Source organism: Harpia harpyja, chromosome Z (assembly GCF_026419915.1).
Source record: "Harpia harpyja isolate bHarHar1 chromosome Z, bHarHar1 primary haplotype, whole genome shotgun sequence".
NCBI classification, from domain to species: Eukaryota; Metazoa; Chordata; class Aves; order Accipitriformes; family Accipitridae; genus Harpia; species Harpia harpyja.
Window position 1 is genome coordinate 98,480,498 of NC_068969.1, and position 144,179 is coordinate 98,624,676.

General features: G+C 39.7%; 3 protein-coding genes across 9 annotated transcripts in view; 1 reads left to right on the forward strand and 2 right to left on the reverse strand.

Annotated features, from left to right (window-relative positions):
- Positions 1-8,843: 8,843 nt before the first annotated feature.
- On the forward strand, positions 8,844-20,176 carry MOCS2 (molybdenum cofactor synthesis 2). 6 transcript variants are annotated; one of them, XM_052778994.1, is made up of 7 exons: positions 8,929-8,966; positions 9,375-9,496; positions 11,901-11,994; positions 13,125-13,251; positions 13,844-13,997; positions 15,409-15,532; positions 16,732-16,841. In XM_052778994.1, the coding sequence occupies exons 1-7, from the start codon at positions 8,955-8,957 to the stop codon at positions 16,798-16,800; spliced, it is 702 nt and encodes a 233-aa protein (XP_052634954.1). In that variant the 5' UTR covers positions 8,929-8,954; the 3' UTR covers positions 16,801-16,841. The 6 variants fall into 6 exon arrangements, 2 of the variants coding, with proteins under 2 accessions (XP_052634953.1, XP_052634954.1); XR_008233842.1 differs by lacking the exons at positions 15,409-15,532; positions 16,732-16,841 and adding an exon at positions 12,104-12,271 and having other exon boundaries at positions 8,844-8,966; positions 11,858-12,004; positions 13,116-13,251; positions 13,844-13,937; XR_008233843.1 differs by lacking the exons at positions 13,125-13,251; positions 13,844-13,997; positions 16,732-16,841 and adding an exon at positions 19,942-20,176 and having other exon boundaries at positions 8,844-8,966; positions 11,858-12,004.
- Positions 20,177-21,644: 1,468 nt separating this feature from the next.
- ITGA2 (integrin subunit alpha 2) lies at positions 21,645-91,814 on the reverse strand. Of its 2 annotated transcripts, XM_052778992.1 has the most exons (30): positions 91,677-91,814; positions 72,255-72,378; positions 64,149-64,258; positions 63,004-63,095; positions 59,042-59,156; positions 58,529-58,656; positions 57,238-57,386; positions 55,986-56,136; positions 55,395-55,560; positions 54,023-54,096; positions 52,433-52,571; positions 50,282-50,427; positions 49,411-49,554; positions 47,080-47,283; positions 46,064-46,200; positions 44,438-44,577; positions 43,302-43,453; positions 42,127-42,237; positions 41,463-41,545; positions 40,499-40,640; positions 38,782-38,874; positions 37,628-37,704; positions 37,446-37,529; positions 34,025-34,127; positions 33,086-33,196; positions 32,464-32,568; positions 32,018-32,131; positions 29,644-29,733; positions 26,014-26,130; positions 21,645-24,641 (listed from the first exon to the last, which is right to left on the reverse strand). In XM_052778992.1, the coding sequence occupies exons 1-30, from the start codon at positions 91,720-91,722 to the stop codon at positions 24,552-24,554; spliced, it is 3,537 nt and encodes a 1,178-aa protein (XP_052634952.1). In that variant the 5' UTR covers positions 91,723-91,814; the 3' UTR covers positions 21,645-24,551. The 2 variants fall into 2 exon arrangements, with proteins under 2 accessions (XP_052634952.1, XP_052634951.1); XM_052778991.1 differs by lacking the exon at positions 91,677-91,814 and having other exon boundaries at positions 72,255-72,469.
- A 9,003-nt stretch (positions 91,815-100,817) lies between these two features.
- The window catches only part of ITGA1 (integrin subunit alpha 1), a 79,663-nt gene continuing 36,301 nt past the window's right edge, over positions 100,818-144,179 (reverse strand). Inside the window, exons 7-30 of the mRNA XM_052776201.1 lie at positions 138,705-138,853; positions 136,818-136,968; positions 135,054-135,219; positions 130,962-131,035; positions 128,981-129,125; positions 127,649-127,791; positions 124,663-124,806; positions 122,590-122,844; positions 122,034-122,164; positions 120,458-120,621; positions 120,130-120,266; positions 119,049-119,159; positions 118,403-118,488; positions 118,064-118,199; positions 116,996-117,076; positions 115,092-115,168; positions 114,308-114,397; positions 113,171-113,273; positions 111,226-111,339; positions 109,468-109,572; positions 108,223-108,327; positions 107,270-107,362; positions 105,643-105,759; positions 100,818-104,877 (exon numbers count right to left, since the gene is read on the reverse strand). Coding sequence (XP_052632161.1) covers positions 104,833-104,877; positions 105,643-105,759; positions 107,270-107,362; positions 108,223-108,327; positions 109,468-109,572; positions 111,226-111,339; positions 113,171-113,273; positions 114,308-114,397; positions 115,092-115,168; positions 116,996-117,076; positions 118,064-118,199; positions 118,403-118,488; positions 119,049-119,159; positions 120,130-120,266; positions 120,458-120,621; positions 122,034-122,164; positions 122,590-122,844; positions 124,663-124,806; positions 127,649-127,791; positions 128,981-129,125; positions 130,962-131,035; positions 135,054-135,219; positions 136,818-136,968; positions 138,705-138,853 — 2,922 coding nt within the window. The 3' untranslated portion in view covers positions 100,818-104,832. The remainder of the gene's footprint in view (positions 104,878-105,642; positions 105,760-107,269; positions 107,363-108,222; positions 108,328-109,467; positions 109,573-111,225; positions 111,340-113,170; positions 113,274-114,307; positions 114,398-115,091; positions 115,169-116,995; positions 117,077-118,063; positions 118,200-118,402; positions 118,489-119,048; positions 119,160-120,129; positions 120,267-120,457; positions 120,622-122,033; positions 122,165-122,589; positions 122,845-124,662; positions 124,807-127,648; positions 127,792-128,980; positions 129,126-130,961; positions 131,036-135,053; positions 135,220-136,817; positions 136,969-138,704; positions 138,854-144,179) is intronic.

The following is a 144,179-nucleotide window of genomic DNA, read 5'->3' on the forward strand; positions in this document are numbered from 1 at the left end:
AAAACTTAGGTGTCTAATGTAGTCCCAGATGATCCTTTGACAGTCAGTGAAGCTCCACAGTTGCCTCTAGACAGCAGCTATCTTACCCAGGATAAGTATCAAAGTTACGCTGTTGTAAAAGACCTGAACGACTTTCTGAAGATGTTTCTACCTCTTCATTAACTAAAGGAGAAGGCTAGGCAACAAATTAAGGCTCATTAAATAACCCTTGGACAGCTAAAATTAGGTCAAATGACTCCCATCTTTTCTGACAGACCTTAGCTCAGAAGCTCCCCACAGAAATTGCTGCTACTCTAGCCAGTGTTGCCACCACTCTGCACTACAGCTTCAGTTTATAGTCTTTTTTCATCCTTATCTTCGTTCTTGTAGTTCCTGTGATGCCTTCAAAATCTCCTCTGAGTTGTCAGAACCACTTAGACTCAAGAGGCTGTGACTCACACGCACCAAATGGATCCTGGCATGCAGAGTGTTATCAGCTTCACAATTCCCCTCAGGTATGAATGCTCCTATAGTGCTTAGGGCACCAACCCTTTCAGGGTTTTACTCAGCAACAAAGCTAGATTTTCTGCATTATTTCTGTTGTCTCATTGTACATGCTGAAGTCTCAGTTTCCCTGTTATGCATTATTAGCTTTGTCATCTTCTCTCAGGACATGGAAATTTTCTTTTCTCCTACATTATCAGCTACATTGAGCTAAATTGAGGTCTGACCTATGTTAAAATCAGCTACCCAGAATCTTTAGAAGTCTTCTGGTGTCTCCAAGGCATCAGGCTTTTCAGTTGATGAATATATACTCACCTAATTCAGCCTTCTACATAGCTGAACAAGTACTTTATCGATCAACCAGAACCTCTTTTATTGTAACACTTGTAACACTTACTGGCTCTTCTGCTGATTACTTTCCCTTAAAAGTGCTTTGGAAAAAAAGCAATGCAAGAAGACAACCAAACAACTTCCATCCCCTCCTCCCATCCCCTGACATACAGCCCTCATTGAGATACCAGAGATACTTGCTGGGGCCTAAAACAAGCAAGCATCCATTAATCAACTCTTACATTTCTCGTGGTAATACCCGAAGAAAGGAAATAATCACTTAACGTAGCTCTGATGCCAAAACAATACCCCCAAATACAGGTCCATATACATAAATACCTTAACATTTTCTGGCATGCATCTGATTTATATTTAGTGGACATGAAACACTTGCATGGAGAACTTTTCTTTTTCAGTGCCTAGGTGATGCAGGGAGGGATCTGACAGATACCAACTTCTTCCTCTTTCCCAAAAACAGTCACTTGAGGATTTTGGACCGAGAGTACTTTTGTAAATTTTGCAAGAGTAAATTACTGTGCTAAAGGGAGGATATTGTCCTTCCAAATTACCACTTTTTCTTCGAAAAAAATAACCTAAAGTTTCTTTAAAGTCACTATTTTCCATCAGGATTTCCAGTAGATTCACATCTTCACAATTTTTTAATGTCTGCTCCAATGCTCAAGTTTGTTCTCATGCTATGAAACATGCTTCTATGTATCTGTGCTGCCATTAGGACTGAGGATAGTCCTCAGCTCAACACCTTTTCAGACTTTTCCAACTCTGTGGCTTTCTACTGAGAAAACCTTTTCCTAGGCTTTCCCCACTCCACAGGACTATATCATACCATGATATCTCTAATCTTTAAATAATGGTATTTTGTGTCTCTGTCACCAGGAGAGAGTATTCACTAAGACCAAGATTAGCCCTGAGTGGCCAATTTCTCCAGACCACCCCAACAGTCAATGGAGAAACAGGCTTCGGCCAGGGACAAGCAAGAGAAGTTAATTTGGTTCTTCTGAATCACTCTTTGGAAAAGCCTATGGGTTTCCACTGCTTAAAGTCTAGGGAGATTAGCCTCACTAGGCTAAAACAGCTTTCTGGAATACCATCCGAAGCATTTTGGAAGTTCCTGACAAGTTTATCTTTCCTTCAAAATGCTGTCCAGTTGATTTCAAAGAAAAACACCCTTTACATCGCTTCATGATGTGTGCAGTCACCTCTGTCAAATAACTCTGCAGTCTGCTTGGGTAACCTTCCCTATTTAGCTAAAATATTGTTACATTCTCCTTATAGCATGCAGTTCACTGGCCCCTGAAGAAAGCCTCAAGCCTTTGCAGTTTTGATTGCCTGATGCTTTGGGAGCTGGGAGAGGAAATGCAGTCATTCCTGTACTATATTTACGCTGGTCAAAGTTCTTGGAGTTCAGTGGCGAAAGGAAGCGGACAATCTTGGTCCTGAATCTTCAGCCTAACCCAGAGTAGAACACTAATTACTCTTTGCTTTTTTTAAAAGATTGTGTAACTTCTACAAATGGAATGGGTGTTGACTGCATATTTTTATGGATTTAATAAAAATGAGGCTAAAACCTTGGGATTTTTGTTCTTCTTTCAAAGCTAAGAAATAATAAGCTTTACCAATTTTAATGTGAACTCACTTACATTCCATTATGCAGCCAGGTTAAAAAAGAATTTTAATTTTATTTCTTTTAAAAACTTAACATCCCCACATCTCTGTGTGATTAAAGTTTATTTCAAGATTTCTGTTGAATGTAGAGTTTAGGGAAACTAAAAATATTGCTGCCCTAAGAATCAAACCAGAATAAAACAAAACTTGAGAACTGTTAACATTTAACAGTTCAATCTTTACTTTAGCTCTGTAAGTATAAGGATGGAGTGACCATTGATTGACACGTTCATTTCAGAAACAGATTACACATTGGTCTGCGAATAAGATGTCAGTTGGTGCCCTCATGTGGATATGTGTGCTGTTATATATAATAGAAAATTAAACTTCTAGCCCAAACAAAGCCATAGAAACTTTAGCATCTCAGTTATGTACACAGAATTTGGACAGTTTGTTTAAGACAGGCTTTCATTATTTGCTTCCAGTGCGGGCAATCCCATATTACTTAGTTGTAAGCAGAATTTCCTAGCTAGATGCCAGGATATAGCATGGCTCTTAATGTAAATTTGAAGTACAAAACTGAAGTCATTCTGAACAGCCACAATCTATCTCCCTCACAAAAACTATTGATAATGTTTACTTTTTAATAGGAACCAAGTGACTGGCTTTCAGAACTAATCACACAACTTTTTTCCAGGGTTTGGAAAAATTTCAACAGAATATAATCTTTCTTGGAAAAAATGCCTTTCTTATTTACAAAGAAAGCATTCCAGTTGTCAGCCAACACAGAGAAGAGTTGAATATGCACAGGGCATCTAGGCTAGCAGAAATAACTCCAGTTTGATCAACCTCAGTGGAAGAAATTATCACTCAAGATCTAGCTATTTTTTTCTCAAAACGTGCAAACAGGTGAGTGAAAAGCATACAACACTTCAATAAGAATACTGAATCAGTTTTATATATTGACTGTATGACGATGAACATCTGCAGACTGTCACCAAAGGTCCTACGTAGATGGCAAGGAGGTAGGTATGGGAACACAGCATGATGCAAGCTGCAGCCAATCCCCCGGCTAGGGTCAGTGCAGATCTTGTGTCTCTTGTGCCACTGTCTCTTTGGAGTGCTTATGAAAGTGTACGCATTTTTGACTCTGTTACTCAAAAATGCTAAACTTTAACGCAGAATTGATCAGGATTATTAAATACAAGCTCAGCATTCTACAGAATCAGCTATGTAATCTTTACATCTTAAGTGTAAGGAAAAGATTGAAGGCAAACCAACTAGAATACTTTAACAGATATCGAAAGAATTAACCACGTGACACAACCAGAATCTAAACCTACGCCAGACTGCCATTTGCAGCATATCCTATCATAATTGTGCTGTGTGTGCTCCCAGAGGTAAAGATACTGATCTGAAATACTGTAAAAACTTCAGCAAAACTTCCATTTTCAAGCTGAAAAGCAGCTACAATGATTATAAAGAATTGATAGGTAGGGTACCTGCAATCTGTAATCTGATATGACAAGTGTCTACCTCAAAATCCAAATTCTGAACTGGTGGGTAAAGAGGTTGGTTTTATTTTCATCAGCCACCCACAGATCAGAGTAACTCCTGTGGAATTCCACTGGCTTCAGCAAATCCATATTGTGAAATGTTTCTTACCTTGTGCAATGTTTCAAACTCTTACACATTATGATAATTAGGGGGCCAACAATTTAATTTTGTATAAATTAATTATTTAATAATTAATATAAACTAACACGCTATTATTTATCTGCAGGCATTTCATGTCTCCCTGTGCTAGGTGCTTTACAAAAGGACAGAAAAGCATACGAGCCAAGCAAAATACTACAGATGAGAGAAATTTTATCTTTTTTAGCATAATATCAGAGACATGACTTATAGGTTTGGCAGCATTCAAAATTCTTTGCCCTTACAACTACTTAGTTACACAAATTTGGGGCCTTTGCAGGAAGTAATGCATGTTTGACATTACAATTTTTTTTTCCATAATGACAGGTAACACATTTGATATTTTAAACATTTAGATTATCCAGATCAAATATTAGCCAGGTAGTTCAGCACCAGGCACTTTAAAATATGAGGTTCTATGGGTTAAAACTTGTACTTTCCCTTGGCATCAAAGATTGCAGAAAGTTTTTAGCTTAGCATCATCACTGAATGTCCTAATGTACTTTGCCATCATTCTTCAGAGCATGTGTTATACGGCTTATTGATCATCCAAAACTCCATAGCTAGTTTTAGTTGAAAGATGCTGGCGTGCATGCTGGCTTACCACAACCTTTAGCTATCCTTTGGGGGAAAGGACAGTATGAAAATGAAAGAAGTCATCTCTTTAGGAATACTGTAGCTGTCAACAGAAAAGGAACATACTTTATACAAAACCTGAAAATTTATGGTTTTTTTTAAACTCTCATTTAAGAAGTTACATATTTCACTTACTGCTGTTGCTCAATAAAAATAAAAAGAAATTCTTTTAGAAAAGACTTGCCCATAAATGAAGACAGTTGAACAGAAAGAGTTGTGTGCCTATGAATTATAGTTCCAGACTGCTTATACTCTGCCTTAAAGCTGTGTATTCTTTCTCTGTACTTGTGCAATGCATTAATATTGGAAGGCCCTCTTAAAACTGGGTGATCTATTGGTTTAGGGAGCTAAAGATTAATTCCAGATGTGGTCATGCTCTTCTGGCTCTTCAAAAAGTAACTACTGCACCATCTGTTTTGTAATAGACAATTTCAAAGAGTGCCAAGGGGAATGTTAAAGACTTTGGTCAAATGGCCACATATACCTTACACACAGGAATCCTAGAGGTCATAGTGCCTCAGACAGATTCATATTTTCACTTTTTTCTCTCCATTGTTCCACCACGGAAGCTCAAGGAACAGTTCTCCTTCCTCCCAAAATAGGAAGGAGACGTTTTCCAGATTATTACCAGCATTGACATGTATGAGGCCAAATTCAGACCTGAATTTAGTGGAATGACTGGAATTCATGGTGACATATCTCTTATACCTGCTCCACTTTTGAACCCCTGTAGATTATTCCAAACAGCTTTGTTGTTTTTTGGGGTTTTTTTTTTGTTTTTTTTTTGTTTGGTTTTTTTTTTTAAATTAACTCAGTAGCAGGAGATCAATGCTAAACTGACTTCAGATCTGGCTGGTTGCCCAAGACAAATGAAGGGTGCAACAGGTAATGAAGGGTTATTCCAGCTCATGATAATTTTTATTTTTCCTGGTTATCTCAGGCAGCTCAAAGTAAAGGAAGTGTGTCTGTTCTTCTAAATACAGTGCTTGGCATCAATATCTACATCTCGGCTGTATAACAAAGATGCATTCAGGTCTAGCACCAACATAACTTAAACACTTCACAACAGTAAAACCAGAGTAGAAGAAGTTCTCTGAAGACTTCCTAAGTATAAATCTGAACTTTAGAGCAGTAACTCATGATTTATGCCAAATAGTCCTGAGAAAAGGTCTAAAATGAAAACCAAATGAAACAGAAAACCTACTAGAGGTTAGACAATCACAATCTTGTACAATCCCAAAGAGTAATTTTTGCTGCAGTGACATTAAGTAAACCATGGGTAAAAAGAAATAAAGATTAACAATATGTCTCCAGTTCATTCCTCTTTGGTTTTTCCAGTGCATCCAGTCATGTTTTATACCAATTCTTGTAAGAAGTTATTACAAAAATAGCTGAAGACTAGCAGACTAGTGTACCTACTTAAGTTTCATTGACTTTGCTGTGGTTCTTTCCATTTAACAGCACACTGAGGAATCAGTGCCTTAGTCCGTAAGCTTACTGTCTGGGTATACACCAGCTAGATCTTCAAGTTCAAAGTTTGCTGCTGGTAAGTAAGAAATAAATTAATAGGAATAAGAGCTCCTCACCTCTTTGCCTCTCCTTAGTATTATTAGAATTGAATATCTCTTAAGCCATGCTCTATTTGGGTGGTGTAAGTGAATTCCATACAGTAAGATTTGCACTTTTTCAGTATTAAACATTACTAAAACAAAGAAAGGTTGGAAAGCAGAATAGGAAATGTCTGCTTTGGAGATCTTCATCACAGCTTTTAGAATTAAAGATGTCCAAAAGAAATACATTCTGAGAGGCTAATATACATATTGGTGTGGGAAGATGCATGCATACCTGTTAGCTAAAGCAAAGGCCCCATTGGCTTAGGACAAGATTTAATTCAAAATACTAGACTCAATAAATAACACTTTGAACTAGACGTTATACATTGCAGCTACTCACAATTACACTCCAAACCAAAAGCTGCAAGAAGAAAATGGTGCCTGAAGGAAGGATCCAAAACAGAAAATATTTTAAGGGAAATCATGTGGAGCTAACCTATAGAAATCATAGAGAAGAGATGGGTTTGAAATGCCAGCCTCTACAGAGCTAACATATCTCCTCCAGAGCTATAGAAACATCTCTCACTTCATATTATGTAGGTATCTGTACTCCCCCAAAACCCCACAAAACAAGCCAAATAAGCAACAACAACAAAAAAAGCAACCTGAATAAAACTCACCCATGCAAACCAAGCTGTGTAGTAGTCACGCCTCTTGCTGAGGCTGGTGTTCCTGGAAGAAAGGACCTCCAGAATGAAGAGGTATTAGAGAGGAGAGTTTCGTTTTAGACATTCATATTACACCTCAGCTTAATTTCTGGTTTTGTTTAAAAAATTTTAACCTCTTTTTATCTGTTCCAGAACATAGTTAATAGATGATCAGAGCCACAAATCTTACTCTATTCCTGTGCTTTCTAAGCACAAATTCAGCCTTTAACTAAGTCACGCAACACAGGGATGAAGACTGAGCCATCCTTTGAAAAATACTCAAGAATTGGCTTAGGTGAGTCATTAGCTGGAGCTTAAATAAAGAAAGTCCAGAAATTCACTGCCAATAACTCCTCTCTTCTTATTCCATAGTGGACCTAACTCTAAATTCAATCCTAAATGCATGGATAAATCTTTCAAAGCTCACTGTTCTCTGGTCTGAGAGGCTAATTTGCTCCAGCTGAGCCCAGCACTCACCCACTTCATTCTTAAGACAGACACCTGTGGCACATCTTTTGCATGGGAAAAACATACCAGCCACTTGCTAGCTACTGGCTGGGTCATACACACCTTGTCAAAGTGATCTATTTAATTTAAGATTTATAGATCCAAAATTACACAGCCCAAAGAAAAAAGAGAGCAGTCATTTTATTCACTTGACACATGCTGTCTTGAGGAGAGTTCCATTTGTAACAGTAGTTAATCATTCACAAACAAAAGAATACGGTTTTAAAAAATAACTTACTTGTTCCTCGCAGCAGATGATTAAGACATGGTGTACTGGCTAACTGGTACAAAATACATACTCCATGGAAATAATTGTATTTCTATTGCACATTTTTTGGAAAACTTTATCACTTTAACTTTCACTTTGTCATTTAACTTATCACTTTTAACTTTCTTACCTCAGAGGTAAAAATTATTACACAGAAAGGTCTGTTTTCTTTCTCAGACATCTTTTGAAATGACTGGATAGTAGTTCCTTATTTGAGGACCTGTTTTTTTTTTTGCTGACACTGTTGCATTGAGCTAGGACGGATGTTTTCCACCTGACCACCTGCCTGAATCACAGTTACTGACCACAAACTCCATGTTGCTGATAACAACTGCAGAGTTCCCCTTGGTTTGGCTGACAGTATGAGCTCCACCTTTACTGTTGTGAGGTTACAAGTGTTACCAGGCAAACAGCACTGAAATAACCCTGGCAACCCACGAGGACACGGGTTTGGGGCACAGTTGTGCCCTGCGGAACAATTGCCATGGGTCTCTCCGCAGCACCTGCCACGTACCCCATGCTGCTTTCCCCAAGTCCCCAGCACCAGGCTGCAGGAGGTTAGACAGCGTTCTTCCACCACGCCGTCTTTCCAGGAGGGCAATTGCTGAAAGCGTAGAGTTGTCCGCGGGGAGACAACTGCCACGGCAATCTCCGCACTGAAATAGAACCCACCCCAGAAACACTGTTATCAGCATTTTGATGGATCTTTGGCTTTTAAACGTTAGGTGTACCTATGATGTGTACACACAGTGGACATATAATGTGTGCAAGGCAGCGGGGGTGTTAAGTTTGCCATCATTTGCAATCGCCATGCACTCCGGGGTCTGAGTCCGTGAGAAAATCCGGCTTTTAAGGTGCCGTCCCCAAAATTACAGGCCGGGCCTGGGGGGGGGGGGGCAAAGCCACGGCCTCTCACCCCCCACTCCCCCGGCATCCTCCGAAGGCCGTCTCCCACCTCCCTTAGCCACCCGTGCGGCGACAGGGCCGCGGAGCGGGGCTAGGCCTAGCCAGGCCTAGCAGCGTCGGAGCGCTACCGCGCCGCGCTGCCGGCCCAGGCCGCAGGGGGCGGTCCGGGCCCGGCGCCTCCCGTCCGGGCGCAGGCGCCACCGTGGGTCCGCGGCGGAGCGCTGCCCGCCCGGGGACGGCGGCTCCATGCGCTGCCAGGTAGGTGCAGCCTGCCGGCGCCCCTGGGGAGCGGGCCCCGGCTGGAGGCGAGGCGGGCGCCGGGGAGGGCGGCGGGGCTCCCTCAGCCCCTCTCCTCGGCGGCCAGAGGCGCAGCGTGGGCGAGGCCTGGACGGCGGGAGCGGCACACGGATCCGCGCTGACCTACCCCCCCCCCCCCCCGCCCAGCACCCCCCTTCCGCGCTCTCCTTCTGACAGCCGGGTCCGGAGGCACGCGACAGGAGCTTGCGGGCGTTAAAAAAAGCCAGGGAATGCGTTTCCTCAGGCAGGTTTGGTTTCGGTTGTTTGTTTTGGTCTTTTCGGGGAAGTTAACGTGCGGTAGCGGGGTTTTTTCCCTTTGTTTTTCGCAGTAGGCCCCGCTCCCCTGACGGGCGTTTGTTCCCCGAGCAGGTCTCGGTGCTGTATTTCGCCAGGAGCGCAGAGCTGGCGGGGCTGCGCTGCGAGACCCTCTCGGTGCCGCGGCAGATCACCTCTCTGCAGCTCTGGGAGGAGATCGTCAGGCTTCACCCCAGGTAATCGGGAAAGCGCCTGCTGAGGCACGCAAAGCTTGATGTTCTTGGGGGTTTTTTGGTGAATGCAGATCGGGTGTTCAGAGCTGAGCTGGAACGAGTATCAGTACTTTGCTACCATGAAAACTGTGACGTTTCTCCTGTTCTTGTAACCTGCAGCAAACGTTTTGTGTTTTGGCCAGTTGGAAGTGCTGTAGCTGTACACCTGGAAAGACTAGGTCCCATAAACGTACCCAAAAGTTCAGCATGAGGCGTGCCTTAAGACACGTAGCCCATTGTCCAGGATGGCCATGCTATGGTAACGCCGCTGCACATCAAAACTGAGCTGGGTTATTAACCTGTCAAGAAGGTGAGATGTCTCGAGGAGGGATTGAGCACAGGCAGGGCAATAAATAAGCAATTCATGATAACATGCAGGTGTTTTAGATCACTTTTCTTTAACTGTGCTGTTAGCTATTGGTTGGAGCTTATGGCACACTCTGGAAGGCAGGTCAGGAAGGGAGCAGAAGCCCTGCCACGGGCCTCCAGCCAGTCAACCCTTACATAGGAAATATGCTCAGCCACTTTTAACCTCCTCTGCTTTGAAAAAAACCGCCAGCGCTGGTGGTTCCATTTCACAGGGAGGCAGGTCCTGAGAGAGCGCTAGGTGTGTGCTGTAAGGACCCCTGTGGCACTGGTGCTCTTGGGGGTGTCAGCAGAAATTCCCCCTCAGGTTAAGGCTGAGGGAAGGTGGTCAGTCCTGTCAAGAATGAGTCTGATTGATAGAGAAAGGTGCAACACCATTTTGGAGGGGGGCGTGAAAAAAAAAAAGTAAGGTATAACAGAGGTTGAAGTCCTCAGGATTTAGTGTGGAATGCACTGGAATTTCCCTAACTTTGGACTTAGGTGCCAAAGTCTTCCTTTAGGCACCACCCTTCTTTATTAGACCAGGGGCCTTTACCTCACAGAAAATTGAGACTAAGTGTGTTTTGGGGGAGGAGGCAGTAGGGAATGAGTGTATTTTACTTTGCAGCCTATTACTCAGTGCCAGAAGCAGCAGCAGCACCTTTGATCGGTTTGCCATAGTTTGTCAGCTTTGTCCTTTTATGAATGGTGACTTGGGGCAGTACGTTTTGCATGTGCAGTTACTTCACATCGGCCTTCTTGGAAAATGCTTCTGCTCCTAGCTTTTCTGGAAAAACTCAGCATAATTGTAGGGCATTGACCACAGACTTCTATTCACATTGCTAATGGATACTCAGACTGCAGCTTGAGCATACTTGACAATGCTCTTCTGTTCCACCCATTTTCCCCAATGAATTAACTTGCAAGTGACATTAATTAGAGCCCATCCTAATGGGCACTTCAGGTCTATGGTTGCGCTCTGTTCCTCAGTGGCTTGCTGTGCTTTCATACAGTTCCTCCCTTCAGTCTGCCCTCTGAGTCAGTGCTACTGTGTTTTGCTCAGCCTGTGCCTTGCCTACTTCTGTCTGTCTGGCTGTTAGGAAATAAGGTGGTTTTTACTTGTACCCTTTTGGCGTGCTTGCTTGTTTCTAGGCAATACAGCTCTCCACTGTCTGTGCCAGATTTTTTAGTCTCAAACAGTAACAGTTATCATGCTTGCACCTTCTAAAGTAAAATGTTGGTGTTCTTTTTCTGGTGTCTTACTGGTGTTGCCCTCACTCACTGTGTGATTGCACTTAGTCATGAAAGCGACTCCCTGCCTGCCTCATGGTATCCAGAGCTGTAGACTCTCACAGCAACATCTCACAGATGTGGAATCAAAAAATATATAGAAGATCTGCCAGAAAATGCACCATATCTGCCGTCTTAGTTCTGTTGCCACTCCTTATCGATAGCAAATTTCAGACCCGTATATACGAAAGACCCAAAGCCTCATAAACTGTGAGGTTACACAGCAAGAGCAACTCATTGACCACTGAATCTTCATAAGATGTCATGAACAGCATCCCGCAGTGCTTCTTGTGTGTAAGAAAATTGCTCCAGCCCAGCCAGACTGCATCAGGGGAATGTTTCCTTCTAATCCCAAGTTGGATGGTTGCTACATCTTGAGTTGCCTCCTTCTTTGTTAGAAGCTGCTGAAGTGGGTCTGGTATACATTGGTTCGTTCTCATGTAGGCCTATGACAAATATAGTTCCTGACTTCTGAAAATTATACTGAGTTGGTTTCTCCTTAGCCACCACAAGAAAATCCAATAGTAGGAGGTGGGTGTTTGTTGTATTTTTGAAAGTGTATTGGAAGCAGAGTTGTATAAGTCTCAGCTGCCCTAGACTGCACACCAGTTTGTTGTTTAATGAAATCTCATGGTTAAATGCAAACAGTCTGTTTAGAAACCTATTTGTGCTCCTGCCAATCCCCCTCAGGCTTGCTGTCATCCGGGATCAAGTGGTTTTTGCTGTTCGGCAGGAGTACGTGCTTCTTGGAGATCAGCTCCTGGTCCTGCAGCCTGGAGACGAGGTTGCCATTATCCCACCAATTAGTGGAGGCTGAATCTGCTCAGGTTCTGTTGGGTAGGTATCACTTCCTGCTTAGCTTCATATGGAGTGTCATCCTGTGCTAAAATATCTCATGAATTCTGTATAATGTTCCAATAATCTTTTTTTGTTTAGGTCCAGAGATGTGATTGCAGTTCTCTCCCTCCACCCCGGTACTCTTTTGAGAGAGCATAACTTGCGTTTCCTGCTGGAGAGGGCCATTGTGCTCACCAGAAATTATAAGCTGGTGCACCAATAAATGATTAACACATATGCAGTAAATGGAAGAAAATTGCCAAAGGGGTCAGCCATTGTTTTGAATTTGGGTTTTAGGTCTTGCTATTCTTTCATAGTTGTTTCTGACTGCCAGTAGATACCCAGCTTGCCTAAATAAGATAATAATGAAAAACCTCCTGCCACTTTTTAACAGAAAAGATTGTACAGAAAAAGAATTGACTGCTGCTTACAAAAAACTCTTGTTGTTGTTGTTGTTGCTGTCAAAGGAACAGGTGTTCCTAGAATAGCTTCATTTCTTTGCATGGTTTCAAGTGCCAGTCCATGTATTTACTGCAGCTTGTTCCATTGCTGCTGCTCAAAATACTACTTTTCCTCCTCACTCTTAGATGAACTGATGACTGGTTTCTATTCAGGAAATTAGAAGTGTCTCCTGTGTCACTGAAACAGACCAATAGTATGAGGTCCTGGAGAGCATATTAAACTTTAGGGTTAGAACCCCAATCCATGTTTATCAGAAATCTCTGTTTTAAACTGTGTTTGATTTCACAATAAGATAGGGAGGAGCGGCTGACAATCTTGCCACAGATTTACTAGCACAGTGGTCCATGGTGGTTGATTGTACTGTTAAACTGGGGCCTCAGACTAGTTCTGGTTTCGTCCTACTGGACCAGACTTTCCTACCAGGAAGGAACCTGTATGCGTTAAAAAACAGGTCATTGCTTGATATTTGCAGTTAATATTCTCTCAGCAAGTCTGCTGAGAAGTGAACATGCCATGGAGACTGGTCTCTTGGGTTGAGGAAGTAGATGGTGCATGTTTTCTGCATAAAGTGGGGCATCAGCACTGGATAAAAAGCAGTTGGCCAATGCTAGTATCACCAAAAACAACAACAGAGTCTGTTTGGTTTCAGCTTTTCTAGCGAGCTATGGATGAAAGCGAAGATGTGCCAAAAGATTTTATCAAGCTCAAATCTGAAAAGCTCTCTGTAGATGAAGTGTCAGAGCTGGTTATTTCACCGTACTGTGGGGCAGTGTCTCTGTTCATTGGTGAGTTTAATATTTCTGAGCTGGATCTCTGGTGTGTTAACAGTCTAATAAATGGAACCTGGATTATCCACACCTGTATGAAAGCTCCTGCAACTCAGATCTTTGTTGAAAGTAAAGTACTTTTTTACCCATGGGCTGGTGAAAGTCAAGGCTGATAGCTCTGTCCTGTTGCTTAATGTGCATGGTACAGATCTTGAAACTGCTTTGTGCTTAAACCATAGTGCTACTGGGCTCCTAAATACTGAACACTTCACCGTTGCATGGGCAAATGCAGTAATAGCACCTTAGCAGTTACACAGATGTCCCAGCCTTTGGCATTACAGACTGCAGACTTGTATAATGTGTAAACTAAATTCTTCCTTGTATATTAAAGATTTCTCTTATTCAGAGAATCTCTTTACAGAGTCATGACTAGGAGAGGTTGGTTGTATTTGCACAGTGCTGACCTTGACCATAGCAGGAGATCCTGGGTTTTACTCACTATTTATATATAATATATTATTATATGATAAATGTATAATATATATAATAAATATATAACATATATATTTATTTCCTCAGTGCTTTTGGTTGATAAATCATTTGTGTTTAGGTACTACAAGAAATAATTTTGAAGGAAAAAAAGTGATTCACTTAGAATATGAAGCATATACTTCAATGGCAGAGACTGAAATAAAGAAAATCTGCAGAGATGTTAGACAGAAATGGCCATCAGTCAAACATATTGCAGTGCACCATAGACTTGGGTATGTATGGCCAGGCCCCATCCTTCTGCAAGTAGAATATTAATCCTTGTCTGGTGCTTGACTATGCTTACATGGTTGCAGGACATGCAGGAGTCTTTACAAACTGTAATGTAGCAAAGCTGGCTGCAGGATCAAGCTCTAGCTATGGAGCTAAGGTCTTTTAAAAAATGTGTGTATTGATATTGTTTGCTGGAGTTCACATTTAGCCTGGAGGATCCTTGATGCTGGTTTAATGGTTTGAAAGTGGGGAGAAGGGATTGAGATTTCATTCCAGGAAAGGGGAGGCTGTTGGTTTGTTTTGTCTTTTTTTAAACATGTGAAGTTGGCAGCACTTTCTTTTTCCTTCTCTCTCCCATTGAGGTGCCGCAGAATGTTCTTACTGTCAGATTTAAGTCAAATTATGCCATAGGGAACCTGTAAGCTTAGACTATGGGGAGGGGAGAGGCATGGTAATTGACAGCCATGCTTGTCAGAGAACCTACTGTTGTTCCTTGAGTCTTGGATAAGCATTTTCTGTTGGGTTCAAAACATGGAATGCTAGTGCCTGACATACTCTTGAGCCTTCACTCTTCACCAGATTTCTTACTGAAACTAGCAGCATTTGCAGTCTGTTGCAAGTGCTTGTTTCTTTTTCTCTCAGCAGAAGGAACTTAGGAGGTGATCTCAAAGGGTAGTATTAGCTCTAAGGGGTAGTTTCCTTAGATTTCCTCCATAGTCAACAGAGAGTGTGATTCTCTTGAGGGCAGCTCAAAGCATTTAAGCTTAGATATTTCCTATGAACTGTTTGCCAGAGGAGTCTTACTGTGGAGGGAGGGTTGGAAGGCAGCTTTTGGGAATACTGCCCTTGTGAGGAGCAAAACACTTGTGCTACTTCTGTTAAGTTTGGAAAACCAAACAGGAAAAACTTCATAATTTGAATTTGTCAAAAATTAAGTTTCATTGCAAAATCTGGCTAGTTTGAGGCGCTTAATTTCTTCTTTCACAAATTCTTGTGCAAACTGAGATGATTTCTTAGGTTTTCAGATAAGGACTGGGTGTTCTAGCTTGTTGCTGTTCATTATTAAGCCAGCTTCCAGTGAGTTTCCTATGCACTGCTGCAAGTTAGCAATTTTCCCCTCTTAATTCCATAGACTTTATTTTAAAAAAAAAGTAAGAATGGAAGAAAAAAGCCTATGTCTGGTGGGTTTATTTATTCTAAAGCATGGAATTCTCACATCTGGTACTGATTTTGGTTGTGGTTTTCTTTCTTTTTAAAAGTGTATAATCTTTTGGACATGGCTTGACACTTGCTCAGTATGAATGAGTTAGGAGAGCATGTGGCCAGAATACTGACGTGACATGGCCACAACTTTTGGGTGCTCTTAATGTTAAGCATTAGCTAAAGCTGCTGTTGTTCCTCTTCTCTCCCTAGTGTGGTTCCAATAACTGAAGCAAGTGTAATTATTGCAGTCTCCTCTCCACACAGAACACAATCCCTTGAAGCTGTAATGTACTGCATCAATACCTTAAAATCATCCGTCCCAATATGGAAAAAGGTATGTTTGGGAACAAATTTGATTTTAGGCCCATGCCAGAGTCTTAGACAGCTGGGATAAAGCCGCTGCTCTTAAGTGAGGCAGCTGAAGCATTATGGGCAGCAGTTGCTCCTGATGGGATGCCAATGTCTAGCACCAGTGGGTTTCCTCTAATGCAGCTAGACCCATCTGTGGCAGGTAGGGCACCTGGAAGGCCCTCCCTTGCCTGTACCATCCAGCTCCCCTTCCTTTTAACGCCATACTGGGGTCAAAGTGAAGGAGCCCTGAGCTCTCCTTTTTTGAGTGGCAAAACTCAGTTCTGCACAGGCTTGTGGAAGAACTTTAGAGTCAGCTTTGCTTTGGACAGCATTGCAGTGTGCAAGTAAGAATGGTATTTCTTGTCTTTCTGTTTTCCCCTCATCCCTGTGGCCTTGAGAAGGCACAAAGCATTAAGCAACAGCACACAATGAAGGGATGAGCAGAGGTCCCAAAGCTAGTATGGGCACACAACAATGTGTGGAAAGACCAGCCCGGGTCTAGAAAGAGCCTCATTGCATAACCGCAGTGTTGCATGCGAGCAATGAGCACTACCTCTGCCTTCTCTCCCAGGGAGAACTTGGCATGTGGTAATAGTGATGTTCTCCGCATTACTCCACTTTTCTGACACCTCTTTCAGGAGACTGGAGTTCTGTGGTGTCAGAAAGAATAGTAAGGGGCTTGGAGCCCTACTGCATTTGCTACTTAGGTGTGGACTGCTGCTGGGTAGTCCAGTCTGTCCTGAAGATCTAATACTCACTGTATTTTGTATATTGTAATTTTAATTTTTTAATACTGACATTTTGTATACACTTAACCACTCTCCTAAAAATTATGGTACAGAAGGTTAACATGGCAACACTTTAAAAGGGCAGTTTCAGACATGAGTGCTGTGTACTCTACAGCTTTTACATCATTTCTTCTAGATGTCTTTCTTGAATTGACTGCAGTATGGATGGGCCCTTCTAAATTTAATGGGGCTCAGCCCAAGGTTCAGCATCTGCCCACGTGTAAGTCAGTATGTTCTAACGGTGCCACCCTCTTTTCTGTTTGCCAGCCAAGTGCTGTGTAGTCCTGTTGTGATGAGTAAATAATAGCAGGATGGCTGTTGAGTTGTTTGGCCTGCTTGTGGCTGTATGTAGCAGAATCCCACAATATTTCCCATTCTTTGTTTATATTTGCAGGAGATTTATGAGGACGAATATTCTTGGAAAGAAAACAAGGAATGCTTTTGGGCAAATTCAGAAAAATAACTGTACTCTCTTAAAAATAAAATGTTACTGTTCCTAATGAGCTTACGTGTTTAGCTTTGAGTTGCTTTTACAGAGGATCTATATGTTTTTAAGTAGCTGTAATAGACATTTCAATCTGAATAATTTAGTTAGGACTGAATGAAATAAATGAGTAAGAATTAGGGTTTTTAAGTGTTCTTGACTCTCCTTTGAAGTCATCTCTTTGTGCATTTTAACACGGAGTCAGTTTTTAAAACAATCTTCCCTAAAATTTTTGGTTGCAAGGTGTTTAGTCCACTGTGATATATACTATTTTAATGCCTTTACATTGGTAGTCTGTGTTCACTGTCTGCATGGGAGGTCACAACAGGCGAATTGGATTTTTCTTAATCTTAAAGAAAGTCCTGAGTAGTTTAATTTAATATGACTGTAGAATCAATTCACAAGCTTTATGCTATTCTGACATTCTTGTAACATGAAAGCTACTTTAAGTAGATTAAACATTTTGGTACAGACAGAGAAGAAAATACAAACTGTACCCCAGAGTTATTAACTTTTTAGTAGTGGTTATGTTCCAGTAGCTCTTGTCTCACAGAGACATTGTTACTGTGCAGCTGATATTACAAGTCCATTGCATTAAAAAAAAAATGGACAGACCTTGATTCAAAATTAGATCTAATACTCCACCAGCAACAAACTTGCATTAGCAATAACACACAAACCTGTAACTACTTAATGATGTCTAGACATGATTAATTTTGAAGAAGCTTTTTTGGCTGTGTACTTGTATGGTGCTGCAGAAAAAAAAAAGCTAGCTATTATTACAAATAGACAACTATAAGTTTAATTAGTTTTAGTAGTTTGACTTTAGAGATGTTAGGATTCGAAGTCCTAGAAAGGGATTAATTTTTCAAAGGAAAGTGAGTCTGTTGAACTTTTTGCAGTTTATATATGCATTTAAATTCACATTTATGTTTTTAATACAGTTTTTGTCTTGTTACTGTTTTGAAACCTAGTTAAAAGAGAGAAAGACTGACATAGTATGCCTATGCTCCCACTGGAAACAATGGGCTGCTCATCTGAGTAAGGTCATTTTATTTATATTACTGTACTGTGCCATGATAGTGTTTAGATGCTAAGAGTTCAAAGTCCCATTGTGTATGGCATTTTTACTAATGCTGAGAGGCAGTTTTATCTAGTCATCATTATCAATGTAGGCAAGATAGATATAAAGCAAGGAAAATGAGGTCAAGAAAAGTAAAATTATTTGCTCAAGTTTGTATATCATCACATCACAGAACGCTAAAGCCTCAGCTGTATAATCCATTTCATTGTGTCTGCAGTAAAAATTACAAACAGCTGCTAGCTGCACAAAATAAAATGAGAAAAATAGGGGATGATCTTTTTTCCCCCAGTGATCTCAATCAGTTTTAATATTTAGTGATGGTTACTGTATCTGGATTAAGTAAATCCCAATGAAACATACAACTTCAGCCAGAAGCATGGTTAAACTGTGCGTGTTAACTTACTGATGCACTTCCCTCAATGGAAGTGAGCGAGTCCTTCCTCTGCAAGACAGCAGCTGCTCCTTGTGTGCTTACACATACGCAGCCTCCAAACCATGTGGGCCCTATTACCTAGGCAGGGCTGAGCAAGTTCAAGGTTGAATTTTCCTTTGCTTTGGAGGTTGGAGAGGAGCCCTCTGCCATTTGAATGTCATTTTTACCAGGAGTTGTACAGAATCCTGAGTACAGATCACTTCCTCTGTCAAATAATTCTTTTTGTTTTTAGAGAAGAAAGCAATACATAAACTTTCCCATTTTTGGTGTTCATTTTTCCATGTTCATGTTTGCTGTTACCATGCAACTAATTAGTGTATTAATTTCACAAAGATAAATGGCTAGCTTGCCTTGTAGTGGGTGGTTTATGAATGAACTAAAACCTATGCAGTGCTTGCATACTGGTGCTGTGCTCTCATACAGAAAAATAGTGGTATTTAGAACACTTAAATTGTACTTGGGGCCCTATGATCAGGAGCAATTCCTGTGTTGCACTAGTGTCTCTCTAGTGCTGCAGTCTCCTGGAAGATTTCTCCAGGGTGACCTTAAGTGCACCTTCCCCATCAGCAATGCAGCTGGGAAGGAGAGTGCAGAAAAGAGAAAGAGTAATTGTGTACTTCCCCACAGTGACCAGGAACAATGAATGGAAGAGATGTTGTACTGAGTCACAGCTGAGTGTTACAATGTGTGTACGCTGCCATGGTCAAAACAATGAAAAGTCATTTTGTGTCCCTAGCTGTGCATGAGGCAAGTACTGCTTTGTTCTGGAACAATGATGTATTGGTCTTGTGTAACTTTGGGTTCTTCAGCTGGCATCTAAAAGCGAAATGGAAATGCCCCTAGGAGGGATGATGTGCATAATTAGAGGTAAAATGTATCTCACTGAAATTTTAAGTCCATACTCCGAGCTCGGTGTTCCAGCTCCCTCTGTAGGGCTACCCTCTCTGCTAGGGCAATATTATCGTAAAAGAGGGCAGATTACTCTGTTCTAAGATAGCTGCCTAAGGCTATGTCTGGAGCGACCCAGAAATGCTTCCAAATTTCAAGGCCAGGGGATGAATCCCAGCTGTGCCTGACTGCATGTCAGGGAAAGATGTGGCTGCTCATGTCCTGGTTTCTACACATGCAGGACTAGGCTGCTGGATGAGGGCTGCCTTGTGTTCTGGTGAGGTCCGTGAGTAGGATAGCAGCTACAGATCAATATACAATGCAGTCCTAGCTTTCTGGGATGAGTCCAGCTGTTTCCTTGCCTTGGCTATAGGGGAGGCTAATCCCACCCCTCTGTGGCTCTTCAGCTGTGTCACAGCATCCTGCAGAGGTGGTGGCTCCAGGTGCAGACAGATGTTCCCAGGAACAGATGCTGCAGACTGGAGAGTCATCAGGCGATTCCTGCAGAGATCTGCCAGATGCAGGGTATTTGTGGAAACGAAGCACATGTCTTCAGAGCGAAAATTTGTCCTTCTGAAAAGATGTCTTGGTCTTGGTTGGTAACATTTGAATACACTGATCTATCCCTTTGTCTGGCAGAACGTCCATATACCAGCATTGCTTAATTTTAAGAGTTTCCTTTCCTGATTTTGATCTTTCATTCTCTGTTCTCAAGAGAAGCTCAGCCTGATGTGTACTATGAAAACAGCAACTGATGGACTGTCATGAAATAAATGGGGGGGAGACGACGAGGGGGGACAGACTGTGTTATAAGGAGCCTACCCAGGAGATGGCAGCCGAGAGACGACTGCGCTGGAAGAGCAGCTCCCAGCCTGCCCAGGTGCAAGCTGTGCTGGGAAATACTGGCGCTCACTTCGGCTGTCACTCATGAAAGTGACACAGTCACACTCAGGAATATTGCTCAACTTTAAGCTAGATTTTGGCTTTTCTCTCAGCTTACTTTTCCCATAGCTGTTCAAGGAATTTGTAGTTTTATAGACTAACGCATTCATTTGCTCCATCAAAAACATTAAAAGGAAAAAACTGCTAAAACTAATCATTAACAAAGTGAAATTGCCTGTGAAAGCCAACAGTGCTACCCCTTGTCCCCCAAAAAGCTTTGAAAACTCAATCTTGAGCTCTTCCATTAAGTGTCCTGTGGAGGTACTTGAAGAGAGAGAGTTAAGAATAGGCTAATGACTATAAATCAGCAGTTTCTTTGAGTACCTTAGGCCTGTTTTTTAAAAGCAAACCAACCATAAAATTTTATCTTGTCAAGTGTTACAAAAATTAGCATCCTGATGTATCTTTATAGCAGTTCTGTTTTAAAAGTTCCATTTCGACTATTTTAAGAGAAAGAGGCAAATACATTTTAAAAACTGCTAGCACACCAAAGCCTGTGACTGCATATGGGTAATTGATCATATATGAGGGCAGAAAGGTTGTCTTATTAAAAGATAAGACTCAACTTTTCTGAGGCTGTGAAAATTATGTATACTTTATTACCTTTAAAGGCAATAAAAAGTTGAGGCAATTAGCTATAGATTTTGAGATGTATTTTCATACCTTCATTTTCTTTAGTCTTTAATTTGCAAGCTTTGTTGTACCTCAGTTTTGGATATAAAGGGTAATACAAGTCAGTATATAAGGAATCTGGCTTTCAATTCTGCAGAACACTGAGACTTGGTGAAAGATGGGGTTTTGTGCCTTAAGATTAGGATCATGTGGTTCTGTATTATGGAAGTGTTAAAGTTGGTAGCTTGAATATTTATGTGGAAAAAGAAAAAAAAGGAAGCTCTGTGAAAGTAGCTACTTTTCAGGTGGTAGTTACTGCAATGACTGTCTTCCTACTGTCTTCCTATTCACAGCCAAGTTTCTCCTCTTCTTCCTTTCCCACTGTGCTCCTGCTGAAATGTTGCATTTGGCTTTTCCAGTGTATGGTGCGGAGCAGCTAGAGCTGGTGTCAGGACATGCTACAGCTGACCAATTCTGTACATAATATAAAGTGCAGGGCATGAGACTGGCGGAATATGGTGTAATTTTAGATGCCAGTGATAACCCCATGCTTATGGGGGTAAGGCCTGACCATGATAAGGTTTTAACACCAACTATTCAACCAGAGCTATTCAAATACACAGATATTTTGCACTAATGCAAACTGACTTACACTACAATATAGCTTACCAGTAGTATTATACTCATGACTATAACCTACAAGACTTCCAAATGCAGCTTCTTCGTATACCTAGCAGAGTCATCCCCTTAGGGTTTTCACTGTGTGCTACTGGAACAAAGACATATTTGGCCCCATTTTATGTAGTGCTTTTTCAGTAGCATTTCTTTGGTTTAGGGTGCTCTTTAAAAATAAATGAGTCTGTGTTCAGCAGTATTCTTGTTTTTATTGTAGTAACGCTGTTAGGCCCTCAGGTAGGCACCACAGTGATACAGTCCCTGCTCCCGTAGAGCTTACATGCTAGCTTTCAGAAGTCAGTTTGATTATAAACTCTCTTGTACATCCCAAATCTATACATAGGCTCATATGAAACTAACTTTGATTTTGGACTTGATTCTGGTACTTCAGGAAGTCAGCTAGATTTCAAGACCAGAATCAGATACAAGTTGAGTTTGCTGAAGGTATTCCTGACTTTTCTTGCTGCAAGCACAAACAGAAGCACATGCTGAAGCTCAACATTTCAGAATAATATTTAACCTGTAATGTGCTGTTTTAAAAAAGTAAAACTAAAAAAAACCAAACCAACCCCTTGCGCATAACACAAAATATACATAATATTTCCAGCATTATTTGCGGCTGTGCCAACTTAAAAGTGCAATAGACTCACCCATTACAAAAACTGAATTAGCCATTTAAGTATTAATTGTAAAAGAAAAATAAACTAGTAACTTGAAGTGGTTAGGATACAAAAACCTTACCTATTGCTATGCCTTCCCTTTATTTTGGGAGAAAGTATTATGTCCAGGCTGGGGGGAAATTCCTGTTGTCTGGGACAAAAAACCCCAGTGAAGAGTAGTGAATTGAGTCATTGCTACCTGATTGATAAACTGTTAAATCCCCAAAGAAGCTGTATGTCAGATACTGACCTATACCTCCCACCAAAGGTGGAAGAAGGAAATCTGGCTGAATGCCTAAATTTCCCTTGCAAGCAGCACCCAGAAATGAAAGATGCTGCCATCTGCTGCGTTGTGAAATTCCCCCTCTGGCCTGGACTGCATGACCCTGGTTATGTAGGAGCTTCTCACACATACAGGTGTAGGGTTTTGTTTTCTTCTCACAAGTTTATATAAGAATTGAGGCAGACAATTTTTTATCTTTACTTTCAGAGCATTTGCCCTTAGGATTTACAATTACAAGTCAGGAGCTTATTCTTTAGCTTTATGCAATTGCTACTTTTTTTTTTTTTTACTTCTTACATAATTTTTTTGGTCACAGACTCAGCTGATGGCAACAGTCTTGTTTGACAATTGAGATCAGAATCTGGATTGTTTTTCAGAATGTTTAAAAAACCCCACCCCAAAACATAACATTTCATAGATACAAAATAAATCCAAAACACATATAAAACTACACTGAGCACAATCCAGCTGTCACTGCAAATGAAGCTGTTATTTGCCAATGAGATGGTTGGCTCCTGACTGATTGCTGATTAAAAAAGACTGAGTAAAACTTTCAAACATGCTCAAGCCTAGTTTTTGAAAAGTCCCTCAGAAAATAATCTGAAAGGTGCCTAAGCATAATTACAATCTAGCCTTGGGTGAAAGAAAACATGACTTCGGGTCTGAATCAGGTACATTTAAGTGTTTTACTCTTCAAGTAAATCACCTTGAGTTGGAAACAATCTCACTTGCATGGCAGTGTACATAAGGACAACACACACATCTTCTCTCACAATTGATCATAACTGCCAGGCATGAGAGAGAAAGGCAGCCAAAAGGCCAATTCCCCTGACTGTTAGCAGTCTTACAGCATGTGCCTTTTTAAGACTGAGCTTTCATTAAAACCAGGCAGCATAATGGCATGTGATAAACTTGAGGTGTGTAACCAACTTGAAGTCAACCCAAGTGTTGTGCTCAGAGCTCCTTCCAGAGCACTACAGTACTTTACTGTATAAAACATAAGTTATCTTCATCAAGACAGGAACATGTGGGACCAGATAAAATGTGACAGCTAAGCAGGTCGTACTGAACTTTGGTCTCCTGGAGGGCACTGAGATGCTAAAGAAACAAGTGCAGTAAACAGTTTACAGAGCTTAGATCTTCACTATCCTCTGTCCCAATGTGCATACTTCCTTAGTAATCATCCCCTTTAGTTCACTTCACGCTCTTAGTCTTGCAAAATCTTTCAGTACAGAATTAAAGGCAAGATCTTGACTGTCTTCCCTATTTACGTCAAAAGCCAAACTAGTGTCAGAGCGACTGCAAGCGTAAAGCCCAGTGTAACAGTAGTGGTAGTGCTTCTCAAGATGAACTCTGAAAACTAATCATAACATTGCAGAGAAAATGCTGTAAATTATTATGAAATTCTTATTTTCTTCTCAGAGAGAAAGTATGCAGAAGGCAGTTACACATACCATTTGGCAATATTTCCCCAAGGCAATGTACTTCAGTAATTTAGTTGTGACCTTAGTGCAAGGAATATGGTGAACTTTTGGAACAGTTTGCCCACCCAGTTGTCCTGTAGCACCGAGACAGACATCTTCATACGCAGTTCCCACTTTATAGATTAGTTAAGACAAAGGTTTGCTGGTGCAAATTATTTCTCTAAAACAATAAGGATGGAGTTAGTCAATGAAAAATGGGTTTTCTTCTCCCAGTCTGGAAGCAGTATTCACCACACATTCATCATCAACTTAATAGAAAATGTCCTTTACACATATGGTACTTGTCAACTGAATTACAAACTGATGCTGTTCCACAGTAATCTGAAATAAATTGCTCTGTTTCACTCTGCAGTGGAGCAGGAGAAAGGTTGCTGGCACAATATGTTACTGTAAACCCCGGACCTGCCAGTTCTAAGGGCTAAGCTTGTTTGAAAGGCAAAAATTTACAAGAAAAGGCACTATAAATCATTTTTGAAAAAAATGAACTGTCCTGCAGTTACTCTTATAATAGAGTAGAATCTGTAAAATATTTTCATCTATAACAAGACACTTCCATTAAAAATGTTTAAACGTTACTAAGCTTTAAGGCACTCCAGCTGAAGAATCGACTGGATCACAACTACTGTTGGTGGCTCAGATTTCCTCTCTTTATCCACGTAACTCATCATCTTCAGTCTTTGTCCTTTGTGAGTTCTGTAATTTCATCGACATCTTCTATATCTTGTGTCATTTTCTCATACTGTCTCTTGAAGAAGCCAAGCTGTGGTAAACATTTAAATAACACCATATCACAGTAAGTCATTGATAGTTACATTTCTGAGCCAAGCTAAATAGTGTGATGGTAGAAATACACGTGTGGATGCACACACATACAGTGTTTGATTTGTAGACAATTCCTGACTCTAAATTGAAAGGAGCTAGGCTTTAAACTCCTGCCTGGTGTAACTAAATGCGAGAACAGCAGTGCTGAGTAGCCAGTTGTCTCCCTGCCAAGATACAGGCATCTCCATGTTGCCTTAGTGTGCCAAGGAGCCCTGGCACACAGGAAAACTTTTCTCTCCCCTTAATCTAGGTATCCTTTGTAAATGACTTTTTTCCCTCACCCTTCTCTTTTCTCTTTTTGTCTGTTCAGTGTATATCCTCTCCCTCTTTGCTTCTCATCCCCAGCCTTGCCCACTGGGAATATCGTGGGAGTTCAGAGCCCAGCTGGGGAGTTATGGAAGGAGGCAGGCAGTGTCAAAAGGAAAAAAGTAAATGCCACAGCCCCTGTTTTGAACCGCTGGAAATTCATTTATCACCTTCATGTTGCCATTTCTATGGGGACCTATTTCAGAATTTTGATTTTTAGAGCCCTTCTAAAAGCTCCCATCAAGGGCGCAATGCCAGTGCAGTATTATTCATACCACCTGTCCTGGTTTTGGCTGGGACAGAGTTAATTTTCTTTCTAGTAGCTGGTACAGTGCTGTATTTTGGATTTAGTATGAGAATAATGTTGATAACGCACTGATGTTTTAGTTGTTGCTAAGTAGTGCTTTTGCTAATTAATGCTTATTCTAAGTCAAGGATTTTTCAGTTTTCCGTGCTCTGACAGCGAGGAGGTGCACAAGAAGCTGGGAGGAAGCATGGCCAGGATGGCTGACCTGGACTAGCCAAAGGGATATTCCATACCATAGGACGTCATGCTTATATAAACTGGGGGGAGTTGGCCGGGAGCTGCTCATCGCTGCTTAGGGCCTGGTTGGGTCATTGGTCAGTGGGTGGTGAGCAGTTGCATTGTGCATCACTTGTCTTTCTTGGGTTTTATTTCTCTGATTTTTGGTTATCTTCCTTTCCATTACTATTATTATTACTATCATTATTATTTCATTTCAATTATTAAACTGTTCTTATCTCAACCCACAAGTTTTACTTTTTTTCTATTCTCCTCCCCATCCTGCTGGGGTGTGAGGGCTTGGGATGGAGTGAGTGAGCAGCTGTGTGGTGCTTAGTTGCCAGCTGGGGTTAAACCACAACACCACCAAACTGCATGTGTGGTTTTGTTCAGCACCAGAGAAGAGAGATTCCAAAGAAAATAGCCTGAATGTATTTATCCCTTTCTGCTTTTCTTTTTAAGAATATAAACACCTACTTACTTTCCACAAAACGGCAACCAATACTAACAGCAAGAGGAGTCCAGCCAATATACTGCCAATCACAACACCAACTGGTATCTCAGCTTTCTCATCCGGCTTCGTTATTGTAACTGGGATCTGAAAGCAGAGAGATTGTGCATTAGGGGTTAATGTTAACTGTATATAAAGTGGGATTTGTAAACAAAGTACTTCACTGCTCAAGAATAGTTGGACTGCACACATTCCAGCATCAATGACTGGAACACACCAGGCAATTATAGCCTTTTCACTGGTGTCCAGAAGTACCTGGCTGCACCACTGTGGCACGTGGCAGTGCCAGTTAAGGATTAGGGGCCCTCATCACTCTTGGCCATACCCAACAGGCAGAGGAGCAATCTCTTCCTGCCAGCTTTCTGCCTTTCCAGTAACAGGAGGTCTTTCAGAGTTCTTCCCATCATAGACACACCATCACTACGTACAACAGATGTGCTTTCATGCAGGTGGGGAATAGCCTGGTGTAGAGCCCCATCTGCTCAAAACAGACTTCCACTGCATCAGCTGGAGAAGAACTACTTCCAACCAAGCGCTGTCAGAGCCTGTTATCTGTGGTGGGCAGCTGTAGGAGGCAATACTAATCATGGAGGCCAGACACCACCATGCACTGTGTTTGCTGAAATTTCTCCCCTGCTGCTGGGCAGGTACCTCTGTCTCATTCGCCTGCTGTTCCTACCTTGTGGGAAACCACTAACAACTTGTTAGATCTTCTCATGTTAATCTGTGTTCTCCTGAGTCAACTGCATGAATATGCTGTAAGATGGATGGGTCAAACAGGGGTGTTTCTAGCACACCTATGCTTCCTGAACTACAAGCAATACCAGAGAGCTCCCACAACAGCATACAGTGTCTGGAAGTTAGTTTTCAGGCGATACCCTGTCTATTTGGGTGGGTATGACCAACTATATAGTTAAATATAACATAGTTGCTCGGGGAGACATTGCTGTAATATTTATGAACTGTCAAATCTTTGGATTTAATCTTGCAATGACATGTATTTAGCATGATGGTTTTTTCCTTCCTGAAACATGATGAAAGAAGTCACATCGGTTTAATTTCTCAGGATTGCTTGCTCAATGCATTTGTCTGGTATAATTTAATCTTAAGCTTTCTGGGAAGCTTGCAGTGGACTGACATCCGGTGATTTAAGTCATTTCTCCTGGAAGGCTCCAATGTTGTGCTAGATGTGGCTATGTGTATTCATTTCAGTGGGGCAGGATGGCTTTGTGTATTTTTTAACAGAATGGCCATAATGATGATTATAGCAGGTTAACATTCTCTCCTCCAGCTGGCAGTCCTTTCCAACTTGGAAAAAATCTGAAAGCTTTTACGCAAAGATACCTAAGCAGCTTCTCCACATAGCATCAGAAGGCAATATTAATTCATTTGGCTACACAGCAACCCAGCTCATCCAAACTAAACAGCCGATCTCGTATGTATGTGCAGTTTGCCTAGTAATACTTTCTCCATTAGATTAACAGTGAAGTGGCACTGTTGGAGAGGTAAATCAATGGCTAAGAACACATCTTCCCTGAAGTCAAGCTGTGGTCAGTAAGACACCACAGCTGGGATTCATCTCATCTAGTGTTACATCTACTATATAGTTCCTTGGCTTCAAATGGAGGAGAGTCAACTCTTTTAGGGCCTAATTCACCCTACTTATTTTCAGGATCATCTTTAAGATGAGATGAATTGTATCTCAGAAGTACCTATTCTTTCTATGGACTATGGTTTATAGAAGGGCTAACTCTGATGTGGATGACTAATGTAGATATTAAGTTGGATGAATCCTACCACTCCCATCTAAAATAACAGGGCAAGTAGGGAAATAAACTCAATATTGTTTCTGCACTGTCCTATTCCCAAGGAAGTGTGAAGGGCAAAGACTGGTTATCGCTGCTGGTCTGTCAAGAAGTATATGAAGTGCTGGCTTCTGACTCCATCACTGAAGTGTCAAAGCAAACTGTCTGGCTTCTGACTCCATCACTGAAGTGTCAAAGCAAACTGTCTGCCTTAGGGAGAGTGTACCTCCACGAGCTGGCACATTTTCCAAGAATTCTCACAGGGCAAGAGGCTATTGAGTAAGGATCAGGCTGTAAACCTCACCAAAAGCCACCGTGTTTCTTAGGAGCCCTGTGGATAACTTCCAGGGTCTGTTCACCCACTGCCTCAGAGCTGTAAAAGGCCCAACTGCAGATGTTTCAATGGCTGGCTCAGGAATTACCTTTTATTTGTCAACTGACTTAACAGTCATTTCAATAATTAAGTTCTGGTTCTCCTGAAATCAACAGAACTGCTGATAATGTAAATTTAGCAATATCATGCTTCAACTGTGGAAAAATACCTAGTAATACATGGTTTATGAGCTACCTAAAAAGCCTGTGCAATTAACTGGAATATTTGCATTGTGTATTAACGAGTTTCCTCTCCTAACAGAAATAATACTATGCTGCAAAGCTGAGGCACTCAGCACACTTCAAATACAGGCATGTAATTTTTCTGCAAAAACATGGCATTATTTCCAGAACTACTCATATATTCCCTTTGCTTCTTCAGGCACTGGAGGTTTCCCTGAATACAAATGGATCTATTTAGAGGTGCTTCACAAGAAATGGAGTGATCCATGAGAAAACAATAACAAAAAATAGTACTGAATTATGGTCTTATTTCCACATTGAGATAGATCAATCAATAACCGCTTTTGTACATATTTAACTGAATTTTCTATTGCCTGTAAATGGGCTATGCCACAATATTGTCACAGATATTTGACTCCCTTACTAACTTGCATTTTGGTCTTCAGTGGCCTTGGTTATTTTTATGGGTAAAACAGGCTGGTAAGTCCTGTAAAAATAAATCTAAACTTAGTATTGCAAATGGAAGAGTGCTCCTCCCTAGATAGGCCAAGAGAACAAGGTATCTTTTCATTACAACAGCACCACAGTGCTAATGTATTCTTCAAGTGTTGTTTATGTTTGTATATAGCAGATGGAAACCTTAGGAGAAGAATTCTACACTAATAAGGTGGTGGTTTGGAGACTTTTCTTGAGATTACCTGTGTCCATATTGTCCATTGGACAGCCATTCCAAATGCAAAAAATACTCCACATTCATTTACAAATGAGATTAAGTATATTTGCTCGATACCTGTGCCAAACATCTGTCTACAAACATCAAACCAAATAGACTCACTGAAGTAAGACTATAACTCAGATTTGCAAAAATGTCTCCCAGAGCTCATTTATCTACAACAATTAATTCCATTGCAGAAGGAAGTCCAAATTTTGATCTTTTCATGAACGGGAAGCTAAATGAATTTCAGAAGTTTCTACCTGAATTTTGCTGATAGTTCTACAATCTATTTGAGATCTACAGATTTTAACTAGTCTGTTTTATATAGTAGTTGGCTGAAATGAAAACATTTTGGGACCTTAAGGGAGGTTGTATATAGCCAAAAGGATACATTAGTTCAATGGAATCAAATGTCATCAGAGTTTGAAATTTGCTCTGTACTCCTAAAGGACACTGAAAATTAAATATTACCACTTCAGTACAGTGAAAGAGAATTTGAAAAAAATGTACTTATCTATCACTTACAGTTAGGGTATTCTCTCCAATTATAAATAACTCAGGGTTATGCGTATCAATTTTTGCCTCTGCAGAGAGTTGTAATGTCTGGAAAGTTAACTGAAAGAGAAGAGTAAAATAACTGTAAAGCTCTATTACAGGGCAAATAACTTAGAATATAGACATCCTAAAATAATTCTTTTGTTTTGAAATGAAGATTTCAGAACCAGAAAAAAACCACAGTATTAAGAAAAATAAAATGATCTTATTTGTCCCAAGCTAATGTGTCTATGAAAGTAATAATGTATCAGTAATCCAGACTTAATTTTGCTGTTCTTACTTATTAGCCATGAAGCTGGGGAACTGGCTTCTTTAACATATAGTTCAAGCAAAACAGGAGGAGTTGATTATATATCCATTTTTATAGTTATTTCAAAGCTGTCACTGCTGCTAGCAGGGAAGAGAAGGGGGGAGAAATAGCTCAGCAACAAAAGTCAGATGGGGATGTATCTCTGGCCTTTGAAAGAAATGGAAACTGGATGTTCTTCCCCGCCTGCCCCCCCAACTCTATCCAATGCTTCTGTTTTTCCCCATTTATTTTCTCCTATCACTATCTGTTCCTCTCCTCTGCTCAAATTCTGACATGTCTCCCTCAGCTTAAACAAAGAAGATGACAAAAATCTTAGGCCAGTTCCCATTTGAAAAGGGACCTTGTGCCAGATCCCACTTCCCTCTGTGCATGTGTTGAGAGGAGAGGAGCATGGCTGTGCAGACACACTGCCAGCTCACTGCTGCTCTTCTCCCCGTGCGGCAGACATGGAGAGCCCTGTGTCCTACAGCACCACCGGGAACGGCCTCAGGTTCGTGGGAGCACAGGAGCACTTGCCAGCTGTACCAAATGCAATGCCTGCTCTGTCACTTTGCTCTGTCATTTTGCCTCCTCAGCCTTTTCTCTGGGGCAGGGCCAGGTATGGTGGCCTTGACACAAGGAACGTGAGCAACTGTAGGTCCGCAGCAGCCGACGCACACCGAATTGACCATCCCTGCAGCATATAGTTATTGCACACCTGCACTGTGGCCATCTGCCCAAGTGGCCTGTCCTGCGCTCCTAAATGTTTAGAAACTCACCTCAGCACTATTCAAAGCACCTCATTATTCCTAAATACATCTTTCTTTGCTTTGCTTAGCAGATACCAGCAAGCCTGCTATCCCCGTCTTGAACAGTGACTGATTGCCACTAAATAAAAAGGCTGATTTATGTGCATTATTGAGTACTTGCAAGATTATTTGCACTGACCATTGACAATCAATCAAATGGAAAATAACAAAATGGGAGATGAGAGGAAAACTGTGACATGCGATCTTTCCTTCCCGTCGCCCAGTGGTAAACAAATTATTTCCACTTACTTTCGTGCGAGGGTAGCCACCTTTTGTTCAGGTCTCCACCTTCTGTGTACCTGATGCACTAACAAGTGGTCTTAACCCAGATGATTTGAGAAATTCAGACTTTAAAGACAGACAGATGCTTTCCTTCACACACTTGCTGAGTATATTACATTATCAACCTGACCTTTTCCTTTTAAGAGCTGAATGCTAAAGCTGACAACAGCCCTGCTGTTAAATGTCAGTACCTGCCATTAGACTTGCCAGACAAACTAAGGAGACTGCGTCATGTTCCTGACACTCTAGGCAAACCTAGGACTCCAAGACAGTTTGGTTGGTTGCCTAGCTAAGAAGCAAACATGTTCTCCTTTCAAAAGTCTGGTAATTCATGATGAGTTATATCCTGGAGGACACATGGTGATTTAAAGTGGGAAAGTCAAGATATTATTGTGGATATTTTTAAACACCCTGTAGGTCTTTAAGCAAGGACTGTTTCCTTGACACCAACTCTAAAAAAAAAAAAAGAAAAATCAATTAAAAAAAAAATTTCCATACCTTCTCTAGCAAATATAACTGGCAGCACTTACAGGCTCTTGATATTTTGATGTGACTTAAAATGATCACTATGTAGGCTGTGATCTTCGAAAAGCTAAAAGCAACACTATTTTCCAGGCTATGACGATACTGTACTCTGCTGTCCTATGTTGAGTTTTGTGGAAACTGTAGTTTCCCCTGAATGAATTTAACAGATGCAGAAAATGTTTTTTTCAGCTGTGAAGATTGCATTATCACAGCATTTTCTTAGGTTTTGTGCTGGACTGAAGGTTATCAGCTCCATTATGCAGCCTCACTACTAACTTTACTTTTAGATTCAAGTTTTCAATCTGGAAAACACAACAATGTAAAGTAATGGAAGGTCTTTTTAGATTGGAAGGCCTCTTTTTACTGATCTTTGAAAAATATCAGGAGTTAGGAAATACTTGAGTATTGGATCCTTCATGAAGATGCAGCTGATACTCACAGCAGCAAAGGTTCCATTCCAGATTCGGGTGGACACATTCATAAAGTACTCCCCCTTCAGGATAATGTCTTCCAGTTTGCATGTGATGGTGCTGCACTTCACATTCTTACAGTTCTTCCAGGGGAAAGAGCATGGAGAGGCAACAGCATGCATTAAAAATACACTTTAACAAATGTTCTTTTAATATCCAGATTTTTTTGCCCTTGCCTTTGCCATTCTGTGCATACAAATTAAGTGCTTGCAGGCTGTGAAGAACATGCACTTTTTCTTCTAAGGCAGATACAGTATTTGTGAGAACATCCATAGGCTGCACTCCTGCACTGTGAATGAGGAATGCCACCCCCACCACAGATGTTCCCACAGGTACAGCAGTGGGCTCATAAGGATCAGCTCTGCACCCCTGTCCTGCAGTACTAAAGCCCTGAGAAGCCCTGAGTCTTACTCACCAGTTCTTTGGAAGCTCTGAAGTTCTCTCTTGTGAAAGATGCCAAATAAGGTCTTTTTCCTATTTGCAGTGGATTTATCTGAGCTTGACAAGTAACACCTCTGGCCTAGGAAAGACAGCAGGAATGAAGTTGGATGACATCATACTCAGGAGTTTATAGTCATCATAATATATATTTCTGGGATGAGATGGTGGCTGTGAAAGGGTAGATTGTGAATTATGTAACACTGGATACTTAGGAAACTGAGACTGTGGTTTTGGTCAGAATTAAGCAGCTGTTAAGAGTAATTTTTTTCCCCACAGATTGACCTGAAGGGTTTACCCCAATCTAAAAATCCTATTTTTACTATAGCCTTCTCAGGAACTTGGAGAAGGACCTAGCTGAAGAGTTCCAGAGTCATATGAAAAGTCAGCCATGGACCGTAAAGATAATCCGCATCTGCCAAGTAACAAGACTAGTGTGCTGCTGACATCATGGTCCTCCCCCTTCCCTTTATGAGGAAGGGACAAGGAGAAAGGGCATAGATTCTCTGAATCTCAGCCACACTATGAGGGAAATAATTGATGTTTATGGTCCTGATTAAACCCCCAAACACAGCAGTTTATGTAATTCAGTTCTTCACCTGATCTGTGGTGACTGCAGTTATGTACATCAGTGGGTTGTCTTTGCTGGTTGATGCTGGAAGATAGATTTCTACAGATGCCATCTTCACTGGAATACTTCCTGTTGTTACCTGCAAAGCAAATAACTCACAGTTCATTCAGGTAGCTATACTTACATATGCATAAATTATTTGGTAAAGCAAGAAAATCAGAGATCATGGATGAGTATCGAAGAACTGGACTCCTTTTGCATCAGTGTTTTTTGTACCAAGACACTAGGGTAGTAATTACATTATGCCAATAGTAAAGCAGAAAGTGTACTGTATAGCTTCAGGTCCCTGCCTGTTTCCTTAGCAAAGCTCGTATTAACTGCATGAATATGTTTTGAAAAGCAAATACTCTGCCACAGCCAATAAGCCTGTTATTAGTCCTTTAGAGTAGCAGTTACAGGAACGTAAATGGAACATAATTTACGTTTCTTCCACGTTGCATATTTGGATCTAAGTTTTTCTGAGTTATGTAATAAATTGTGTGATCTGGCTAGTTCTTGCATCTGGTTTGAGCGCTTAACCCTTGCCAAACTTCAAGTTTCAAAGTCCAAGCCTGCAAAGACTTGTTTTCCTTTATCAAGTCAGCAGAGGACAAATATGGTCTGGGAAAAAAGTCTAAGTTGACCTGAAGTTAAGCATTAACCATCTTCTAAATATGTAAACAGTGCAGGACCAATCCCTCCCCCATTCTACTTGTGCAGTAAGTGCAAATTTCATCCTTAACCTCATAAAGACTGTAAGCATTTATCCCCCAGCTATTTGCAATATTTTTTTTTTTCCTTACTTGACTGATTCAAAAGCATCAAAATCAGACACTGAAATCAGAAATGTTTTTTCAACTGTTTTGGGACCAGGCTAGAGGAGGAGGTAAGGCAGCTTCTCGAAGCAGAACCAGAAACATTTACTAACCTTAACTGAGAAGTTGAACGTGGGGCCAATATCTTCAAAATTATTCACAGTGGAAGGAATGTTCTGACCAGAGTATACTTCATAAAAGTTGATGTTGGCAAGCCTAGTTAACAACCATAAAACAATACCTTTCAGTTTGGCAGCTGCTTTGAAAACATACGTTACTGGATGTGCGTTCATGTAACAGGTCAGAAGTACAGTCAAAGGAAAAATCAGTCACTTGTACTGTTGTTTGAATTTTACAAAGCTGGTTAAGAAAATACATGGTGTACTGAAGCCTGGAGCTGGAGCGAGCACGTGAAGGTAAGACAGGAGGGATGCATGAGATACAGGCTTTGCTCAGCCTCCTGCACCCCGTGGTGTTTCAGCGCCATACTGCAAGCTCCTCTCCTGGGCACAAAAGGTGACTTTCAGCCTTGCACTGGCCTCCCTCCTCAGATAGGGCCCCTCTGTGGTCCCCCTTAGTACATCTGTAACAGCAAATACCAGCAGACTCTGAGGGAGATCCTGGGCCCTAATGCCATAGACCACAGGCAGGCTTGTTTCCACACTGCCCGAGTGTGGAAAGACACAGCAGCCTGCTTGCGTGCATGGTACATGTCATGTAGCTCTCGGTCTCCTCTGGGCCGCTTTCTTTAGTATTTATGGGCTTAAAAATGTAAAATTTCCGAAGTAACATGAGGGTGGTTGCAGCCCACCACAGCATGAAATTACAGGTGTGTGATGGAAGGATGGGGTGCAAGGGCCCCTGGATGCTCGAGGGGCTCAGCCAGCTGGGACCATGCTCAAAGACAATGAAAGCATCCCTGTGTAGTGCATCGCATCCATGTGCTGCTACCTGTGAGCAGCTCCTCCACTGAACCATCCCAGACCTGTGTCCGCTCTTCATCATTAGCTTTCATTAGGAGGCTAATTTGAGCAGTCAAAAAGAAAGCCAGGGAGTGACTTAACAAGGAACAGTGGTTATCATGTTTCCTATATCAGTTCTTCCTGTAGTACAAGGTGCAAATCCATCCTCTTTACCAGTGCTGCGCTCCCCATTTAACCTGGTTAACATTGGTGCGTACAGTCCCAAATTAACATGTGTGCAGTCTCACAGTGGTGCTTCCTGATCAGTTGTGCTCCTCCATACTGCATCATGGATCCTTTTTGATCCTCCATACTTCCTCCCATGGGCCCTCTCCTTGAAAGGCCTCCTCACAGGGACTCCTAGGAAACCTAGGAACCCATGTGATGCATTTTCTGCTTCCTTATTGCTCAAATCTCCAGTCCTTCCAGGATGCACAGCATCAGCTTCCTTGTCCTTGCAGGAGTCACTGGTAAGACTCATTCCCACCTCTTCTGGAAACTCAGATTAGGAGATTCTCCCTAGAAAGGCTTCACTTCAGCAAGACACACTTTTTTCTCAACCCTTGTATTTTAAGAGGTTGCTCCTCAGCTGTATTACCTGCCTCAAGAAGGAACTATCTCCAGATAGGTATTTCCTAAGTGGAAGAGTGTAAAAATGAGCTAACTCCAAGGGAAGCATTTAAAATTGTACCTTGGCTTAATGTGTATTTCCTTTAGTTCTTTTAAATTGATTCGTCTCCAAGAATAACTAATCCTTGTCTGGCAGTAGGTATTCCTTCATGCCTTGACTTGTGTATGAAATTGCATTTTCTCATACTCAGGAGATGCGCCTGAATTCAAACCCATTTTTCCTTGAGTGTTCCTTGAGTAGCTCCATAGACTCCACGCCTGCCTTTTCTGAAGCATTGAGTTTCTGTTCATATTTCTCAGCTAATTAAATCTGCTGATTGAAGTTTGCACCATCACAATTTCCTAGGAGGCTGCTTAAGCTGCTGCGCTAGCCTCCCAGTCAGATGCTCCTGTAGTCTCTGTGCCACTGCCAACTTGAGTAACAAACACTCTGCTTCTGCTGAAGTCTCATGCAACATTCTCAGGGAGCTGAAAGAACTTGCATTGCTGACTCAAATGCTTCTCTGCAATTAAAATAATCTGAAAAATTCTGCATGACTCCAGAATTGGTGCACCTAGCTGTGGTGAATGCAGGGCCTCCAAATATTGTGAAACTGTTGCTGCAAAGCAGGTTATTAAGCTAATCTGTACTGTGGTCCCTATTGCAGCTCAGGTCATCCTACACAGCCAGCAGTTCTTATAGGTATGGTGATCTTTGAATATTTATTTCCTGAATTCATTGTTGCTGTGCATTTTTAAGCAGCTTCCTCTTTTTCAAATTTCTGTCATTCTTTGAATAATTACTATTTATTTTCTATCAGTTTTATGTTTACGAATTTTGGAGTGCTTCAGAATGCAAAAGCATTTTTTTCACAAAGAATTGGTGACCAAGTGCATCAAATGTAACTACATGTAGTTTATCCTATAAATTCAGTAATTGGGAAGAATAAACAAATCTTTTCTTTGATGGAAAGTAAAATATCCTATCTTGATCTGAGAGTCAAACCAGCGTATTTTTGTTTCAGTTCTAATTTAAGTTAAACTGTAACTGACATCATTCTTGTTTGGAACAGTGACAGACTAATTACTCTTTCAGTGCATCCCAAACCACGAGGGGGTTCCAGGGCTGAAGATAAGAGGTTTCGAGCGCATGATATGAAGATCAGTCTTTTTTGTCTGTCTCTCTCCCCCTGCCCGTCCAGCTGTCTCTCCTTACAAACTGCCCTTCCCAGGGTAAAGGATCCCTCTTGCAACAGCCCCAACTTGCCTTCCACAGCGAGGGGAAAGGGCTGACGCCAGGAGGGAAGGGGTAGGTGTGAGCCAGAATCTCTGGGCGGGAGCATGGGAAAGCAGGGTGTGCTGCTCCCAGTGCCAACACAGCTGCAACAAGGGGGAATCTGCCATGTGCCACCTCAGGTTTTAGTTCAAATCATTATCTCAAACTGCTAATAAGAGTTTATATTTTTGGTCCAGGTTCAGCAGATATGTCCACAATTTTTTTTTTTCTTTTTTTTCCACCTTTGCTGAGAGTTTGAGCTGGGGCATTTTTTTCTTTTTGTTTTTGTTCTTTTGTTTAGTTTTGGTCACTTTAACCCCAGATTTGATCCAATGTCACTACATTTGAGCCCAGAGGCCCAACCTTATTATATAGTATATGCTAATTATATTTTCAAAATCATAAATGCTGTTTGTTTTTTATACCACTTTCATTCATGTAAGCATCTGTAACAATTGTGCACAGGTAAACATGGATTCATGATTTCTTACTACATATGCCATAATTTTTCACATGTAAGCCTACTGGAAGAACATAAAATTCTGCTACTGTTGATGAAACAGGAATTTCTTATGACTTCCAAAATGAAAACAAAGTTTCACTGTCTTTTCAGTGGCCTTTCAAGACTGTTAGTATATTCAAATGCCTTGGCAAAACGACAGTGACTCTTTACATTATTCAGCATACCTTGTGAAGTGAATTTCTGCATCATATCGCAAAGGAATTGGTAAGATGACCTGGTTGTCCAATTCTTGCTCTTCCTTACTTTCACTGTTCAGCAGAACACATTTAAGTCAGGTGTTACAATATTATTTTATACAAATGAGGTATTAATACCTAACTTGCTTTCATAAGATTATATACTTTACCTCAACGCACGAAAATTTAGAACTGCCACATTCTGAAGATTTTTCAGGTTAAAATCAAAACTAATATCAAAGGATACCTATGGAAGAGACAAGGAACACAAAGTAAATGAGCTGACGTTACAACATTCAAAGGACTTCCCAGTAGCAACATAATTATTCACATGTGCAACAACCTAGAATTGCCCTCTGTATCTGAATTCTCCACTGATTTCTGTGCAATATTTCAGTAATTTCTAATACTCCAGAATTGCTTTGGTCTCACTTTCCCCTACAAATTGGCACTGTTACATAAACATGAGGTATTTGCTTTTTAAACTTGTGTATAACTAGCTACAAGCTGCAACAAAAGGTGTTCAGGATTGCTTCAACTACAGGCTTTTGAACACTAGCACTAAAACAAGCTTTGTATTCACTCTTGTCTTTCATTTGTTCTAACAGGTCCACTTTGACCAATGCCATTAGAAGTTCAGAATAAATTAAATTTTTATATGTAATTAGTGTTTTTTTATTTTGCTCCCCTTCCCCGCCCTGAACGTCATGTTTCTATTATTTCTAGCAAGTTTCTTATTGCTCCAGTTTGTATTAGGGGCTGGAAGCCTCTTTCTGTTCTGCCCTTGAGGAATAAGAGATTAAGTTCCATAAAACCATGGATATCCCAAGATTTGTGGTGTATATGAGAAAAAAAGATACACAATCTATCCTAGGGCTGTGTGGGCCACCCATCTCCTCTCAAAGCAATACCGTTTTCTTGGAGAAATGAGATTCACAGAGCAGGCAAGGGAGCAACCCCAGGTTCATGCAGCAGGAGGGGTTTGACAGGAACCATGCTCAGTTCCCAGGATGCTACACATGATGATGCTTTCTGCTTCTGCCCCCAGCCCTCATCCTCCAAGAGTTACAAAGCTACAGTAGCATTTGAAAGCTGTGGATAGGGACAAATGTGCTTCAAGAGCCTTTTTTCCTTTAATCTGGCAGGGAGTCACAAAAGTTTAGCCCTTAGTTTGCTTCTTTTAATGCCTCTGAGATCCAAAGGGAAGTTAACTGTTGCCAAATCAAAGAAATCCTCACCAGCAGTAAATGCAGATTTATGGGAAAGAAAACAACAAAAAAGCTTTCGGGTATCATTCAAGGTTATTTAAACATGCTAGCTGTACCTGTTGTCCTGTTCTGAAAACAGGATAGCTTATTTGGCAAATGACTGTGCTTTGTGCTGTTCCTGTCTGACACGAGACTTCAGTCCCATCACTCTGCAGAGGAAACAGACAGAAAAGTCATCTTAATATCAGGTTTTGATAAAGCAGAGAGAAGTTCCCAGTCTGTATCTTCAACAGGACATGTATTACTCTAAGGACCAGCACAAATAGGTGTCATGGCAGTAATTCCTAGAGATGCAGCATAGGACATAGCCAGGGCTAGGAGAGAGGCAAGAGAAAGGTGGGACAAGGACCAGTCCCATGCGATTTCTTGTGAGCTGTAATGATCTTGTTAGAATTTTGTGCTGGGCTTGGAAGAAGGAATACAGGCTAGAGAGTACAGGTCACCTCCAGCATGAACTCCTACAGTGCTTTTTTACAGCATTTTTACGGAACTTTTTCAGACATATTTACGTGACCTGACAGGTAGTTAAGTACTCCCACTGCAGAAGTTAGTGTGCAGAGGGGAACTCTATCGTACTTTTTGTAGGGAAATCTAAAATAGACAAGAGTTTATTTACTACTTTGCAGAGCATCTTGTATGTCATCATCCTACATCAAAGACAAACTCATAGACCATAGGCAGTTATCATCACTTTGAAAAGAATTCATTATAATGTACTGTCTTTTGTTACAAGCACCCCTAGCAGACATTTACCATTCATGAATTATTCTACCCAAAAAACAGCACCCATACACTCTCAGCTTATGCTTTTCTTCCTGCTTTGAAGCAGGCACATTTCTGGTCAAAAGCTTCACTTGCAGGCTGAAATACTTCTAAGCAAATGGGCTTTTAAAGCAAAAGAAAAATCTAGCTCCAGTGTGGTCTTTTGGCATGAGTGGAATGAGCAATTTTGCTGCACAACAGGATGGGGAGGTAAAGGGGCGCCCTCAGCACTGTGTGGAGTACTTCTGCCAGTTCATTGTTCAGGAAAATGCTTGGGGGAGTGATGAATGCTCCTACCCCTCCTCTGCTTTCAGTATAGGGATTGCTCTGGATTTCACCCCTAGGATTATCATGCACCTCTCCAGTAGCAGCCAGACCACATAAGCCAAGCACTGAAGTCTGGATTTCATCCTTCATGAATTGTTTGGGAGCAACAGCTGATATTATAGATTTACTGCATTCCCCAAAATAGTATGTATAATTCCTTTCTTTTCCCTTTTCTAAGACAAAATTCATTAGAAGAAGAGCTTCTGGTATAGCAATCATTTCAATCTGATTAACTGCCTAGCTGGAACACATGGCCTTGGCAGTAACAATATTTCTAGATCCAAAGTCTGTGCTTTGAGGCCGCATCATTGATGCTGCATGCTTGATTTATCAAATACAAATTCCCTGTGGCACAGCAACTGCATTCAGGCCTGTTGTTGGGAGTCATGCACAAGATATGAGTGCCAAGGCCTAAAGTGAGGAAAAGATCACTGAAATACTGAGGTGAGGTCAAACTCAACAGGTTGCCAACTTTTATGCTGAGTTGGCAGTGACTCTCCTTGACCTAAATAAAGTGATATGCCTAAGGGAATAATTCAGGTATCCAAGAAAATAAATTGGGAGAGAGGTTTGCACACACATTCTTTCCTGGGATAAGCACTACTAGAAAGAAAAAAAAAAATTCTCTGAGAACCTCAAAAATCAGTAGCAGTAACAGAAACAGTGAGGTTGGGTATCTCATACCGGTAAAGACGATGAAGCAAAAAACAAGTTGTCTGAAAATGTAGCCTGGATTCTGGTGTTATATGCATTTTCCTTTTTATTTCTCAATTTCACGTTGAATGTTAGTCTTCTGGTTTTGCTGCTGACAACAAACTGCTGTTTGCTGTTGGAAAATAAAGTCCATTGTTGTAAACAGAGGTACTAGAACAGCTGTGGATCATGAAATATGTTGCCTGTAGCCAACAACAAATAACAAGCACAGCAAGACATTTCCTACATTCTACGCACTTAAAGGCTCTGCTTTCTAAACCCTTTGCCATAAGAAACTCTGTGATGGTGTTTCTTAAAACCAAATAGAATTAGTGTCTTCTCAAAGTGCAGGACCTTGATTATGTATGGTCAAAGTCACCTAGCTGAATTTTCAAGGGCTATACCCTGGTGGGAAGGTGGGCAGAGAGTAGGTGACAGACCTGAATGGCAGCTCCAGGAAGCAGCAGCCCCGTCTCTCTGTGTACTGTGCAGGTATGCGTATATCTGCATATGGGCTTGGAATATATACTGCCCGAATGGCTGACGTCAGCTCCCCAGTGGCACAGCCTGCTGCAGGATCCTCACTGCTCCCCGTAGGAGGGACCAAGACAGCTGCTGCTGCTGCTGCCCTGCCAGTATGCTCCCTTTCCTGACAGCAGCCAACCAGACACGACTCTTCTGAATGCTCACTGTGTCCTCGTCTGTAAGGCACCAAAATCGGGGTTTGTCTAAGCTGACAAGAGTCCTACTTCTGTATCTGTGTTCCTATCATACCTCTTTTTCCTTGATTAGTTATTTAGACAGAAATGCTATTGCTTTTTTATCCCTGCTATTTTTAAGCAGATGTTGAACTAGAAAGACATTCTCATCTAGAAATTCATCCAAAGCCTACATACAAACCAGCTGGTGAAAACTTAACACTCAACCCCAACAATTCCACTGATTCAGCTCTTACCCATCATCTGCCTTCCGCTGAACATTCAGAACAAGATCACAGATACAAAGTTCATCTTCACCACAGTCTTTAATAAAAGGAATCTACGAAAACCAAAAACATTTCCTGAATGACAGGGCTTAACTTTAAAATTATCTGCAGACAGTAGAGCACAAACACCTTTGAGGTGAAGCACATTCTTGGTTTGCAGATAAGAAAATCCCCCTGAATGGCATTAAAAACTCTTGACACATGAACAAGTTAACACTGAGTAACATGTCAACTGATCTGTAAGACTGGTGCAGGCAGGTTATTGTTAACCCACAACAAATGTGATGTAATCAAAGGGGTTCCATCTCTCTTTTACGTACTCTTTTATTGTAGGATAAACTAACCTAAAAGAGTTCACCTTTGCCATCAACTAGAAGTTCACATCAACATGGCTCAACCAACATGCTTGTTATGCCGTGGTGGCTGATCTGTGTGTGTGTGTGAGCAAGCCCATGCTATACAGACAAACGTATAAAAGGAACCAGGGGACACACCCCCAGGTGCCTGTTTTCAGCCCAGTGACTTAACTAGAACGCCAATTTTCACTTGCATGTACCTCTGGTGTTTGTGGGGGCCACACATTATGGATGTGTGTATAGACATGCATTTTTTGATAGTAAGTCTGCATACTTACACTATAGGCCACAGATGCAGGAGAATATATATCAAGGACAGGGCTGGAGGCAGGATTTGCAAGGCCAATGTCGATGCGCAGACTAAGTGAATTCACTGCATCAGAAGGTTCCTGTAAAAGACATGGTTCACATGATAGCTGTCAGCACAGCAAACAGGGTAAAACTGGTAATTCTCTTGTAAATTGAGAATGCATAGTAAAATCATATTTGTTCTAAACAAGAAGAAGTAACAGTACAAAGCTTCATTTCTTGACTGAAATTAATTTTGTGAGATATTGCTTCATGTGGGCTCCTCTTGCTAAACAGCTTTTAGTGCCATTTCCATGATAAAACTAATTTTCTTAGGATTCCTGGAGACTCTATTCATCACAGTCACTTGTAGGGCTAAGGAACACGTGGATGCTCTGCAGCTGCAGAAGCTGGTCCTCAAAAGCCACCACCAGGTGACTTTCATTCTCACCTGGCTGCAGAAGTCAAATTCCTATTCCATTCTGACTTACCATCACAGAGAGCAGCTGGGCCTGAGCAACATTAAAACACAATATCCCTCATGTCTCCTCTGTTTCTTTGTACTGGATGAATACTCTTCTAGCCCTATGGCTCATGGGTCCACAATGGCACTAAATGTGATGAACAAGTCAAAGACATTTGCATTGCATTGCAAAGCAGGAATTGAAGTCCTCCACCTGACCTAGCATCATGCAGGCTGCTTAAGGCAACTCTCAGGGCTGTGTTTGGTCTTTGGTTCTAGACAAAGATGGAGACTTGATTATTTTTATTTTTTTCCTAGGTGTATACCTAGGCCTAGCATGCACCTGAAGTCTGCCTGAAATGTTAGTTTGAGAAAAAACATTTGCATACATGTCTTAGTTCTTACAGAAGAATCTACTCAGAGGGAAATTAAAATCTATTGGAACTATGAACTATGGGCTCTGTGTTATGTCAGAGCTGAATTACATGATTAAGAACTACCTCTTCTATCCTAAAAACCTGTGCAGAATTTGACAGTTTCTTTGAAATCAGAACCTTACTAAGTGTTTTTCAGTTGTGGGGGATTTGAGAAGCGTGAATCATTGAGTACACCATGCATGAAATTCATCTTACAGACATAAAATCCATCAACATCGTTGTCTGATCATTTTTGTCACACAAGATTGCTTGCAATTGCACTTACCTGTACACCGAAGACGTCATGAACACAATTCTCCTCATGACGTACCACAAGATCCCTCTGCATGTACCTTTCATTATTTTCTTTGAACAATCCTCTAGAAGTCACTCTAGAGGACTGGAGATCTGCATCCAATGTTGCATTGTATTTTATAGCTACAAGAAGAATAACAGTACATTTTTTGCTGAGTATGACTGCCCATGATCTCATTACTACACTCAACATTACAGAGTGACCAGGCTTTCCAAACCACACTAAATATTTTACTTTGTAGCTTGCTAAACACAGAGCAGTCTCAAAATAAAAAAAGATTCTCTTCTGTTTTTCAAAGCAGTCAAACAGGCTTAAATCCTGATGTAAATTCTCATCCGCAGAGAGCACATTAAATGGCCATCAATCCAGTCTCCACTGCAGATGTCTGAGCCTGCAGCTCAGGCAAGAAGCCAGTCAGCAGGGCCAGGATTATGCTAGATAAAGGGGCCTTGCAACAATATCCCTGAACTCTGAGGATACTATAAAGAATCTGCATCTTCTCTTCAATCACATAATAATTTCTGTCCTCTTCATATTATGACTAATACACTGTGGAAGTTCACTGTTATTTTATAGCTCACAATCATGAGTTCCTAAAGGCACTATACATAGCACTGAAGAAATCCAACTGGTGTTATCCATGACATTTAACTAAATAGCTTCATGAGAGGCCAGTACTGGTCTCAGAAATATTTGGTGCTCTCCTGTCCTCTGGAAAGAAGAACTTCTCCCACTGACATCTGCACTGAGCCTATGGAAATTCTATTTTATTTTACTTTTTTTTCTGAAGAGAGAACAAAAGTCTGCAGTCTGCTGTTGAAACCAGCAGATTGAAAAGAATCAGCTTCTCAGTAATGACATTTTATGGGATTTGTTGAACAGCAAGGATACAGCTCTCCTTTATACTGTTAATTCCTCACTTTTCAAAGATTATGGAGCCAGTGATGAAAGTAAGTCTTAAAAACACTTTCTCAAGCACTTAAGTTTTATACTGATTTTGCCTTTCTTGACATTCAATCTAATATATCTTTAGAATTTCCACTACCCATTTTAATAATGGACTTTTGAAGAAATTAATATAAGACAAGTCATTGAAATACTCTTACCCACTTGATTATTTCTCTTAGCAGGTCTAAATGTAGCCTGAAAACATATTTTGACAGTTATTTCTGTGTTCTTGTTTAGCAGACTTATTTTCTCAGGTTTAAATGAGGCAATTATGGACACATTTGCAATGCTTCGTGACCTGAAAAATATTTTTAAAAGGTTACATGTGATTTTCAAGAGCACTGGGTAATGTAGAAGCTGTTGTCTATTACTATCTGTAAATGTAACATTGATTTTTTGGTTCCCAATGTAAACATTTTTTAATGGCACTGGTAAAATTATTTTTCTTTGCATATAAGTGAACTTGTTGATACAGTAGCTTTCAATAATGACAATAAATTATTTATCATGTCAAATTAAGGGGTAATCAATGACTTTATACTAATGCTCTAATCCTTCCCTTAAGATAACAGAAAATGAAGCCCTTGTCCTGTTTTCCCAATAAGTAACCTTCTTCTGCTCATTTAGCCAAGTTACTGAGCTCCTCTGGGAAGGCCAAGAAGGGTAATTCTTCATTTTAATTAACAATCTTATTTTTCAGAAAAACAACTTTCATGTAATTAATCAAGAGTTTGAAGAAGTTTCAAAGGAACCCTGCATGTAAAAACAAACACTTTAATCAAAAGTGAAACTCATTAATCAGACCAAATGCCAGAGTGAAAGAAGAATGAGCATCTTCATTAATCAAATCTAAATAAATTCTGGTACTCCAAGGAGCATAATTTTCTTTAATGAAATTCCTGCCAGCACCAGCAGCAGTTCTATTGTGGGTCAAAGGTCCGAAGTGACCATTCATTTTTAATAATCTTGTTTCATTATGAAATAAGTAGCAATTCAGCGATGTTGTTCTTCATACAATGGGGAGCCTCAGGCGAGAAGACAGGCGACAGATAGGAAAGCAAGCTGCATTTTAATTTAGCTCCTCAAGCAAGTAGTGGAAAGTAAACAGTACTTTGGGAGGCAGAAGATTTGGGTTCTGTGAAGCTTTTCTTCTTTATTTTGTGAAAGTACTCAGATTGCTCTGGCAAAGGCCATATGACAGAAAAGATGGGTTTCTTGCCAGAAATAAGTGCCAACTCTCTGCTGCTCTCTGTCCTTACCCTGCAGGACAACTCTCTCTCCCATATCAGCCTACCAGTCAGTAAAGGTCACGCAGGTTGTGTGGGAAGTGGTTTCATCTGTCTCAAGCTCAGCTACCAAAATTATACTGTGGCTACTGAAGTACAACCTGCTGTTACAAATACTCTCAAGTAGGGCCCATTCCCTGCTGCTGCCCATTCCTTCTGGACCACAGCAGCAGCAGGCAGGGGTGTCTCCTGGCCCTCCCCATCCCTGCCCAGGTCTCTCCTGGCAGCCCCCACCATCTGGCTTCCCCCTGCGTGCCCTGACTCTGCCCCCCATGCTGCCTTGGCTTTTGATGGTTTGATGATACATGCTTAAAAGAGGTTTAGTCTAATGCTGTTTTTCAGCTAGCTACGATAGCAGCAATGAGGTAATAAGTGTGTTAGCTCTGAACACATGGAATGAAAGAGCTTTTTGGTTTGTTTGTTTTGATGTTTAATTAACTAAATGCTCAAGTTGCATCTGAATCATTAAGCGCTTCCTTTCTGAAAGAGTTTACCAACCATAGCAGAACCACATTTCCATCAGCACCAACTGATACATCAGTAATGTCATCGTCATCTAAGTCTCTGTGGCCATCTACTGATCTTCCAAAGAACTGGAACCGTTGTCCAAAAGCAGAATCTGATCCAAAGATTTTCTGGGAAAGAGAGTTTGGTTATTGAGTTTGCCACAAGCGTGCTTAAGTCTGTATATAGCAGCCTAAGCAATAGATTTTCACTGATGCTCCCTGTATACCCAAGGTACTGTTTAAACAAAATGCTTTTGTGGATGTTATCTCAGATGGTTTTAAGCACTTTGTTCCCTGTTGGGGCAGACAATGGACTAGATTTTTCTGTCTTGGGAGTAGATCCACCAACTGAATGCTGTATGGCAGCTAGTACTTACCGGAAACTTTTTCCTAGATTTTTCTGTCTTGGGAGTAGATCCACCAACTGAATGCTGTATGGCAGCTAGTACTTACCGGAAACTTTTTCCATCTCACACTGACCAACTCAAAGAATAGGAAATTTAACAGGACTTCTAACAAATACTTTCTACAAACAGAAAGTCTGCATGGAAAGTGACGTTAAAATTGCCATTATATTAGCATATAGGATATGCAAAGACCTTTCCTTTGAAAGTCTTTTCCTTTAATACTACATATTTATAATTTACAGAGCTGGGATTTATCTAATCTTCATTGCTGTACATCAGTGCTAAAAACCTGAATAATGCGTGTCAAAAAATGTATAGGAAATGACTTCATATACAGGCACCAAAAATTCTGAGAGGCTCAGACAGAGCATCTTGTAAGTCCTTTTCATCTATATGCTTCAGTTATAAGCACTACAACATCAGCCAGGGTATGGTGACAGTTGAAATAAGGAGAGGCACAAAACTTGAAATAAGCCATGAGAATAACAGTACTCCTTTAAGAGGATGAAACAGTAGCCAATTAAAAGATAGAAAATCTTTCTGTTTTCCTCTAGCTGATCTAAAGGCACTGAGTACAGCATTATGCAACAAAATTATTTACCTGAGAATATTTGGTACGTATAGTCTTTTGAAATCCATTGTAAATGTAAATTGCTCCAGAGTTTTGGTTTTCTAGTGGTGCACCTATTACAACATCATTAAAGCCATCCAAATCAATGTCTGCAAGTGTGGCGATCGCTGATCCAAAGCGAGCATTTTCTGACCCCTGTGGACCTTCCAAGAGTTCTTGTTGATCCAAAATTCCCTTTTAAAAAGCAAAAAGAAGAAAAAGCAAACCCATGGTTATCATTGCACCAGACTACACTTAGGAGCAGTATCTATGCGCATTGTTTTTTGTTTCTGTTTTCCAGTACATTCCCCTTGGACTGCTCAACCCTGAATTCCTTCCCTATTGTATTGCCCATTCAGTTTGCATTATGTCTTAGAGTCTTGGCAAGCAAAATCAAAGCCTGCTATGCAAAGCACTAACAGCAAATATAACATATGTATGAAGCTTAAATGCTCTCACTGTCCTCATCTGACTGTTCCCAAAGTTTCACAATACATTGAAAAATACAGTTTCCAGTTTTGTATTACCAGTTTTTATGCAGAGGGAATGGAAATTATGTAACTGGACATAATTCTTTGAAACAGAAATGGAATTTCCTAACTAAACTAATGCAAAAAACATGTGTCCAAATGCTAAACTCCTGACCTCTCCAGTGCCAATGAAGAAAGAAAGATTGGAGATCTTTATAGTTAAATGATCACATTTACACTAGCTTAAATTCAACTCTCTGGCAAGTATCGCTCTCATCTTTAACCTCAGTTATCACACTGTGCTTAAAATTTTAGAAATACCAGCCAAGTTATTTATTAAAAATGACCAGAAAAGTATTATTTGTGCAACATGGACAAGTTGCACAAATTCAGGTTCTTAAAAAAAAATTAAATCATTCTTTCATTATTCTTAACTTTTTAATAATTTTAAACCTAACATTTGACAAAGACTAAAGGTTGTAAGGATGGTCTTCCAATTTATTCAGTTTTCAAAACATGAAAAAAAAAATCCTTTCATTTTTCTTTTCTTCCATATTTTGTGTCTAATTCCACAGTCACAAAGGCCAATGTCAGCTGCCAGCAGTACCACTTCCAGCACCTCCATCTACCTTGAAATTGCCTTAGGGTACAGTTTCCTGTTGCTCCAGGATGATGACTGTGAGCAGCCGCTGAAGAGGATGGATGTTCCTTCTCTATTTATTTGATTGCAATTTACCTAGTGAAAAGGCCATGTTCTGTTTTCTCTGATGGACGGTAGGTATTAATTTACTTTGCATATCCAGACACCCACTGATTGATTGAGAGACTGTTCAAAAGTGCCAGAGGCTTCAGAACTGTTAATACAGATATTCTGAAATCACCGACTACAGGTCTGAATGAAAAACACAGTCAAGAATTGGACAAATAACATAGCTTCACTGAACAAAGGAGACAACATGAGTAATAGCAACCATCCAGTGTGAAAGTCTACAAAACAATGCAAAAAACTGGCAGAAGAGCATTTATTAGAACTGGTTTGGGAATACTGTTAGGTGTTGAACAGATTTGCCAAAATCAAATCAGAAACAATAAATTAGCAAAAGCTTTGAGCTAAGTTTTTCAGTGAAATGGTCAACCTTGTGTTATATTTGTGTACAGTGCCTAGCGCAGTGCCTAGAACCAGGACCAGGGAGCCACCTAAAGCAGCAGGCCGCTGGTCACCAACAGTGCTTAGCGACTAACTTGCTTATTGACTCCATATTGGTCTGTTCCAGCTGGCTTTATTCCCAGATTACATTCACAAGCAGTTCTGGGGAAAGTTTGTGGCTGCTCCTGAAAAGCAGAATGGGCAAGATCGCACTGGGAAGGGCTCCATCCGCAGTCCTCTAACCAGGCAGATTTGGCACTATTTACCCCTGCCCTTATGCCACACCCCGGGAAAAGGACATGCTCTGTTTCTCATTACAAAAACACCACTCGCAATATTTCTAACACTTTGAAAAAGATAAACTAAATAGTGTCTTAGAGGCCCTGAAGAGATCCAGGGCCAAAGGCTTTTTAGCATGCATGTGGCCAGTGTGCTTTGAAAGAAGCTTGCCCAAAGCAATGCCAGCTTGTGCGAGTCTGCTGCACCAGCTGGCTGTGGGGCCAGGCACCCGCTTTTCTGATCACTCCCTGATTTAACAGAACAGACACTGCCACTAAGTACTGTTGCAGTTTGGACTGCTTTTTCCTTGGTAAAACAGTAGTGCAGGGAACAACAGTAAATCCCTCCAGCTGCAAGTGAAAATATCAGCACTTATCATGGAGAGACAGGAAGCTGATTCCAGCTTTGCTACGGCGCCATTCCTACCTTTGTGATGGAAAACATGTATACTCTTCCTTCCTCTTTCTTCAGGTCATTCATAAACATTGGTGCACCCACAAGCAACACATCTGTCACAGAATCCCTGTTAACGTCCACTGAACACACCACACTGCCAAAGTAGGAGCCAATCTGAAACCAGTAGTAAGAGAGTCATGTTTGTAAATGGATTTTGCAAAGCGTAATGTTTTAGCACCTGACTCAGAAAAATTACACCCAGAAATAGTCCAATACTAATGAATGAAACTGCCTGTTGGAATGAAATTACTATATAACATACTCCAGTGTTTGACGAATCATATCCTTACCATGTGTCCACTGTTTCTGCCCAGTAGGTGCTATGGCTTTATCACTCACCAATAAGAATGCAAACAGAGAATAAACTATGGGAGGTATATTTTTTTATATTAAACTGTGCACATGAAACTACCCAATCTCTGATTTACTCTCAGATCTGTCTTACAAACAGACAAAACCAAACCCATCTAAACTCATTGTTCTTTTCCAAATGGAGAAAAAGAGAATGAGCTTCCAAATCTCTCTTTTGATGTCATCTACTTCACAACTTCTCAGGAAGAGTGGAGCTCACTGAGTCTCTCCCAACTAGAGGTGTTGACAGAATAATACATTAAGTAGTTTTGTATATTATCTTTTACCACTAATTGGATGACTTCCTAAAATACTGTTTAAGAATTCAGTTAACCTCACTGAAATAGTCTAGTGGCAGAGAAAAGTTCAAGTGGATTCTAAATGCATTGCAAGAAAGAGGAATTTTCAAAACAAATGCATTGCAATTTACTGCTGTGTCAATAAAAACAGATGCCTGCAACATCTGCATTCATGACCAAAATATACTTGCCTGCTCGCCTCTCTGGGACTGCACAATTGCGATATTACCATTGCTGTCAACATCATAAACCACTACTCTGCCAGTGTAGTTGGATCTTGGTGCACCAGCAACAAAATAGACAGAGTTCCGAGTTGAGAGAACGGCAACAGAATAACCTGGGGAGAGAAGCCAACATTTAACATGTGTGAGAAGCCATTAACTACAAGTTGTCAGTTGGTTATCCATAAAGCACAGAGGATGAGTCAATGTGGTATGTTAGTCACAGAGAATGATGCTTCCAGACAGGAAGTTAAGCTGTCACATATGTGTAAAATCTGCAATAGTCTTGTGGAGAGAACAATGACACACAGATCAAGTTGAAGCAAGTTTGCAGGATAGCATGGACAATAGTTTAGCCTGTTCGGTAAAACAGACCACAAAAATGTCATGCTTGTGAAGGAGATAGGAAAAAGAGCGCAAAGAATATATTTGGAATGAAGAAATAAAGAGAAACATGAGGTGAACATTTGGGCCAGCCTTCAAATTAGGGAGGAACACCTAGCTTCTGCAAAGCTTGCAGTGCATTTTCCCACAGCTCACCAAACCACAGCCCAGTGCTTTGGCTGAATAGAACAGGCTGTATTAATAGCTTGTCAGCTGAAGGGCTTAGGTTGATTGAACTTCTTTGAACATTTTAATCCTCATTCCCATTATTCTAACATTATTTGCTTTCAGGAAACATCTTTTAATACCTGCAAATATTTTAAACATGTATTAGCACTATAAATCTAGCATTAGTACATATTTTACATTTCTGTGGTTTAATTACAGCAAACTTATTTTAACAGAAGAAAACAAAATCATCCTTTATAAAGACTATAGTTAAACTGAACAACAAAATCCAGTGATTGGGCAGAATATGCAGCTTTAGCAAGCTACAGGACAATGTGAGGAGCACAGCCTAAATGGATTACACCTTGGTCATTACATATACCAGTCTAATTCAGATTTGCATTCAGACACTGTTTTTCTAGGGAGAGAACATCATTGGAGACTAGAAGTTCAACAAGCAACAACAAAACAAAATTTTATTCTGCAAGTTAAGGCCACACATTCCTAATTAATACAGCATACAACCATTTGAAGTGAGAGGGTGCAGTGCAGAATGGGGGCCAATCTAGCGAGCTGTGATGTACTAGTAGCCCTTAGCTGGTGAGAGCGAGCTGGTACAGAGAGGTCTTAGTGTGGGACAGAAGGAAGTAGAAGGGAAATGAAGGGACAGAAAAGGCAACAACATTGTTGGCTCCAAAAAGATTAAGGCCAATACTCTAAAAGTGCCTTGTGGAGAAGAGCTGAAAGGAAATGACCTGACCTTTTAAGAATTATTCTAGAAAAGGGAGGAATATAAAGTCTGAAGAGCTCACACATGCAAAAGAGCTACTGCTCATTAGGTTAGGTTTAGTTTATTCATTGTGTTGGATGCAAGTAATGCTAAGCCGTAGGGAAAAGAGCATGTGAGTTGCAAAACTAGCATTGCATTAAATAACTTCAAGGATAAGAAAGTCATAGGTGCTTAATGTAGGAGCATTATTCAGGGATGAATCGCCAGAGCAGGCATGTTGTAGCTTCGCAGAAAACATTTAAATGAACTGAGAATACAAACTGACTGGGTCTATTTGGTCATAAAAACATGCGCCAGAAAACATATGTGGGTTATAAATAAGACCTCTGTTAAACTGCAGCAATATTTCTAAAACTATAAACTGAACTGGGAAAGGCCAAGGAAAGAGCAAGCACAGATGGAACGATAGCAAGTCAATCAGCTTCTCATCCACATGTAATTGGGGAAGTATGTGCAAATATTAAAAGAGAAGGTACCCATAATGATCAGTATGATACATTAAGCAGCCTTTTCAAACCTCATGATTTCTTTTGTCTCTGTGACATAGCCTGATTTTTTTTCAGCTTACCACATTGATATGAGTAGAATTTTAAAACCACAATAAGGATTTCATTCCATTCCAACTGTTGACCAGTAAATAAAATCTTTTTGGATGCAAAATTCTTTTCATATTCTCAAATCCGTTCTTAACAGGAGTCTGGCTAGAGCAGAATTTTCCAAGTTCTTTAATATCTTAATAAAGGTTTGATACATTTCCAGATTTGTATTTCAGCCCTTACCTAGATAAGAGCTATGGTTTCTGTCCTGTAAAATCTTCTCAAATACATGACTTGGAAAGGTGGTGACTCTGTCTGAAGACTCCTGAACTACTGTTCCACTCCAGTCATAGGCCCCAACAGCACCCAGCAGCAGAATATCCTTTAAAAAATAAAAATCAGTATTTTAGAGCTACCTATTTTAGAAAAAGTGTGAGGGAAGCTGAAGTTAGCATACATATTTCCTACATCACTGTGTTTAAGGCACTGATGCACAGTCTAATGACTGCAAGCAGTTGACTGGAGCTGCTTATAGTTACCACTTACATGCAGGACTTTACTGCCCTATTAAGAGGGATTGTCACCCTCTACTGCAAGATGATAAATGACTGCTTTAGCTCCCATGGCACTGCAACTCAAGATAAAATGGCTTTATTTAAACACTGTGATAATTTCCTAAGCCTGTCCACCCTGGGGTTGGGCTTGCCAAGTCTATGCTTTTATGCACTCATGATCCTCTGAAGACTGAAGATCACACAAACAAAACTGTTAAGAAAAAGCTAAAGCCCCCTTTTTGACAACAGAAGTGCCATGATAGCACACAGAAGCTGATGGAAAAAGATTCAAAATTTCATTCTTTAACTAGGGAGATGCCCTTAAGAGAACAGTTAAATCTAAAATCCAAATTAATATGGCTTATTATACAGAATATTTAATACAGAAATACTTCTTCATCTTAGAATTGTACACAGAAAACAAACATAGTTTAGATTATTCACATTAAAATTCTCCACTGAACTGAGATACCATTACAGAAAACTGCAATAAAAATAGGATTTGTAATTTTCCTGAAGAAACCCCCAAATCTTTCTTAATTTTTGCCATTTCCTATCACCAAGTGCTTGGTAAATTAAAACTTCAATTTGTGCAAATACAGAGGACTTTTAAAAAATTATTTCATTCACCTTTAAGGGTTATGAGAAAGAAAAAACCTCCCTGTATTTTCAGTTGAAAGCTGCTTGAACCACACTTGAATTTTACAAAGAGGATGTATTTGGTCAAGATAATCTTAAAATTCATTAGCATGAAAAATGTATCTGATTTATTATTATTTCTGATTTCTAGAGTGAAATATGCCTTAAATAAATATTATTAACTTTATAAATGTTAGATAAATTCTTTTCAGACTTGATTTATTTATATCTTGGTGACTGCCTAGAAATATACCAGCTTTACAGTATGGTTTCAATTCTGCCGAGTTATTCAACTGCAAAATATTAACTTGGAGCAATTGAATTTTTCATGCTATGTGAATTCAGAAACCACTGAAATCATTGGATTAACACATCTCAAAATCATTACATGAAAGAAACTTACGTAACTTCACATATTACTGTATATTTTTTCATTTTAGAGATATACACCATCTATTAGAAGTGATTTTTGTGGTATTCAAGTTAAAAAAAAAAAAAAGATAATTTGACATACTCCTGCTTGTAAAAAAATCTTAAAATTGGTCATTGTATTTTATTAGTCTTATTTTGTTGCACTTCTAAACATTCATATCTATGTAATTACATCTATTTGTATCATTAAATAATTAAATTCACATACCTTTTTTTGTGAGTAATACGCACTGAAGCCCACCTGTGACATTTCCATTTGGAATGTATCACCTTGATCTGTACCTGGTAAAACAAATATTCACATATGGTCGACCCTATAGAACCACACAAGAGATCCCATCTTGCTGCCTCTGAGTGTAGCTATATAGGGATTTTATGTTACTTTTTCCAAATCCACCAATTCTGTTAGAGCATTTCCAACATTTACAAACAACGAAAATCTAAGATCTCATAAACTGTAAATTATTTGGAGGATTTAATGGCAAGTTGATAAGATGAAGCCATGATGCTATGAGTCTTTTCCAAAAAAAAAGGCAGAAGATGATGATAAAGAGGGCTTGAATCAGTCTGCACAGTCTTGTCACTGCGGCTAAACTCTTTTTATGTTTCCTAGGAAGCACTAATAATACACTGAAATTAGCAGCTTTCATAACTGTATATTCACAACTTTCAAATAGAATATGAATGTTTATTGTCATATAGGACTCATAAAAAACCTGTTGTAATTGTCTTGAAAAATACTGTGATGTCCAGGAGTATTTCCTAAGCTAGACGGGTGGGACTCGATTAATGAGAATTCAATGGGAATACTCAGCAAAACCCAAGACGGGGAGCTCAACCGATCCCCTTGACTTGATTAGCAGCATGGGCCTGGTAAAGAACAGATGGAGGTCAAAGAGAAGGGAAGATTTCATCCTGAGCACAGGAAGGCTGCTGCCATGAAAAGCTCTTTAGGGAGGGCCAAGGGCAGGTCATAAGCCTCCCAGGCAAGGTCTAAACTTGACTTTAAAAAGCTGGCTTCTGGGGGAGAAGAGTCTCTGTATCACCTCTGCAGCACCTTCCTCCAAACAGTAGACAGTACTGTGGGTGATGGTAGGGATGGAACCTGGTAGATGCCCACCACGCAGATTGCATTACTGTAGCATTTCAGTTCTGTAATCAGTAACCTAGTCTTCTGATTTGCTTTATAAATTTACACTTGTTTAGCATTCACACAGGTGAATCTGACAAGCATAAAGATACCTTTACTCCTCCAGTGGTAATAGCTCTGAATACATTTGGATGCATATGGACAAGCCCCCAGTGGATATCTGAAGCCCATAATTTGACTGAAAACTTCAGAAACTAGGGAATATTTCCCACAAACTGCAGAAACTAACTTGAAGCTCAGGCTCATTAGAGGTGGGATAGCTGGGGGAACACCTGTGCAAACCAGAGCCCTCCTGGGGAGCAGGGAACAGCTCACAGCTCCAGCTGCCCCTCGTTTTCACAGTACTACACTAAGGTGAAAGTAAATAGAATCCTTAGCTTATCAGCCGGAAGAATCTGATCTAATTTTTCAGACACAATGAGTATTTTACCTTCTATACTAAAAATGCGCTCTCCAAGTGTTCCTGCTTCTTCCAGTAGTGCAGCTTCAGAGGACACATTAAAGAAATACTTGTCTGTTGGATGACTAGCAATTCCTTTGATTTCTTTAATTAAGTTTTTAGTATCAAGTTCATGCCTGATTAAGTATCCCAAAACCTTGGGTAAAAAAGAACACAATAAGAAGAGTGAAGGAAATCATAGTGTTACTCCATTTCATTCTGTACTATTTGAGTAAATATTCTACATATTAAAAAAAAATTACCTTCATTCATATTACTGAATTGCTTATCAGACTGTATTCCTATTCAAGACACCATTCAGACAGGAAAAATACATAAACCAAAGCAAAGGAGAAACCCACGGAAGTTGCTCAGGTAATACTGTTTTTGCTTTTTCAGCCAGTTAAAGACGACCAATATTTCACTAACTCATAAAGATTAATTTCACCTAGTTTCAGTCTCACCAGTGTAACAATGCATGCATTATATACAGCTTAAGTATAGAACATGCACTTTCAGACATACACACCAAAATGATCTTTCAAAAATTGCAACAATATATATAATTATAGTATTACTTACAGCAATGCCAAATCTGGTTATATTGTCTTCATTGCATTTACCTATCACTGTTTTCAAGTTGGAGCCATCATGTGATTCACCATCTGTCACAACAACCATTACTTTTGTGGCTGTTGGACGTCCTCCCGATTCAGGTGAGAAGGCATACTGTCTGTTATAAAATATTGGATTTATCACATGTCAGTTTATAATGGATGGAATTTGGTATGTATAGTGTAATGAATGTCTATCACTGACTTAGAACAAGGTGCATCTGCAGTGCTTTTTTATTTGTAAAGTAATGATCTTCAATAAGAATTTTCAGTTATGCTCCTGATAGCTTCTTCTCAAAGCACTGCTCAAAGAGCCATCAGAAATGTAATCAAGGAAGTATAAAAATACCCAAGTAGGACTGGATGGTATTTCTGATAGAAATGTACATTCCACGGAAAGCAATATTTTTCTGTACAAATATTTCTAAATAAAAAGGTTTTTTTTGTCAGAACTATTAAGTTTTGTAACACCAGAGTAGCCAGGAATTGGCTCCACCAAGTTCAAACAAAACGGGAAGAGTATTATTAATATGTTCCTCAGTACTACTGCAAATATTGACTCCATTGAAGGCCGAGTCTGTTCCTAAACAAAATTTTTCAAGGCCATTTGATTCAGCATGTATTTTGGCCTAGAGTCCTGTTCTTTATTCAACTGCAAAACAGAATCTTTCTATTGAGAAACAGACCTGGTTTGTATAAGTATTCAGAGTCATAGCACATTGTTTTAAGTTTTTCCTATTTTTCATGCTGCTGGTGCTGCAGTGACAAACTGACAAGAGATAAGAGATTTTATTTTCCCTGCAATCAACCAAAGTCTGACCTGCAAACAAGAATGTTACTGGTCCCACTGAATCCCTGGATAAACTTTACTTCTTTCGATGGTTTTGTATCTTTCCTAAAAGCTTGTCCATGGTATTCGATGCACTGTCATATTTAAACATCTCTGACAGCCTAAACAATTCTGTTGGGTACCAGAACTACTTTAGGGTAGAGTTTAACCCAATGGTTAAAGACTGCTTTTCAGCAAGTCTAGTTTACGTATCCCTGTACTGTTCTGCATGGGGCACTGTAAATGTACCTGAAGGATTCTGCCTGGCACTGGAAACCTCCTCAGAGGCTCCAAGTGCGTGCACTCTCAGTGGGAATGAAATTCAGGATGTGCTCGTTGCCTTGTAAGGTAAGTTAACAATAGCTGCACAGTAATCATCAATGTATTTTACCTTGCATTGTCAATGGCCTTGAAAGTATTAGTGAGATCTCCTCCCTTCTGATATGTTCCCTCCATTGCTTTAACAACCTCATCCTTTGTTTGATATGTATTCAAGTTGAACACTACACGGGGATCATTAGCATACTGAATTAAACCCACCTATACAATAAAGGAATTATGTTAGATTACCATGCATTACAATCAGTTACATAGAATGATGATGCTTACTTATTATCAGGTTGGAGTAAAAGATCTGCAGATGCACATGGGATTATAACTGTCTTTCAACACATATGAAAACAATTAATATTAACACGTTTGGAAAACAAAGCTGAAATGCTTTTGCACCTTATATAATCTATTATGGACTACAATATGTTAATGCAAACAATCTGAAATAGTCATTAAATGTTTTCTTGGTTACTTCTGGAAGAGCTGATGGATAGCAATAATACAGAGCGCTCTGGGAAAAATGAGAAAATAGCAAAAATTCTACAAGCTGACAGCACCTCAGTCTGATCTACTCTAAGGAAATCCTAAAGGTTAGTTACTTGACAGCACTGCAAACCCTATTTATTTTTAATACAGGTGAAGCTAAAGACATACACTAAGATGTACATTTAGTATGAAAGAAAAAAAGAAGATGATAAAGGTGAGGTTCAGAAAGGACCGAGCAGGAAGCCTAGCTTTTAAGCACCTCACTTCCAAAGTAGCCCAAGGAAGAAGGCAGGCTTTGGGAGAGAGATTTCCAGTGCTCCAGTCTTTGTTCCCAGAACTATTTATGGAAAATTGACAACGGTAAAGACAGAAAATGTTTAAAAAAAAGGCAATAAAATTTTCCTTACCATCATCAAATTAAAAGGAAAAAAGAACTCAAAGATCAGATAGTAACCAAGCAGGAAAAACTCATATTTTAAAGGTGTAGCAGTTGGAAAGTAAGAGCCATAAGAAAAGCCTACAAAAAATCTGTTCTACTTTTACCACATCCCCACAGACTATATTTTAATTACTTTTACACCTAATGCACGAAAGAGATCTGACTCCCCTAGATATAACCTAGACTTCTGTTTCAGTTGATTTATGTTTTGAATCAAATTACTAATTCATTTTGAAATAGGTTAGCTGTGAGATACAAAACCCAATACTGAAAGACACAGGACAACTGCATAATCTGTGGCTTTGGGAGAGGTACTGTAGTTATGCTAAAGCACTTTTGGTTTCCTTTAAAATTGCTAATAAAACCCATTGTCTTTTGAGGGTTTTTTTTTTTTTGGTCTTTCTCAAGGATGTCTTTGACTTACCTGGGTTTTGTTAAGGCCTATGTCTAAGCCTTGTACAAATTTTTTCAAAAATGCCCGTACTGCATCCCAGGGATAAATGCTGTTTGACTCATCACAGACAACCACAACGTCTATGACAGAGGAACACTCTAAAACAAAAATAAAAAGTGGACACTAAAAGCACTTTCAGTCTCAACATACTTATAACTCTTTGGCTAAATCTAGAGCTGCATATTTAGTTCTTACACAGGCAACATTTCAGATCAGGAATGTTTTGCCAGAATGAAGACTCAATAGAAGCATACGCAGATTTTGAGCCTGCGCTGGTGCAATCTTCTGAATTCAGAGGAGTGAGTCCATACTCATATCAGCATTGGATCACGATTTGTCAGTCCTTATGTGTGAATCACAGGACTTTGTTTTTTGCATATACTTCTTTTAAAAAATCCCAAATTAAGAGACCCCAACACAACATATCTTGATTTCGTTTGATATGGTTTTTTAATTGAATCTGTTTTGCACATGTTGCCTTACTTTGAACAGCAGGAGAAAAGCTTCTTAGGATCTGGAAACTTGGACTGATTTCAGAACAGACTCCTGTTGCGTAGTATTGGCTTCCACACTGCTGTGCCCACAAGGGACCACAAGTCTTAAAAATAGCAACAAAAAGAAACTATAAAAACAACAAATATTTGTCTCACCCTAACCATGTATAAAAGCACAATAAGCAGGACTACAGGCATATAGGAGCAGAGGAGCCCTCTTGGGTTATCAGACCAAATCCCTTGCAATCACAGTGACAGTGTAACCCCTTTCATAGACTTTCTCATTGAAAGTACTTTCTGTTCATGATCATCCTAGTGCCTCCTTCTGCAAGCTGGCCTCTCCAGAATATGCACAGCTATAACATCTAAGGAGGGTGACTTGGTCTTCTAGGAATCTGTGCTGCTTTAGGCCACCTGCTCTACAAATTATCGTTTTAAAACTAGGGTTGGTATTTGCACATCGCTTATAAGTGTGCGGAGAAGTACTTCCACTAACCAGCAGGTGGCATCAGAACCACGAGCATGCAGATCGCTGCAAAAACGCAGAGAGGACCTTTTCTTGCGGTACATCCGATTACCACCAACAGTGTGACCAGACTGAAGAGTTTTGTAATCAGTGCGCGTGCACACACACACACACACTAATTAGTTTGAGAAGCCTTGTTCCTAAGGGAAATTCACTTTGCCAAAACATTTACAAGTTAAACTTAATAATCCCCAGTGAGAGTGCAGCCTCACAGTACGCACTGTCCTATTTAGCTGCAGCTAAAAGGGGAAGTTTGGCCCTGGCCTCACATACGCTATGGCTACGTGTTTCATTGCCTTCTGGGGAAAATAATCTTGCTTCTTTGCTGAAAATGGCCTCTGTAAAAAGAAACATTTTCAGCTGGATCAACCAGCTGGTTGCATGACAGCCACACTTCTGATATTAGAAAGATAGATACAAAAGTACCTACATGAAAAAGACAGAATTTTGTCATGAGGATATTTGGGAGGGAAGGATTTTCTTTTTAAAAGAAAATCATGTTAGGAACTCAAGGAAAAAGCATAACCTCTGTTCAACTGTTCTGAAAGAAATGATAGCTTTATCACGTATACTTTCTGATTGCCCTATCCAGTCAGGAAAGCTTGGAAAACAGAAAATGCAGCATCTCTATTTAGGAAGAGAAGACAAAGTGAACAGCACTATTACTCTTTTCTCAAGAATATTGAAAAAAAGGTAATTAAAGGCAGAATTAAATGGAAATTGAGCTAAATCACACACTGGTTTACCAGTGGTAGACCACATCAAACTATTCTAACATAGTTGACAAGATGGCAGATTTTCTAGACAAGAGAAAGGAAGTATATCTACGTTATCTGATCTTGAGATAAGCACTCTTTTTAGCTGCTACATACGGCATGATTAGTTTTACTGGAAAAGATGGATATTTACAGATGTGGAAGGTACAGAACAAATCACCTATATTGGTAACTATGAAGCTGAAGGAGAGTTACTAGTCTTTAAAGTTATTTTTAATTTAAAGTCCTTTTTAGATCAATTTCATTTGCCCATTTTCTAGTTTTGTTCTGCATTAGTGGTTACTCAAAATTGTGATGTTAATCTTAGAGCAAAAAATAGAAATGTTTTAATAAATTTGCTGATCTTCACTTTAAAACAAAAAAGGGGAAAAGCTCTAATGTTCTAGCATTGTTAGAGTCAGAAATTTAAGATGCATCATTAATGCAGGGGAGAACAGGGAGATCACATATCAAGAACTGATGAACTTGAAAAACTCAACATTATAAGGGGGCATAGACTGCCCTTAAGGACTAATGTTAGGAAATGCAGGCATAAACTGGGAGCCCACTGGGTAGGAGAGAGAGGAGCAGAAGGACTGGGCACTGGCTGATTGCAGCGTGACCATAAGCATACAGCCAGCATCCAAAGGAAATACATGACAAGAAGCACTTGCAGTTGAGACACGGAAATACCAAATACACTATACAGCGCCCTGAAAAGACTTAGGTGGAATACAGCATAGATCTGGTCATTCATGTTCCAGAGAAGTGTATTTTAAAAAGTTGCATTTCAGCCAAAAAACTCTGTTTGTTTAGCAAAGCAAAGGACAAAGGAGAAGGATTGTGGGGTGTTAAATATAGAAGGGAGATTTTACATGTAGGGAGATGGGAGCTGTTCCTTTCAACTAAAGGCACAGCGCTGCCCCAGGAACAAACAGATAGTAACTTACATCTGAAATCTGGAAAAAAGTTGTTAACCATCAGCGGAATTCTTAAGCACCTTTCCAACAGGACTAAGCATGCCTCAGAAAAATGTAATGAGCATGTGGAAATGACTGCCCTGTACTCAAGGTGCCTGTAGGAAGCCATCACATGGCATCAAACAGCTGAACCAGCAGGACTCACAAGATACAGTACAGACATGCCAGGCTGGGTCATGCTCCAGCCAAGCAGCCCATGGATGCAGCACAGGCGGGTCCTAGTGGATGGAGGCTGAGAGAGAAGCAGCCACAAAAGGAGCACAGTGAGCTGGGAGGAGGAAGCCCTGAGCATAACCCAAAGAGCCCATCACAGAGGCCAGCTGCCAGAGACAGTGTCTGGGAACAGTGTCCTGGCTGGCAGCAGCTTGCAATTACGAGCAGACAGTCTCTGCTTGTTGTCCAACTCTTGCCACAGCTAAGTCATGGGGCTTTTGGTATTTGTTGAGGCCAAGTCACAGCTAAGCACCTGTCTCCAATACCCCATTCTCCTTATGTCAGAAAGAACTCTTATTGCCAAAGACGTAGCTAACTGTTCATGTCTTAGCTTGCAAGGGTTTTTTTGTTACTTTATGGAATTTAAGGAGAGTCGGTCAATAACATACGCATCATGAAATTCTTTTTAACAGAGAGAATTTCAAGTATTATTAGAAAATACAAATTTTTCTGCATGAGGTGTTTTAAATCACTGCAATTACTGATATTGATTGAAAGTGGGTATGCATAACATAGTATTAACAGTAATCAAAGATATTAACCAAGAGACAGAATAAGATTTTTTTATCAATATCTTCTCAAGCCAACAATCAAGAAAAGCACTGTTGCTGTATTTGAAGTTATGATTAACTTTACTAAACTCGAAGAGAGCTGCTGGAAAGGCTGGAATTAGACCTACTTTTAAGTATTTCACTGAACTGGGCTATGTGGTAATGAAGATAATAAACGTTTGAATACTTTTGCAATTACTAGGAAGACAGAACAGAAAAATACAAAGCTTAAAATGAGCCTCAAAGCTCTTTTGTCTGTAGTTTCTTGTTTCACTTAATTACTGCACATGCCTACAATGTATGCATCAAACTGGAATACACCTACACTGCCAACAGTTTTCATGCTTATGGTTAAGACTGTAAAAAAAAGCATATTAAACAGGAGTTAACTTCTTTTCAATTATGCAATCTGTTTTACAAGCTCCAAGGAGAGTGGTTTGCAGAATATACACATAGAAAATGCATCCTCCTGCACCTCACTAACCAAAGAAAACATACCGCAGATCCATGGGCCTAGAAATCCTAACATCTCAGGAGAGCAGTGACTGTCCCAGTGCACATGTTGGAGGAGAGATCCCATACTGTCTTTTGAAAGCATAATCAGAACTATACAAGACTGCCTTAAAGATGTCCATTGTGGAAATATTCTTGCCTATGTTGTCTGACTTAAATTACAGAATCTTTAATTATGTGCCCTTCCATAGGATATTTAGATAAATGACAAAGGACAGAATTCGTAATTTTCCTGATTTTGAACCCTAGGTAATGACAGTGGGATGGAATATTTTAAAATATGCAAAATATGTATTAATCTATGGCAGAATAAAATACATTCAGCTTGGACTTATCAAAAAATGCGGAGAATTCTAGTTTCTTCATTCTCCTCAGGAAGTTCTGTGTGTACTGAATATGTCCTTGATACGTACCAGAAATCCCCCTGTTTTTGAGTTCTGTATCAGAGTCAAGCCAAGGTTCATGTCTTCCTTTATCTCAGTCACATTTGGAATATTTATTAAAGCTGAAATAAAAGGAGATTAAGTCACGAAAGAAGAGTAAATAAGATGTAGAAGCAATTTAGTAAGTTAGAATTCCTTTTCAAAAGCTTGATTTCTCAGAAGCTAAGATGCCTTTTCCAAATGACTGCGTACAGTTCTGAGACTAAAGAAAGGAAAGCTAATCTTTGCCAAAAATTTGCTAACCATTAACTATAGACATGAATTAAGTATGGCCATTTAGAATACCTGCCCAGAATAGAGCTGAAAGCAAAAGAGAGGAAGAAATGGTCTACCTATTGAGTATTCTTGGCTGGCTGAGTAGCTGCAGCCATGTAGCTACTGTTACATTCCTCAGGACACCAGACTTCTCCGATCCAGCATCAGGCTTTAAAGAAAAACCGGAAGGAGCAGTGGAAGACAGAAATGCTCCGCACCACAAATAAACATAAAGTAGGCATCTCAGCACACTCTGCTCCCCCATATTTTCACTGTATCCAAAAGTGAATCCCATTTTATGCTTAGTTTGCAAACACACAGAGGCAGAAAAGGCTTCATTTCCACTCACACACTTGTCTCTCATGCACTCCACATTTGCAAGTCCCCCTGCGCATACCAGCACAGACCCGCCACCCGCCTGTTACCTGGACCTGAGGCCCCCCTAAGATCCAGCTGGAAGTTTGCTAGTGAACAGACACACACCCCTGGTTCGGGGAAGATACGGACACTCACCCCCCCAGCAGGCCGCACCAAGCCCCCTGGGCTGCGACTTGCGGTCCCGCTCCAGCCGCCGCTGCGGAGCCCCTCACTGACACAGAGCCCAGGTTCCATCCCCCCCAGCAGCTGGTTTTGGGACACACACCGTTCCTGCCCCCATGGCTGGAGGCTAAATACCCCAATTGCTCCAGCAGCTGACACTGAGACCCCCGTGGCTCCGACAGCTGGCACCACAGGCCGGGGTGCCCACACACCCAGCCCGACTCCAGCGGCAGGCACCAATTTTCACAAATAGATTGGCCTGGTGCAAAAACAGGAAAAAACTGAACAATTGTAGCAAGACATTATTCCTTATAACTTACCTTGTAAATTCAGTTTTTTACATGTGGTTTTGGACGTACCAACAGGACATGCGTAGATATCTCCAGTTCTGTTAGAGGGATAGCCACTCCAGGGTGAACCAACCAACAACCTGAAGTAAAAGGAACTTCATTAGGTCTTTAATGACCCTGGAAAAGTCCAGCAGCACTGTGGCATAGCATATCGCAGGTAACAGGTAAAGAGGCTTTTACCAGATAGAGCACCTAAGGCACTCAGGAGTCTTCTCCAGAGCTGTTCAGAAGCTTTACTTGCATGTTAGTACACTCGATTCACCAGGGGCGACTTTGGTGGAGAAGCCTCTGGGGATTAGGTTGCCTCAAATACATGTACTGCTGTTTCTGTGACATTATGTCATAATGTCAGAAGAAATACAGCAAAGATATTAATATATACAGATGCATACAATTTAGAAATATATACGTTGGGGATTGAGAGACAAAAAATTTATTGTCCTGTCAGTTAACGGTTAACTGATTCCTTTTAAGTTATTCTTTTAACTGATAAGAAGCATTTCCTACAGGATCTGCTCAGCAACAGTCAAATGCTTATGTCTGAGCTTGAACACTACCCCACCTTGGCAACACTGAGTCAGAAAGAAAATACTCCAGGTGACAACAGTCTGCTGCATGAAGTATTTAATCCCCAACAAGAAAGTTAAGACTTAAAATAATCTGTGCCTTCAGTATAAAGTGATTCACTGACTCATTCCTTCATCTGCTGTAAGGTTTCCCCTCCGATATTTGCTCCTCAAGACCCCTTTAATTTTTATCTGAAAGCCTTCACAAAACCAGTTAATTCAACCCCTGGGAATACTGCTTAAGAACACCTATTTTTCAGCGCAGCTGTCTGAGAGAGTGAAACCACCAGACAGTATAGGGCCATGTAGGGCTGGAAGAGCAGGACAATTCTTTATACAGTTTAACATGCAGTGAAAAAATGGTAAGGCAAAACATGACCATAGGAAGATGATCTCAAGGGATATGCAAAAATGAAACAGATTATTAGAAAGCAGGGACTGCAGATATTTGCTCCAGCAGCAATATGACTTTCCTTTCATACAGAACAGTCTATGGTAGTAATTAATGCATTTATGGGACAGTAAAGGACAAGCAATGGGACCCCAGTACAGGATAAGGAGTTTCATAAGAAACCGTCTTTTTTAGTTGGTCAATAGGTTGCTAAAAGCAAAATTGTCATCCTCTGAAATTTTATGGGTAGCTAATGGAAACACCTTGCACTATAAAAAGAACACATTTTATGAAATTATTATGTTTCAAAGCAATTGCTATATATCATATTAACTTTCCAGGGATCATCTGATTTTACTACTGCAATTTTATAACTAGTTTGAATAAAATGGCTTTGATAAAAATACATAGTTTTAGATGCACAAGGAAGAGCTTGAGTCCTTTTTAGCTTTCGCAAAGAAAATACTGCTAACTGCATTTTTTTAGTTTATTTCATCTCAATTAAACACAAACTTAAGAGCACAAATAATGTTACTCTGTTTTACCAGTTCGGTTTGGGGTAACTTCAGATGCTATTTTCTATGTGTAGGAATATTTTAAAAATACCTACCTCCTTCTCAATTACCCTGTTGAAAAACAGTGATTACGCAGGCAGCAGGAACAGGGTTTTGTGTACTTTTAGCATCTCTAAACCTGCAATTCAGGTTCATATAAATACCTCTCTATATAAAAACACTGTATGTTACACTGGCTGTGAGGGAGGCCTCTGATCCTCTTGTTATTTTCTGAGGAATATAGCCTTTTCTGTACAGTCAAAACGAGAACCACCATAGCTCAGGACCAAATAACCAGACATCAGGAGAAACTACTCCATCGGTCATGTGCCGAATGATGATAAAACCTGCAAACTCTTGTAGTGACACAGAGGGCTGGAGCCAGTCAATAGTGATCGACAGGAGGAAGACATGGTGTTACAGTCTCCCCCCTTGTTAGATACTACAGAGTTATTTACAGTTATAAAATGCTAACTGGGAGAGAGAAAGGGCTAACAGTTTTCATGGAAACAGAAAACAGTTTTAAAAAGGATGGCAGCACTGCATGTGCAATATCTGAAACTGGAACAGCTTTTCAGCATTAACTGTCAAGCTAAATATTGCACTGTGTACATTTATAAATATTTGTATGTTTTTTCTAAGTTTCCCAGAAGGCAAATGTATTTCAGAGTCCTTGCAGGAGGACAGCTACTGTTCAAAGAATGACCTTAATGGATCTTGGAAATACCCCTGCACCACTCTGTCTGGTCATGAAACTTGCTGTAAATCTCTCCACCGCACTGGCATCGCTCTGCAGCCATGGGTTATCCTGAAGCCCAAAGCAAATAGTTTCACTCATGAACAGAGTGAGAGCAAGAGGAGGAGGAGGAGAAGCATGCTTGAACACTAGCTGTCCCCAAATCGAAGCCTAACTCCAAGCCTATCTCCAACCCTCACGCTTGCTATTGGCATAAACTAAAGACAAACACCATCCACAGAGTTTAGAAAATGCAATTCTCTCCCTAGAGGCACCCTATAGGCACATGCCTATTTGTGCTCACTCCATGGGCTTTATGCTGCTCAGCAGTCACATGGGCTCTGAAACTCCTGTTTTCCCCAACCTCAACATTAATTCTAACCCAAACATCTATTTATACCGAGGAATCATCACTCTTTATACCCAATTCACTTCTAGAACTTAAGATTCACAACTGTATTTTACTTTTGCTAGCCCTAAAACTAACCTTGTAGCTGTTGCATGGTACAAACAGAAAAACGTAAGCCAAAGAAGACAAACTCTTCTAATTTTAAACACAGATCTAAATCTATGCCAACTGTGCCCAAAGCAAACTTAATTTTGTCCTTCATTTAGCTTGCACTCCTCATACTTTACTGGAAGTTATTATAGTACCTTCCCCCCTGCTGAATTAGCTTTCCTTGTAGATTTGCAGGGTCCACAAATCTCAATGACGTAACTATGCTGTAGGCCAAAAAATGCCACTCCATACACAGAATTTAACACTTAGAACTGACTATTACCAACACGGTGATTTTCAGAAATGAACAGAGCTATTAAACCCCTTCACTTATTTGACTTAACTAGTCTAACCTCCTACCAATACACTCCTGAAAAAAAGTTATTGACCAATTTCTGCCAAGCCTAGCCCTCTACGTTTAATTGCCAACCTTAAAGGTCCTAGGAAATAACTTATTCTTTCTCTTGTACCCTGAGCCTTACTTAAGCTTAATACTAGCCTTAATCTATATTAGAAATCAGTAGGTCCTACTTGCCTTTGAAAATTAACATAAACCATCACAGCAGAGAGTTACACAATACTACTCTGTGAAAATGCATGTGTATCTTTCTGAAGCATCAGAAGTGAAGAAACCAAGAGAGTATCTAGATAGCATCCTGCTAACCACAAAATTATTTTCTACTGTGATTAAACAGGATGCACATGAACCAGAGTGAAACAGAAGGTATCAGGAAAAAAATGCAAGAAATTAGTACTATCATATATAGTGTATTAATTAAGGGTCTTTTTCAGCCATGAGTTAAATATTTATTTTTACAAAACTTCCTTATGTGTCATTGTAGACTGTCTTTACACAACACTATAGCGATTAGCATGTAATATTGCCACTGATTTTATTATTCAGCTCCTTAATCAGTCTCCAACACTGTATACAAAGCAATAGAACTACATGAAGTCAAACAAAGTTCAGTGGCAATGCCATACCACACAGGCTGCAGGAGTGGCAGATCAAAGTGCAACAGGAATTATTTCTGGGAAATTACACCATGACAAAGCTAGTAACTGGCAAAGTGTGATGTAGCAGAAAACAAAATCAGAATTCATGGCAGAGGGCTGAATTCCCAGCTGTTGCCAGAGCACATTTTATATTTTCTGGTTTCTTTTTTTTTTTCTTCTTTTCATGCATTTGCTCTTTAGTGTGTTTTTTTTTAAACACAAAGATGGCTAATAGGAAATAGGAAAATAAAAGTAGAAAGGACCTCTTAAATCATGTGGCCCTTTTCCCTAAAATTACAGGAAGTGATGAATAGATATGAAGACCAGAAAACACTTCACTCCCATAGATGCTTCTCTGCACACCCTAAAACACTTATCACTACCTAAAACTTTCAATCCTTTGAACAAAAGACTCAAAACTCCAAAAACCACAGTGAGCAATGGCAAGAGAGTTTGACTGACAAACTTAAAAGGTCTAGAAGACAGAAGCCAGAGCTGCTTCTCCAAGCAGGAAAAAGGCAAACTGTAGGGCATGCAGTCGGGGGAAGCAAAAGCTGGGCAAAGAAATCAACGTTAGCAGTGGTGCTGGCACCGAAAAGAAGGAACTGTAACAATGGCAGCATTTTGTTTAAAAAAAAAAAAAAAAAAAAGTTGGCAGAAATTACCCTCCTCATTAAAATCAGAAGGCTTTGAAAATGTATTGATTTCAACAAAAGTTGCTACAGAAATGTGTCTTTTCCGCAAAATATCTTATTGGTCTGAAGAGGCAACACACCACCTCAGGAGAAAGGCTGCTGGGCTTTGATGACTAGTGAGCAGTATGCAATGATTTTTAGATGCATTTGCTTACTTAGTAGTGCAATGATTATATGATGCATCAGTAAGGGCAGTGCATATTAAAGTGTCATTATTGACATGATACGGAATGAAACAAAGTATTTTAAAGAAGAAAAATCCTGTAATATAAATTCCAAAACAAAATTCAAAAATTCCAAATCCTAAGCACACAGACACAACTGAGGAGGGTGGCTACAATGGGATATCAAACAGTACTTCATAAGCAGAGTGTATCCACAGGCTGAAGACACATATGAGTAGGCAAAAGCATTTTAACAGCTATACACAGCTATTCAATCTTCCTCACCTGAGACAGACATAAACCCAAATCTCATCATGGAGTAAGTACTATTATCTTTGCAGAATGTACTATCAGCTGCTGTTCAGGGCATGCACATTCAAGACAAACTTGATGCAGTACAATCCGTCTTTTTAAAGATTATATTTATAAAATAACAGAGAATTTGGTCTCACTTTAAGGTTCAAACACAGACGATCTCACGACAGGGAGAACCAGAGCATAAACTGAACGATGTTTCTGTTGTGGCTAATTACTTGTGTGGTGGACTGCCTGAACTTTCCTAATTGATGAGTTTCTTTCGTGTTCACAATTTCCCTTGAGTTCATTAAAGAGCTCCTGTTTTGAAATTCCCACCAGACACCATGAAAAGCTTGAGCTGTGCTTGACTTGCAAGTTTGTCCTTATTTACGAGCATCACATGCCATCAATGCCCAGCAAACTAGTGTCCAATTATCCTGGATCATCTGACTCTCCACAAAAAGGGCTCCCTTGCTGGTTTGTGTCACAGCTTCCCAACACGTACCAGCCCCCTCTATAGCCCTGCGCTCCTGGTTGGACTGCCTTCCCTCTTCTCTCTGAACTCATCTCCAGGCAAAAGTGATAACATACTGCTGCATGCAGTCCCAATTCTGAAAAAAATCTCTTTTTATCATTTTCTGTAGCCCTTATTACCTCAGGAGATGTATCTCACAGAAATACAGCTGAATAATATAACTAGCATCTGCTGTTTTTTCTGTATCTCTCCTTTCTGCTCTTTGAGAGCGTACAGGAGGATTTTTAAAGCTGTATTTAATATAGCACCATGTGATTTCATTAACAGAAGCAAAGTCTAGGAAGTGATGAAATTTCAGGTTGATCTCAGATTCTGGATAACCTCTCCCTTGGAGAGATGTGCCACCCCAGCAGCATTTGATGTGGTGAGCAGCCCCACTGTGCCTGAACAGAGTTTTCAAGTGCATCACATTCTTGCTGCAAAACGATGGTCTCTTCATAAAAGCATACGGTGATAAATGCTCGCCTCTGACAGAAAGCAGCATCCTGATCTTACGCAAAGCTTGGACTGTTCATCTCACTCCTAGTTCAGCCATAGCGACAAGCGCTTTGAACATGGACTGCAGCCTGTGCGTTGCTTATAGGAGAAACCAACTCTACTGAACAGCTTGAGTATTGGGGTTTTTTTTAAATATTGCACACAAGAAAAAGATCTATTGTCCCAAGAAAGACAAAATAGCCTAGAAATGAAGAGAATAAGAGAGTAAACCATGGCTTTTTTTTTTAATCCTGTCTAATGATTTCTTGAGGGAGACTGAAAAGAGCTTTTCTTCACTGAAGAGTCTCTAACAGGTCATGGTTACTAGAACAACAGCTGATAAAATTCCCCTGACTTTTGGAGCTATGGTCAGACACTCTGTGAATGAACAAATGATGATGTGCTACATCTACATAAAAGTTTCCCAGATTCATATTATTCATATAGTTGGGAGAAGATAGGAAATGTTAGTCCAAAGTTACTTTCTCTCCCAAACTCCACCACACATTATCCAAGAAAGTGGTAGTGGGGGAGTTTTTATATCAGAATTAAAAATAAAACAGGGAAATATAAAACATAAATAGCTTGGGTGAGTCTGGAACCTAGCATTCCTGTTGCAAGCTTGTAGAAAAACTTACAAGAAGGAAAAAACACAGGACATAATTTCTCCATGTATGAGCCAAAGCATTCAATTCACTTCAGGCAGACATTCTTGTTATCCTTCAATGACTTCACACAGAAGTTTTAAAAAAAGAGAGCTCTGATCTATGGGTGACTAAACACATAATTAAAGCAGGCAGAAACGCAGTGAGAAGACACCACAACATCAGGCGAGGAGTGGGTGTAAGTTGGGAGCCTACCCAACAGAGGGAGAGGAAATGCGGAGCTCTTAGTTCAGAGGATACAGCTCTGCTCTCCGCTTGCTGTGCCTCCTGGTCACTGGTGGTAAACACAGTAACATTGGAGATGCAGTGAGGTCTAGGTAGTCTTACATCTTTGCACATGCAACCAATTGCAGCTGCACTGTATCTCTGTGCAGGGCTATGCATAAATGCTTCAGCTACCTCAATATTTTTGTATGGGCTTTTCCAAACTTTAACTGTAAAATACATTTTCATATGCATTTCTATGGCTTTCAGATTTTGACATCTTACCTTCTTTTTACTGAAGAAAGTTCAGTTACTTAGTATCTGTCCACCATCACTTAAACATGCCAGTTTGTGGCTATTTTAGTTCTGACACTGTTTCAATCTATGGAGAATGACACATCTAAAATGTCTCGGCTTATGATAATACATACAACCTGTGTGACTTTCTGCTATAGACTTAAAGCCATATATACATAAATAATCACTTAAAGTAGTTGAGTGCCACCAAATTATTTATAGACATATAGTCCTTGCCATGAAAGACACCTTAAGCTTTGTGGTTGCTGAGGCTGCAGAAGAGGAAACAATGTGTTTTCCACTAACAGGGCTTACTCTGGTTCTTTATGAAAACAACATTACTAGAAAAAATATTTTACTAATTACTCATCAAGCCCAATGTTGTGGCAACAGTGGATTTCACATCAAATTTTATGGCTGAAGAGATGCAGCAGACACAAGGCCTTTGCTAGGATTGTGTTACTAGATACATCCAAATACGCTGTCCCTTGAGAAGTGAACACTTAACACTGTATCAGACACAAAATTATATAAATTTAAGTTCACTTCATTTTAATATTAATAATTAGAACTTCCCAGCCCTAATAATTTGTTTTAACCTCAACAATGTTAAAATGGAAAAATATCCCACATATATGTAATGTGTAACAAAGATGCTATTGGTACAGGAAGGAATCAAATGAGAGTTAAAATTCTACAGAAATTGTGAGTCTGAGGAAACTGGTGTATTGGAGATGAAAGTAAAAGATTAAGAGAAAGACCTCAGATTGCATTGTGTAAAGGAAAAAAGCCTGAAGCTTCACACGCATACATCTTTAGAGTATTTCAACCTTTGTTTTAATAATGCAAGTATTTATTCATAAAAAGATAACTCTAATATAAAAAGGAATTAACTGGAATGCATTTAAATAAAATGTGGAATTATAAAAGAAAACTGAGTTGCAACATTTTTTCCTTAAGCTTTTAACTAGACATATAACAAGCTGTTCAAACTGCTTACCATTTGCCTTGTTCATTTATAAACTGTTGAACTGCATATCCAAACTGCTCTCTTGATGGACCAGAAAATATTTTTGCTTCTAGGAGCCCAACATTGTAGGCTTCACAGCAGTTATGAAGAATGCCTGTTAACAGAAAGATTATGATTATCACAGAAGCAATTAAAGAAGAATTTTGATCCCAGTGAAAAAGGCTCTTCATCTGTGCCAGCTCCCACAACGGAAGAAAATAAAATGTACCCTTTGACATGTGCAAGAAAAAAACAGCCTTTTCCCTACAGTACCCATCTGGCCATGCGTAATGCCTGTCTAGCACTCTTTACACGTTACAATATTGTGAGCAGGGATCAATGACTCATTCACAGTTTGCCTTAACAGAAGTTGCAGCATTACTAATGGGAATGTTTTAGCTGAAAGGAGGCAAGAAGTATGATTCAGAGGTCTGTTATCCTCCTTTACCTTAAGGGCAAACACATCAACGGCCTGCTGAGGTACATTAGACTCATAGGATCATAGAATCATTTAGGTTGGAAAAGACCTTTAGGATCACCAAGTCCAGCCATTAACCTAGCACTGCCAAGCCCACCACTAAACCACATCCCTAAGTGCCACCTCTACAGGTCTTTTAAATACCTCCAGGGATGGTGACTCCACCACTTCCCTGGGCAGCCCGTTCCAATGCTTGACAACTCTTTCGGTGAAGACATTTTCCCAATATCCAATCTAAGCCTCCCCTGGCGCAACTTGAGGCCATTTTCTCTCATCCTATCACTTGTTACTTGGGGGAAGAGATGGACACCCACCTCGCTACAACCTCCTTTCTCAGGTAGTTGGAAAGAACGATAAGGTCTCCCCTCAGCCTCCTTTTCTCCAGACTAAACAACCCCAGTTCCCTCAGCCGCTCCTCATAAGACTTGTGCTCTAGACCCTTCACCAGCTTCGTTGCCCTTCTCTGAACACGCTCCAGCAGCTCAATGTCTTTCCTGTAGTGAGGGGCCCAAAACTGAACACAGTACTCGAGGTGCGGCCTCACCAGTGCTGAGTACAGGGGAACAACCACCTCCCTGCTCCTGCTGGCCACACTATTTCTGATGCAGGCCAGGATGCTGTTGGCCTTCTTGGCCACCTGGGCACACTGCTGGCTCATATTCAGCCGGCTGTCAACCAGCACCCCCAGGTCTTTCTCTGCCGGGCAGCTTTCCAGCCACTCTTCCCCAAGCCGGTAGCACTCCATGGGGTTGTTGTGACTCACGGGCAGGACCCGGCACTTGGCTTTGTTGAACCTCATACAATTGGCCTTGGCCCATCAATCCAGCCTGTCCAGATCCCTCTGTAGAGCCTTCCTACCCTCGAGCAGATCAACACTCCCACCCAAGTTGGTGTCATCTGTAAACTTACTGAGCGAGCACTTGATCCCCTCATCCAGATCATTGATAAAGATATTAAACAGAACTGGCCCCAATACTGAGCTCTGGGGAACACCACTTGTGACCAGCCACCAACTGGATTTAATTCCATTCACCACAACCCTTTGGACCCAGCCATCCAGCCAGTTTTCATTAACATGCAGATGTGCTGACTGTAACTGCTAATGCTGTTTGTATTCTAGTGCCTATCTCCAACCTAATGTTTCAAGCACTGGAACAAAAATCAGATTATCTACTGCATCAGAAAACCTACATTTTTGAGTCATTTAATTATCATGCCAAAAGCCTTTGTTTTCAGTCCAAACAGTCTGAACAGTTGTCCAAACAGGAAAACTTAGAAATACAAACATGCAAGATAGAACTGCATTAATAAATCAAGACACTTAACACTGAAACTCCACTTTGCTGTGGTTATGGTATTAATTGCTTTTCCTTGGGCATTTGCATGCCTAGGAATAAGGGTATGCCACTCCATGCCATTTTGGGTGGAACTGGTAGTGTGGGCCAGGGACAAGGTCCTAAGTGTCACAAGTTTGCAGGGCATGGGGGCCCACTCCTCATTCATAAGGGACCTGATTTTTTCTGATCAAGAGCTGTAGGTGGACATCTACAAGAATGTCCACTACAGAAGCTGCAGAAAAAGGGCCAGAGTCCCCTAACAGCCAGGAGTAGATAACTCTACCCCCAGCTTGGAGGTGGAAGGACTGAGACAACGGTGGGATGCCAGGAACAAGTTACAGCACAGCTGAGGAACACCTTAGGGCTCCTGACAACCCTCCAAAAATGGCAGCGATGGAAGAAATCATGACCTGTGGTTGCACTGTGCAGTTACTGCCCAAGGTTCCCAGGTGAGGCAGGTTCACGGAGTTGCTCATGGGTTAAACATCACCTCTTACATTTCCCCGCCCTTCCTGTGTGCCCAGACAAAATGAGTTTTATCTGCTTTACACACAAAATATGCCTCACCATAGTTTTTTAGTATGAGTCATTGTGTAGTAAAGTGGCAGCCTTTATGATAATCCCTTATAACAGGGACCCTTTAAGGAGAGATGTGCCGATCTTTGGCATCTTAAAAATATAAGCTTAAATTCTAAGCGTTTCTCTAGTTTTGATGGGCACAAAGCTCATTGTCAATATCACTCTCTTCCAGGTCCCAAAACCAGCTTTGGAAGAGAGGTTAACAGGGATTTTATCAGCATAAAACAGCCCATCACAGTAGCATAGCTATAACAGTAATAACAATAATAACATCATAGTGAGAACATTAAACCACAGCTTTGCAGGCAAAGTTCACAACATGTAAAAAGTTTCAGTGAATTTTATACCTTCGCCCACAGAATAGAAAACACAAACATTTCTAGCAGAGACTAAATAGAACTCACACAACTTACTACTTTTTTACCACGAATTCAAAACAGGAAATCATGTATTAGTTATTTCAAACAACCACTATCTACAGTTGGCCTCTGGAAAGCAAGAAATCACCCTTTGCTAAAAGTATAGTTCCTTGAGAAACATCCTTAGAGATAAATATATTTCCTGAGTCATGTTATTTAAGACTGGAGAAGAGAATGTGTACAGACATATCACTGTGTTTTGCAATATTTTTGACACTAAACACAACCACATATGTTCATAGTTCATGTCTGGGTTTTGGGGAAAGGGAAAAAGAGGAGCCGAGATAGATATCAACTATTGCCAGTAATTCTTTTCTGATGTAATAAACTTGCATTTTATCGAAGTATTTTGCTCATGTCACATCCTAGGTTTATTTTTGGGTCTGTTGTTCTCAAATTATATTACACTTGGTCAGAAATCAAGCACAATTTAGCAGTGTCCCATTTTCAGAGGCCACAGAAGACTATACTGCAATGCCATCTTGCATGTAAATACAGAACAAGAATAACTCTCCAAGTTATATGGTGCACATTGAAATAAACCCTGGCTTTTGAATGAAGAGCCAAAAGTATTCTAGAATGATAAACATTTCCAGTCTGACTCCAAATCCAATGAAATCTAGAGAAAAACTCTTTGCTAAATGCCTTCTGTCTAAATGCACTGGTCAACTTCGGTGCAAATGCATGAAAGATCTTCTGAATTGTGTCCAAGGTGAGAGTTTTATTAAATGCTACAGCCAAGGCAAAAATTTCCAGAACTGGATAAAACTAGACAGACCACATGTCACAGCCAACAGCCTGAAGGGAAGTGCCTGTGCTGGTTTGAATTCCCCTAGGGTGCTGTGACAAGTCAGATGGGGGTCAACACAACACACACTGGGTTACACGTTGCCTGTCCACCCCCTCCCCACCCTCCCACTGCTGCTGCAGCATCCCTCCCTGGACTTCCCAGGGCTGCTGTTGTGGTCCTGCCTTCTCCAAGATGGTGGCTGATTCCAAGAAGCAAAGACACCGCCTGGCCCAGCTTGGGGATGCTTCAGCTCCTTGTGGTTCCTCTGGGCCTCATCATGGTTTATGGGAGCAATGCTCTTTTTTTCTCCTCAGCCTCCCATCCCATCTCCTCACTGAACCATTTTATCCATCCTTCCCATTTACCACTGGGGCTTGATTGTACTCTTTTTAATCATTTGCACTACTGGAGCATCAGAGCACTGCTCTTTGAGAGCAAGAATTTCTACGTGGAATAATAGGAAAAGTGTCTGCCAGAGGACAGGTCTCTTCTCAAAACTGCCTCTATCATCCTCACTTTCTGGCCAGGCAGCCAGCCAAGGATGGTGAAAAGAAAAGAGCAAAAAAGAAAACCCTGCCTCTGAAGATATGCTGTCATCTACAATATTCTTATGGATCATCTTTGCCTCTCACTCATGAGTGCTTTGCAAAATCAAAGTAGAAAAGCTGGCAAATACACTCTCACTCACCATGAACATTATCAAGTGAACCACAGTTTCAGCATTATTTCAGTCACAGACATTTTAAATTCCACATTTTTATAATCATTAGCAGGCTTCTGATTTTTAGATCTACTCCACACAAATCTTACTTGATTTGGGCGTAGCAAGTATATACTTGCAATAATATATTAGGCATTTTCCTCCATCTTATATAGTACTTACACTAGAAGGACATCTTTTATCCATTTTGTACATCTATCTACATACAGTATTCAGAACAAGAAATTCAAGCATTTGTAGCCAAAAAAAGACAAAATGCTAAGTTTGCTTCAAACCTATTTTAAGCCTGTGCCAGAATAAGAGGGTCTCTTTATGCATTAAAAGGGTGCCAATCATTGGAGCATCTAGGTTCAAAGTACTGTATATTCCAGGCTGGAAAGACTCAGTATCTGTTGCTGCCTTCAGGCAATGAACTTTGATAATTTAAGAATCTTGAAATAAAGAAAACTAGTTCACTATCTGGATTTTAATAGCTTTTGGTGACAGACTTCTACTTTGTGACCTAACAATCATGATGAGAGATTAGTCGGGCAAGTAAAAATCCAATTCCTAACTTCTGTCTGTAAATGGCACTTTATTTACAGTCAAATAAACAGACTGCATGGAACAAATGAAGCCAGATACAAGCCTAAAACTTCTGAAGGCCCCTCTGAAGACTTCAAAAGCAGCAGTTCCTCTTGACTGACTGGGTAGGGGGGCTTGGGCACTTTGGTTGAAAGAGGACAACTTCACTAAGCAGAGTAGCTCCCAACATAAAGCTTCAGACAAGAACAGTTAGAAAAAAATCCTTAATGGGATAAAAGGAACTGTAAGCTTTCCAATAAACTCAAGTATTTCTTTGCATGGTATTTTTTTTCTGCGAATTCCCGTATTTCAGCAACTGCATTATTGCAGTGTATACCACAGGAGCTCCAGTGTAGGAGTACAGCTACTTTTATACTTCTGCACCACCATTTTCTTGCTCCTAGTAGGTCGAAATATAATACATGTTCTGACTGGCACCTCTAAGCCTGAACGTGTGAGAATTCTTCCATAACTATAAATGACATGTCTAATGATGGCTATAATGCTTTCTATTTGCTGCCGTTGAAGTACAAGCTGAAGCAAGTTTATTGAAGTAATACCTCATATTAGGTACACCCAGTTAATAATTGTTTTGATTTTGTAAGCAAAGCTCACAGCTTAAAGTGAGCAAGCAGAAAAAGTCTGTTGGGTAATCAATCATTCAATGTCATGATTATAATAGTTCTCCAATTGTAACCCCTTATTCAGATTAATCAGTATAACAAAAAAATTGTTTAATTGGATAAGAAAAAATTAAATCAGATTTTGTGTATTTGATTACTTGGTTTGTGAAATAAGTTTATAAAAGTTTAATAAATATACTAAAAATATTATTAGTCTGCATTTTGTGTTATGTGTCATAATAATGTGTCATTTTGTTTTCAGTCTAAATAGTAAAACTGAATTTTCAATCACTTTATACTACATTGCCAAGGTGATGCTCCAATTTAAGACAGCAGCATGACAGAATCCCGTAATCATACAGACTCAGTTATGCCAAGTCTCAGCTCTCATTAAAACATCCAGTCAAACTGAGGCATTCACTGCTGCTGTTATTTATATACAGCTTGCGTCAAACAGGTCTAGCAATCACAGTATAAAGAAAAAAGACAACATGATGGAATTCGACCACTGAGTCTATAAGGATTCACCTCATGCTAAGCATTAGTTTTAAATTTATCTGGTATTAACCTTGCCAGTAGGAAACTTTACAATGAAGGAAACTTCATCACCTTTTTTTCCTTAACAGTACAGTGTTCCCTTCTTGAAACAACTATCAGCTATAAAACAGAAAAAGTTCATTATATAATTCAACTAAGTGACCATTTGTCTTCGTGAGTGAGCATTCACGCCAGTAACAATGCCAGGAGAGGGAACAGAAAGAGCCCCTATTGGCAGCTCCCCTCTGCTTGGTAGCACAGCCACAGCTACAACTGCTGCCCCTTCTGCCACCTCCAACAGGGCAGCAGACCCTGACAAACCCAAACCCAAAGTCATCAGCATGCTGGGGGATTTGGGGATGGAAAGGGTAAGCATATAGTCGCTAAAGAGCAAGGCCATGACCTGGCATTATGGTAAAACCAAGATAGTATTACATGCATTCTTGCATGGGTTTTTTTAGTCCATTAACTGTTTTGGAAAAAAAAATCAAAAAAGTCCCACTGGATTATTGTCTGCTTCCTGAAGCAGTTTCATAGATTGGCAGCCAGTAAGATGTGTACAGCCTACGTTGCCTTAATTGCTCAGTCTACCATTTTTTACAGTATCTATTCTTTCCAGAAGAGGGCTTTACTTTGCCCTTTATGTTAATCTGCTCCAAGAGAGGCACTACAAATTCCACAATGAAAATTTTCACTTGGTCTCAAAGATTTCTTCCTCCACAGAACACACATTGGCAGGGCCCTGAAGCCTGTCAGACCCTGCTGGGGGCAAAGAAAAGAAAGGGGTGGAAGGGATGAGAGAACTCATAACTCTTGCTTTCCACTGGCTTTGTCTCACAGCAGATTGCATACTCTGGTTCAAGCATTCTCCATGACTGAAGTATTTCTAAGAGCACTCTTTGGTGTGGATTTTCTGGTGTTTCGTATTGTGCAAGGTCACAGTGGATGTCCTTAGTTGTCAGGGAACTTCTAAAAACACTTTTGTCTCACTCCAATACCCAAATGGTTATTTTTTTCATACGTCTGCAAAAATTTGTTGAAACGGGCTCACAGGTTCCAAAGTTAGTAAGGGGGTACAGGCACCTACAGATACCGTTCACAATATAATCACCTACTGTCCTTGAAATATTAGGCAGCAGGTGGAATGAAGGCAGGAAGGGAAAGTAATAAAGTTATGAAAGAGGGCAGTCAAGTAGTATTTGCTTCATATTAAATACATTTAGTGTTACTTTACTGCTTTTTATTAGAAGGCAACAACATTTTGGTTTAAGAGTAAAGTTACTCCCTTATTATTCAGAACATATGTTATCAGAGCAATAATCCAAATGGAATTAGTCAACTATTCTTACAGAACAAACAATCCATAATTTGAACAGCTTTCATAATACATTGTGCTTTGAATGTTTTCTTGACAACACTGTGAATACATGAAGAACAAAACAGGCAGCATGCAGTTACTTTATTCTATTGAATTACAGTGCAGATGCTCTTCTTTGTGGCTTTCAGAAGCCACAGAGCAATTCTCGCTGCAATGAGCTTGTTCAAGGAGCAAATCTGCCACCAAAAAAGGAAATACTTTTTTTTTTTCTTTTGCTAATGTATTAGTCTTCAGCCTAATCCACTTTACTGTATTGGTACATGCATTGTATGCATGCACAGGTAATGACATCAAATCAAGATCCTTTCATGTAAAACAAGTAATTCTATATTGGTTGCACTGTTTGGAGCTTTTCTGTAAATGAACATCAATATAAAATACCTTTTTGATATATCTTTAGTATACTCAGTCAGGGCTAGGTGGAATCCAACCCACTTAATGCAGGGAAAATAGAGGACTACTTATAATTCAATCTGGAAAAGTATATTAACCTTTACCCAATATAGTCAATGTAAGTCACAAATATTTTCTCATTAGTCTTCTTCTGTATATTTACTTCTCTATTTTTTCTAATTTTTTTCTTCAATATGCACAACCTCATCCGTATATACTCATAATGTCAAGTAGGTATCTTCAGTTCATGCACTGAAACAGCAGTTTTCTAATCACAGTTAATCTGTTTTTATTTTAAATGGAACAGATTTCTTATTGAGAACAACATTCTAAATCAAGACAACATGAATCTCTGACAGGAATCAAAAGGGGCAAAGAATGCAATTGGCAAGACACTGGAGTTTTTGTACTAAAAGTCAGAATATTTTATAATCCTCACTTCAATTACTTTATTGATACTTCATTATGTTTACAGAAGCTTTAAAAGGCAAGTCTTCATTCTACTGCTTCATCTGGTTTACTTTCTTTTATCTTGAGGCCGACGTTTTCTTCACATCAGCTACAATATCTCAAACTGTTTAATAATTAACAGAGATTATAAAGTTTAGTGCAGAAATAAATTATAGGCCACAAAACCCCACCCCAAATCAAAACACCCAGAAGAAAAGAAAAACAAACCCTCATTGAGTAACAAATCCTCCCTCCCACCCCTTTTCCTCCCCTCTCCCCTCCCTCCCTCCAACAAGTTTTCTTAGCTTACTTGGCTAACTGCTTCTTCCTGGAAGTAGGTCAGCTTCCAGCCTCAAAGCCTCTGAGTGTGTGAAAAACTGAGTCACTGCCTTTCAGTTACAACTGTTTATGATCCAAGAAGCTGCACTGAAGAGTTACCAATAACCTGCTACAAAAGCAACCCAAACATGGTACGACACACAAATTGTGAATGAGAAGTTGGAGAGATTGGGATAACGTGGCTAGGTGCTGCCTAGTTTACTGTTCTGGCACTGCTGCAGAGTAAGAGATCTAATTAAATTTACCCATGACTGCATTACTTACTCTGAAAGACTTGTCTTTCTCTTGGTAAATCCTTATTTGTGGCCCACACATTGCCCTCCTTGGCTCCCAGAGCAGACAAATAAGCTCCTCTTCATCTGGAGTTAAGAAATCTCAACAACGTACTGTACACACAAGGACTGATTCCAAAGTAATGCTTAAGAGCAGTTCCTGCAAGACTGACAACTTCCTACGTGTTTTTAATAAAGACAGCAACTATTCAAGCCTACTCAAATTTATTATCCTGGCATGTTCCCATCATTAAGTTCAGTGGGAAAAACTTTTTTACAGAAAATTCACATAAATTGCATCTTTTTAATATGACCTACAGTTTTTCTTTTATCTTGGCACAACAAACAGGATTGTTTTAACTTTGCCCTTAGAGTACCACAATTTGTTCTCAACAATACCACAAAGAGATTAAAAGTACATGAGGCTAACAAACTGTACACACATATATGTTATATATGCAGTTAAGTCACTGGCTTCACAAGTAATGATGATAAAAAAAAACTTCACATGCTTCCCTGTGATAAAACCTGACTTTTCAAGAGGCATTTCACTCCAGCAAATTCTCTTCCCTTGTGTACACATTATCAGTTGTTTGCCTGTTTTTAAAACCAGCAGTATTTCCAAATATAGTCAGAGAAGCATGAGCCACATTACGACTGTAAGAGAGGAAATGCATGTCATCACACAGAAATCGATGTGACCGCTATGTCTATACCCTATTTGCCACATTTGCTCATCTCAGCTGCTATGAAAACATGTTTGTACAGACGAAAATGCATGTTTGCACGCAGGTATCAAGAAGATGGGAAAGCAACCAAAGGCATCTGTATTTCCCTATCCATATCACACTCTAGGCTATATGAAAATTCCAGTGTATTATAACATATTAGTGTATTGTATCATATTATATCACTGTTAAATGTGACCTGAAAAAGCTAAATTAGAAAAAGGCGAGAGACTTGCCATCACCATTGATCCTTCTCCTGCTCCAGTTCTGCAGCCTGCAGCATAAGGACTGCAGTAGCTTGAGAATAACCTTGCCACCATGCCACTTAGGACACTGTGTTTAGGACCCTGTTCCTCCCTCTCAGTTTCTCAAGAGCTAGCCACTAGCTCAGCTTTCTGCACTGTACACAGACAACCCCAGAAACAAGAACAGCCCTCAGCTGTAAAAAGTTTGCTACATCAGCTTCCTGAAGAAAACCTCCAAAGCACCACAGGATATATAATACAATAGTTGGAAGAGCTATAATTATCAGAACTTTTGTTTTCCTATGGCAAGCTTAACAACTATTTCTCTCCCCTGATTGTAATGGGAGCTCATGGCCTGGCAGCCTGAATGGTAGGTAGGTGGCCCCACTCACTCATCTGAAATTCCTCCTTAATGCACACTGAAATGATCAATTCTGGCACCAGATAGGACCTAGGCAGAATTTGGGCTCATTAAAATCAGGAAAACAATCCAGGAAGCCCGGACTTCAGTAGCTGCCTAACCCAGAATGAACTTAAAATTATGTATCACTTAGGTATCATAGCACAAAGTTGCATAAAAAGTTATAACATGATTGAGGTGTAGAAGCACATCTAAGAGCAAGGTAACCTACCCCACTGTAGACCCACTCTGATATCATGGCCAGAGGTGATGAATGCTTCGTGATTAAATAACTTCTGCTCTAAATAATTAAATGATTTAACTAAATAGCGAAATAATTTCTTTTTATGCACTGCCTATTTACCAAATGTGAATTGCATGAGCACTCCAAAAGGGCCAACTCAGGACTCTTCTCTCAGCGAAGTGCCCCAAATGTTAGGCCACAGGCAAGATGTGTCTTTGCTTGTCTGCCTGGAAACACGAATATGCATCCTGGGATGAGCTAAGACCTGGCTTCAACAGCAGAGGTAGAGAGTGCTTCTCCAACTACTTTATTGCCTGGTAGCAAAGATGCTTCTGGAAAATTTTTAGAGGCAAGTCTACATCACCGTGAGACTCAAGGGAGAATTAAGCCCATGTTTTCCAGGTGACTATTACCATCACTTCTCAGGCAGCTAGTTCTTGAAAAAAAGCTGAACTACACACCTACCTCCCAAAATTCTTCCCCACCCTTGACCTCAGGGGAAGGAGGCACCTCATGCAGGTGCCTGAGAAGGATGGAGTTCAAACACTCCCATCAACCCACAGCTTAACTGCAGGAGCCTTCCTGCTTTGCAAGCAAATATTTTTTGTGCACTTTAAAAGCGGCTAAATGTCTCTGTTGAGTCCAAGGCACTGAACTCTGCACTGTGGGGCACAGGGACCAGGTTTCAGGTGAAGTGGGGCTGCAGCATGCACTCTCCCAGCCCTCAGCCTGCAGACTAGACTCTGGTATATCCAGATGCCTGTGGTCAGGTGGGTGACGGGCTGTATCTCCAGTCAGAGTTTGGAAAGAAGTTATCTTTGTTGTAAAATGCAGCCATTGTACATTTTGGGGTCAGTGAGAAGGGGCCATGTACATTTAAGAAGAGTTTTCTGGAGATAATACTTGCTTCCACAAAAGCAGAACAGTTGCTTTTTGTCTTCAGAGAAGCAAAGTCTATTGTAGCTATCAACTTCTCAGAAAGACAACTCCAGAGACTCTTACAGTATTTTTTTACTGTTCAATATGATGAACTGGCTTTGGGCAGTTTGGAGAAGAAACAAAAACAAAAAAAGAGACAGTGAAATGAAAGGATATTTAGCTAGAGTTCAATGGATAACTATTATTAGCACAGCTACTAAAGGACTACTATCCAAGCAGTGCTGCTGGATTTTTTCCTCTGTTTATTGTTTCGCCCATCTTAATAAGAGAGTTACTTCATTTTCAGTCATTTCTGCTATTCTAAATTTGACCTATATGTATTTCAGGCATATTTAAATAGGAACTCTATTTGGTAAGCATGGTTAGATGAAGTGTCAGGCCACTTAACTTTTTTCCACTTAGGAAAAGTTAGCTAAATTCTCATTTAAGAAATTTCAGCTAAATCTGAATTTAATATCTATTAATCCAATCAGTTCTATGTGCGTTTGAAGTACTGCATATAAAGATAACTGAATTTTACACTACACAGTAGGAATACTGGATTAAACTGCTCTCATGTTCATTATTAGAGCACTCACTGTCTTATTAGACTTTACAGTTAAGAAAGTAGAATTAGTGAAAAACTATTTAATAAAATGTTCTGCCTGTCTTCAGCTAGCAATTACCTTTCACCTCAAATAGAAAATGCAAATAAGGATACAGGCATAGAAACATTTGAGTCACACACCCTCCATTGCAATATTTGGTAACCACCTAGGACACACTAGTTGCCTGGGGACAAGATACCTCACTTGCTTCTGCTTCAGCCAGGTGTTTATCAAGAGGATTCTTCTGTTTTACTTTCCTTATTGTTACTATTAAGAAACCAGGCCACTAACGCTTGACACAGGTTGCCCTGATTTGGACACCTACGTAGACTTTTACCCAAGAGAATGGGATGAGCCAAGAGTAAATTTAGGCTTAAAGTCTGGTAAATTACTGATTTGTTGTTTTAGCAGATTATCTAATGAAGTAGAATTTCTTACCCGGTGTGCTTTTGCAGTTGAAGGGAGACATGAACACAACAGTGACAAGAACTGAGAAGTGACTGCTGAGTACGTGGAAAAGGCAGACAACCTGCTAGCTAACCCAGCCAGTTTACCTGCGGGCAGCTGCCTTACTCCAGGCAGCATAGAGCATGACACAAACACATCCCTCAAAAAGTGCTGGGTTCACAGCTTCTCATAATGGCATCCATTGCTGCACTAAGCTCACGTGAGCCAAGCGTGGGCCAACTAGTCCTCATTCAGATAAGAAGTCTGATCTTGCAGTTGGTTGAGGTAGTTATTTACTGGGTAATCCAGTGGGTCAGGCAGCCTGGGCATCTGCAGTCTTACCGTTACATACAGCTTTGTGTTGCAGCCTTAACACAGCATCAACTGCTGCCAGCTTTCTTGCTTAAGGGTCACTTATATTTGAGATATAGCTAGACAGGCAGATAGATAGATAGATTGGTAGATAGATGAAAGGTAAAAACCTAATTCAATCTTTTCCCACCACTACTCCCATCCTCAAACTCTATTATTTCCTTAGGTATTTCTACTGTGTGATACGCTCCCTTCCAGAATTGTGTTGTTAACAGTAATTTTCCTCAAGATTTCTTCATTGTCTGTTCTTTAGAAATAACCAACCATATCAGCCAAGGAGATTTGTGTGATTAAAAAGACACCCTGTATGAAATAAAGGAAGAATTATGAACTTGGAAGCAGGATTCAAAGGGCAAAATAAATCAGGAATAAGGCAAGAGAGTTCCACCAGGGCTGTGCGTAACTCCCAAGCCCTTCACCCTGCCTACCAGTAATTTAAAGGGGACAAAAGAATCCGTGACATTCATCATGTGTGACATTCAACCATGCAGATGCCATTCTGTTATGAACAAAATGTCTTTGCTCATCCTGCATTCAAAGAGCCTGTGTTGATCTTACTTCTTTGCCTGTATAATTCCTCTTTTAAGTCCTGAATAATATGCAAGTCTTACTAGATTTTTTTAAAGAATATGTATCTCCAAGAGAAAATAAAACTACTTAGTCCTTTGAAGATCCTGAAATGCTCTTCAGGGACTAATTCAAAGTAACAATTACTAGCACTCAGTATATTAAGTTTATTTGGTAATTCAGAACTCCCAGCCTGATTTGGAAGCGATGGAAATGCTCACACAGCTTATGTGTGAGCTAGCTCCCTAGGCTCCACTACACAACTTTAGTATTCTGCACCTCCAGAAAACGAGTGCAGCATGAGCAGGAAGAACATTATTGCATATTGCTTTACAGGGATGCACTCACACTCAGCTAACATATTCATTTATTTTTATTACCCTTTTATCGGTGCCTTGAGAAGGGGGTATGTTCATACAACTATTTAGCACAGATACGTGCTAAAGGTTTACAAATAAAAATCCTTCTCCATTATCTTTTTTAACTGAAATGAAAACCAAGGCTGACACGGTTCTCTGATGTCCTTGACTAATCTGAATGGGAACAGCACAGCCAATTTTTTTACACAAAAACCAAGCTTATCAACTTGCTTTCTCTCGCCATCCAGGGTCTGAAATTGTAACGCAGTGCAGTATCACAGGGCCAGAGATCACTATATGAAAAAGAAGTCCTGTATTTTAAAACTGCTAATGGAAATGTCCTAAGCCAAGCAGATAACGTGTTGGTATGCAAGTACATGGCTTCGCCGATGAGAATCCAGTCTGTGTCCTGTCTGCATGTCGGCATGGTCACCATGGAAATGGGAACCAGCCTGCACAGAGCCTAACAAAGGGAACTTTTAAATGAAAATAACAACACTGGATAGAGACTGCCCAAGATTTCTGCTGGGGAAGATGACTTGCTTTACTTGTCTGAAGATGTGGAAATTCCCTTTTACCTGCATTAACCCTAAAGGAAAGTATTTTATTCACTTTTAGCTGTTTTGACATTAAGTCATTACTTTGGCAGTTCCAGTTATTAGCCCTCATGAAAATACATTACATGAAGAACATGTAAACCCACTTTCATTCATTCAAAATTAACAATAGTGAAGAAAGACCACAATGAATAACATTTATATAGTGGCTAAGAAACACAATAAAACCAAGGAGCATCAGTCCTTTTACTTCTTAAATGAAAATTCTGTGTCACAGAATCAAAAAAGCAAAGAGCAATTTGAAAATTGTTCCAGAGCCAGACAGCACACAGTTAAAACTCGTTGGTAAGGTCTTATGTTGACTTTGCCCAAATTATACACAAATAAGTATTAACTGTTAATGAGTTTAGGAGTGTGATGGTAATACCCTGTGTGCTTTCTAAAATAAACATCACTTGTACAAAATACAAGTCCTGTAATACAGTATGAATGAAGCCTTACTTCAATGCACAATGCTGTGAAAGGCAAAACTCAAAAAATAATATATAATAATGCTCCTACTATCTGACAAACTCTCTTAAAGTAGGAAAAACTAGAGACAGTTTTAGTTTAAGAAGAGTTCACGTTTGGGTCCTGCTTTCAAACAATCTCCAGATTTCAGAATGGTTGGGTCCTGCTTTCAAACAATCTCCAGATTTTAGAATGGTTTTTAACATCAACATTACTCACAAATACAATAATAAAACAGCAAAGTAACAAAAGATGATCACAAAGAGGGAGAAGGGCAGAAATTAAGATGAGTTGTACAGCCCTTTAAGTTGGTATGTGTGCATGTGTGTTATGATCATATGCTGCATTTTGACCTGGACTTCTGGCTTCATTTATTGCACCAAATGTGCAATTTTCACTTGCTATTATTAGTTTAGTCCTTGCTGCTCAGTACATGGCCTTGTACTTTTTATGTATACTATTTTAACCTACTGAATTAACAGCTTTCTTGTGGATTCATCTCTACGTATCTTGACCACAAGCATACAAGTATTTGCAAGCGACAGAGAATTTATTTTTCAACACTCAAATAAAATGAAAGATCATCCTTAGGCCCAATTTAAAAAAAAAAAAAAAAAAAAAAAGATTAAGGTCAAAAGTACCTACCACTTTTGAATATCTACTGATACAGCCAAAACTTTATTTCTTCACAATACTTAGCACATTTGAAATACAATTTCCATTGACTTCATTCACAGCTGTGAATACACAGCAGCTTTGCATGTCAAGATGCACTTCCATGACCAGCTCAAGCCAGTGGAAGTGCTGGCTACCAGCAAGAGGGAACTTTTCCAGCTTCCTTCCGTCCTCTGGCCATGAGTTCTGACTGTCCCCTATGGAAGCGCTAACACTTACATAAATTGCTCAAGTGAACAGGATCAGTTTAGCTCATCTCCAAAACTGACCTGGCCCAAAAAAGGGAAAAAATTACTCAGGCAAATGGGTCCCTGACCTGTTCCCCAGACCGAGCCCCAGAAAGTGGTGAGAACATGCAATCAGGAGCGGACAAAATGTCCTTGCAGCGTCAGCCCCACATTCAGGTCAGCTTAACCAGATCGTGAAAACGCAGCTTCAGTTTTGAGAACCCCTGGCTGAGCAAAGAGAAAGAGAGGAACACAAAAGCTCCAACCACATGTCAAAGATTTGATTTAAATGACTCGCCTGAAACTGCACTCAGCTTTTGTGACAAAAGGGAGAGAAAGAATCCAATTTTGCAAGGGAAAAAAAAAAAAAATTCCTTTCTCTTCATCCTACCTTTCTTCCTCATTCATAGAGCACCTTCTAATTTCAAAACTAAGCAAGGCAGGAGTCCCAGCCTCTTCTCCCATCACAGTACCTTCCCCTGTCCACAGGCAGCGACAGCATGATGCATTGATGCACAGAAGGGTCAAATCCAGGTTGCTAACTTATTTCAGGCACTTCCTAACTTTTGCATGTTAAACTCTGTTCTTTTATTACAACTTTCATCCCAGTTTAAAGAAAAGTGATCTGAAGGAAAAGATTATGTTAGTGGGGTCCTCTCCTATCCCGTTATACAGCTCTACAGCCCATTGCCAACAAGGTCCCCAGAACAACAGGATGTTTTTAATCAGCAAGGGTCAGATATGTACCAAACAGAAAAGGGGTTACACTTGGAAATTCTGGATTCCACCCAAAGTTCCAGAGAAACCCCACCCTCCCAATTTCAGATAGGGCTGCTTTCTCCTCCAGGCTGCCTGGGTCCCACAAGGAAGCTTGAGAACTCGTGGTCCTCAGGTGGTACACCTGTGGCCCAAAAGGCATAACCCTTATTTAGCTGTGATTTTTCACTTCAGAGTTATACCGTGAGGGATGTGTGCTTCACGGCGTGGGGATTTTAAGAACATCTCAGCATTATATCATTCATGTCCTGGGTTGCTGGAGGAAGGTGTGTGGTGGGCTTGAATGTGAAGGCCTGCTGCGATAGTATAGGTGAGGTCACACTAAACTTTACTTTCTCCACTAGGCATGGTCCTCCAACACTATCACTTGAGAATTGACTCCAAGGTTAATTATTGTCATAAAAGGGAGAACAAGCTGATTCACCCAGACCCCAGGAACCAGCTAACAGCATCCAGTATGGACAATCAGCAGACCAGGATCCAGAAGCAAACTGGAAAGCAAACTGCCTCAAACAACAATGGAGATTGCTGTAAAAATACCAAATAACATGAGAACACAAGAGAAAGAGTTTGTACGTTTGCAGGGTAGACTAGACCTCCCAAAGAAACAGCTAAACCCCACCGCAACTCCAACAGCAGAGGAAGTCTGACCGAGCTCCACACCAACGATGGACAGAATTTATGTTAGAATCAAGCTGATAAAAATAGATTTCTTTCCAGTGGAATGCAATTTTCCAAAGATTTGTTACTTGGCGAAATTTAGGTAGATTTTCAAGACAATGCAAATAGCACCTTCCTGCCAAATTTCAAATCTCTCCTCTGAAGCACAAGGGCACTAGAGCTTTCCAAAGAAAATGTTACCAGAATTGAGCCCAGGAAAGCTACTGTATTTTCCACTGGCCTCACTCTCAGAAAGAGCTGGGCTATTTTGGCTCTGATTTTTAAGTACAGGCTAAGGAAAAAACTGGATGCTTAAAATGTAAATTTAAAGAACTAGATGTGGCAAATTTATAAGCAGCTAAGAGCTGTGTGTTACAATGGAAAGCATCAGGCTTTGTTGTATAGGTTGCCCTGTAAGTCCTTCACTTATTCCTCTTAACATAATCTACTTCTGTATGCTATATACTTTTTGGTCAATGAGTAACAAGGTTGGTAGCTAAGTCATATTATCAAGATGGTAGTTCTATTGCATTTCTATTCCCTTCTTCTTGTAGCATCTACAAAGTCTTAGTGACTTTCCAAACACAAAAGTACACACCAACAATGAATAACCCACACCTTTACTAACCATTGCATTACCTTTAGCTGAGTTTGGAGACACAACAAAGCAATACCCCTACGTGGTCCATTTAATATAGCTGATAATTCAGAAGTTAATATACTGACATAAAATCAAGTTTATTTTAAACTTGGAATATTTTCTTGAAGTACTGACTAATTCAGCTAGGCTAGCCCAACTAAATTCAAGAATATTGCCTTTGAAAGTAAAACAGTTCATTACAATTCAATCAACTTGGAAATGATTATGGGAGAGCTACAAAACTACCACCACAGCAGGACTCCAAATCGCTCAGGGAAAGTGCTCGTGTGCTGAAACTTTCTTTTCCCTGCTACTTCCACAAGACCAGAAAGGCCTAAGTGAGCGAGTATTAACTCAGCAATTACATCCGCTAACATCAAATGTCACGACACATCTGAAGTCAAAATAATGACAGCTTTGAACTGTATAAATGAAGACAAATCATGGACAGTGCCTGAACAAGGCAGACCTATCCCACTTGTCAGTCTCATTGCCAGGGGAACCCTCCTCTTGCAATCAGTCCTTATCTTCTGCTTTCAGCACCGCTCTACAAACCTTTGCAAGTCTTAAGACCCCATGAATTACGGGGCATGTTAATGGTCCTGGTGTGCAGCAACTGTAACCACGAGAATAAAAGCTGGATTAAGAAAAAGTTCAGAGTGAACGTTTTGCCCACTGATACCTTCAAGAATTTTTTATTTTTAAGAAAATTACCAGGTTGTTTGTATACTGTGTATCTCATCAAAGGTTAGTATTTCAGCATTTGACTTCATACCCTGCAGCCGCACATTCCACTGCGGCGCTCGCTATAGTTACTGAAAGAACAAGTTGGAACAGCTCATCAGTGAAAACTCATTTTTATGCTGCTTCTTCAGCGACTTGCTAATTAAGCGTTTGCAAGAGTATACAGTAATATTAAAACTCTGAAAGTGCTTGGGAATTTGCTCATGGCAAGTGAATACGATGGCTTATTATTCCCAGGAAAAGATATGTAATGGCAATTTAGTCAGCCAAGAGAAGGAGGAGATGGTTCAAGTTTCCCTGTCCTTTTCCAAGGAGCGACATCTGCCCAACAGGGTGGGAACAGACCTACAGGACTCCTGCAAATTAGGAACAGCATTCACAACGTGCATACCATCCCCTTTAAAAAGGCATAACCACCATATCACTGTAAATTCACGCATCAAACTGCACCCATTCCCCCCAACTCCAGCGCACGCATGCTCCATTTTACGGAAAGGCGAACTCCATGCCAATCCAGGAGCTTAGGGGTTTAACCTGCTTTAAAAAAGCCGCCGATGCATCGCGCTCCAACGCGCGGCCACAGCCACACCCGCTGCAAGGCCCAGAAACCACCCAGGCGCTCGCAGCGCAGCGCTCACCGCCCGGCTCTGCCCCGTCCCCGGCGCAGCGGTGAGGGGCGGCAGCGGCGGCCGCAGCCGCAGGCGACCCCCCCGCGCCCGCGGGGAGACCTTCCGCGAGCTGGGGGCGGGGGGGGGGGGGGGGGGGAGACCTTCCCAGAGAGACCTTCCCAGAGCTGGGGAGGGGGGAGAGAGACCTTCCCAGAGCGGGGAGGGAGAGAGAGAGAGAGAGACCTACCCAGAGCGAGGAGCAGCGGCGGCAGCGCCGCGGCCGCGGAGCCCATGGCGCGGTGCGGAGGCCGGGCCGGCGCCGCTCCCGAGCTGGCCGCTTCCCAGGGCGGCACTGAGCTCCACCTGCTCCTCGCCGCCCCGAAATACCCCTCCTCCTCCTCCTCCTCCTCCTCCTCCTCCTCCTCCTCCACGCCCCCGGCGCTTTGCGGGTGAGGAGCGGCCGGAGGCAGCTCCCCCCCCCCCCCGCCCCGCACCCGCCGTGTTCGCCGGCGGGGTCCCGGCGGTCCCCTGCAGCCTCTGCAGCCGGGTTGTCCCCCTCGGTTCTCCCCGTTTCAGTCCCTAGAGGAGACACCCGCGCTGCCCCGGCGGGCGCTGCCCAAGGCTGCGGGTTCGCTCCTCGGCGCTGCGCTGGAAGGGAAGGGCTGAGGAGCAAGGACCTGCCGCCGGCACGGCAGGACCCGCCGCCTCAGCCCTGGGTACCCTGAGACAACGCTTGGGGCGGGGGGCGGACGGGGGTGTGGGGTGTGCCTGGGATGCGTTTTTCCGAGTTCTGGAGTCAGAAAAGTGTAGAGCCGTGGTAAAACGTGGATTTGTGTTACAGCGGAGAGTGGCTGTCTTCCTCGAGTATTAAATTGCACGTTTAATGACATTGAGGCTGTATCTTCTCCTTTAAATGAAATTCCTGCAGAATATGTCCTCAGCTATGCAAGAGCGTAACAGGATCCAGAAGCCTTGCCACACAACCGACCCGAAGTTGGCAACGATGGTGAGGATGTATTGCCTGTGCAAAATACTGTCTACGTTGGCGGTGGTGCCAGGCCAGTAGCCAAGGGAGACAGTGTGAATCAAAGCCAGTAAAAAAAGGGAGGTGAGGATTTCAACTTGCTAAGAAATCAGGAAGAAGTGCAAAGTGCAGGGTACCTTTGTGCTGTGCAGCCTTCAGCCTATCTAGCCTTGTCAGCACTATTTGAATACTGTATATTCAGAGTATTTGAGAAACATTCACTTTCTCCATCCCACAGTTCTGGTAAATATCAAAATCTGTGGCGCTAGCTTTTCATATGGGATGTATTCTTTTGTGTAACAATGATTTCTGCTGAATAATTCTGAACTTCTTGGCATTAACATTGTGTAATGAAAAAGACAGTTTGCCTGGAAAATTGAAAGAGAAATGCTTCCTTCCTTCCCCTTTCTCAACATCTAGGTCATCATCATTTAAGTGTGACCGCACCTTTTATCTCAGGAGTGCTATAAAAGTACACGTCTTCTCTCAGTTTCTTATTTCTTTTTAACATTCTGAATCTGAACTGGAAGTTAAAGTGAAGAAGCCTGTGAACAGGTGGTGTAGTTGGACAGGTATTTATTTGGACATTGGTTCTTTATGGACATCACGTAGTTCAAGAAAACTCTGCCAGACATTAAAGTCATTGGTGGAAGTAGAGCGGGGACCTGTCCCTGCATAACTCACATTGATTTCTTACATGTATTTATTCTTTTAGGACACACAGGCATGTTACTCATCCTAACATGTGAACGTGCACATGGACTCGCTGTGAGCACTTCCCAAGACGCTGTCACTTCCAAACTCTGAATACCTCGGTCAGACGTTACCAGAAATGACTCACATGTCTCTCAGAGCAGTCCCTGGGTTTCCTCTTCACGGTGCCACAGCAGCCCTGCAAACTTCAAGGTGCAGCAGCTACCTCAGGCAGAAATGTCAGCTTCAGTACCGAGTGTGATCCAGTGACCAGCAGGCAAATTGTCACCTGGAGAGCAGCTCCAGCCCCTTCTCTTCCCGTCTGCACTGAGTGTATAAATATGTGTGCAGCTCTGGGACAAGGAGGAAAATCCGTACTTCCACAAGGAAGAAGAACACTACTTAAGGGATACTAATTACAGGACAATAACAAAAAAAAAAATCCAAAACATAGAGAAAAATGTTTTCTGAATAGATGAAATAAACCTAGAATACCCCTCTCTTCCACCCTAAAATAACCTCTGCAGACTAAGATGTCTCAGTTTCCTAAGAACCAATGTCTTTGATTCAGTTACATCATTCTAATTCTAAATATACCCTAAGGATACGAAACTTTCTTCTTCATCCAGACACAATGTTGAAAAATAGTTTCTCACACACAAAGGCCGTCTCCCAGGGTGTTGCTTCTCAGACCAACTTTGTCAGTATCTACAAAGAATAGGTCATAGGAGAATAAATACTGTGAGAATTATTGTATGCGTTAACAATATTCCCTTAGATGAATACTTCTGTTTTAAATATATTATAAGGAATTTGATAACAACCCTCATAAATCCTGAACTGTATATTGCATATTATAGAAAACAAGGTTTTCTATATTGTGCAGTATTTCACCTTTTTGATGCTTTTCAGTTGTTTTATACATATTACACTTATTCAGAAAAAGTTTTCTGTATTATAGTTCACCTACGCTGACACAAAAAATCATTCAGAGAACAGTTTGGTTAGTGCTCTTTACCTCTGCAATTTAAAAGGGGGCCCGATAGACACCATTTGCTCTACATGTCCTTGTTGTTTAACGATGTGTTTTATAACAGCCTGTTGTGTCTGCTTGTCAGTGATCACAGGGATACTTGCCAAAAACTCCGTATCTGCCTGAGCTAGTTTGCAAAGTTTCAGGCTTGGTTCTATGCAAGTACAGCTTAGTTGCACATTAGAAAAAACTATTTTGTTGGCAATGGCCAAACAAACTTCCTTCTTCACAGAAGACTGTGGGAAGCAAGTCGCTTGATCAGTTCCAATACAAAAAGATCACTATAATTTTTGCATTTTCAAGAAAAATTAGAAGTTGCAGAGGGAAGATACTGAGCAAATACTTGATTTTTAAAAGATACTCTGGTGAACATACACTTAATAATCAGTTTTACTGTGGAATTTTACAACTAGTAGGTGTTATCCTAGCTTTTTAATGTGATGACAAAATGTGCAGTTAATGCCAACCTTCTCAGAAAAACATTCAGGTATTTCCATTTTTGTCATCTGTGAGGGGTGGCCACAGAGTCAGAGTGTCTGTGGTATGCAAAACTGAGGAATTTTTTGTTAATGTATTTCTGGGAGGGGCTCTTGAGAAGGTGCTGTAATTTACAGACAGGAGGCCAAGGTGTATGGCTCCACGTCACTCCTTTGTCTGAAGATGTTAGAGGGAAGGGCTACCAAGTATCAGTTATTATTTTTGGCAGACACATGATGTCTGTAATAAAAATGTTACATTAAGGGCTGTGCTGAAGGAAAAAAGAATAAGCTACTAAAAAAAGTCAAATCTAAAAAGGAAATGTTAAAATTAGCCATGAGGATGTAGTTTAGACATTAGTAATAATTCAGGTTTGGAATTAAATGGGAAAAGGTCAAAAATACACAAATGAGATTTTAGGAATCATTTAGGCAATGAATAGAAAATAAAACAGCACTTTGCTATGGTGCTGTCTAAACCACACATTTTTAACACTTCATGCAATTTTGGTTAAATCATCTCAAAATGCCACAGTAGAACTAGAAGAAGTTGAGACAGAGTAAGGAAGGTAGGGAATAACCTTAACACCAGGGCTAATTAAGTAAATAAGGACTCTCTGCTCTGAAAAAGAGATGCCTTTAAAAGGACATAGTAAATATATACTAGAAGAGGCATGGATCAGGCTGGTGGGGTCATTTGTACTCTTATTGTCTTTTACAATATGTGAGGGAGCGATGTCTGATGAAGCTACCGCATAGCAAGAATAGCACAAACAGAAGACGATTCTTCTCCTGGGGAGCATGCGGTGCAGATTGCAGTGCTGTAGGGTGGCAGATATTTAAAGATAACCTGGGTTCCCACTCAAGGTTGGGCAAGAGAAATCCGCCAAGGATTGCTAAACACATTGAAACCTTCCCTGCCTATGAAGACCTTGAGCTCCAAAAAGACTGGAGGCTGGAAGAGTGCTTGTGGGAAGCTGGTTGCCTGCATGCCTTGGTCTTACGCTTTTCCCATGGTGTCTGCTTTGACTGACATGAGACAGGACTTGCTACTGCATAGACCTGTGGTCTGACCCAATATTGGTTCTTTTATGTGTTTCTGCTGTTGGGCCAATTTATAGTTTTCTATTCAATTGATTTAATTATAATAAATAATCAGGAAGACAGACTTCTTAGTACATATAAGGATTGGTTATTTTTAGTATTTAGCTCATTCTATGATTTAATTCCAAGCCATTATTGAGAATATCATGGCTGATTTGACTTTAATAGATATATTTCTGTATTCTTCATATTGTATTATTAAGAAGATAATTGCTTTCCCCTATTGGGAATCTGCAGAGAGGGCAGAAGATTAGTGACAGTTGAAAATATCCTGTAGTCTTGCTTACCTTTGAAAGCCTCTGCATGCACAGTCTGGACAGCTAATTCAGGCAGCAAGACTACCCTCTATGTAGCTTTCAGAAATACCTATGCTGCTGACTTGAAGGGAAGGGCAGTCATATAGTTCAGGAGGACTGGTGTGTCAGACACCTGAAGTAGTATGTAGCATTGTAGAGTAATGTGTAAAGTGGTGTGTTGAGCCCCCCTCCCCAGGCACACACACTTGCACATTCTATGTGAAGCAAACTAAGCCCTATGTTTAGTGCCTGTTCCGGACCTTAGTGTTCACAGTTGAAAAGTTGCAGGGTACAGCAGTTAACAGATCATGCCTGCCATAGGGGTTCTGTTCTTTCTGTCTCACTCTTTGGCTGTGCTGTTAAACCAAGGTAAGCCTGGATTCAGTCACCTCTTTTCCCAGCTGTGCATTCCGAACTCCACCGCTTGTGGCGGCACTAGCACTTGTACAAGGGTGTAACGAAGCAGTCAGGGGGTTGCTGTGGCTGAAAACTAACATACACACACAGAGACAGACACAAAGGAAGTTGCAGAAGTTACAAAAGCAGACAAAAGGCAGATCAGTTTAAAATCCATGGAGTTGCCTCCTTTACCTCCCCATGCATCTCAAACCCTCTGAGATATTCTCTGAGAATCATCCAAATCCACTTTGGGAAGTTGTTTTTTTTCTTACATGGTTATCCAGAGTAACCTACCTTACACATGCCAACCCAGAGTAAAAATTTTAAATCAAGTAACCTGTTTTCCACAAAAGCTGTTAAAAATGAACAGAAAAGGGCTAATAGAGATGACAAAGACTCAATGTAGACCATGGCAAAATGTTTAAAAGTCTGGCCGGGTCAGCATGCACTTAGTTTCTTAACTGGGTAATATGAACCTTGGAGGGACTAAATGGGATTGAATATTGAAGAAATCAGGATTTTAGGGAGAAAACACAGCAGCCGCGGGTAGTTCAGTGCTCCTTTTCACTACAGGCAGACAAGTATGCCAGTGTTCTGATCTGAAGAGCAGTCCTGCAGGAATAATATTCATGTCCTTTAAAGTGAGGTTGTCCTCTGAAAAATAAATATTAAATCGATATTCAAGACAGGGTTCAAAGTAAAACCTTCAAAAGGCATGTAGTGCAGGTGTCATACCTTAGCAATAGCTGTATCATGCTCCAGTCTTGCTTCTGATGTGCAGCACTGCTTCCTACGCTAGACGTACCAGCACACATTTACCTATTTCATGCTGTTTTGACTGAACTATGTCCTACCTAGCACAGAGAATATACATACTTTTACAGATTATTTTTCCAGGTGAGCAAAGCTTGTGCCTGTCATGGGGAAATTATATTAACGGGAAATAAGGTATCCAGTAAAGAAATGTTCCCATTCACCTGTGATCCCCAAAAGTGAGGGCCTGTATGGGAGCCTGCTAATGCAGCCTACGTAATTTCATGCTCTTTACAGCAGCCAGTGTGCTACCCCAGCAACTTCAGCCCATTTACCAAAGCATTAACTTTGATAAAGGTCCAACAACCACTTGAACTCATAAAAATAGTGGGTATCTTGAAAATATTTCTTAGATAGGAGTTATAAGCACATGATGAGAAGATGAGAACCTCTGTCTCCTCGGAATATACCTTTATTTATGTTTTTGACAATTTCTATTTTGAAAACATGGTAGTTGTTTTCTGGTTTGTGGAATTAAGACCTATCCATTCCTCCTTTTTATTTCCCGGTCACAAAAAGTTGCTCAGTCATTTGGTAAGCATTTTTTAGCAAACCTGACTCCCTTAACAATTCCTACTGAATCACACTGAATTTTAAATTAATTAAGTGAGATTAATTTGTCTTGATGCATTGCTTGTTGCTTTTTTTTTCTTTTTTTTCTTTCTTACGTTTGCAGCTTAAATGTGTTAAGCTAGTAAAAAATAATCCTGAATATATAAAAAAATACCATTTGGTATATACATAACTGTACATACAGTTATGGACCTATTCTCAACTGATCATTTGCTACATTATCTACCATTAGCTACTAAGCCTTGAGTTAAACATCATCGGACAGGTGGGTAGGGGATAAAATGTGGTAACGGGATCAACTGTCCTCTAGTTGACCAGGTGTACAAAAGTGTTCCTTATCAGATTGCAGAAATCTTACTCATCCTATAAGAAAAATTCTCTTGCAGGGGCAAACAGGCCAGCCCTCAATAACTGGAATGAAACCTGAAGGTGCTTTATACGAAGGGACGAACTATGTTGCAGCAGTATCCTGTAAGACATATGTTGCTCTCTAAATATACTTGCTAATGGCTGTTTGCTGAGACCTATAGGCATCTTTCTAAATACTGGAAATTCATGACATAAAGGAGGCCAGAGACTGTGAATTAATTTTGGCAGATCCCTCAAATAAATGGCAAAAAGCAACTCAGTTGCTCAGCACTCCTGAGAGTCTCAAAACATACACCACCAATACCACCAGAACTCTTTTTTTCTGGCTAACAGGGTCATGGGAATTTTCAGCTGAACCCTAGAAGTTTTGAGATGCAATAGCATCTGTTGCGGCATAGTGTAAAATGACTGAGGCCAGAGTAATAAGCTCTTGTCAGTGAGACTTTATGACCTGGCAAACAAGAAATTGAGCTATTAATGGCTATTAATTTGGGCCGTTAGATGAGAATACTCAGAAGGTTTGTGTATACAATTTCCCAAAAGGAAAGCAAATGAATTAGTTTTCTCAGACTATGTCTACTGTCACAAAATTGCAAAAGTTCAAATGCTTTTTAGGGAAAACTGTGGAGATCTGTTTCTCATCTTATCCTCTCTGATAAGATGAAAAGGCTCTGTAATGGAAGACAGTATGAAGAAACTTTCACTAGAGAGAGAGAGAGAGAGATCCTATTCCTTTAACCCAGGAGGAAGAACAATGGCACCCTTAACATGCATGAACCTTAAGGACCATATGTAATGCTGAACCAGATACGTGAAGCTTTGCAATAAATATGAACTTCTAGTACCAAATCAAACTGAACCATAACTGAGAAGCCGGATTTCACCATGGCCACTGCTGAAAGTGAACAGAGTGTGCGAAAGGGATGGACAAAGTATGCCAAGACAGCTGGCCTGCCAGATCTAAATGTGCAATCCACTTTGAATATTTCTGCTCTCTCTCCTATTTCTTTGAAAATCCCTGGGAGGTGCAACATTCAGTGAGCCCTTGAGGAATGTCTGTCCTTTCTGAGAAGACTTACAACACTGAGAAAAGGAGAAGGGCAGAAGGGTAAGTGCATGAGAGGGGAAAAGCAGTAAAGGAGCACTATGCCCCAGGAGTCAGAAGAAAAATCTGCCTGAGGGTTTTTTATTCACCCTTTTTTTTGACTGAATGAGCAAAGGCCGGTATCTCTGGGGTGTCAGTCTTTGTAATTAAAACATTATTGCATTGAGGATAGCTCGCTTTATCATCCGCTTCTTTAAACAGAATCCAGTTGTGCTGTCTAAACTGTGGTATCAGCCAGCTGTTACAAACTTCATCAGTGCTTTAATCCTTATGACTCTTCATTCTTAAAGGGCTCAAATCACAGCCACTGCATGAACTGCTATTGCCTCTGAACTGTGAGGTGTTAGGGTTGCTTCTGCTAATTACAATGAATTCTAATCCAGTTTTGTGCAAATGATACAAAATATTACACTTCTTGCAGTAAGAAAGTGATTCCAGTTCTTTTTTAATTCCATTGAAAAACAATTTAAAACAAACAAAAATAGAAGTGGCTTTTTTTCTGACTTTTGTTTAAATACTCCCATGGAAAACGTCCAACAAAATCTAATGATCAGATATGTACAGAGTAGGACATTCGGTAAACACTCCCCTGTGACTACACAGGATGTTGCTATTAGAGAATTGTGATTCACCATCAAAGTAGTCTCCGATGAGATAACAGTTAAGTAATTACATGGTTTGTAATATTTTCTAAAAGTTAATTGTGATATAAAAGGTGTAATCTTTGTCTTCTAGGAAGTTTTGATGCAAATGTTTAGTAGGCTTTAAGGAAGATGACGTGAATCATTTAGAACTCTGCAAGACAATGGACTATTTGGATCACAGGAGTAAGTTGTACAGAAAAATCACTGGATAGGAAGAATGGTTGGATGAATGAATGTGTCTTCAACTTTTATGTATATAATGTCATGAAAACAAATCTATGTCAGGAAGTCACATGTCTTCTGAAAACTTTCAAATGTGGCTGTAAGTACATGTCCTGGTTTCAGCTGGGATAGAGTTAATTTTCTTCCTAGTAGCTGGTACAGTGCTGTGTTTTGGATTTAGTGTGAAAATAATGTTGCTAACACACTGATGTTTCAGTTGTTGCTACGCAGCGCTTATCCCAAGTCAAGGACTTTTCAGTTTCCCATGCTCTGCCAGCATGCAGGTACACCTGAAGCTGGAAGGGAGCATGACCAGAACAGCTGACCCAAACTAGCCAAAGGGATACCCCATACTATAGAATCTCATGCTCGGTATATAAACTGGGGGGAGTGAGAGAGTGGCTGCGTGGTGCCTAATTACCAGCTGGTCTTAAACCACAACAGTACAGAATCCATACAATTAATGGCAAGGTATTTCTGACAGCTTGACCACATTCAAGCTTTCCTTGATGTTATGCTGTGCAAGAATGCTTATTTCTACAATAGCTTTCTATTGACCAGTAGATGGATTTGGTTTTAGGTACTAAGATGCCTTTATATTATTCTTATATCAGTGAAAAGCAAACAAACTACAAAGGAGGCTTGCTAGACTCTTTATTTTTTTTTTTAATCAATAAAACACATGGAATAATTTTACAGGAAAAAGAAAATGCTGTGCAGAATGTTGTGATTTTTCTTAAAAAGGATGCAAATTCCCTCTTATTCCTGTTAAGTGGTATAATTAACAACAGTATATTCTGATTCTTTTGCTCTGCTTTTGTTTTTGAATGGGATCATCATCTATACAATAGTTAATTCAAGAAATTAAAACAATTAGACTGTGTGAAATCTATTAGATGAGTATGACCCTAACTCCAGCCTCTCAGTGCCAAGTGAGATGAAACCTCTTGGCTCCAGTTGAAGGTGAATTCCCCTGACTCAAGCTCTGCAGAAGAGCAACATCATGCTCAGAATGACTCAGCACAGGATATGTACTAAAAGGTTCAGGTAAGGGGTCAGGATATGTGGGTTGTGTCTGTAGCAAGGGCTCATAATACAGACCTAGACAAGCGCAGGAACATAAGCAGCAGCCCAGGGAGATCACTCTAATGTAGATGCTGTTTTCTAAGTTTTCTAAAATTACATACAGGATCAACAACCTCTAAAACAGCCTCAAATCGAAGCAGGAGTGATGGTTTAAAGCTTTTGTTTCTTTCCAGAGAAGTTCTATGCTATAGAAATGTAGCTTGTCCATTCCCTCTAAGATTAGCTACTTCAGTGCTGAAGTTAGGAACTGAGTTGGGTCAGACTCCCTCTGTTGCTTAAGCTCTGGTTATAGACCCAATTTATTATTATTATTATTATTATTATTATTTTTTACAGGCTTTTATTTGAATGAAAAAATGCTTAGCTTGCTAGTTATTAGAATCATATTACAACCCTAATGTGTCTTTTTATAGGAACAAAACAGATTACATGGTGTTCCAATATTTTTTGTGCCTGCCAAATTTCAGTGAGATGTTCCTGATGTTTGCAATATTGCTTTCAGTAGGCTTTTCTGTTGTACATAGTGAAAAGATGTAAAATACTGCTCTTGCAGTACTGTGTGGAAAGGCTCTTATGGATAAAAACAGTGATTTTACTAATTTAGCCTGTGTAAGAATAATGTGCTATAGCAGTATCCCCATTACATACTCATATTTTAAATATATATATAATAACTGAAAATCTGATAATAGGACAAATGTGAAAAGGGAGAAAGCATCATGACAAAGAGGAAAGCAGTGTGGGTATATGAAGCTTATTACTGTTTTTACAGTGCAAAGCAAGACTAAAAAGAATGGAACACTGATCTCAAACATATTTTGCATTGATAAAATACTTATGTATTTTTGCATAGTCTTTAAGTAGGGAAGTAGGCTGTTCTATTGACTTATATTTTTTCAGTTAGGCTCATGCTTTAAAATGAGACATGAAATGTCATCAGAAAAGTAAAAAGCTCTGGTTAACAGCTTATCATAACTAAAAAGTGAAACACTTAAACAAAATAAAAGTATTCTGCATAAAAATTATGTGTGGCTTGCACAACCTCTGAGTAATTTTATGAAGCCAGGAAAAATGACCTCATGGTTAACAAACTGGCTGAATAATAATAAATAATAGTATTTCCTCTGCTACCACAGACTTTCTATGTGCATAGGTGAGTCACAATTCCTTTGTATTCTGTTCCTTTACAAAACCGTAATAGGATAACAGCACTGCTATGCCTTTACAGAGATACTATAACGAAAAAACTTTTACAATTCTGAGGCATTCAGATGCTACGGTGACAAGTGCTATTTAAACCTTTCAAACAAATTGGCACAATCATATGTTTTCTTAAAATAAAACCTGCATCTCACATGGGACTGAAAACACCTCTGCGAATATTAATTTCTCTTCACTGTTCAACAAATAGATTTTTGCCTTCCTTCAAGGACTATTTGACTTGCATGATGAATGAAGCAGGGATTCTATCCACAACCCCTCTATGTAATTTTTTTTCTTCCATTCAAGTCTTCCTTCTGTGCTCAGAACCAGGGCAACTCACCTTGTGCCCCTTCAGACAGGGTGCACTTTCAGGCGTGCAGATGAGCACAGCAAGCAAGTCTGCGGAATCAGTGGCTCTCCCAGGCTCTACAAAGCACAGCCACCCACAGTGCTCCCAGAGAGGGCTTTGCCCTTTCCTCTGAGTCATGCTGCTACCTTCAGCAGACTGTTGTTATGAAATAACCACCTTTCCCACTGACACAAGAAGAAATTGCAAACACTTTCAAACTTAATCCTACTTGCTGCATTCACATACCTCTCAGCCCTTCTCAATAACTACTCTCTCTAATATAGGAACTAAATGGAAGGGACTGCAGAGTGACAGCATCTTTCAAACAGTGAAGCACCTTCTGGCACACTTCCAGAGTTGCTCTTGCCACTATGCTCAACCCAATCTATGGTCTCTTAAAGAAAAAAAAAAGTATTTATAAAATATATTATTGCTTTTTAAGCTATTACTATAAAGTCAGTGCTAAGTTAAAACCTTTTGGAAAACTGCAATGATTTTTTTTTTCATTTCAGTGACATTTGTACCAAGAGGAGGAGCAAATTTTCCTGGCTTCCTTGGCAAGGCAAAGTGTTTCTGCAAACAAGTAGGTCTTACAGAACTTAGTACGTCTCCTCAACATTTTCTGATCTATTGGCAATCAATACCAAGTTGTCTCATGCTGAGGCGACATTGCACTTTGCCAGCAAAACTCTCCTTTCTTCTGTTCATTTTATGTGGCTGCAAGTAATATAGGAAGCTCTCAAGGATAAGGCACAGCCCAAGAGTCCTGGGGAGAGATCCTCGTGGAAGGAAGACAAGTATGTGAAAGAAGGGAGGAAACTAAATAGTCTAAATACAAAGAAAAAAATTTCTTAAAGAAATCTTTTGCTATCTACATTTCAGTGTATTCTCATATAAAATTTTAATCTTTGACACAAAATAAACATCGTTAGTTAAGTGCGTATTTAGTATGCAAATTCTTCATCACTTCTTAAACTCATAAGTAACAAAGATGAGGTGTGACTTATAATACTAGAAGAACCTTGCCAGTGCTGAATTTCCTATCTGTGCTCTTTTGTTAATTATCATTTTGTACACTTTAAACTCATTGGATTAAATAGCTACACAATAAATTTACAGTGACAGTTTATGAAGCACCCTCCTGGCTACTCCAAGATATACAGCAAGAGTCAAACTTTCAGGGCACCTCTAAACATTTTCTGCATAAATATGGACATTTCAACTTGCAGATACAATTGTCCCCCTGCTTATTTGAGTACAGTGTGCAATCAAATGGGCTTGAATGTTTTGTGCATAAATTTTTAGGCCTGCCAAAAATCTGTTTCAAGTTCAAACAGTTGTGTAATTTAATGGATCAATCCTTCATGGTCCACTTGACCATAAAAATCCTAGGTTCAGCTGGACACACTAAAATGAGCAGAAAGTGAAGTCCAAGGTATTTCAGTAATTTTCACCCAAAATTCTGCAGGTGCTTCTATCTTCTGAATTGTCATTACATCAGTTACCATATTTGCATGTATTTAGTGCATTCTCAAAGTTTGCATGTTCTGCTTTGTGAACTGACAGTTTTCTTTCACAGAGCTGACATAAAGAGGAAATTTTGAAAATTATGCTTTTTCCTTTTGAAAATTGTAAGGTGATAAAAAAGACTGGGATTGCTACATACAAGCTGACTTGTTGCATAATTTGGAATGAAAAACGGTTCCACTTACATAGGTATATAAAAATATGATTACGCATTTTCCATATTAAAAAACATTAGATTCTTTGAACTCAGTTACTCCAAAAGTAACACTTGAAAGTATGTCCTTGAGTATCACAAAATGCCGTAAGACTTTTTATTCTTCCTTTGCATGTGTGCTTGATTTGCTTGTTGTCGTTCTGCTGCTTGTTTTTTTAATGCACCAGAGTTTAGAAAACATTGTGACCGCTGCATCTAAGTTTATAATTTTACAGTAACATTTTTGAGGCAGACCTGAGCAAAAATTTCTGCTTCCCCCCCCCCCCCCCCCCTTCATTTCTCCATTTTCTTCTTTAGTGGTCTCTTGAAAAATCCAGCCTGCAGAAAAGAAAAAAAGTGACTAAGAACTTCTCAAAGCATACAACCCATATTGGTAGCATTCATGTGCTGGTTCTTACTACTATTTTAATACTTTCAGTACAGTAAAACATCATTTAATATTTTATCACTGAAGTACAACATTGTTTTTCCTGGAATGGAAAAACTAAAGAGACATGTCATGAAAGCAGACAACAGCAGTACAGATAATACATAGTGAGTGATTGCTGAATCATTGTTATGCTCACATAATGTCAAAGGCTAAAACACTTAATAATATTTGGTACTCAATTGAATAAATAATACTTTATTTTATACTTGTCAAATTTTTCAAGAGATTCTGCATGTTGAAATTTTTAAACTGTAACCTACTAAAGCAAGTATGAACTAAATATTTAGCGTGGAGAAGAGTGCCCACTTGTGGCAATACTTACTCCACAGGCCTAGCACCTAGCACAAAGAGAAAACCTGATTATCAAAGGCCACAGCCAAAGCTAATAAAAAAAAAACCTTAATAAACCCTTAATCATACTAAAATATCTTTTTTTTTTCATAACATACTGGAAATACAGGTTTCAATTGGTTAGCATTACATATTACACAGCAGAAAAATGTAGTGTTATTAGTTATTTTGTCATTTCTACAAGATTTCACTCTACTTATTAGATAATATTAGTGTCTGTGAGGTTCTAGTTATGAGAAGGACAAGGCACAGAATTTAAGCTTATTTGTTTATTTTCATGCAGACAAGAATGTGCATCTTACCTTCCACAAAGCAAATATAAGCAGTGCAAGAATCAATAGTCCAGCGAAGATACTCAGCAGGATAACCCATAAGGGGACTGTACCTGGTGGGAGTTCTTTGGAAATCTTAATCATGGTCTGCAGAGTGTTCAAAATGTAAGCAATAAATAACTTGTCCTTCTAAAATATCAATAGAGCAGCATGACTTTTATCAGTCTGCAGTGATTTTCCAGGGTACCACTTCATTCTAAGTACAGGAATTTGTAGGAGCACATTGAGAAAATAATCTCCAACATGAAACCCTGTATTTACGTAACATCTTGTACTTGTAAGTGCATTCATTTCATGAGGGTCGGCCTTGCTATAAGTTAGTAGTCATTGTTGTAATGGATGCAGGGCCAAAACCATGAGTAGTTGAAGTATGTGTTGGGGAGTTTCTTTAGTATATTCTTCATCACTCAGTGCCTGCCTCCCTGAAAGATGGCAGTGATTAACAAGCTTCTAAACCAATTAAATGAAATAAGTGTAAAAGGCTGTGTAGATACTGATTTGATTTTAAATGAAGCATATTGTGTAAAATAAATCAAAATAAGGAATATTCACATTTAAATAAATGGGACCATATAGGAGTTTGAATTATTTTAACTTAAGAATTTATTAGAGACACAACTTTATTGTTCAAAAAAGCATTGAAGAGCTGAACACTAAAAATTAAACTTGAAATTATGTCTTAAAAAAAGTTAATTCTGAAATTCCTTGGTTTGTAAAGGCAGCTCTCATTATCTGCAAGCCTCTCAGCTGTGTTTTCACTCATGGATTGGATTTTAATCTATCACTTAAAGAAATGTCTGGATACAATACTAGCTAATAGTTGACCTGTGATGTTTGTATTTCCAAAAACATTCTGCACAAGATATAATTCACACTGAATATTACTTTGTTCTAAATTTTGGGGGTATTAACAATAATAACACATAATAAGACTTTTGCTTAAAAATGTACATTGTAGTAAATAAGTCCCTGCATGTACAAGTTATCAGAGAAAAGCAATGCATTAGCCACCATAAATGTCTTGGAATAAAGAGTATTAAAGGATAAATAACAACTCTAACAAAATTAAAGACATTTCTTGTTATAACTGACACCACGACTATAATGTTACATACTTTCTTATCTAAGAAAATGACAGGAAACTTCTGAAAAATAAAAGAACCTGTTTCAAATATATATAATGGGTAATGAAGTGGAAAGAAATAACAAATACCCCCCCCCCCCCCCCAAATACAACAAACAAAGTAAGATCACTTCTAAATACCCAGGACAATTTTTAAAATACTATTGATTCCTTAAAAGAATTTTAATTATGCTTCTAATTTACATAGATGCAGGAAGCATTTATATTGCTGCAGGCAGAAATACGTCAGACAGTACTTCTTCTCACCCAGGTACATTGGTGGGTAATGGGATTTTGGTATCATTATCTGACTAGTTCTGACATTTCTACTGTAATATGAAATCACTTACTTTTATTTAGAGTAGGATAATACATTACAACAGGTAACAGTTCATTAGTAATGAATGAAAATAAATGATTCAGTAGCATAATAAATCCTATGAAGAGTAAATCCATGAATTATCATGTCCTTACCTCCAGTTTTTGATGGTCATTTCTCAAAATCAGTGACGAGTTCTCACTCCTAAGTAATGCTTTCACAACAAGGGTTAAGCTGTGAATACTTGCCTGGAAGAAGAGAGGAATGGCTATGGCTTATAATCAGGTATTTTGAAGTAGAAAGCTTTGTAGAAATGAGAAGGGTGAAAGCAAAACTTAATGCTAAAGTTTTGGGAGATGCTGAAAAATGTGAAAGTCAGTGAAGCTGCTCATGTGTGTCATCTTCAGCACACGCATCACTCTTTACAAGAGAGCAATACAGCTTGAAAGAGTAGAGAGCAGAGATTTCAAAGAAATACTAATTAATCCTGGCATACTACTTTGGCCACAGGGACAGATTCGGGCTTTCTAAAGTTCTGCTGTATCTCCCCTCCTGTCCTGTTATTTTCCAGAGAAAAATAAAGACACAGAACAGGAACTCAGTATCAGAAATTCATCAACTGAGCAAAATGGACCACAGCCTGGTCATTGTTATAACCATCAGACAGTACTGAGGTGTGCTCTGAGGTGGACTTGCTCCTCTGCTCTTTTTGATCAAAAAATCCTTTCTGGACATAAAAAATTTTTCCAGATTAAAACTTATTTAAAAATTATATGATTCTATGTACCCCTCCTTACATCTGCTGAATTAGAATTTGTGGATGCATAAGTAGCTATTAAAAAAAAGACCATCAATACAGAATAACTAAGAGTTGTCTTCTTACCATGTTTTGAAATTCCTGCTAAGTTCTAAGTACTTAATTTAAGGATAATAAAATGCATGTCACTTAGTTTTGAGGAAATTTTAAAATAGAAGACAAACAATTTCAAATACTAGGGGACTATGGAGACTTAGGAAAATGAAAGGTATAATTTTAATAGACATTAGAAACATTGGCTTAAGTTTCTCAAACCCAAGAGTATTCTGAATACAAATGGGATTTACTTACCTTTATGATGGTAGGTTTCCATACTCTTAATGAAACATTTACTTGATATATGTCCGATGGGACCAGGGCACAATTAATAGATGCACAGCTGTATGTATCACAGTCCTGTTTAAAAAGCACCAGCATGAATTAATAGGAAGAGACTTTTCACGTTACTAAAATAAAAAAAGGTAAACTACTATATATATAGATCATAGACTTGCTATGACACCAGTACTAAACTGATACTAATTACTGAGCCTTTTTATGTAAAAATGACACTGCAGTATATAAAATGAGTTGAGATACTCATACTGTGGTGGAACAGGCTCGGTTTTTGCAGGCTCACTTAGCCTTGAGGAAGCTGTGTTACTGTAGGTATGCAGCAAAAGCCATCAGCAGAGCTCCTAAAGGAGGCACAGCCTTTAACAGCAAGTGTTTTTCTGCCAACACAGCTATGGCTTCTCTGCAGTGTTTCTTGATCCTTTCAAATTGTGGGACACCTGAATCTTTCAAGCAGGGCAGGATGTGTGTGTGAAAACTTAAGTACCTTTACTTCCCAGTATCACTTGCTAGCTGGGAGGGCAGCAGAATTATGTTCAACACTTTGGAAACATTTGCTTAGCCTAGACCTTTATCCCCTCTCTGAAGGACTATGATAAGCATGGCAAAATACTCTTCTCATGGCATGGTTTCACTTGCACGAGAAACTCAACTTGTACCTCTACGCTGAGGAGGTAGTATGACGGTTTTCCCCCTGACGTGTCAACATAACTAAGTCAGCAAAGTTATTTCGCACCTCATCTGTGTAAATGTGAGAGGCTAATCCTTTCCAAATGGGATCATCAATCACATTTCTACTAGTTGCATGGAAAATCTGTTAGATCAGAGTGCTAGCATTTGAAAGTATTTTCAACTGGATGTCTAAAAAAGTTGCAAGGGAGAGGAGAAGCTTTTAAAATATTACTATTTATTAATTACAATGGGAATATGGAAGATGAAGATTTACTCAGCTGTCAAATGTGCTACTGTTATTTACACACTGGCTAAATTAAAAAAAAACCAACCCACCCCAAATTCAGTTCCACATACAGTTTTGTAGCCAAATAAAAACTATAGCTAGTCTGCATAAAGATGGCTTTTCAGGCTATTAAGACAAAGTGAGTTTCCATAGGATACAGTTTGAGAGAAGATTTTATGTATTTATTGCAGAAGTACTCAGCTCCAGGATCTGGGTTAATATCTGGGATATATATGTAGGCTTACCATAATTGTATCCTTTGTAGGTTCTTTTATTTTTGGCAACACAAATGGTTTCCCAGTGCTGATCTTTAAGGGATCTACAGGGTAACTAGTTTGGCAGATGGCATTCTGTTAGCAGAAATACAAATACTATTCTTATTGTCTGAATATGCAATCTATTACCAAAAAAAATGCTCTGTAAACAAGCCAACATTAATATTTAATAGCATTAATAATATTTACTAACCGCTAAATGCAATAAAACTGCATATTGCGAGAGTGCAGGATAGGAAATTCAGATGATGCAGGTGCAGAAGTATCATTATTCAAACAACAAATGAGCTTTTTATAAGATAATTTAACCTAAACTCTATCCAGCTACTTAAACATCTGTAGAAGCAAACAAGACCTTCCTGCAAGATGACCACTACATGAACCAGCAAGAGTTGGCTATTAAAAGAGATAAATAGCTTTTGCATGGGAATCCACAGAGGTTCTGCCTTAGCAAGCAGACAGGCAGGTTAAGTGCAGGATTCAGGAGCCTCCATTGCAGTGCCCAGGGAGGGGGAGTGGGTGCTGGAGCACTGCTAGACCTCCATGGCTCCTTCAAAGGCAGCTGGGAAATCCTTTGGTGTCTTTGGTGCAGGGGAATTTGTTTTTTCAGTCAGGTCATTCACTTTCAGATTGCTAGCACGAAGAAGATTGCAAATCCGCTGGAGTACACTTTGGCACACTACTATCACTAGGGTGTAGCTGGTGGTAGGTGAATTATACCCACAGAAAAAGCACGGATTTGTTGAGTTTATGTGCAAACTTGGGTCAAATGTGGTGATTGCCTAGGAATGAAAATAATAGGGGAAGGAATTTAAGAAGAGACACAACTTCTGTGTATTCTAAACATGAAATATTTGGGGTTTTCTAGATTCTTTTGTTTTAAAGTGAACTTTGAACTTTCATTTAGACCATCTGGTTTATTTTTCAGCGGTGTTACACCTCAAAACTAAGTGAAATATTTGAGCGAGGTGCACCTGGGTCTGTGTCTCTGAAGAGAAGATTAAAAAAAAAAAGAGGTTTAGGTCACCACTTAGTGATATTTGGGTTCTTCAGCCATCCAGTTGTTGATATAGCTCTAGTTTTAATATCTACAGATCTGAAATCATGGGATTTGCTAGAATTGTGATCTCCTCCAGCTGCTCTGGAGGAGTGAAGTGGAGAAACTCAAATGAGGGCTGCAGTGAAGAGCATTTGAAAGACATGACCTACCATCCCCTTCAAGATGTCTCAGTGCCCCAGAGAAGGAAGAAGCCAGAGGACTGCTAGTGCTAGAGAGCAGGAAGGCTAATTTCAGTACCAGAAAGAAGAGGACTGAACAGGAGATTGAGCCCTAGGTGTACACAGCAGGAATAGAGCATTTGCAATAAACACTGCTGGCAATGGAGATAATCTGAGGCTCAGTAGGCAAAACTAAGAAAGACAATCCTGTCACTCATACCTCAGTCTGGACCTCTCATCACTTGGCAATATATCAAATTAACCTTGTAATAGTCCAGTTATTGTTCAACACCATTTTAGATTTGCTTGTTTCCTTTTCAGAAAATTTATCTCTCTGTCTTCTTATGCACATCTGTACATACTCTTAAAACACTAGCATCTTGTCTTTTAGACGAAAAAGTAATATATACCTTGAAGCTAGGCATAATCCCAAATGTTTGCATTTTTAAATTCCTTACAACAAAAATTTCAAATTTACATTAATCATAAAAATACAAATTCCTAGCTTACTTGGGAATGTGACAATGCAGTAAGGTAGAGAAGAGTGTTCTTGGCTGCTGTTACATTGGGATATAAGATCTGCAGTGTAAGGTTTGGCATTGGAAATTGTTCACCTTTTTCAATCTATAAAAAAAAAAGAAAAATGTTTTGATTAGTACTTTCCTTATTTTGTGGGTATTTGATTGTGAGTTTTTTCCTTTCCTGTGCTTTTCTTTTCTTCTGTGTTTTCTTAGATTTCCACAGTCAGTTATGCAAAAAGTGGTGTGATGAACTCTTACTTTTGCCAAGAGAACAGCCTGTTGTGAATTATCAGACACATTCTTCTGTGGTCTTTGGTAATACAATGCTCTATTGAAGGAAATCAAATGAAGGGGATGAAAGCGGCCATTTTGACATAAATTCCTTCTTGTTATCTTGTTTACTGCATCCTCTTATCATCTGGGACTTCTATCTAAGGTCGTTTCATTTCAATTTTTAATAAAGCCCCCAAAATACTTCAACATGGGAGAGGAGCCACTGTACCATCAGTGGCTCCTGCTGGTTCCTTCTCAGGTGTGCTTTGGCAACAGCCCTCCTGCTCAGCTGCTCCTCTCCCCTGTTTTCCCTGAGAAGATCACAGGACATATCTGTAAGCTCATATTTGTAAGCTGCTGTTCCTTCTGAACAGGCCTGCTGTGGCCAAGGATGGAGAAAATGCCTAGGTGAAATTGCTGGCAGGGGAACTGGTGATCCTGTCTCTGAAGTGGATGAGTGTAATAAATACTCAAGAACCTGTTTAACTTTTTTCTTCTGACTGCTCTTTTGTGATAAGCTGCTTGCAGAGACAAGTTTTGCTTACAAGATCATAAATGGTATGCTCTGCAGTTCACCAGCTTTTACATCCAGAAAGCAAAGGTTTTGAAGTGAGATGAATAATGTCTTAAACATCCACAAAAGCTTCGAGATTACTGGATTTGAACTTTTAGACTAAAAATAGTAGCTGAGTAAAGCACCATTGGTGGGCTAAAAAATAGAAAAAAACCCCTTCTTGGAGCATGGCATTTGCCTTTTTCAAAGCTGATGGGATTTTGGAAATATCTGTTCCACACTTCAATGAACGTAGGTCAAATTCTCATTCACCGGGGCACGCTCTCTCTTTCCCCTGCTGAGGGCAGCAGATCTAAACACCACCAGAACTACTCCGCAGGGATGGACCACTCTGAGAACCTCTGACTCACCTTATTCCAAAGCAAGCAAGAAAAAAAAAGGTGTTAAACACAAACCACAAAATACCCATGTAGAAGGTTTAGCATAGCTGTTATTTAAGTAATAGACTATCACATTAAGTGATTCAAACCAAATGAAAAAAAAAAAAAAAAGGATGAAGCCACTGTGGGATACTTGGAAAGTAATGGGCACACAGTGAACAATCCAGACTCGATAGAATTGATCAATTTGTGAGCCAAGGATGTTTTGTAGGCAGCAGACTTCAAGGATGCTTTGCTTGTGGACACATTTAGCTAACGGTAGTAAGAGCATTCCAGACGCCTTTAGAAGGCCTTGAACAGAATAAACAAGAAGACAAAAAAAGAAAGATACCAATTAGAAGAACACAGGTGCGCATTCCACGATAAAGGGAACTTGGCACAAAGAACCTCAATTCGGCAGCTTATCTTGACCAATTAGACTGAGACAAGTTTCATATGTTTTAGTTAATACAACCAATTATGCCTTATGTTTATACGCGTGTACAGTGTTTTATAACCAATCATTAGGTGTAACTAGGCGCGTGGACAGCTCATGCTAACCAATCTCTAATTTGCTTATGCGTGAACAGTAACTAGAATGAATATATAAACCGAGCTATCTTGGCAATAAAGTGGCATCTGCTTGATCATATTGATTGTGCGCAGTGTCCGTGACTTCCGCGTCAACAAGCCACTACCTGTATCATACAGTTTTAATTGTTTCTTACCCTATAATGTAGAGTAACTTCATCCCCAATCTGTTCTGTTGTGTTAATAGCAGTAGGGACGGTATCATTTGCTGCAATTATAACATGGTGCTCTTTGAAAACACTGTGGGTTAAGAAAAAAACACAAAAACCCCAATAAGCACACAAACTTCATAAAAACTCTAGCAGTTAGTAATATAGGTCTTTTCATTATTTCATGAATCCTCCAGGACTAGTCTTGCAATTGAGTGCACTGCTACTTCCACTGAAGTTCAACTCATCCATTTTATGAGTAGTACTGACTTTTTATTATGTACATTTTAAATGTTTTGTTCAGATAAAACTACAAAAAGAGCAAATATTGTTCCCAAAAATAATATATCAGGGCCTGATTTTGCTGTTCTTATTCTAGCTGTGCAGTCCTTATCCTGAGTATTGCCATGTAAAACAGGCAGGGTCCTATAAAAGACAGAACCAGGTAAAAGGAGAACAAAACCAGCATGTTCTAAATTCAACTTATTCCCTATGAGACAAACAAAGGCTGGATTTGAACCATGAAATGCATCCAAAATGAATTTGACTTAATTATTTACACCTGCACACCATGCAATGTAGTCTACTAATAGTATTTATAATGTTTTTCAGGGATGGAATTTAATTGAATTCTAGCTATTTCTGAAAATAAAGTGTACTACAAGGCCTGCATTAAAGTTTACGACCAAACTGATAAAAACAAACCCCTGAGAATCTAAAATTAAGGCTAATTTTTGAAGCTGGAAATCAAACAGCACGTCATGCAATATCACAGTAATATAAACTCATGGCCATCAGGAAGCTGGAAGTATTTGCTTTTTTATGTACCTGAAATGCCTTTGAATGAATAGAGCAAAGTACAAGAATCAACAAAAGCTGCTGTTGTACTTGCAAACTGCAGATCAAACTTAAATAGGTAAAAAGGAGCTACATCAAGATAGGGACAGTAACCGCACCATTCTTTCATGTAACTGCTCTTTTCAATGACGCCTGTGTTTGCTGTTCATAAGCTTAGAAGCTGTCATCTGTAGATACTGAGCACAGCTCAACAAAACGATACTATATCCTCTTTGAACACCTCCTATTTACTGTGCTAGCAAATAAAGTACAGAGAAGCATCAATACCTTACAAATATTAATCCTACTTCATATTTTACTGGAATTGTAATGTGTCCTCTGTTGTCACTCAGGGTCTCAGGTGGTTCTTCACTGTCACTAAAATAAAACAACATATGCCACTCAGATCAGACTGTGCAGATGCAACATGACTACTAGGTGAGAAGGGATCTTAAGAAACTGAAATACCTACAGCTCTGGATGTAAAAACACACTACTCATTTCCAGTTAATTACCGTCTCCTAAAAATAAATTCAAAAGACTATTTCCAGTAACTAAAAAGTTAAGTCAGAAATGCATCTTTGTTAAAATTAGAGACTGCAGTTGACTGAATAAAAATGGACCAAGGAAGGGCCACTACTCTCACACTATCTCTGGATTTTGCAGGGACAGCAAACACTGAGGGCAAGTGCATCCCTTTACTCTATCACAGACAACTTCTGCAATGTTCTTGCTCTTTGAAGGCCTGACCTGTGTGTTTAGCATAAACTGTGATTCATGCTAAAGTATGCAGTAATTTTGTAAGAGAATAAACCTTTTCTGAAGGTAAAACTAGTGGAAATTATGCCTCATTTGTAACTCTCAGGCTCTAGAGGCAAACAGCTATTTATTTAGTCCACTCAGTCCACTGCTGAACCCAGTACATCTGTAAGGCTGCCAGCTCTACAGATTGTTTAACTACTGCTGAGTTTAGAAAAGTCATCCTTGTTTTACTATCAAACACAAAGCTGTAGAGCTTTCTAAAAACAAAAAAAAATAATCAGAAGGTAAACAAGTAATGATTGCAACTAACCTTGTTGCATATACATGAACAGTAGCATTTTCCAGGAGATACGATGCATTGAATTGGAATGATATTTTGAAGGAAATCTGTTTAGAGAAATATGTTACATATTTTAAAAGAAAAAAAAAAGAAATAAAAGCACAGTAATATGGTTAGATCTGGTGAAAAATGTGCAAATTTTTGCTATGTTTATCTATGGAATACGTATTCACATTTTAACACTTTTCTATGAATGAAGCCACTTTTTTGAATTTGTCCCAATCAAGAAGGAAATCTAATAGTTATCACTTATTAAACAGAAATCTCAAGCTTTCAGAACTGAGAAACCTCAGTAAAACTTATTATATTGTATATTAGAAATACATAGCTAAATAATTCTTAATAGAAACCAGCTGAACTTGCAAGCAATTTATCAAAACCATTTTTTTTTCCTTTAATGAGCTAGAAACAAAGCTTCAAAGCCTGGCAATTACAATGGAGATGAGCTGTCTATAGAGGGCAGCTGGAATCTCACTTAATATGTAGTAAAACACCTAGAATACCAAACAGAAATGTTTACATTGTAAATAAATGACTACTAGGTCTCACAAAAATTCCCTACTCATTGTGACTAGGACAAATTATCACAATTTGGCACTACATGGAATTTGGGAAGACTGTCCCAAACATGCCACTCTTCATATCCTGACACTTAAGGGTAATTTTATATGAAGCAAAAGTTTCACTCTTTGTTACTGTACAGGATTTTTCAGCTCAGACTTTTATTTTTCCTTTAATGTGTACAAATCTTTACTACAAAGTGACCCAGAGAAAGTTGTTTTAGATATTTCTTCACATTTAAAAAAAAAGAGCCAGGAAGAGGCTTTAAAAAGGGATGTATTAGGGATGCTTATCAGTGAATCAGAGATTAATTGATTTCTGAATGCAAAGGAGACTATGAAATTTCTAAATTTAGGGATTATAGCTAAAGACAAACTAACAACCAAAGCGTGAAAGGAAAAGGTTAAAAATCCAGTGAAGCTGGGAATGGAGCATTGTGGGCACGAGCAATGGGTAGTATGCTTATTTGGCTGCAAGAAAGTAACAGCTGACTTAATTCCTACAAGTCCAAGACACAAGCTGGAACCTGTATGTGGAAGGCAATGTAAGAGGACATGTCTCCTGATCCTCCCTCTGTTATGCATCTGCAACACAGACCTGATATGACAGAGGAACAGAGAAAGAACTGCCAGGAAAGACAGTTGGTCTTATTTGCATGCAATTTGCTATTTCCCAATTCAGTATCAGAACTATTTAAGTGAGGCTTAGATGCATACTTTCAAAGGCTTAGTTCAGCTAAATCTCCCTCGCTATTCCAGCAGGAGATACAGACTTATCACTGGAGCTGTTCAAGTGGAGCTTGATTTTAAGTGGGCTGCTTGCTGGAAAGGCCTCTCAGTCCTGACAGAGCAGAGATGAAGGCTCAATGTCCAGCTTTGGCAGATCCAGGTTAGCATTTCCACATACCAACTTACTCTCTTTTCAACCAACTGACTAAATTTTTTGTACAAAATAACTAAAGTCATAGGCTCCAACCTCTGGAAAGCCACAGTATCTAATGTCTTATCAGTATATCCTAACCAATATCCTATATACCTAGAGACAGACCCTTGTGGCCAGGTGTGCCACTTGCCTTCTGACAGCATCAAGGATGGCAATATGCACCTGCTACCTCCTCACATATCACATCTGGCTGAAGATCTGATGTTTTCCTATCTGGTTCAGTGCAGTTCATGTCAAGTATTGCTTGGGAAACATGCATGGACAGGTTTTGGGGTGAGCACAAGACAAAATAAATTCAGAGGTGATAGGGACTGCCCTGGCCTTAGAACAACATGGAGCAAGGAGAACTTGCATGCAAGGGGACTTTTTACCTCTTCTGCAGGTTTTAGAAATGGATATCCCACTTTACAGGTGATGTTGTGATTAGTTTCACAGCTATCTTTCTGTATATCCTAAAGGAAAAAGAAAGTGAAATGATGACCTTGTGCAAACTCTTTTTAATTTTGACTAAGCAGCAAGGGCCTGTTGAACATATATACCATTGCTGCTTTTCATCGTCAAAACATCGTAAGAGTCAAAGCCTTAACTGAAGTGGAACAAAAATAGGAAGCCACAACTTCTGCAAAACAGTTTCCACCTATGGATATCTACATCAATTAGTAGTCATTATTCCCTTCCAGTGAAAGTGTTTGGAACATCAGCAATTATAGATGAACTGGACATCATGCAAATTAGTTGTGGGGTCTAGCAGATCAACATAGGTATAAGTACACAGTTTTTACATGTAATTTTGAAAATGTGTTCCTAACTTGGCAATAAAAGTGACATTCATACTCCATAAATTACTGCCACAGGGTCAGCAACAGTGCTATGGGTCCCTGACTTCTCCTAATGTGCACCATCAGGACTGTTGATAGAAAACAAACTTCTCCTAATGTTTCCCACCTGAACTGAGGTGAATTCGTAGTACATCTGCCAAGGCAGGCAGAAAAACAGCTACTTTAGAAATGCTATCTGAGGTAGGGATGAGGCAGGCACCCATCTATGCTGCCCTACCAAGACAGTGCTTTTTCTATACACGTGCAAAGGGAGAATTCTACAGGCTCAGGAGCTGTACTGATGAGTAATGAGGCATTTCTGGCTCTACAGATGTACAGATGATTCATGGTGCTGACGTTGATCTAAGATGCAGGCACTTACTGTCTAAGTGTCACTGTGAAACTTGTGTCTGTAGTTAATGGAGGCTAGGCAAGAGTCCACTCAGGTCAAAATAAATACAGTCTTTTAGTGGGAAAAGCGAGGATAGCACTCCCAGGGAATCTCTTCCAATCAAATGAGATGATGCCAGAGCAGTGAAATTCAGGCTTAATAAAAAGGCTTCCTCAGATCTCTCTAGCAATGTAGGTTATGATAAATGGGATAATGTGAAAAATTCCTACCTCAATGCCAGCAAAAATAATATTTGGAGAATATTGAACCAAAACCCTGGTATTATAGGCACTGTCTTTTTTGTTCTTCACAGAGAGCTGGATGGTGAACTTATCATTGCGTGACTTTACAAGGAATGGAGAAGAGCTGTAAAATAAAGTAAAAATGTTGGACACCTTAACTTTTGAATCTGTTTTTAACATAAAGAGGAACTTCTTTCAGTGTCCAGACTATATTGTTTCTGATTTGGAAATTATGCCACAGCATTATCTTATTAGACTACAGAATTTATAATTTACATAGAAATTTTGTATAGATATCAAGTGATACAATAAACCCAGTGTAGTTACCTGTCTCCAGCTATGCTTGCTTTTACATTCAGAACAAGATCTGAAATGCATTTATTTTTGGCTCCACAATCTTTTGTGAAAGGAATCTGCAACAATAGTATTTTTATTCTCAATTTTATTACATTTATTATTAAAATTAAATACTTGCATTTTAATCCATTATCTAATTTTATATAAGGTCTTCTCTTTGACAATCAAAGAAGTCTTCCCTAATATTAATCAGTTAAACATGCCAATATCCTGTAAAATGCACAGAGGAAACATAAGCTTTCTACTCATTCCCTCCTGAGTGATTCATCTAGACTAGAAAAAGAGGCAATAGGAGAAGTATGAATGATGCCAAGCACCATCAGACTAAATGACTAACATCCCCCTGCTCTATCTATGTAAAAAACGACAATAAAATTGCTTGTACTCTCTTCTATCTTCAGTTAACTCTGGAAAGCTTTAAAACCCCAGGCTGGTACCCAAGCATATTGGATCAAGCTTTTCACTCCTGAAGACTTGTTTAGAGGAAACATCTTCTCAACACACTCAACAACCCTCCCTCTTTAGCCAATTTGTGGACAATATTTTCAGCTCTTGTGTGGGCTATGAATTTTACCTTAAATGCTTTGGTTATTAATACAGAATCTTGCTGACTTACATATTCAGATACTGAATTTGGCAGGTTGCTATCAAGAACAGGTCCACTCTCTGGATCAGAAAAATTGAACTCCAGCAAAACCTTTACAGAGTCCTGAAAGTCAGGCTTATCCTAGAACATAAAGAAAGAAAAAATTGCTGTTATGGACATTCACTTTAATATCTAAGGAGGTTAGAAAAACCCAAACAATGCTGAGGTAAATTATTTTTCAGTCACTCTGTCACCATCCTTGCTAGAGAAGCATTTGAATGCTTGCAATTGATGATAAAGCATTTAATGTGCAAGCCAATCCTTATAAATAGGTACTAATGTTTTTGTGTATCTCATCATAAAAACATCACGTAGCCTGAGCATATCCAACACAGTTGCATTTAAGAATGTCTCAGAATAGTCCACTCATAGACTTTCCTCTTTTAGTTGTGCTTAAAGATCAGTAAGATGAACAACAGCAGTATCACCTTGTATGACGTCAACCTGAGGCCTGCTGTTAGGAGATGTATTGTAAATTTAAGCAAATTCAGGGCATCATTTATCATTAGTTTTGAATTATGATACAACTGTGTAGTTACTAAATATTTTAAATGTGGGTGGCTTATCTTCAGTCACTCTGCACATTAGTTACAATCTGGGCAACTTCATGCTCACAGCTGCTAGTTAGATTTCTGTTTTGCAGTGAATAAGTATTCTCTATCCAAAACATAATCTGTAAGGTTTTTTACTACATTTTAGCAGGAGGAATGGCACCAATATGCAAACTACACTTCTAGCTCACATGCTCCTGCTGAGTTTTGAATGCACCTAAACTACTAACCATGATAGCTGGTTGGTTCCACTAAGTGTTTTATGCTCTTTCTTAAGACAGACACAAAGAGACAAAGGTAAGTAGACTGTACATATAAGTAAATAGCTTGTATCTGTATACATATACAAATACATAAATCCTAAGTAGTAAACAATTTTTAGGTACACTTCTTAAGATTAATTCTGGATACAGATTTTGTTGCCCAATTTACAATTAATGGAATACATCTGGGTTATTATAATGTCAGCATGAGAAAAACACTTTAAATGATTTACTTGCCAACATGTAGAAGTTATGTTTAATACATTCTGACCCTTTGATAGTTATATTTTTTTGCATCTTCCTCTCATGGCTTTCTGTGAACAAACTTCGAGACATTTGTCTTTGTGAGTCGAGAGTAATCCAATACTGCAGACCTGCAAAGGAAGTTGAGATCAATATTATCAACCAAATTGCCTCTACACATTCTGTTTTTCCCAAAGTATCTTAAACGCTCTTTGAATAGTGAATTTAGAAGAATTATGTTCCATTTTTTGAGAAATAAACAAATGAGAGCATAGCAGTTTTAGGGCGTAAAGATTCCATAGCTTAGTGCTTATCTACTTACTGGATTCAAATGTATCTTCCTTCGACTTTAGTCTGGTCTTAAAACAAATTGTGGCATTTATGCATATTGTTTTTCTTTTATTTATCTGACAATTTTGTTGTTGGATATTGATGCTTTTGGGCGTAAATTGCATGGAAACATTTACTTCAGCCACATCACGAGACCTTAACAAAAACACAAGGAGAGAAAGTGCCCTGAAAATAATAGCAGCAACTTTTTTTAACTTAAGAATGAACCTACAAATAGTGCAACATTCAATATTAAAATACTCATATGTGATGGTCTAGACAAGTAATTAACTATACACTCTCTATATAGTACCAGTAAACAACAAATTACAGAGAAAATGGCCACAGGGTTTTTCCACAGTGCTGTACTTGTTTCAGAACAGGTATCAGATGGAAGGAAATATTCTCAAAAGCATTTAAGCAACTCTATAGAGCCAGTTCAATTTTAAAAGAGACTGAAGGCTGAGACCCATCCTCAAGGGTATCCACAGATGAACATATTACTATACATAAGCTGGAGGGTAGTGTGCCACCTCTTAGGCTGTGGGTAGATAAACAGGCTGAGATTCACTACCAATTTGCTTCACTTTAATTCCCCTTTGCCTCTGTCCCTGCAATGCATTCCTGCCTCTCCCTTTATGCTGGCTCAGCTCCCTTTTGGCCTTGAGACAGAGTATCCCAGCATACTAAACCAGCAGAAAATTCAGGTGGCAAAATACCCTTCTTCACGTTTGTGATCTAAATGCAGTGAAGGGGCATCTCACTGCATTCACACGTGGAACTTTTATAAAGACAAACTACCAGATGAAGGTGAGGAGAAGCTCGCAGCTTGAGGATGGTAGCGAGACCTGACAAACTTGAACACCTAACAGGTGAGTTAGGTGGAACAGCAGGACAGGGAAAGCAAGGAGCTGGCTTAGCAATTGCCTTACCAGAGAGAAATAGTTTGTGTGCTTTGGAAATGAGGGATTACATGTTACCTTGTTTATTTTTCTTACTGGTATTTTTCTCTTCTCCCTTAAAAAGTATATTGTTCATTATGTCATCTGAATCATGCTCTTTTGTAAAGAAAATTAATTCACTGTTAATCAGAAAGTTTAGTTAAATTTTTCCAATATTTTCAGCAGGGAGTCAAACTAGACATTTCTTATTAGGAAGTCAGATGAGTTTTCTTAGTGACCCCTTTATATTTGAACCTGTCCTTGATATTGCTAATAAGATAATATGCAATATAGTGTGAAAAAGAGAACACTTAAGGGTTTTTTCTATTTTATCCACTACCACAAGTGGAATCAGTTTCTATTTTGAATATGGTCGAGAAGGACAAGGTCTTCATACTAGGCTAACAAGGTTTGTAAAACATTCCTATATTTATTACTCTTATCCATTAAGTCTTATATTGGTTCCTCCAGAAAGACATGAAAATATGAAGATTCACAGCCAGTGTCAAAGCATGAGATGAAAACAGTATCCTCACAACCGTCCAAACAGTAGTACATGCAAGTTACACCGGTATCCCGAGACAAATGGTTATTTTCTGGCCAGACAGCTGCTGTGAGTATCCGTACCAGAAGAGGGCAGCCCCACCAAGGCCTCCAATGGTGACATCGATCAGCCCGTCATCGTTTAAATCCATCTCTCCATGCACAGACTGGCCAAAAAATTTCACTTTTTCCCCATCTCCACCTGATGCAATACGCTGTGAAAAGGATTAAGAGGTTTATGCAGTGCATATTGAAAGATAACAACACTCAAGATGTATTTGTTGGCAGTTAGATGGCTTTTAAGACTCTTTAAATATATTAAATTTTCATTACAATATTCCTAAAATGATTACCATGGTGATGAACACACTACAAATTTTCAGAATTGCAAAATATCTACTTTTCTGACTGTACAGAACATGTCAGAAGGTTTCTAATAAAAAGATGCAAATATATTTTCTAACAATATTAGAGTCAAATTTGGTTAAATCAGTATGAGTTCAAAAGTAAGAGCATTTTAAAGAAGCTGTCATGACAGGTCAAGTCACAGTTTGATACTACGTTGGGAAGATATGGGAAAACAGGATTTGTACTACATACACTTACAGCAGCTGCCAATCTGTAAAGTTTTAATTCATACCTGTGAATATTTTTTACTGATTGTGTTGCCATGGCCATGATAAATATAAACAGCTCCCCGATGATCATCCTCTAGGGGAGAACCTATTACAATGTCATTATATCCATCAAGGTTGAGATCCCTCACTGCAGCAATTGCAGTCCCAAAGCGTGCACCGCAAGGCTCATTCTTAAGAACTTTGCAGGTGTCCTGTTTTAACGGCGAACAGCATGTTTGCTTTAAAGGTTCAAGACTCATCTGATATTCAAACTTCGTCTGTGAAAGAACAGATTTAGAGTTTGTGGATTTCCATCATCATTTTAGCAATGCAGGCTTTTAAGAGCTCCTGTCCAGAAGACAAACCGATGAATTAAATTAAACAATTACATCCTATTCCTAGTCATTGACTGCACTGTAGAAACTGTGATTCTGTAACTATAATAAATGTTCTTTCTGAGCAGTGGGTCGGAAAGACATTCTTGCTCCCTCTCCTTCTACATCTAGATGCTTCTGTATATTTCTTGAAGTTAGAGGTTCACAGGAAAGTACAGTATCATAACAGTATTTCGATGTTTAAAAGCTGTTGGATGTACGGGGTTTAGCTCTAAGTTGGTAAGCAAGTCACAAGGATATTGGAGCACACACTTTTAGGATGGATGAGCCCTACTGTTCCCTAATCCATGAAAGCAAAAAGAAGATGTGACAGAAAATTAATCCTATGAATTTGCATCTATGCCATATTGTAGCTGACAGGATATAGTACTTATCTATATAATATACTCCTGTACTGGGTCTGTGTGGCAAGGTTTTGGTAGAAGGGGGGCACTACAGAGGTGGCTTCTGTGAGAAGCTGCTGGAAGCTTCCCCTGTGTCCGACAGAGCCAATACCAGCCGGCTCCAAGAGGGACCCGCTGCTGGCCAAGGCTGAGCCCATCAGCGACAGTGGTAGTGCCTCTGGGATAACAGATTTAAGAAGGTAAAATGTTGCTGCGGAACAGAAACTGCAGCTGGAGAGAGGAGTGAGAACATGTAAAAGAATGACCCTGCAGACCCCCAGGTCAGTGAAGAAGAAGGGGGAGGAAATGCTCCAGGCGCCAGAGCAGAGATTCCCCTGCAGCCTGTGGGGAAGACCATGGTGAGGCAGGCTGTCCCCCTGCAGCCCAGGGAGGTCCACGGTGGAGCAGATATCCACCTGCAGCCCGTGGAGAACCCCACGCCAGAGCAGGTGGATGCCCGAAGGAGGCTGTGACCCCGTGGGAAGCCTGCGCTGGAGCAGGGTCCTGGCAGGACCTGTGGACCCGTGAAGAGAGGAGCCCACGCTGGAGCAGGTTTTCTGGCAGGACTTGTGACCCCATGGGGGACCCACGCTGGAGCACTCTATGCCTGAGGGACTGCAGCCTGTGGAAGGGACCCATGCTGGAGCAGTTCGTGAAGGACTGTCTCCCGTGGGAGGGACCCCACGCTGGAGCAGGGGAAGAGTGTGAGGAGTCCTCCCCCTGAGGAGGAAGGAGCGGCAGAGACAACGTGTGATGAACTGACCCCAGCCCCCATTCTGCGTCCCCCTGTACCGCTGCAGGGAGGAGGTAGAGAATTCAGGAGTGAAATTGAGCCTGGGAAGAAGGGAGGGGTGGAGGGAAGGTGTTTTTAAGATTTGGTTTTATTTCTCATTACCCTACTCTGATTGGATCGGTAATAAATTAAATTAATTTTCCGTAAGTCAAGCCTGTTTTGCTTGTGATGGTAACTGATGAGTGATCTCTCCCTGTCCTTATCTCCACCCACGAGCCTTTTGTTGTATTTTCTCTTCCCTGTCCAGCTGAGGGAAGGAGTGATAAAGCGGCTTTGCTGGGCACCTGGGGTCCAGCCAGGGTCAACACACCACAACTCCATTAGAAAAAAAACTGAGAAAACAAGAGTTTGAGAAGAAAGTTTTCAAAAATAATCTATATTATACTCTCAGTTGTCAAAATCATGTTTCTCTGTTTTCAACAGGCCATCTTCCCCCCACTCAAATTATCATATTTCTTTAAAATCAGGATATGAATACAGTAAGGAGCATGTTCTGTTCCTGGTCACAATAAGCATCATCCTTACCTTGTTCAGACCATAAACATATACTTTCCCTTGCTCCTCTTTTTCAGTTCCCATATACATAGGAGCTCCAACAAGAAGGAGATCTGTAAATGAGTCCCTGTTGATGTCAATTGTGGCAATAACACCCCCAAAGTATGACCCAATCTGCAGGAAAACAGAAGGTATAAATCAGAGACAGAGTCAGCAACATCATGCAACATTTCGAATGCAGAGACCTGTTTCACGGTTGCTTACAACAATCCTAAATGTTAACCATTAGGCAGAAATTTTCTTTGGTACCTAGAAGATCTTTTTGGTCTGTTTGCCTTTGAAACTTGCTGTTTTAGGGTTTGTTGTCAGATTTTTTTATTTAAGAATGGTCCATTCAACTTTCAGCTCTCCTGAGTTTGAAAGGTACAAACAGTGCCTTCTACCTGCTAAGGGGAGTAGGACCTCTTAAGAGAGCATTTGAATAGAAGTGTCTTGGGGAAGCTAGTTTTTTCTTCAGTCCCAACAAATCTATGGGACCTGATGGGATCCATCCAAGAGTACTGAGGGAGCTGGCAGAGGTCCTTGCCAAGCCACTCTCTATCATCTATCAGCGTTCCTGGTCAACAGGGGAGGTCCCAGAGGACTGGAGGGTTGCCAATGTGACTCCCATTTATAAGAAGGGTCGGAGAGAGGATCCGGGGAACTACAGGCCTGTCAGCCTGACCTCGGTACCGGGGAAGATAATGGAACGGTTTGTCTTGAAAGCACTCACATGGCAACTCCAGGATAAGAGGGGGATCAGGCCCAGTCAGCATGGGTTTATGAAAGGCAGGTCCTGCTTGACCAACCTGATCTCCTTCTATGACCAGGTGACCCGCCTAGTGGATGAGGGAAAGGCTGTCGATGTTATTTTCCTAGACTTCAGCAAGGCCTTTGACACTATCTCTCATGGCATACTCCTTGAGAAGCTGGCGTCTCGTGGCCTGGATAAGTGCACTATTCACTGGGTGAAAAACTGGCTGGATGGCCGAGCCCAGAGGGTTGTGGTGAATGGGGTGAAATCCAGTTGGCGGCAGGTCACAAGTGGTGTTCCCCAGGGCTCAGTGTTGGGCCCTGTTCTGTTTAATATCTTTATTGATGATTTGGATGAGGGGATTGAGTGCACCCTCAGCAAGTTTGCAGACGACACCAAGTTGGGAGGCAGGGTCGATCTGCTTGAGGGTAGGGAGGCTCTACAAAGAGATCTGGACAGGCTGGATCGATGGGCTGAGGCCAATCGTATGAAGTTCAACAAGGCCATGTGCTGGGTCCTGCACTTCAGTCACGGCAACCCCATGCAGCGCTACAGGCTTGGGGAAGAGAGGCTGGAAAGCTGCCCGGCAGAGAAAGACCTGGGGGTGCTGGTTGACAGCCGGCTTAATATGAGCCAGCAGTGTGCCCAGGTGGCCAAGAAGGCCATCGGCATCCTGGCCTGTATCAGGAACAGCGTGGCCAGCAGGAGCAGGGAGGTGGTTGTTCCCCTGTACTCGGCACTGGTGAGGCCGCACCTCAAGTACTGTGTTCAGTTTTGGGCCCCTCACTACAGGAAAGACATTGAGCTGCTAGAGCGTGTCCAGGGGAGAGCAACCAAGTTGGTGAGGGGCCTGGAGCACAAGTCTTATGAGGAGCGGCTGAGGGAGCTGGGGCTGTTCAGTCTAGAAAGAGGAGGCTGAGGGGAGACCTTATCGCTCTCTACAACTACCTGAAAGGGGGTTGTAGTGAGGTGGGTGTTGGTCTCTTCTGTCAGGTGGCTGGAGATAGGACGAGAGGAAATGGCCTCAAGTTGAGGCAAGGGAGATTTAGGTTAGATATTAGGAAAACTTTTTTTACTGAGAGGGTTGTCAAACATTGGAATGGGCTGCCCAGGGAAGTGGTTGAGTCACCATCCCTGGAGATATTCAAAAAGCGAGTGGACAGGGTACTCCAGGGCATGGTTTAGGAGGCATGGTTAATGGTTGGACTCAATGATCTTGAAGGTCTTTTCCAACCCAAATGATTCTATGATTCTATGATTCTATAACACATAGAAGGAGCAAAATCAATGGTTTTAGGCTTGCCAGGGGAAAAAGGTAGGATGGTGGACAAAAGCTCCGAGACAACACAGTGCAGGCAGTCTCCAAAATTCCCAAGTTGCTGCTAAATGCAGAGGAACAAGATCTACACAAAGAACTAGATACATTCATGGGCTGGGTACAAGGTGTTGGATTTATCTGATTACATTCACTTCACAGCTAAGGTAGGCACCCTGCATTTCCTTTACACTCAACATGAGAAGCAGTCTCTTCTAGTGCAAGATGCACCTCATCTCCCAGAAGATGCTTCAAGTAGACCAGATCCCTCAAACCTTAAAAATGCCTACTTTCCTTCATTGACTCTAAAGGATTGATTGATTAGCTGAGTTGCAGACATCAGCTATAAGTGAAAAATTAGGTAACCTGAATTCTCCTGAAAGAAGCTTGTACTGCAGCCTGGGGAGACCCGAGTAGGCAGGTCTTTCAACCCTCATGTCCATAATATTACATTACTATCTTTAATTATGTGATTACATGTTGGGTTTTTCCTGCAGGAACAGCTCTCAGTGAGCTGCTACTCCATATAACAAGCAGCTATTCAATATTTCATGCTATCCCAGCTGATGCTCTCACACAGAACCATCCTTGTCGCACCTGTTTCCTGTCAGTGACACACCCCTTCCACTCAGCAGACAGTGAAAATTTCAAGTACAGAGGTGGCTACAACCACTTTGACACTGGTGAAGGTTAACCCTCAAAGAGAAAACTTCCAAGGGTCTCTGACTACTGTAGAGTCCACTTTCCATTACTTACTATACCAGAGCATCTACCTAACCTTTCCTTCTGATCTTGCTTACGACTCCTGGTTTCATTTGCTCTTCTGATGCAGAGTTCTCATTTGAAATCATTATTTCTATTTCTCATGCCATATTCCTCTCATATGTTAATCATGAATGCATACTTACTTGTTCTCCATTTAACCTCTGAAGCACTTGTACCTCTTTTCCTTCCATTTTATAAATGATAACTTGGCCAGTGTGATTGTATCGTGGCTGTCCTGCTATGTACAGTACACCTCCAGGTGTCAATGCTGAATTCACAGTGTATCCTAGGAAGCAGAAAAGAAGTCAAGATGCAGTACACAATACATCAAAAATAGCTGCTGCAATTCAGAGCCTTTTTAAGGCTTATTCTACAATTAGATGTTTAGCCCTACTTATGCTAGAGAATAATAGCAGAGTTAGTTAAAAGGGCTGGATGTGTATTTGCCTACCGCCTCAGAGCCATGAACACCACTGTGTTAAACCTGTTCACAGGCTGATGAGTCATGTTCACTGTGCCATTCTCACATGGTATAAGAATATGGTGGTATTGATGAAATAACTCGTGAATAGTTAGTTGGTTGAAAAGCTACTTTCAAAGAACAGTTGTTACCAGTTCACTGTCAAACTGATAGAGTCTTCCAAATGTGATTCTGGGAGCATTTTGAACATAGCTCTGTTTAATATTAACAACCATTTAACAACTTGGGTGAAGGAAGACTTAAAAAATTTGCAGACAAATCAGAGCTGTGGCTTGCAAGTATTATGGAGGATAGAATCTAAATTTAAAATGACTTTACTAAATTTGAGATATATAAAAAATAGATAATGGCATTATGCAAAGAAGACAGTGTATTTAGGGTAAAAAAAAGAAATTATTCTAGTGTTGACTCTTCATCAGTGAAAATATGGCTTAAATGAGATAACAGAGCAAACTGAACTGTGAGGTGTAGAAAGCAAGACCCAGAGGGGAGAACAAGGCCGCTGATGCTTTTTGGTAGTAAAGGCTGAGAGGAAAACAATAGCCTGTCAATATGCAAAACATTATTATAAAAAAGATAGTGATAAACTGTTGTTCTTGTCCATTGAGTGACAGAAATCAGCTTAATTTTAAGCAAAGATTTAGGCTGAATATTGGATAAAACTTTTTAACTATCAAGGCATAGAAAAGCTTGTTAAAAATACTAGAGGAATCTGTGAAATCTTCTCTGAACAGATTAGACATGTCTATTGGGGAAAGTCTAGAGATACTTAGCTCTGTAAGTGTTTGGACTAGTTTTTTGATTGTAGAAGTGGTAACTGTTTTTTTTTAAAAAAACAAGAAAATCATACAGTAGACATGTCCATACATTATAAATTTTCCCAGGCTCCTAGAACATAAGATAATATTCTGTAAGATACTCTCTGTGAATGAGATTTGAGAGAGGTCTTGTAGCATTTGTCAAAAAGTGTTCTAAGATAGGCTATTTCTCTTACCTAGATAGGCTGCCAGGGGTTCATTTTTTTCTGAAAGCCTGTCATGAAAAGTGTCATTAGTTGGCATTGAAAACCCAGTGTCCTTCACCATGAGCACTGTGCCATTCCAGTCAAATGCTCCAACTGCTCCAAGCATGATCCAATCCTTATGCAGAGAAAAAAAAAAAGCCTGTTTTCTATGTGAATCATCTTTAGATGTTCATTGATCATGGTACATCTGGGTAATGCTTTCTGTATACTTAGTATTCAGCCCTGCTTTTCCTATTATAGTGTGGCCCCTACAATCATACTATGTCTGCCACTTTTTGTTAAAAATGCACTCGACTTAAAAAAAAAATTGGGTGGGGGCATTAAAAAAAAAGAGGAAAAGCAGCAGAGTAAAACACAGCTCCTACAACTTCAACCCACCACTCCAGGCCAAATAGAAAGACAAAAGGGATTTCACAAAGCTAATCAGAAAATACAACACTCAAATGCATTTCCCAGACAAAGTTTCAGAAACTTGAACCTTTCTCTGTTGAATCTGAGTCTTGTATATTGTGCAAGAACCTTTTGTCAATGAGAAATGGTTTGCTGACCTTTCTTGCCTAAAGGCATGAATGCAGCCTTCTAGGTAAGACAGACACCACAGACCCTGAGTCTGTCAATGCACCAAGACCCACTTCTGAAATGAGATTCTGATAATAGCAGGTCAGTTGTTTGTGAACTTCAAGAATATGCTCTACCAAATAGGTAATCTTATAAATAATCATCACGCTCCCTAGCAGGATAATATTTGTTTCTAAGGTATGATACAGCATCTGAAGCATCACGTGTAATGTAGTGCAGAGTGTGAAAAAGAACGGAGAGTACTTCTGCAATAAAGTATTTATGTTAAATCATACTGAAGGTCTTTTATTCTCTTTTTTACTAGTGATACACTGAGCTGTATATAAAGCCATGTTGAAGGTATTCCTATGTATGTCAGTTCTTCTTGGATTGCTTGGTGTTTGTTCAGCTACTCTTCTGTTGTGCTTGTTTCCACTGTTGCTACTTTTTTGTATCTTTAAAGCTTAACTCTTCCCAGTTCTTTTGATCTCATGTTAAATTTTAATTTCATTCGTGTACACTGAGCAGATCATCACAATGGATACATTTTGATTTTTCAAGAATAGATACAATACTCAGGGAGTGATTTTCTGCTAATACAAATACACAGGGATCCCAATTTAATATAAATTTACCCCCTGAGAACTGAGGTATTCAGTGTGTTAACAGAACTAAGAATATGTTGTGCTACTAACAACGCAGATCATATCCATGACAAAAATATCCTTTTTATATATCTTCTGTCTCATTTTCACCAATACAGCACAGTATCAGTTTATACATTAATATTTAGAGACAACAGTTTTATAGTTCATAGAATCATAGAATGGTTTGGGTTGGAAAAGACCTTTAAAGATCATCTAGTCCAATGCCCCTGCCATGGGCAGGGACACCTTCCACTAGACCAGATTGCTCAAAGTCCCGTCCAACCTGACTTCAAACACTTCCAGGGATGGGGCATCCACAGCCTCTCTGGGCAACATCTTCCAGTGTCTCACCACTCTCATCATAAAAAACTCCTTCCTTATATCCAATCTAAACCTACCCTTTTTCAGTTTAAAACTGTTGCCCCTTGTCCTGTCACTATAGACCCTGGTAAAAAGTCTTTCTCTTTCTTAATGTGTTATAGACTATTCTCCTGATAGAAAGTGCTATGGGAGCATTAAATTTAGAGTTCATGTGAAGGAGGCACTTACAATCTTAAGCTTTCATTGTTTATAATCATTCTTTACATATATTTTACAAAAATATAACTGAATTACAGGAAACTCCAAAACTTTCAACAGCAAACAGGACCATACAAAGAATTCTGAAACACTCATTCCAAATTCATGCCATCAACAACAAAAATTTACTTTGAAAAAGAACTTCTATTTTCAAACATTTTGTTTACCTGAGAATAATGAGCACTGAAACCAGCTTGAGACATTTCCATTTCAAATGAGGCGGCCTGCTGGTCTGTTGTTGCTATTAAACAGAAAAAATTAAGTTCCAAAAATAAATTAGTTTCAAACTGAAAACGTATCTAAATAGTGTAATGAAAATGCTCATATGATAGTAAAGGATAGCATAATTAACTAGAATACTCAGTGAATATAGTTTGCCATAGATTTTTGTTATAAACACAGAAATTACGATCTGTGTTAAATGCTACCATTAAGTACAAGAGTTTCCATTTTAGGGTCATGTCTCAGAACTTGTCCAACAAATATTTCTGGGCTAAAGCTGACCAGATTTGACCTCAGGCTGATGGTAAATATGTTTGGAATGTTTGATTAATATGGTTAAGCCATTTTGCACTTGAGCTAAGTGAACAATAAAACACCAGCCATGTAACCCCGGCCTTGTATTCAAGCAACTAAAAATTCGTAGAAGCTGGAGGAACTTTACATGAAAAACACTTCATGTTTGTATGAACCTTTGTGAAAAACAACATAGGAAAATCTCAGCTGTCCAAGATTCATAAGCCTCAGGGAAGGGCTTGGGAACTATAATCTGCCCAGAAAGTTACATGAAAATCTTCCTGATTCTCTTAAGTGAATTTGAATAAAAAAGGTTCAGGTGATTTAGTACTAGTTTCCGTATCTTGTCAGGTAGTCATACGCTAGTTACTTAACTCTGATGGACTGCTTTGCTCCCAGGTACTCTTGAAATATCATCAGAAAAGAGAAAGGCCTGTCTCTTCCTCTACTTAAAAGCAATACTCAAGGACTATTTGCCACCTTAAGTGGCCAAGTAAGATAACTGTAGTCTACATATTGATTCCTCCTTGAGAGAGAGATAAGGTAACGGGCAGCAGAGGGGAACTATGAAATCTGCTCTGATGCTTCTCCAGGAAGAGTTCACGATTTGCTACCAGCTGAGTGCTGAGGCGAACCTCCAACTGTGTGAATGAAACCGAGGCATAGTAAGCCATGGCTGCATGAATTTCAGGCAGCTGGACTATTAAATAATACTGAACTTCTGATGCTCAGCAACTAAACCACAGAGGTTGCTCCCTGGGACATAAAGTCTTTGCTAATTTGGGGGATTTATAGCCAGTCATAAGAAGGAGACATGATCTCAAACACAAAATGTTTGGCACACAAACATAGGCCACCATATTTCACAAGATGTAGCTGCTTTGCTAAGTCTGAAAAAGTCCTTTTTAAGCATAAAACTCTTAAGTTGCACATTTGCTGATAAACAATATTTTCATGCAGTAAAGGATGTTCTTTAATGAGCTGAGAAAGACGGGACTTTCACAGTCTGAGGCAGAGGACAATGCCAGTACTATTGGTGTGTGCAGCTCTGAATGCTGCTTAGATAACAGCCCTCAGTCTAACTTTCCATTGAGTTTCAAGCTGCCAGGCATCCTACAAAGGATTTTTTGTGAAAAAACATTTGTGCCTGCCTACGGGTTGGATAAAACATAAAATTGCTGTTAAAACCAGAAGTCCATGCCCTGAGACACAGAGGAATATGAAAAAGATTATGTGTAAAAATCCACTGGCTGTCAAGTATGGGTTTTTGTTGGATTTGATTTTTCAACTCTCTCTCAATTTTCCTTTGCATTTTCAAAGGCCAAAACCAAAAAGAAAACAACAAATCCAAGGAAAAAGATCAAATGTACTACTATACTAGCAAGAGGCTATTTAGATTGAGAATTTAAACAGATTCAGATACCGAATTCCAAGAATCAATGTTCCTGTGACCTCCATGTTATGCACAGAAGTTAATTCAGCTACAATGTATGGAGTGAATCCACATTGCACATATCCAATAAGCTGGACTGTCACCAGAAAGCTGGGTGGGACAGAATTAATCTGTTTTTCACTGCCGCCACAAAAATGCATCCATGGACACAGTTGCAAATCTAGAATAACTTCTGAAATGCTTTGGGAGGGGACAGGAAACCATCCCTGAAGAATCAAGAGAAACTGATTTAGTCAGCATCTTCTAGCTCGATCCATTGGAGCAACCCAACTTTGCTATGTTTTTACAAAAAGCTAAGATTCCATTTTAATTTTCTATGCTGATTCCCTTGCAGACAGATTATGTGATTTCTGGGACTTTCACAGGTGGAGGAGGTGACATTTCATGTCTCATATCACAGGTGTCTTACACAGAAATCTTAGCACATCTCTGACTTCCTACTGGAATTCAAGAAGCCTTCTGTGTGGCGAAATTATCTAGCTCGTCTCTTATGCTGTAGATGAAAAGAATTTTCCACATTTTTCATTTAAAATATATATTTTTTGTAATACAGCCAAGTCTATATAAAATAAAAATTGAAAATAAGGCAAATATATCAAGGCACAAATATCCTAACAGGTTATAATTGGATTATGTTAAATAAAAAGTAATAATGTCCAAGAAGTACATATTTGTTACTGCACCTTTTGCAGAAAATTAAATCTGAATTCAATGAGTACTGCACAACTTGTTGATACTTAGAGGTACAATATGCTTAAAGTACCACAATACTGAAGGACATGATGCGGAGGATTAGTCATCTCAAGAGCTGACTACCATATAAACAGATAACATTTATACAATTTAATATTTGGAGGCTGGGGTTTCATGTGGCACACAGGCACTACCTAATGGCTACTCATTGCTAAAAGGGACAAGGTGGAGTGTGACAAAATGAGACTGTCTCTTCCAGTGGCATCTGGTTGTTCAAAGGGTTGAGCTATGGCATGAAACCTTGAATTTGAGTACACAGATGTCCAGAAACTCAGTCACTTTAGGTCTTATATCCTTCATCTGTTGTCATGACTAGCAATTGATTAACATTTTATTCTATATCCATTATATTTAATAGGTGTAACTAACATTTTATTCTATTAATGAAAGACAATTTTTCTCACTTTTCTAGAAGTACAGAGCACAAATTGAAGACTAAGTTTTCAATTTTTGTTTGAACAACTATTTTTCCAGTAAAAGTGTATTATTCTTAGTAAACAGGGACTTAACAAAAGAGGCCCCTATTCAATGAACTTTAAAGAACTAAGTGAGTTTAAGTAGGCTAAACTTTGGGCTTTAGAGAGATTAAATTCTCCTCAAACTAATCTGTTTCAAAAGTGAGGAAACAAAACCTTCCAGAAAGTAAAAAGATGAGAACATATAAACTGGAAAAAAATATTTAGTAATAATCTGCTGAAAATAGTAATATTTGATCAAGGTAAATGATACACTAAAAAAACCCCCTATATATGTCTGAGAAAAAATAGCTCCAATTTAAAAAACTTTAAAATACTCTCCATATTTCTACTATTTCTTGACATTCAAGTCAACATTGTCTTTTGTTTCAGCTGTAGACTACACTATTCCAGCTATTTGGTAAGTTGAGATGTTGAAAAAAATAGATGGATGTTTTCTTTGTATGACACAAATCCCTTCAGAGTTGGCCAGTATAATTTATAACTAATAAACTGAGTCTTCTGTTACCAGTAGTGTGCTTGAAACAGAGATTTGGACAGCATTGCCTAATTTGGATGGGGAATGTAAGCAGACATTATGAGAGAATGACTTTTCTGTGCTAAAATCTGAGTATCGTGAATATTTCTAAAGGAAAAATGTATCTTGTCAACTCTATACACCAAGTCGATGTTAACTTGCATAGCAAAGTAATATGCTGTAACTAATAATGAACCCAAAAGAGAACCTAAAGGTATATAGGCAGACAAATATATTATCATGGGGTAATCAGGATATTTTTACCTAAGGGAAGGCAACTTCATGTTTACCCCAGCTAAAAGATTAATGGTTATTTACCCTTTTAGGCTATTGTCTCCGTAGGCTCTAACCCACCTGAATACATTTCACATTATTATCTATGTTTTTGATGTCTATTGTAAAATATTTTTATGATCAGCATGAAAAAAATACCTGCATAATATGTTTTATGCAGCACAATACATTGCAAAGGAAGATAAAAGCAGGTGGTCTTCTATTTGCTTCAGTCGTACTGCGGGCATGAAGTAAACTTTAAATGTCATACCTTCCAGGGCAAATATTCTCTCTCCAAGTGCTTCAACAATAGTTACAAGAGCTAATTCATCTGAGACATTGAAGAAATGCTTTTCAGTAGGCTTACTGGCAATTGATTTTATTTCCTCTACAAATTTCTCAGTACTTAAATTTCCTCTGCTGTAGCTGCCAAGAATCTAAAGAGAATTAATGAAAAAGAAGTCAAGGATACATTTTATAACCTGTTTTAAAAGATACCATTGAGGCAGGTTGTCAGAGAATATTCGGAAATCATATCTAACCTTAATTTGTTCTGTTAAAACCTCCCTCAAATTGATTTGAAACCATTCTTTTCCAATGAGAGCAGACCTATATGAGGGCTCAGTTGTTTTTCTGAACATATCAACAAGAGCAAAGAAAGAAACTGTGGTGTAATGTCTGCTATCCTCATGTGTCCCTTTTTTCCCTTCTTCACAAAATTCTAATGATCTATCTATGATTCTACGATTTGTTGAAGTAGGCCTTAATTTAGGAAAAAAACAACACAACAGCCCCCAAACCAGAATACACAATTGCACTGGCTTCTGCATAAATACCACCAGTTGTCCTCATAACATGGCATATAAGCAATTAATGATAAGTTGATTAGGCATAAAAGAATTCTTTTTTGTGTGCAGATTTGCCCTATAAATACATATAAGAATAATATTTGCATTAGGTGTTAACAACTCCATCACAGCAGACGACTTTAGATTAGGTTTGCAGTTTTAACACCACTGCTGTAAAAACTCAGCATGTCTCAGAACAAAATGACTCACTTCTCCAATTCGCAGACTGACAAGTATTTTTCACAGAAAAAAAAGCACTCTATACACATAACTTGCTTTGAGATGGAAATAAAAAACAAACTCCCATGTTCCAGCATTCCTGGACACTGGTGCAATTCAATTTTGGTTCTAGACAGGGATTTTATTGCTAAAAAATATTGCAGCTTCAAGGACAAATTTTTCTTTAATAATCTCTAGCTTTATGAGGGAAACCACTGAAAATTTGTGTGCTGCTGGATTCAACTTCTGTTTTATGTATTTCTTTAAATTAAAGCTAACATCTTTCTTGAAGTATGGTTCCATAGCACCTCATTGTACCAAAACAAAGAAAGATAGGAACAGAGAAGCAACAATCCAAGGTACCTTCATAATTAATGGTAGGAAACAGATGATTTGAGTATAGAATACACAAATACAGTGGAGATTTCACACTAAATCTATCATTAATGTTTCCATATTTCTCAGTATGGGTTAACCTCCATCATGTTCATGCTCTCATTCAGCTACAAAGCTTGCTTAGCATGAAAATGACTTTAGAATGCCAGCACACAGAACAGCCATAATAAAGCTGTTTTTTGTTGATGGTTTACATTTGCTTTTTTTTTTTTTTTAAGTAGGTAATGTGTCTCTCAAAATTGCTCAGAAGATTTGAACTAATCCACTCTGTTCAATATTGCCCTTAACAAAAAGCATTTGATTTTATACTGCCCCTCAAACTATTTCTCCTTTTTCTTCACACACACACACACCTGTCATCACTAGGAAGACGGATAGATTGCTTTTTCTTACGTGCTATAAAATCAGAAAGCAAATTTTTAATGTTTTTTTCAGCTTCTTTCTTTTTTTCCTCTCTGAAAAGACTATATTTCCGTAAAGTTTCTGTGACATGAACTTTTTAAACAGAAATTACATTTGGAAGATGAAACATGCTTTTAAGATTCTGAATTTTCCCATTAAATTTCACTTACAGCAATAGCAAATCTCTGAATGTTTTCATCTTCACAATTATCAATCACTTCTTCTAATCTGTAGTTGTCATGTGATTCCCCATCAGTCACAATAACCATTACTTTCTGTACTCCTCTTCGTGCACCATGAGCCTCAGTAAAAGCCTCTTTCCTAAAGGGAGCATAAAACGTTTGGAGAAAGGCAATGTCAGCATTTAGCACATGCATCATATTTGCATAGTCAACCATAAACTCAAAGACTTTATATTAACTAAGAAGCAGGAAAAGGAGATTAATATTAACCATGAGCAAATACAAATAACAACAATTGGCATGTTCACATGCCAGTTCACAGCCAAAGAGTTTAACAAGCATTCATTCATTATTCACTCATTTGAGAGCAACAGCAGAAAATACAATGCTGGATAGTGAAAAATTCCTACCCTCTCCAAATAAACTTCTGGCACATTAAAACAGCTTTTGGCACCTTAAAAAAGACCCAAGTAACAACCCTCCATCATGAAACCCATGTATAAAAACCCCACATATTTCCACCCCACTGCAGCACTTCAAGTGGTCAAAGTATTTACTCAGCTACCACCACACCTCTGCACATCTACAGTAAGACTCGGTGTTGGGGATGTGGCAGAAGTAGGTTGCAGGTGACTGGAGGCAGGTGGGGGTGACCAGTTGAATTCTACAGATGCAGATGGGCAAATGGACACTGAGGTTTTGGGCAGCTGCTCACCCAGACTCTGGAGGGGACCAGAAAAGGGGAGGCTTGATCAGGGCTCTGGAGGAGAAGGAACAAAGCAGGGATTCCTCTTCTTACAAAAATACCACAGAACTCTAAGACTGGCCACACAAGTGAAAGCTAAGATCTACCGCTGATGATGACCAAAAGTGGGTGGATAGGAAGACTGCAAGAACAGAGGAAACTTTTGCTGATAGTTTCTCTGTATACAAGCCTGCAGCAGTTTGTGGTGAACAGGGACTTTCTGAACCACATGTGGATTTTAAGTATTTGGCAATTTTCAGCTGGCCCTGATTTCATGAACTTGTTCAGACTCCTTCAAGCTTCTATTTGTATCTAAGGAAAACACTATCAGTCAATATGTAAGAATTTCATTGGATTTAAGACATCATATCAACAAAACTTTGGTCAGATAATCAAATAGTTAATCAGAAAGATGCTGCATATTTCACAAAATGGTTGTTTGTAAAGGGCAAATGCAATCTTCTATGGAATAAAATCATGCTGTCATGCTAGAAAAAAAAGTAGAAAAGAAAAAAGATACCAGGACAACATTGTACGATTTGAAAGTGTCTGAGAGAGTCTGTTCTATGAAAGTCAGATTTTATTTTTCTCATAAAGTAAGCATTTCTAAATAATGCTATTGCTACAACAGATCTTTAACTCCCAATGATCCAGAGGCTTCAAAGTCTTTGGACATAAAATTTCTAGGCTTTCTGAAAACTGTGGGCTCAAAACCCATAATAATACTAACTTCAGAATGAGACAATTTAACATTAAAAAGTTCTATTTTTTCCTGTTTCTTCTGAAAACCTTAATTTCCTTCATCCCTCTACATGCACAGTTCCTACCTGCTCTGTGTGGACATCAAAGATTGTCATCCCTTTGTTTAGGACTACAACCTTGCTTCATGTCTCTTTTCTTTCCCTATTTCCTCCATTCAAGAGACAGCTGCCTCTTCAGGGTGCTATACACAACTGGTCTAGATGCTGGACAGAGTCTGTTTATCCACTCTCCTCCTAAATTTTGTTTGCTTAGCTAAAATGAAGTCAGATGTCAGCCACATCATATTTTTAACTTATAAAATCAGAATCATAACCATATCTGTTTATGTTTGTTTCTACCACATGCAGGACAATATTTTGTGAGTGTACCTTGCCGTATCTATTCCCAGGGCTGTCATAGTTTGTGTGCCACCCCGCTGGTGTATTCTTGTGGCTGCAGCCATCACATCTTCTGTTGTCAAGTATGTATTCAGGAAAAATTCATGGACTACAGTCTGTCCATACTGAACAATTCCAACCTGAAACACACAGTTCATGTTAAAAATCAACTACCCTTAAAGAAAACATCTGTGTCTCCTGCAGTGGGGTAAATGCCCATCTGTACCTACAGCCAGGAAAACAACTGAACTTTGTGTGTTTCCCTCAGTATGAAACACCTATAAGCATTTGAGCAAGACTGGCTAGCTAGAAGACACTCAATCTCATGAAACATTTTGAAGTTCCTAAATTTTTTTTATTAAAAATAGGAACAAAGCCAAAAGCAAGCTCAACTCCTCGCTCTTCCTGACTTGTGGTAATCTGTGCTGCAGCTTTACTCTCCTCTAGGCCAAGGCAGACCAATGCCCTAATCACCAGTCACAACTTCTCAAAATAGTTTTCCTTATAGCATACGAGGCCACGGTTCACTCACAACTCTCTTCATTCCATCCATATATAATATTCCTACACCTGATAGTTTATTTTCTCTAAACCTAGCCTAGAAACAGCACTGCAAGGACAAATTTAGGCTCTCAGGGTGAGAGGAAGACCGAAGTACCCTTATCTTGATGAAGACAGCAGGGCAGTCCAGGACATGGCCATTCTGCCAGCAAGAGGTAAGCCAAAGCAAGACACCTGACAAGTGCCAGAGGGGACAACATGAATAAAATGGTGGCTTCTGGAATGGGGGAGGAGGATGGAAAGACTCTAGATGACCTCAGCAGGACAAGTCTTTGTGCAAAAGATCAACGCATGGGATTGGAACCCAACCACAAAGGCCTGAGGGAACCTGCTGCAAAAACAAGTGTGGAATAAAAAGACGAGCAATATTCTTAAATAATAATTAATTTCTCTCATTCATCTCTGTCAGTTTTAATGTTTTGGCAGGTTCCTGACAGCTTTTACTGGAAAGAATCCACACAACGTTCCATTAGCATATTTCAATTTTATGTTACATGTGGCAATTTATAGGTGTTATTTAGGATAATGCAGTATTACGTGGCATTTATGTCTCACTCATCTATTATTAAAAGCACTCTAGCATTTAGGTACTGAACATCAATAAGACCTCTGGGATGTTTATGCCATCACATTATTTTAGAAATGGCTTAGTATATACTTTGCAATTGCTTTATAGGTGGTTTTTCAGGTACTTTCATAGCCTATCAGATTCTGCACAACATTTGTTTGCTTGTATTAGAAGGGTTAGGGCTGGATGAATATTTGATACTAAACGTCAATACCACAATCGTTATGAAAAGCTAGTTACATATGATTATGGGACTGTAATTATAATGGTATGTGGTAGCAAAATCTGTCCCACTTAATTTCTGTATCCTTTTGAAACTACAATCAGATCTGGAAGAACTGATGTAAGTTCAAAGTTATGACAAGTTGCTCCCTTTTAAGAAATTCTAATTCTCTCTTGGAGGCGTGCCCTCTTCCACCTGTAGGTGAGCTCATCCAGAGGCTGCATGTTCTTGTGGGCAGCAGCCTATTAATCCTGCACAGTGTTTACACAAGGGGTTGGGGCACACATTGTGTTACTGCTCAGACCAGTCATGCGGCACCGACTAAACCCCAAGATGAAGATGGAATTTTTAAGCTGTTCCCTCCAAGGCAACTATTTTGTAGCATGCATTTAAAGTGACATACAGCATAATCTGAACAGGATGCTACTAGTAATTTAAAAAGACTGCCATTAATTGTTGATAAACAAGAGGTTTTCATTATGTTTGGTCTTTTGGAGCCGGAGAAGTGCCTTAAATGTTCCAGAACCATGCACAAGTGTAGCCAGAGACTACCGTATACCAGGGAGCCCACCTCTGTGGATTCATGGGCTCCTTATCTGCAGCTTTGTGGATTTTATTGGTACCAAGGATTAAATCAACTGTTGACTGCTGCGAGTGTGAAAAGTATCTGCCAGTCAGGCCTGTTTTTAGCTGGGATAGAGCTAATGTTCTTCCTAGTAGCCGGTACAGTGTTATGTTTTGGATTTAGCATGAGAAGAATGTTGATAACGTACTGATGTTTTCAGTTGTTGCTAAGTAGGGTTTAGACTAAGTCAAGGATTTTTCAGCTTCTCATGCCCAGCCAACAAGAAGGCCGGAGGGGCACAAGAAGTTGAGAGGGGACACAGCTGCGGCAGCTGACCCAAACTGGCCAAAGGAATATTCCATACCATGTGGTGTCATGCCCAGTATATAAACTGGGGTGAGTTGGCTGGGGAGGGATCGTTGCCCGGGAACTAACTGGGCAATGGTCGGCAAGTGGTGAGCAATTGCATTGTGCATCACTTGTTTTGTATATTCCAATCCTTTTATTATTATTATTGTCATTTTATTATTGTTATTATTATCATTATTAGTTTCTTCCTTTCTGTTTTGTTAAACTGTTGTTAACCCACGAGTTTTACTTTTTTCTTCTGATTCTCGCCCCCATCCCACTGGACGGGGGGAAAGTGAATGAGCAGCTGCGTGGTGCTTAGTTGCTGGCTGGGGTTAGACCACAACACAATCTGTCATGATTCTAGAGACCTATGTTAGTGTTGTCCTTTTCCTAAAAAAGATTACAGGCTGACATTGAGGTCTATCATTTCCTATTTGAAAGGAAACATTGTCCATGATCACAGCAAGTAAACATTTTGAGTATTTCCTTCTGAGGAAGTGAATGGGAAGAACATCTGAGTCTGGAAAACTGCACTGTGTTGCATAGCTTGTAAATCAGGAAGGAAGGGGGGAATATGGTTATCTTATGGGATACAGTTGTTTGGTGGGACCCTTCCTTAGCAGTAGCTTTGAAAACACTGATCATCATGTTCTACATATTTCATGGCACCAAAGGTGAGCCATTCCTAAAAAAAGGGTAACGAAAATCTTCCCAGAACTGACAAAATACTACTAGGCTTCATGTTCCAGTCTCCTACAGGATGACAGAATCAAGTCCACCTTGTAAAATTAGAATTATATTCTTAGATAGCAATGAAGGTTTGAGCTTTTGCAGCCTTTCAGTCTAATGGAAAACTGTAAATGACTCATCTACATGATGCAAATGTGCCTTTATGGGGCAATAAACCTGTTCACATTGCATAACTTCAGCAAGCCCCTAAGAATTGTGCTTACAGGTGTTGTATGTTTTGAATTGCTTGTTTAATTTACATCTGGAAAATGCAGTAGTACTACACAGAAGGACATCATTCTGCTCTGCTCCAGAAAACCTAATATTTTTCCCAGCATTACTGACCATAATCTACTGAACCTCTTTTTAATTCCTAAGTTTATGTTCCCTTCCCTAGCATTCCATGGCTTTTATATTACCCAAGGGAATAATTATTTAATTGTCCCCAGTGCCTTTGAAAAAGTGTTGTACGAGAGAATAGGCAAGTGAAGGACTGTTCTACCTTGGGACAAAACATTTCTGAGGACAATTATTGTTGTTCTGTAAGTGAATACAGCCCCTTATTTGGAAAGTACATTCCGGCTTTCCCAATAAATTATTAAGCTAATCCATCTGGTGAAAAACACAACAACAAAAACAAAACGAAAGGAAAACCATTCAGTACATGGAAATGATATGCTAGGATTTTCACCATTGCGATGTGGAGGAAAATCAGAAATATTTTTCCTTGTACTTAAATCATATTTAACATAAAAGAAAAGCAGAGATGCCTTGGGATAATGGATAATACATTTTATCATATGGAGGGCTTGCTAAAGATACCTGAATCAAAGCAAAATTGAATTAATTCTGCTACATTTTATTTGCTCCCAGGGACTCAGACAGAAATTACTTGTAAACTATTGCAAAGGTCTTTCTTCATCATGAATCTTTTAAATACCTCTTTAATACACTTCTTCTGGAGATAAAACTAATCATAAGATATGACATGGCATGACTTATTAGTCCACTGATACACTCCCTTTGGAGATATAATAAGTTACAGGCCAAACACCTATAACTGCCTATGTCATATATTAATGGAGAAATAAAACCTGTCTGAAAATTTCTGAAGGCCATTCTAACATAGTGTTAAAGCTGGAATTGAACTTACGAAGTATTCTGCTTTCTCTTTTGATATTCTTCTACCACACAAGGTTGCTCACATGTAAAGGATTAAAAAATACACCTTCATATTAAAAAGACAATTATCTCTACAAAAGTTAAACAAAAAGAGGAAAATAAACTATTTTGCTTTGCAGTTACATTAAAATGTGGAATAAGGCCAGGAGAAATATTTTGTTCCTACTTGTACCATTTTTTTTTATTTAATTCCTTCTTCTTTTTCCTCTTTCCTGTCATCCCTTTCCCTTTATTTCTGTCATCCCTAAGCTCAGGGTATGCAGCCTAACTATCAGTACGGTGTTGTGGATTTTCTGGAGAATAGAAAGTGGAAGAAGGAAATACTTCTGAAAAACCTATATCATAAACTTTGGCTTTTTGCATCCGAATCTTCTGGCTTTCACTTTCAAATTTGCCAAACATGGGACACTGAGGAATTTCTCTTCTGACTTGCTACAAATCTAATGACCATTGTTCATGGAGGGGGTAAGTGGAAAAAAAAAATCTTGCGAGCCTCTGATCAAAACATGGTTTTGAACAAGTCACACCCAAGCTGCTAAGGAGTTATTCTGTAATCACCTCATTCCTTTCCTGTGCAAGGGGAAAACAATCTGAAGTCACTGAAAGTCCACTGATTTCTATGTGCTTAACAATCCCCAAAAGATGAACATGGACGAATCAATTTAAACAGACAGAAAGTAAACAATTGTTCCTGTATTCCTATTCTGTGCTCCCAGAGAAGAGGGGAGAAAAAAGCCTGCTCTGTCATTTCTTGTCTTCCCCATTCAACAGCCATTTAAACACAGTTTCTGAGAAAAGAGACAGCGTGGGTGGAGGAGATGGTATAAACTCAGTACTACCTTTGGTTGTGCCAAGGTTCCCAAGCAGGGGGCTCAGAGGAGAGGAGAGAGATGGGATATGTCCTGGGGAGGGGACGAAGGTAAGAGGAACCGAGAAAATTTCCCCTAGCTTTTGCCTTCCATTTCCAGCTTTTCAGTCTCTCTACTCCTTATCCTGTTCTTATCTCCCTCTCAAATGTTTCTGCTCTGTAGCAACCAGATGCCAAAGCTGACATTCTTGAGTCAATAAGTGTACGTGTGAGAGAAGGAGTAGCTATGCCAAACTGTGGGTAGAACGGATTTTGTAGGTGGAGATGGCAGGCTGCAGGGGTGCAGGCCAGCAAGGGACCTTTTGTGTGCGAGCTGAGCTGCACAGACAAGGCAGGATTCCAAAACAAAATGTAACAGAGATGTGGAAATGCAAAAATTTAGGAACTGCAGGGTGAGGAAGAGGGGTGAGAGTGCAGTA

Bases quoted from the DNA above. Each gene is read 5' to 3' on its own strand.
- MOCS2 (XM_052778994.1), top strand. The intron at 11,995-13,124 runs GTTCTGTTGGGT...CAGCTTTTCTAG, and splicing joins TGGAGGCTGAATCTGCTCAG to CGAGCTATGGATGAAAGCGA. The intron at 13,252-13,843 runs GTGAGTTTAATA...ATTTGTGTTTAG, and splicing joins GGCAGTGTCTCTGTTCATTG to GTACTACAAGAAATAATTTT.
- ITGA2 (XM_052778991.1), bottom strand. From the start codon at position 72,454: ATGAAGAGCCTTTTTCACTGGGATCAAAATTCTTCTTTAATTGCTTCT. The intron at 54,097-55,394 runs GTAAAATACTCA...TTGTTTTACCAG, and splicing joins GCGCATTTTTAGTATAGAAG to GTACAGATCAAGGTGATACA. The intron at 43,454-44,437 runs GTAAGAGTATTT...TTCTTCTTGTAG, and splicing joins TAAGAGAAATAATCAAGTGG to CTATAAAATACAATGCAACA.